General features: G+C 48.7%; 1 protein-coding gene across 1 annotated transcript; it reads left to right on the top strand.

The window, feature by feature from the left end:
* The first annotated feature begins 40338 nt into the window (after nt 1-40338).
* Nucleotides 40339-112491, top strand: LOC140393193 (regulator of G-protein signaling 10-like). Its single transcript, XM_072479355.1, has 5 exons — nt 40339-40362; nt 73873-73991; nt 83503-83589; nt 110070-110213; nt 111434-112491. The coding sequence occupies exons 2-5, from the start codon at nt 73932-73934 to the stop codon at nt 111581-111583; spliced, it is 441 nt and encodes a 146-aa protein (XP_072335456.1). The 5' UTR covers nt 40339-40362; nt 73873-73931; the 3' UTR covers nt 111584-112491.
* Nucleotides 112492-144179: the final 31688 nt, after the last annotated feature.

Consider the following 144179-nt stretch of genomic DNA (forward strand, 5'->3'; position numbering starts at 1 on the left):
ACATACCAGATGTAAAACGGAAGGTTATTCAAGTGATTTGCATCCTTGAGGGAATTGAATTCCACAATCTGGAGAGAATTCAGTGACGATACATCTGTGTTGAAATGCTAATTTTTGGGCCGTCTATATTGACAAAACCCTCAATCCTTTTGGGAGGGGACATTCCCTACACTTGTCTCCATGAACATCCACACGGTGAGATGGTGCAAGAATGTCTGACCTATCCCAGTTTTGTCATTGTCAAGGTAACTTGGAGCATAGCTGATCCGTGTAAGGTGTTTACTGAGAGGATGATTCTTGTTACATATTGATATAGCTCCTGTTTGTACTGAGATTATTTTTTTTTTTTTTTGCTTTACGGAGTTAACCTACAATTCAGACTAGCGAGGGTTGGCCACCAACATGTTCATGACCCTGCCACAGTGAAGGATGCCATTGGTTATCAACTTGCTTTATTATTTGGCGTTCCTATGACTTAATCAGGAGCCATGCCTTGTTTGTTCAATTAATTAATCGTGTGTATTCTTCACATTGGTGTATCATCATGTCTACTTCATTTCCTCTTGACTGAATTGTCAGTTGGGCTCAGTGGAGAGAGAAAGGTTGAAAGGAAAAATGCTCATCTTGTGGACCATTTTAAGGGAGTAATTACTTCATAACACATCTGCTTAGTAACCTTTCATAACTATTTGTGGACAAATGGTTTTCATTTAATATTCAAGCATTCAGCTTTACTTAGTAAAACCCCACTAATATTTTGTTTTTTCCAAATCATTTGATCGTACAGAACTTGAGTATTGCCCAAAAATCTGTTGAAGCTTTTCACTTTGTGCTTGGGGCAAACAAAAGAATACCAAAGTGGGCAACAGTTTGCACTACATGAGAAAAGGGAAAGGATTATCAACTCTGGGTCAATGCATTGCCATGGAGAATGCACTAGGAAGCAGTTGTCCCCCATGCAATGGCTTAACCTGTTCTTTCTGCTCGCAGAAGACAGGGAGGGCCTTGCCTCTGAATATATGCAGCCTAGAGTAAGAGCCATATTTCCAGCCAAATTATCCTCTTAAATTGGTTGTGTAGTTCTTGACACTTCAGATTGTTCAGCAAATGCTGTCCAAACACTGAATCTCATATGTTCTGAGTTTTGCAAGCATAGGCTTGTTGAGTACGGTCAGTACTCTGCCCATCACAACTGCCAAAGGGACGTCATGTTTGTTGCAATTCATCGCTTCTTGGGGCAAATGTCCTACGTACCTAGCATCGCACTGATATTCATTTACCACATTACTCATTTGTTTAAAGAAAGAAAATTTAAGAGTACCCAATTACTTTTTTCCAATTATGGGGCAATTTAGCATGGCCCATCCACCTAGCCTGCACATCTTTGGATTGTGAGGGCAGCACGGTGGCGCAGTGGGTTAGCCCTGTTGCCTCACGGCGCCAAGGTCCCAGGTTCGATCCCCACTCTCGGTCAGTTTGCAAATTCTCCGTGTTTGTGTGGGTTTCGCCCCCACAACCCAAAGATGTGCAGGCTAGATGGATTGGCCATGCTAAATTGCCGCTTAATTGGAAAAAATTGATTGGGTAATCTAAATTTATAAAAACAAAAATCTTTGGATTGTGGGGGTGAGACCCATGCAGACATGGAGCGAAGGTGCACACTCCACACGGTCAGTGACCTGGGTCCTTGGTGCCGTGAGGCAGCAGTGATAATCACTGTGCCACCATTCCGCCCCTGCATTACTCGTGTAGGTAGAATGTCTTTTGGTTTGATGGCAAAGTCCTGTTAATGAAAAATAGCATAGATGTGATTTTGCAATTATTTTAGATTTGTGAATACCTTTGCCCTGATGTAGTAAGTTGCCATTTTCTTGCGATAATTACTGACCTGGTGACGCGTGACCTAGAAGCAATACCTATAGGAAGGTGGTTAAGAAAGAAACTGTGTGCCTGGGTGGGAAACACTGGGAGAGCTGCAGGCACAAAGAGTTCCAGGCAGAGGAGCTGAAGGGTGAAGGCAATCGGTGCACAGATGCAATCCCAAACCGAAAACAGCGACAGCAAGTTGAAAGTAGCGAATATTTGTGAGGAGAAGAAGTAAATCATTTGTGTCAACAAGTCGATGAGGCCATTTGACTTGAGGGGAGTGCAGCCACTGAACCACAATTGCCACTAACAGACATGCGGCCTTAAACCAAACTAATGGAAAATAAAGTGGACCGCCAAATTGTGGAAGGGAAATGGAGAGACTAGAATAGAGGTGAATAAGCATTACAAGCAGCACTACACTTGTGTTTACACTCGTGTATGCTTCACTCGACGCGTGTCTATATAATTGACGTGTATTTTATGTTTGCCCTATTATGTATTTTCTTTTCATGTATGGAATGATCTGTTTGAGCTGCACACAACAATACTTTTCACTGTACGCCGTGACAATAAAGCAATCCAATCCAAAATGATTTAACAAACACGTGGGAAGATAACTGACGAATTATGACCACTAAATGATGATGGCTAATAAATGAATTCCGTGATTTCTCCTGGATCTACTCTAAATGTGACTATCCTCTTGTATGTTGTACTACCAACTGGTGGATGTCTTGTGTCACATGATAGATCTCCACCGCCACCAGCTGTTTGGAGGTCACATTGCTAAATATGTAGAGAAGTGCACAGGCATATAAGTGAATGTGAAATAAATGATAGGATAGGATTCCTAAAATATCTAGAGAGCTTGTTGCTGAAGGGAGTATGTTAGGAGACCTAGAAAGGGCTTCACTGTTGCTAAATTTGGTTATGAGCAACAAAATGGATCAACTAGTTGAAATGTGGGAGAGTAGATTTCCAGTCAGGACACTAGTTAGGCCTTGGTGTGGTATGTTCATCTCTGGGCACCACACTGTTGGAGGGATATTTAGGATTTTTGGTTAGGTATCAGGGATGAGGAATTTCAGTTACATAGAGAGACTGGAAAAGCTGGAGTTGTTCTTGGTGAAGAAGAAATTTGATGGCAATGTTCAAAGTTATGATGGATTTTGATAAGAGTAAATAAGGAAAAATTGTTTTCAGTGTCTGTTGCAATTCTTTTGGCACAAATGTGTCTTTTTCTGATAGGCAGAATATGATGTGTGCCACAGCAATCAGTGCTGTGGTCTCAACTCATTAGAATTTATGTAAATTATTTGCATGAAGACTGAAGGTATGGTTGCTACATTTGCTGATGGAATAATGATGGGTAGGAAAGCAAAAGTGAAGAGGACTTGGGGAGGCTACAAAGGGATGTGGATAGGTCAAGAGAGTGAACAAATATCTGGCAAATGGAATAAATATGTGGGCAAATGTGAAATTGTCCATTTATGCCAAGAATAAAAAAGGTTTATTATCTAAATGGTGAGAGATTGCAAAGCTTGAGGTGCAGAGGGATCTGGACGTCCTGGTGGATGAATCCGAATAGGCTGATATCCAGATACAGCAAGTCATTAGGAAAGCTAATAGAAGGTTATGCATGTGAGGAGAATTGATTACAGAAGTAGGAAGGTTATGCTTCAGTTGTACAGGATATTGGTGAGACCACATCTAGAATCTTATGTCAAGTATTGGTCTCCTTATTTAAGGAAAGATGTAAGGCAGTTCAAAGAAGGTTTACTCAACTAATAACAGGAATGGCCAGGTGGTAATCTTTATTGTTACAAGTAGGCTTATTAACACTGCAATGAAGTTACTGTGAAAATCCCCTAGTCGCCACATTCCGGCGCCGTTCGGGTACAGCGGGAGAATTCAGAATGTCCAAATTACCTAACAGCATGACGTTCAGGACTTGTGGGAAGAAACCGGAGCACCTGGAGGAAACCCATGCAGACCTGGGGAGAACGTACAGGCTCCGCACAGACCGTGACCCTCGTGGGAATAAAACCTGGGACCCTGGCGCTGTGAAACAACAGTGCTAACCACTGCTACCACGCTGCCCTTGTCTTAGAGGAAAGGTTGGAGCTAGGTTTGTATCCACTAAGAGTAAGTGGCAACTTGATCAAAACCTTTAAGATCCTGAGAGGCCTTGACATAGCGAGGATGTTTTGTACTGAAGAATTTAGAGCTAGGTATCACTGCTTAAAAATAAGGGGTCACTCATTAAAACTCTTATTTAGGTGATTTTTTTGTTTTGTTTTACTCTGAGGGTTGTGAGTCTTTGAAACTCTTCCTCAAAAGGCAATTGAAGCAGAATCTTTGATTATTTTTAAGGCTGAGCTAGATAGATAATTTATTAACAAGGGGGCGACAGGTCCTCGGGGGTAAGCAGGAATGTGGCGTTGAGAGGTTACAGTCAGATCAACCATGATATAGAATGACGGAGTAGGCTTGAGTGCTCCAATTTGTATGTAATTCTTTACCTTGATATTGGACAGGAGAGTTACATTTAGGAGGCTTGAAATCTATTCAGCAGAGTTGCAGAAAACACTGAACCTCAGCATTGTCAGCAGCTAAATCACAGCTGGTGCTGTGAAGCAACAGTGCTAACCAGTGTGCTACTGTGCCGCCCCTCATGTTTTGGGGGAGGGGGGTGACAGACAATGAACTGACTATATTTTGAGCAAAATAGTACCTTTTTTAAAACATGAAATTTGAAGTCTGCATACCAGATGATGTAATCAACAGAGGATATGAACAGAAACCAGTAGCAAATTTACAGATTTGGGGTCCTTGCTCTTGAAATTGTCGTTGTACAGTTCATATTATTGAAAGGTAAGAATTTCATGGTCACATTAAGTCAGCAGTTAGGAATTTAAAAGACGACAATCGGCATCAACCTGCACACAGTCAGAAAAGCCAAAGGGGAAGAAAGGCAAATGAGTTTTATTATTTCGGCAACTGTCACAGTGCCACTTTGAGCGATCTTCTTTGCACCGGATGTTCTTTTACTGAGAAATCGATGCTTCTAAGGGTGACGATGAGCTGACTATATTTTGAGCAGAATGGGACAATTTTAAACATGAAATTTTAAGTCTGTATGCCAGACATTGTTTTCAAACGGTATCTACAACCAATGATTGATCCCGTTTCAATTTTTGTGTCTTAATTACCACCTTATTAACAGGCGATTGCAGTAATAATGACGTTTATAGCAGTGCTCCATGGTTTTTGGCTCTCATAAAATGTTATTGCCCAAAACTTACTTTATTTTATCCATTTGTTCCTTTGGTTGACCTGTTCCTCTGTTACCTTGTCCTGCTTTTTTATTTATGCGTACATAACGTTTCTCCCTCTACTGCTATCGTGTTTTACCATATTTCTGAGCCAACTTCCATCTTTTTTTTGGAATTAAACCAATAAAACAAAATGTTGTGACTGAACTGGGAAGATCCTCAATAATTTCACTGTTGGTGTCTTTAACTCAAATCACAAGTAAGTGGCTTATTTAACTGAACATACAAAGGACTAAATATAGGACGGGGAACTAATCCAGAACAACAGAAACGAATACTGCAAATTAGAGGAAAGGACTGGTCCAGACGCCAAAACTCAACTAATACTCTCAGTAGCTCTTGATTAGGTAACAAACCAGACAAATTTCAATGGGCATAGCAATAAAAGGTGAATTTAAAAATGCCCCGTTAAGATCAAATTAATTTTTTTGTTCTTTAAAATATTTTTATTCAAGGCATTTTCACATACAAAAAAAATCCGAAGAACAAAAAAAGAAATCAATAAATAACCAACCGCTCCATTGAGGACAATCCATCTTCATATCCCGGCTTCCCCATTTTAACCCCCTTGCCTCTAGCACGAGATAATAACAAACATTCATGAATTCAGCTGATGTCATTTTATAAGATAATCCTCCAAACACAATATTAAATTGTTTATGTGCGCTCACTAGCCAGAGGCTCGTGTTTGTGGTCTGCATTCTTAGAATGGAGCTGGAATCTGAAGGGTGTGTGCATTGGAGAACTGGGGCTGTTGATGCTGGGACTGAATTGGTGGTGTTCTATGACCACGGAATCACCGTCGGTCTCATGCAATTCAGGATCCATTAATGGGCTAGCACCGGCGCCATGGGAAACTAAAGCTATTCCGATGAAGAGTGGTGCCCCAATTCGCCGGGGTTCAGGATTGGCATTCGAGAGGTTGACGGGCTGCAGCCGCATATAAGCACTTTACTCCCCACACACACCAGTTAAATGCACTGATTTTTTTGTTTTTGATCAAAAATGGTTTGGAGAGAAAACCCCCCCCACATGGCTAAAGTATATATATTTTTTGAAAAAGTATATTTCATTTTAAAAAGTAAGCTTTTTAATCAGCCAGCAGAAATTGCTTCTCTCCAGTTTACATTTCTGTTTCCTTTAATAGGTTAAAAACATTGATCAATTCACCCCTTAACTTTTTTAATTCCAGGAAATACAAGCCCACTTTATATAATCTCTCCTCATCATTTAACCCCTGGATCCAGGAATTATTCTTGTAAATCTGTCCTGTATTCCCTCCAAGGCCAATAAATCCTTGCTCAGGAGTGATGCCCAGAACTGCTTACATTACTCTCTGTGTGATCTAACCAGCGCTTTGTATAACTGAAGCATGACTTACTCCCTTTTCTAATGATCTACATACCTGGGCACGTAAGTTTCTTTGGACATGCACCCTATTATCCCACCGCTATCCCCTCTTCTTGTACTTTACCCATAGCCTTAATTCTTTTCAGTTGCTTGTCCAATCCTGTTTTGAAAGCCTTGATTGAATTTAACTCCATCGAATTCCCAGTTTGTACATTTTAGATGTTGGTTCGTCTGTACCTCAGAGCACCCAACACCACATGGTACCAGTGAGTAAATTGATACTTACCGGCAAATCTGCCATCCTGAGCCATGGACACCCACAACAAACCGCAGCCGTTGCAAGTCGCTGGGAACCTGGGCACCAACTGGAAGCTCTTCAAGCAGCGATTCGAACTGTTCATGCGAGCCAACGAAAAATAGGGCGCCTCGGACGAAACAAAGATTGCCATGCTCCTCACTACCGCAGGTCAGCACGCCATTGATGTATACAACTCCTTGGTGTTCGTAGAAGGCGAGAACAAATCCAAATATGACACCGTCCTCCTCAAGCTCGACCAGCACTTCAACGTTGAGGTCAATGAAAGCTTTGAGAGGTACATCTTTCAACAGCGGCCGACCCCACTCCTGGTACCATGTGGTGTTGGGTGCTCTGAGGTACAGACGAACCAACACGGTTGCGATTGGTACAACGCAGTTTTATTCCAACTAGTTATTTACACATCTGTCTTGGTACTCAGCACGTGGTGAATGTATGAGTGTCTTGTTAATGAGGTCCTGGCCTTGTCTTGTCTCCAAATGGACTGGCCAGCTGGTGTCGTGTTTCTTGTCTTATACTGTGTCTGCTCTTGTCTGTGATTGGCTGTCGTGTTATGTGTGCTAATTGGTCTGTTGGTCTGTCTATCATGATGTGTGTTTGAATATCATGACACCAACTACTTCCTCTGGAACAAACGTGTTTTCTCATGTCACCGTAGACTCTTTTCCCATTCACCATCACACTGTGGCCCTCCGTTTCTCAAACTCTGCAGTTTTCCCTCAGGATTTTGAAAGCCTCGACCAAATTTCCTTGTGACCTTATCTAAATGAAACGACCCCAGCTTCTCTGATCTATACATGTAATGATGTCCCTAATCTCTGGAATATCCTTCCAGGTCTCTCTGTTCCAGCAGCCTCTTTAGAATTTCATCCTTTAGTTCCTATTATCTCTTCTTCCAACCAGAATGTTCTTCGCCCTTCCCTGTGTTAAATTTAATCTGCCATGTGTCTGCCCATTTCACCAACCTGTCTATACTGTTCTGTGAACTGAACAAGCCCGAACAAGTCAGTCAAAACTTGAGAACTCGAACGATATATTGATTCATCTATATTTTCCACTTAATAGTTCTACACAGTTCACCTACAACTAACCTCGTTTGAAATATAGGTCAAATTCAGCATTCCAGTACAGAGCTCATCTCGAGCATTAAAAAATTGGCTAAAGAATACAATGAAAGGAACATCAGTCGTCCTAATTATTAGCTCAAGAATGTATAAACAAACCAACGCATTTCAACTATGCCACAACACCCTATGAAAATACAGGGGAAATTAAGCTGAAGCTATTTTACAAAATGTTGCGAATTCCAATGCAGGTTTCTGCTTGATAGAGGAAGTGAATTCTAGTGGTGAAATCCTCCATTACGTTACTCCAAATTCCTCATTTTAACTTCACAGCTCTACTTTTTTGTTTTTTGAAATTTTCATCAAAATAAAATGTATCTTGAAAAAAGTCAATTTGGTTTACAAAATACCATATTCGATTTTGTTTAAATAAATAATTAAACAACAATGTGACAATTCTTGCCAAAATGAAGAAAGTTTAACTTTACATTTGGACTTGCAGATAAAATGCTTATTGAACAGACCTTGGAGGGCAGACATTTTGGGTCAGCTCAAGGTCCTGTTCCAACTGGCCATGTGCTGTGCAAATTCAATCAGAAGTAAAGTGTAGGTGGACTTTGTGGGGTCACTTCATTTCTCCAAACATTTATAGTGCAGCTGCAGCTTTGGCCCTGTGCAATAAGCGAGTTTAAGGAAGGGAAGTTGCAGTGCAGATTAAATTTAAAGTATGAAGAAACTTAAAAGAGGAAGTATTCTCACAGCCTTTAGAAAGTTCCGACTGAATGGCATTCTTTGCAAGTGTGCTAAGGAATGGGGTGCCAGGCAAGATCAAAAGTGAAAGGTAAACCTATTCCTTTTGAAAGAATTCAGTGTTACTGAACTCGGCTACTTGCAACCTCAGAAGTGATCCCATTCTTTTCTGTCGGTGGTACCTCTTGAGTAGTTATTTCAGTATCTGTCACTATAGGTATAAAGGTCCTCAGAAGCTGAATCTGAACTTGTCACTGTCTCTAGTCTCCGTTCCAAAGTATAGCTCTCCTGGTCTTCAAAAGGTAAAACCTCTTGAGAAGTTTCCGCAAACTCACTTCGGGCAGCAAATAATTGATCAGCATGTCATTGCCAAACTCTTTCATTGTCCATCTGTAGGATGCATTGGACCTGTCTTCGCTCGGATCATGGCATGTATCAATTTCTTGTTAATGGAGTAGCTCCTAGCTAATACTCTCCCTCTCTGGTTAAATACTTATCTTTTAAAGATTTTCTCCCTCCTCACAATTGTGCTTGATGTTGTCATTTGAAAATCTCTGAAGTATCAGGTGGAGTTAACAAATCAAACTGTGTTCGTAGGTTCCTCTTGTGCAACAACATTGCCAGTGAACTTTGCGAGGTAGCACGTACAGTGTTTTGATAAGATGTCAGAAATATGTTTACTCTTCTTGAGAAAGGCTCCCTGGTCCTTCGATAATTTGATAGACTACTTTAATGATTGCACAAAACAAACTGGACCCGGGCCCTCGGGAGGCCATATTCAGGGTGTCGGACCAGCCAGGGTTGGAAAAGGGTGCGGAGGCTGATGTTGTAGCCTTCACCTCGTTGGTCGCCTGAAGGCGGATCATGTTGGGATGGAGATCAACCTCTCCACCCTGTGCCCTGGTGTGGCGGGGGGGACCTGCTGGAATTCTTGACTCTTGAGAAGGTCAAATTTGAACTGAGGGGAAGGATGGAGGGGTTCTACAATTCATGGGCGATATTCATTATGCGCTTTCGAGAATTGGACTACATTGAACATTGGGGGGGGTGGGGGGGGGGGGGGGGATTGTATATGTTAATTGTGACGTGGGTGATTCCTGATTCCTTTTTGTTATATGTTTATGTTAACATGCGGGCTAATGTTTGGGGGTTGGTGGGAGGATGGGAATGTTGTTATTGATATGGGGATTGACATTGCATTCGTTACGGATTATTGTTTATTGTTGAGTGTAAATTTGGGAGAAAATATGAAAAAGGAGAATAAAAATATATTTTTAAAAAATGATTGCACAAAACATTTTTTTAAACTTGTTTGTGGGATGCGGGCATCGTTGGCTGGGCCAGCATTTATTGTCCATCCCTGAGGACATTTAAGAGTCAACCACATTGCTGTGGGTCTGGAGTTATGTATCGACCAGACGGGTAAGGACGGCGGATTTTCTTCCCTCAAGAACATTAGTGAATCAAATGTTTTTTTATGACAGTTGACAATGGTTTCATGGTCATCATTCGACTTTTAATTCCAGATTTTAATTGAATTCAAATTTGACCAATCCATTATTTGCTGGATGATATTGAGCTGACTTGATATGGTGTGTACCGTTCCCTTTCAAGTAGTCCTCAAACTCCTTTGAACTAAACTGCATACCGTTATCACTGACAATCTGCTCCGGTGTTCCGAATCTTGCGAATACTTAATCTAGTTTCTCAATAGTCTGCTCAGTCATTGGTGACTTCATTATCACTACTTCTGGCAATTTCAAATGCGTCTCCACAATCACCATGTGACCTTCCAGTAGACCAACGGATGTAATGGTTGTAATAGCGGAGTGTTCCTTAGTTTTGCACAAAATTGGCATTGCCCAACTTTCTCTTCAATTTGAGCATCTAATCCGGGCTACCAAAATAACAGCGTGTCAATTCCTTCATCCTGACCACAGGACGTCCCTCATGCAGTTTGGATTGGATTTGTTTATTGTCACGTGTACCCAGGTACAGTGAAAAGTATTTTTCTGCGAGCAGCTCAACAGATCATTAAGTACATGGGAAGAAAAGAGAATAAAAGAAAATACATAATAGGGCAACACAACATATACAATGTAACTACATAAGCACTGGCATCGGATGAAGCATACAGGGTGTAGTGTTAATGAGGTCAGATCATAAGAGGGTCATTTAGGAGTCTGGTGACTGTGGGGAAGAAGCTGTTTTTGAGTCTGTTCGTGCGTGTTCTCAGACTTCTGTATCTCCTGCCCGATGGAAGAAGTTGGAAGAGTGAGTAAGCCGGGTGGGAGGGATCTTTGATTATGCTGCCTGCTTTCCCCAGGCAGTGGGAGGTGTAGATGGAGTCAATGGATGGGAGGCAGGTTCGTGTGGTGGACTGGGCGGTGTTCACGACTCTCTGAAATTTCTTGCCGTCCTGGGCTGAGCAGTTGCCATACCAGGCTGTGATGCAGCCCGATAGGATGCTTTCTATGGTGCATCTATAAAAGTTGGTAAGGGTTAATGTGGACATGCCGAATTTCCTTAGTTTGCTGAGGAAGTATAGGCGCTGTTGTGCTTTCTTGGTGGTAGCGTCGACGTGGGTGGACCAGGACAGATTTTTGGAGATGTGCACCCCAAGGAATTTGAAAGTGCTAACCATCTCCACCTCGGCCCCGTTGATGCTGACAGGGGTGTGATCAAGGACTCTACTATGTAAGCACAGAGGAATAATCACACAGACTCCCCACAATAGGCTTCATTCTGTACTGTTAACTCTAGTCTTTGTGTGATGTAAGGCTTGAGGTCTGGATTTTTTAAATGAATGTCTGACAGTGTTTCTTTTTGGACCAAGTCCATCACCTTCCCCATCATTGGATCAGTTCTTGTATAACTTTGAACTAGAGATGAAGTCACAGGCACACTATCCACCTGCGGGGATTACACAATATTGATGAAATATCCTTCAGGTTCATGTTCGACTTGTAAAGACAATTGTGATAAAGCTTCAGCATTTGCATGCTGCTCTGACTTGCAATACTGGATATCGTAAGTGTGCGCGGACAATATCAATGACCATCTTTGCAATCTACTAGTTGCCAAAGTAGGCTTACTTCTACATGCCCGAAGATTGTAGTCAAAGTTCGATGTTCCGTCAAATGGGTAAAATGACGTCCATAAAGATAATGGTGGAACCTTCTTACATCAAAAATGATGCTCAGAGCTTCTTTTTCTAGCTGCTCGTGGAGCCCTCCGACCAGACTGGTTTCCTGGAACGTTAGGGGACTGAATGGGCTGATCAATCAGTCCCATGTTTTCGTCCACTTAATGATTTTAATGACGGATGTGGTGTTTATGCAAGAGACACAGTTGAGGGTGGCGGGTCAGACTAGATTGGGGAAAAGGTAAGTGGGGCAAGTGTTTCATTCACGGTTAGATATGAAGACGAGGGAGATTGCGCTGGTGATTAGTAAAAAGATGGCTCTTTCGGTTCGCAGTATACTGGAGGATCCAGGGGGTAGCTATGTGATGGTGAGTGGGAGGCTGGAGACTGTGCCGTGTTGGTGATATCTATGCCCGCAATTGGGATGATGTGGATTTTATGAAAAGGATGCTGGCGGAAGGTTCTGGACTTGGACATGCACCTGCTGATCATGGGGGAGGGGGGGGGGGGGGGGCAGATTTTAATATGGTGCTGGACCCTAGGCTGGACAGGTTATGCCCAGATCTATGAGGGTGTCAGCAATGGCAAAGGAATTGTTTGGATTTATGAAGTGAATGGAGGTGGCGTACCCATGGCAGTTTGAAAGGCCGAGGGCAAAGGAATTTTTGTTTTTCTCGCATGTCCTTGTCTTGGACAAGGCGCTGCTGGAGGGGTGGTTAGGACCGAGTACTTGCCAATCGTTGTGTCCGACAATGCGCCACACTGGGTGGATTTGCGGGTAGAGGGGGCGAGCTCCCAGAGGCCACAGTGGAGTTGGATGTGGGGTTATTGGCTGATAAGAGGGTCTGTGAGAAGGTAGGGGTGGCTATCCGGAACTATGTGGAGCACAATAAGATGTGTGAGGTTTTGGAGGCTACGTTGAGGGAGGGGTTGAAGGCAATGGTTATAGGGGAGTTTATTTTGATTCGGGCTCATAAGGTGAGGGTGGAGCAGGCAGAGAGGCTGAGGCTGGTGGAGGCCGTTCTGGAGGTGGACCGGAGACCGGCGCCTGAGGAGGCACTGCGAAAGGAAAGGCAGAAGCTCCAAATGGAGTTTGGTCTGGTGTCGACCGGGGAGGCGGTGGGACAACCGCACAGGGCCAGAGGGCAGTGTACGAGTATGGGAGGAGGCGCGTAGGATGCTTGCGCATCAGCTGAGGAGCCAGGTGGCAGCACTGGAGATTGGGTGGATGAGGGACGGAGCAGGCTGGTAACTGAGCCAAGGGAGGTAAATGGGGTGTTTAAGGCATTTTATTAGAAATTGCAGAGTTCAGTGGGGAGGAGGGCATGAGATGGTTTCTGGATGGGCTGAAGTTCCCAAGGGTGGATAAGGCGAGGGTACAGGGTCTGTGGGCCCCAATTGGACTGGAGGATTGTGTGGACATGGTGCAGTCAGGGAAGTCCCCAGGCCAGGATGGGTTTCCAGCGGAGTTTTATAAAAGGTTTAGGTTGGAGCTGGGGCCTCAGTTAGTGGAGATGCACAATGAGTCGGTGGGGATGGGCAAGCTTTCCCCCCTGTGAATCACGGGTCTTTCTCGCTCATTTTAAAGAAAGGCAAAGACCGGAGCAAGTTGGGTCGTACCACCCGATATTGTTGTTAAATGTGGATGCGAAGCTATTGCCGAAAGTGCTGGTGGGGCAGATAGAGAATTGTGTGCTGTGGGTGATAGGGAAGGACCAGACGGCATTTGTGAAGGGGAGGCAGCTATCGACCAATGTTGAGAGGTTACGAAATGTGATAATGATGCCCTCGATGGGCTGGGAGGTCGAGGTGGTTGTGTCTACGGATGTGGAGAAGATGTTTGACCGTATGGAGTGGCCATGCTTATTTGAGGTGCTGGGGCAGTTCGGGTTTGGGCATGGGTTTGATGACTGGTGAGATTGTTGTATAGGACTCCCAAGGTGAGTGTGTTGACCAATAGTATCAATTCAGAGTATTTTGTGTTGCATCGGGGGATGAGGCAGGGGGCCCGCTTTCCTCTTTACTCTTTGCCAACAGTTCAATCACTAAGGCAGTGGCACCTAGGGCTTTGGGGGTGGTGGTGGGGCATTGGGAGGTGGGGGGAGGGAGAACCGAGTCTCCTTCTACGCTGATGGCCTCTTGTTATATATTGTGAACCCAGCTGACAGTTTTGACAGGATTATGGGGACCTTGGGGGAGTTCAGTCATTTTTTGGGGGTACAAGCTCAATATGAGGAAAAATTAGTATTCTTGATCAACACTTGGGGACGGGGGTGGGGGGTGGGGTGGGGTGGGGGGTGGATTTTAAGGAGGTTACCGTTTATGTTGGCAGGGGCAAGCTTTCGTTATCTTGGGATACACGAGGCACAGAGCTGGGCCCAGCTGCACAAGCTGAATCTGGCAAAGCTGGTGGAGGGAATGAAGGAGGACTGTAGGATGTGGGATGTGTTGCCTTTGTTGATGGCTGGAAGGGACAAGATGGTAAAGATGACTGTGCTCCCAAAGCTTTTGTTCATGTTTCAGAATCTCCTGATTTTTTTTGTGCCCTAGTCTTTTTTTAGTAGGGTGAATAAGATAATACTGCCGTTTGTGTGGGTGGGTAAGGTGCTCTGGACCAGGAAGGTGTTTATGGAAAGGAGTGTGGGGGAGGGAGCGGGAGCTGGCACTGATGAATCTGCAGAATTATTATTGGGTGGCGAACCTAGTTATGGTTTGGAAGTGGGCGGTGGAGGGGAGGTTGGTGTGGGGACGGATGGAGGAGGCTTGTTTTCAAGGCACCTGAGGGAGCTATTGTTGGCGCCTCCCGTTCTCGTCGGCTAGGTACCCCACGAGCCCTGCGGTGATATCAGCATTGAGGGTGTGGAATCAATGTCGGCAGCACTGTAGGATGGAGGGTATGTCCCTGTGGGCGCTGATTTGTGGCAACCACAAATTTGTCCTGGCGGGGTTTGATACGAGGTTTCAGGGCTGATGGGCGATTGGGGATAGAGTATTTACAGGACCTGTTTGTGGGGCATAAGTTTGTGGAATTCGAGGAGCTTGAGGAGGTGTACATGTTGCCAAAGGGGAATGGGTTTAGGTACCTGCAGGTGAGGGACTTCTTGAGAAAGGAGGTGTGTTCGTTCCCGCAGCTGTCATCGCCAGCGCTACAGGACAATCTTCGGCCCAAGGAGGAGATATGCACGGACACGATGTCAAATATATATGGGGAGCTGATGAAGAGGAAGGGCGTCCCGGTGGAGGAGGTCCGGCGCAAGTGGAAGGATGAGTTGGGAGGGGCGATGCAAGCTGGGGTGTGGAGTGAGGCTCTGCTGGGTATAAACTCATCCTCATTGCGTGCAAGATTGAGCCTCATACAGTTTAAGGTGGTTCATAGGGCTCACATAACGGGATCTAGGAGGAGCTGATTTTTTCCCCAAGGTTGGAGATGGGTGCGGACGGTGTGCAAGGAGTCCGGCTAACCATGTCCATATGTTGTGGGCATGTCCGAGGTTGGAGGGGATCTGGAAAGAGTTTGCGAACGTATTATTGAAGATTTTGGGAGTGGAGATGGTGCCGAGCCTGTGGATCGTGATATTTGGGGTGACGGACGGTGCGGGAGTACAGATGGGGAGAGAGGCTGACGTGGTAGCCTTTACCTCCCTGATAGCCCAGAGGTGGATCTTGCTGTGCTGGCGGGACTCGGAGCCGCCGAAAGAGGGAGCATAGGTGAGCAACTTGGCAGAATTCCTCCAACTAGAAAAAAAAATCAAGGTTGCCATAAGAGGGGCGGTGGAGGGGTTCTCTACAAGGTGGAAACTGTTCACTGACTTCTTTAAGGGACATGAACACGTCAGAGGGAGGAGTTCTTTGTGTTGTGGGTTTCTTTAGGGGGGGGGCGGTGTTGGGTGTAATCCAAGGGGAGGAGGGACGGTCTGGGGAAATAGTGTTAATTGTGTATGGTTTACTGTTGTTGTTTGTCCATCTCTGTTCTGTATATATTTGAAAATGCCTCCAATAAAATACTTTTCAACAAAAAATTACTAATGCTATGTTATGTTGACCTGGGTCAAATTGAAATAAAACAGACTTTGGAGGTCTTTATGTGTGCTAAGTACAACAAAATAGTAAACATTCAATATTCCAGATTTGTTGCCCACAGAGCACAGGGAAAATCATTCCCGTTGTTACTTATGTTTATTCAAGTATTAAATGTCAAATAAGTATTTCCAAAATTGATTCAGTATGGTGGTGAATACTGAGATTAAAAACATCAGCTCAAGCCCCTTCTTAGAGAAGAGATTCAACTAAATTAAGGAAAGTACATTTTTCTGAAATATATATCTTCACCAATAGGAACAGGACTAAGCCAATTAGCCCATTCAGCCTGATCTGATATGTCGGTGGAATGGCAGGGATATTTTTCATTTAGAATTCCCTACTCCACCTACTGTCACTCACCAGTTTAATATTATTAATATTAGTTTATTTCAAGCTATTGTGACACCACTGGCTTGTTGAATATTTTTAACATTCCTACTTGAATTATTCCACATTAATGCAATGTTTTCATAGACACTGAGGGGAAGTCTATCCTTGCATAAGAAAGTACACTTTTGTTCCAGTAAAATTCATTCTAACAGCAGGTGTGGCTGATAAATGAGAATCATATGAGGCAGGAAGTTAAATAAATTGTGAAGTTTGTATCTTAAAATGGGAAGAGGTGCCATGGCATATATATCTTTGGGGGTTGGTCTACTTAATAATGATAATCTTTACTAATGTCACAAGTAGACTTACATTAACACTGCAATGAAGTTACTATGAAAATCCCCTAGTCGCCACATTCCGGCGCCTGTTCGGGTACACTGAGGGAGGATTCAGGATGTCCAATTCACCTAACAAGCACGTCTTTCGAAACTTGTGGGAGGAAACCCACACAGACACGGGGAGAACATGCAGACTCCGCACAGACAGTGACCCAGGCCAGAAATCGAACTCGGGTCCCTGCCGCTGTGAAATGCATGCTGCATGTTTAACCATATTAGGACAAAAGTTGATTTTCAAACATGCATGCATGTGGGAGTGCATTTTTAAGAAAACTAATAAAGTCATGTAGTGCTTTACATCACAGTTTATACTGATGGAGCTCCCCTTATTGCTCAGTAGTAAATGAACAACCAACTGTTCTCATGAGCTGCTCTCTTAAAGCGAAGAGAGCCCTAACATACTATTTTACATCTACCTTTCAAGATGGCATGTAAAGGAATCTGACATTAAGCCAGACCTTCATGTAGTGCTGCGTCCACAGTTACTCAATTTCTGCTGAAGTAATGAGTTAAAGTCGCCATAGTCCCAGATGGCCTTAGGCTGCTTTCCCCTTTGAGGGAGGAGGAGCTGACTGGTGGTGATTTAACCTGAGGATCACCACACCTCAGACGAGGGGCAAGGTTTGCAAGGTGGGGCTTCATGAATTACCTCAGCCAGTACAGGAGTTGAACCCACGCTGTTGGCCGTGCCTCTGCATCACAAACCAGCTGTCCAGCCAACTGAGCTAAATCTTATCTCTGGAGTTCAACCATGCCGTGTTTTCCGATTACTAATATGAATTTTACAACCTGTGACAGTCCAAAATTCAAAATCTGTACACACAGATGGTGAGCTGGACAAATAGTTACAGTGAAATTCTACTGATCTACTTCCACGTTGGCAACAATGACCAATGCCCTCAATAGGGATGCCAACAAGTTTGCCAACCGAGCATCATCACCCCCAAACCAGAAAGGAGGGTCCAACAGCGCTGACTGGGAAATGTTGACTCTTAATGTCTGCATGGCGGAGAGCAGGGAACTGAACAAATTGCAACTCCCCAAGGACAATGCGACCCAGGGAAGGGCTGTGGGATGCGGTGACATGACTTGTCAAGTGCAATGTCAAAAGTTGAGGTAAAGGGTGTGCGACGATATGCATAATGTAATTTGTACGTAATGTTATGCATGACCTCCGACCACGGCAATGCCCTGCTTATGGAAAAACATGTGCCATCTGTAATGGCAGGAATCATTTGGCAGCCCAATATCATACAAGAAAAAGGCCTGAACAAAGAGTATCGGTGCCATTGATGAGGTGTGCCTAGAGAACACATTCTATGTAGACGTGATAACCAGCAAAGACGAGGAGACTCAAACAGAAGTATATTTGTTCCAATCTGCAGCAATACTGAATTAAAGGCAGATAATTATACAGATAAATGGACGGTGCCATTAAAAATAAATGGCACAGTAATAACGGTCAAGCTTGACACTGGTGCGATAGCCAACCTCATCAACCTGTCAGATGTAAAACATTCAGCCAAAAATAGTTACCAGAGCGGTACTATGGCGAGATTATAATGGACCAAATTCTTGTCATTAGGCGCATGTGAGCTTGATATCGAAGTCAAAATCAAAAGTTACAAGCTGAAATTTTCTGTGGTGGCGGCGGACCACGAGTCCTTTATTGGAGTTGAGGCGTGTGAGGAGCTGTGGCTCATCCGACGAGTCTATAGTGCGGACAATGCTGCGACAGGCTCTCATCCCTAGATGGCATTGTAAACCCATCATGTCACTTTGTAATCTAAGGGTTGGGCGGTGGTCGTGCTGGGAGATAGAAGTATTTACAGTAGTTCCACGAGAGTTGTTTAGTGTTAGTTATTTGTTAGTTAATTTATCCTAGTTATCTTACCACGCAGTTTGTTCTATAATAAACTATTTTACAGTACATGTTCTATAGATTATCATTCACTTCGACCAGTCTACAGAACATGACAGGGTGAGAGTAGACGTTGGATACAGCTGTGACTGGGGGTAAGCGACAGCTCAGTTGAGTTTGCGATTTTCTTGTTGCTGGTGTTACCAGTTTCTCTCCCCATCTTCCAATCCAACCACAATTTAAAAAAAAAAAAAAATTTTTATTAGGGTTTTCACAAAATATCAACAACAGAATGAAAAAGAAACCCAATAGAATTAAATACAGAACAAAGTAAAACAACCCCCGTGCCCCCCTCCCCCGTACATAAATAATAAATTAACACCCCAAGTTAACACAAAGCAAACACAGCAAATATATACACCCCGTCAGATCCCCCAGGGTAAATAAACAAAAATAAAATCGAACCCCTCGCCCCCGGGTTGCTGCTGCTGACCATTGTCTACCGTTCTGCCAGGAAGTCCAAGAACGGCTGCCACCGCCTAAAGAACCCTTGCACCGATCCCCTTAAGGCGAATTTCACCCTCTCCAATTGAAAAAACCCCGCCATATCGTTGATCCATGATTCCACGCTTGGGGGCCTCGCATCCCTCCACTGAAGAAGAATCCTTCGCCGGGCTACCAGGGACACAAAGGCCAGAATACCGGCCTCTTCCGCCTCCTGCACTCCCGGCTCCCCTGCAACCCCAAATATTGCGAGCCCCCAGCCCGGCTTGACCCTGGATCCTACCACCCCCGACACCGTCCTCGCCACGCCGTTCCAAAATTCCTCCAGCGCTGGGCACCAGAACATATGGGTGTGATTTGCTGGGCTCCCTGAGCACCTAACATTCCTGTCCTCTCCCCCAAAGAACCGGCTCATCCTTGTCCCGGTCTTTTGTGTGCCCTGTGCAGCACCTTAAGCTGTGTGAGGCTGAGCCTCGCACACGAAGAGGAAGAGTTCACCCTCCCTAGGGCATCTGCCCACGTCCCCTCTTAGATCTCCTCTCCCAACTCCTCCTCACACTTACCTTTCAACTCCACCACCGAGGCCTCCTCCTCCTCCTGCATCACCTGGTAAGTTTCCGAGATCTTCCCCACTCCAACCCAGCCCCCCGAGAGCACCCTGTCCTGTACTGTGCGTGGCGGCAGCCACGGCAATTCCACCACTTGCCGCCTGGCAAACGCCCGTACCTGTAAATATCTGAAGGTGTTCCCCGGGGGGAGCCCGTACTTCTCCAACTCACCCAGGCTCGCGAACTTTCCGTCCACAACAGGTCCCCCAACCTTCTTATCCCTCCCCTATGCCACCCTGAAAACCCTCCATCTATTCTCCCTGGGACAAACCGGTGGTTCCCCCGTATTGAGCTCCACACCGAGGGCCCAACTTCCCCCCTGTGCCGCCTCTACTGCCCCCAGATTTTGAGGGTAGCCGCCACTACCGGGCTCGTGGTATACCTCATTGGAGGGAGTGGCAGCGGCGCCGTTGCCCATGCCTCCAGACTCGTACCCTCACAAGATGCCGTCTCCAGCCTCTTCCATGCAGCCCCCTCCCCCTCCATCACCCACTTGCGAACCATCGCCGCATTGGCGGCCCAGTAGTACCCACAGAGGTTGGGCAGTGCCAGCCCCCCCCCCCCATCCCTACTTCGCTCCCGGAACACCCTTCTCATCCTCGGAGTCCCTCGCATCCACACAAACCCCGTTATGCTCCTGTTGACCCGCCTTAAGAAGGCCTTCGGGATAAACATGGGGAGGCACTGGAACAGGAACAGAAACCTTGGGAGCACCGTCAACTTAACTGACTGCACCCTACCCGCCAGCGACAGTGGCAACGCGTCCCACCTCTTGAACTCCTCCTCCATTTGCTCCACCAGCCTCGTGAAATTAAGTCTATGCAGAGCCCCCCAGCTCCTGGCCACCTGGACCCCCATGTACCTGAAGCTCCTCTCCGCTCTATTTAGTGGGAGCTCACCAATCCCCCTCTCCTGGTCACCTGGGTGAACCACGAACAACTCGCTCTTCCCCATGTTGAGTTTATAACCTGAGAAATCCCTGAACTCCCTGAGGATCCTCATCACCTCCGGCATTCCCCCCACCGGATCCGCCACATACACTTGGGGCTCATAGAGCGACACCCTATGCTCCTCCCCGCCCCGCACCAACCCCCTCCAGTTCCTCGACTCCCTCAGTGCCATAGCCAGGGGTTCAATCGCCAGTGCGAGGAGCAGGGGGGACAGGGGACACCGCTGCCTCGTCCCTCGATGCAACCAAAAGGACTTAGACCTCCTCTTGTTCGTGGCCACTCGCCGTCGAGACCTCGTACAACAACCTAACCCACCTGACAAACCCCTCCCCAAACCCGAACCTCTTCAGCACCTCCCACAAGTACCCCCACTCTACCCTATCGAAGGCCTTCTCAGCGTCCATCGCCACCACTATCTCTGCCTCCCCTCCCTCGCCGGCAGCATAATAACGTTCAGGAGCCCCCTCACATTCGCATTCAACTGCCTCCCCTTCACGAATCCCGTCTGGTCTTCGGGGATCACCTGCGGCACACAGCCTCTCTTTCGACTCCTCCCATTGTGGGACATACCCTCCTCCTCCATTACCCATCCACAGGCTCTCCACCTCCCCCTTCCATCCCAAGCGCGGGAAACAACCCTCGCTTCCCCGCCCCGGCCCCGCCCCCGCCCCCTCCAGCCTTCAGTGCGGGAAAAAGCCCGCGCTTTCCACCTGCTTGGCCCCGCCACCTCTGTCGCCGCTCCTTTTACAGGCCCAGTCCCCTCACCCCCGACTCGGGCCTCCCCCTCCCCCACGGGGCCCCATCCCCCCTACCGGCCATCCACCCCTACTCCATTTACTTACCCCCCTCCAAGAGCCCACCCGACAGACCCAACCAAAACAGTGCCCAACCCATCCTAACCACCCTCACCGAACCAAACAGAAATAAAGAGCAAAGAACCCCCCCTCAAAGTGCAACACCCCAACAGCAATCCCTGACCACCCATCCCGACCCTCAGTTTGTGTCCAGTTTCTTGGCCTGGACAAAGGCCCACGCCTCCTCCGGAGACTCAAAATAATGATGTCGGTCCTTGTAGCTGACCCACAGTCGCGCCGGCTGCAGCATGCCAAACTTCACCCCCTTTCTGTGCAGCACCGCCTTCACCCGATTGTACCCGGCCCTTTTCTTCGCCACCTCCGCACTCCAGTCTTGGTATATTCAAACCTCCGCATTCTCCCACCTGCTGCTCCTCTCTTTCTTGGCCCACCTGAGCACGCACTCCCCATCAGCGAACCTTGTGCCTTGGGCCTCCTCGCCAGCACTCTATGGGCCCCTTCCAACTCCAGGAGCCCCTGGAAGGACCCCGCTCCCATCAGCGAGTTTAGCATGGTGACCACATAGGCCCCCACGTCCGACCCCTCCAGCCCCTCCGGGAGGCCCAGAATCCACAAATTCTTCCGCCTCGACCGATTCCCCATCTCCTCAAACCGTTCCTGCCATTTCTTGTGGAGCGCCTCGTGCGCCTCCACCTTTACCGCAAGGCCTAAGATCACGTCCTCGTTGTCGGAGACCTTTTGTCGGACCTTGCGGATCGCCACCCCCTGGGCCGTCTGGGTCTCCAGCAGCTTGTCGATAGAAGCCTTCATCGGCTCCAGCAGGTCCGCTTTAATCTCCCTGAAGCAGCACTGGATATCCTCCTGCTGCTCCTCCGCCCACTGCATCCACGCTGCCTGGTCCCCGCCTGCCGCCATTTTGCTCTTCTTCCCTTGCACCTTCTTCGGGTCCACCACTACTTTTTTAGTCGCCCCGCTCCTGGTCCAAGCCATACACTGTCGGGGAACTATTGCAATCTCCTTCCCACTCCGGGAAACGTTGAAAAAATGCCATTGGGGAACCTAAAAAGAGCCCAAAAGTCCGTTTTTAATGGGAGCTGCCGAATGTGCGACTTAGATCCGCATAGTCGCAACCGGAAGCCCAATCCAACCACAATTATTGCACAATGGCAGCAGTAAGATTTGATGGGGCAGGATTTGTATTTGTGTATCTCTGTTTGTACAGCCAACTAGTAAACCTAGAATCCACTTGCACCTGCTGCCGGCTATCCATGCGGTCACTTCCTTCAAGTATCCCGGGATATGTCCAGCCAGAGTTGGCAACACTAGCCAACAATCGTTGTTCAAATGCCCTGGGGACATTGATTAATTTTTGACCTTTACATTACTGATTCTGCCCTGTATAAAAGTTATGGTCCCTTCTTAGAGCTGATGGCTTCTAGGTATTTTCAAGTTTATAAATACATAATTCATCATGCAACAGTAGTGATCTCATTTGTCTCCTCGTAAGATACCTCGTACCCAAATGTTTGTAAGGGTCAAAATGTACCAATTTTTTCCTCCTATTAAAGTGGTATGTTGTGTATAATAGAAAGTAACTATTTAGGAAGTGTAGGTGTTAATGTGTGTGACAAGAATAATTTAAGCGTTTAGAGATTATTCGCAATGTGAAAGGATCTTCTAGTTCTGCTTTTTTCCCTACTTCTACCTTCATTTCAGTATACTTCCAGATTTGAGGGTGTATCCACAGAAACTGCCAGATTTGCTGCAACCTCAGAATAGCTGGCTGCATAGCACATAGCCACAACAGAGATGACTGTAGCGCACAAAGACTCCATGAGACGAATATAGTGAAGTCGATGAGGCTTTATTAAGCGTGTCTGTTCCCCAGCAGCCCGATAGTAAACTGGCCTGCGGGGGAAGACACCGGCTTCTTATACTTCGCCTTCAGGGCGGAGCTTGAGGTCAACGGCCAACCAGGACCCGGGATCTGTCAGCCAATGACATTAGGGCTTCCAGTCCCACATGACCCCCAATACATACTACCACATTCACCCCTTGTCAAAAATGAACCCGGCGGGGTGATGCTTCGTATGGTGGTAAGGGTTTACAGGGCTGGTCCTGGGAGGATAGAACATTCACATGGTAGTACAGTATTGGACAGTTCCGTCCTGTTGCAACTATTTACAGAGGGTATAGGAAAAAAACAAAATGTTCTTTGAACAGTCCATCTTTGTTTTACATCGACGCCACGAGTCGGTCGGGCGGTCTGGTCGTCCGTGTCGATCGCCTCGGCCCCGGCGGTGGTGGTGCTTGTACCAGTGTTGTCGCCTCCAGGAGCCGTACGGTTTCAGCTGTCGGTGCAAAGGGGAGGGGGACTGATCCTCCTGGGAAGGGGGCGGTCGCGGGGTGCGGCGGTGGCAGGAAGGGGGGTGGTTGGGTTGATGGTGTCGGGGGGGTGTGCGTGGTGCCGGCGGGCGCCAGATCCCGCAGGGAGACCGTGTCCTGTCGGCCGTCGGGGTACTCCACGTAGGCGTACTGGGGGTTTGCGTGGAGGAGGTGAACCCTTTCGACCAACGGGTCCGCCTTATGTGCCCGCACATGCTTTCGGAGCAGGATGGGTCCTGGGGCCGCCAGCCAGGTCGGCAGCGACGTTCCAGAGGAGGACCTCCTAGGGAAGACAAGGAGACGCTCGTGCGGCGTTTGATTAGTGCTTGTACATAATAACTATGCCCTTGCTGAGCAGGAACTGGCGCAGCTCGTCACTCATGAAAGAGGACACCCTGTCGCTGTGGACGTATGCGAGGTAACCGAACAGTGTGAAGATGCTGTTCAGGGCTTTAATGACTGTGGCCGCGGTCATGTCGGAGCAGGGAATGGCAAAAGGGAAGGGGGAGTATTCGTCCACTACATTAAGAAAATATGCGTTGCGGTCGGTGGAGGGGGGGGGGGGGGCCCTTTGAAATCGAGACTGAGGCGTTCAAAGGGGTGGGAAGCCTTAATCAGGTGCGCTCCATCTGGCCTGAAAAAATGCGGCTTGCATTCCGCGCAGATGTGGCAGTCCCTTGTGACTGTACGGACCTCTTCTAAAGAGTATGGGAGATTGCAGGACTTGATGAAGTGGTAAAACCGAGTGACCCCCGGGTGGCAGAGGTCCTCGTGGAGGGTTTGGAGGCGGTCAATTTGTGCGTTGGCACATGTGCCGCGGGATAGGGCATCGGACGGCTCATTCAGCTTTCCGGGCCGGTACAAGATCTCATAGTTGAAGGTGGAGAGCTCGATCCTCCACCTTAAGATCTTGTCATTTTTAATTTTGCCCCGCTGTGCATTATCGAACATGAAAGCTACTGACCGTTGGTCAGTGAGGAGAGTGAATCTCCTGCCGGCCAGGTAATGCCTCCAATGTCGCACAGCTTCCACTGTGGCTTGGGCTTCCTTTTCCACTGAGGAGTGGCGGATTTCTGAGGCGTGGAGGGTTCGGGAGAAAAAGGCCACGGGTCTGCCCGCTTGGTTAAGGGTGGCCGCTAGAGCTACGTCGGAGGCGTCGCTCTCGACCTGGAAGGGGAGGGACTCGTCGATGGCGCGCATCGTGGCCTTTGCGATGTCCGCTTTGATGCGGCTGAAGGCCTGGCAAGCCTCTGTCGACAGAGGGAAGGTCGTGGTCTGTATTAGGGGGCGGGCCTTGTCTGCGTACTGGGGGACCCACTGGGCGTAGTACGAAAAGAACCCCAGGCAGCGTTTCAGGGCTTTTGGGCAGTGCGGGAGGGGAAATTCCATGAGTGCGCGCATACGTTCGGGGTCGGGGCCTATTATCCCATTGCGTACTATGTAGCCCAGAATGGCTAGCCGGTCGGTGCTAAAAACGCACTTGTCCTCGTTGTACGTGAGGTTCAAGGCTTTGGCGGTCTGGAGGAATTTTTGGAGGTTGGCGTTGTGGTCCTGCTGATCGTGGCCGCAGATGGTTACATTGTCGAGATACGGGAACGTGGCCCGTAACCCATGTTGATCAACCATCCGGTCCATCTCCCGTTGGAAGACCGAGACCCCGTTTGTGATGCCAAAAGGAACCCGTAGGAAATGGTATAATCGCCCGTCTGCCTCGAAGGCTGTGTACTTGCGGTCACTTGGGCGGATGGGGAGCTGATGGTAGGCGGACTTGAGGTCCACGGTGGAGAAGACTTTATACTGGGCAATCCGATTGACCATGTCGGATATGCGGGGGAGAGGGTACGTGTCTAGCTGTGTGTACCTGTTGATGGTCTGGCTATAGTCAATGACCATCCTTTGTTTCTCCCCTGTCTTCACTACTACCACCTGCGCTCTCCAGGGACTATTGCTGGCCTGGATTATGCCCTCCTTTAGTAGCCGCTGGACTTAGGACCGAATGAAGGTCCGGTCCTGGGCGCTGTACCATCTGCTCCTAGTGGCGACGGGTTTGCAATCCGGGTTGAGGTTCGCAAACAAGGACGGGGGTTGCACCTTGAGGGTAGCGAGGCCGCAGATAGTGAGTGGGGGTATGGGGCCGCCGAATTTAAACGTAAGGCTCTGTAGATTACATTGGAAATCTAATCCCAGCAAGGTGGGGGCACAGAGTTGGGGAAGGACGTTAAGTTTGTAGTTTTTGAATTCCCTCCCCTGCACCGTTAGGGTAACTATGCAGAATCCCTGGATCTGTACGGAGTGGGATCCTGCAGCTAGGCAAATCTTTTGTGCGCTGGGATAGGTGGTCAAGGAACAGCGTCTTACCGTGTCGGGGTGTATAAAGCTTTCCGTGCTCCCGGAGTCGACTAGGCATGGCGTCTCGTGGCCGTTAATTAGGACCGTTGTCGTCGTCGTCTGGAGTGTCCGGGGCCGAGCCTGATCGAGCGTAACCGAAGCGAGCCGTGGTTGTAGTAGTGGGGTGGGGTCCGTTGTTGCCGTCCAAGATGGCGTCGGGGATGGACAAAATGGCCGCCCCCATACATCGCACGTGGCTGGGGGGTCACAAGATGGCGGCGGGGGTGGACAAAATGGCCGCCCCCATGCGTCGTACAGGTCTGGGGTGGTCCAAGATGGCGGCGCCCTTCCTCCCCTCGTGGTGGCCGGGACCCAAAATGACGGCGTCTGCGGGTCGCACATGGTGTGCTGGGGGGTCTGGGGAGCGCTAGGACCGCGAGCGCTAGGACCGCACGGAGCTCCCTCACTGCGAGCGCTAGGACCGCGAGCGCTAGGACCGCGCGGAGCTCCCTCACCGCGAGCTTTTGGACCGCGAGCGCTATGACCGCGTGGAGCACCCTCACCGGGGACAGCGGTGGTCGGGGCCCAAGTCGGCAGCGCCGGCGGGTAAGGCGTGGGGCCGCGAGCGGTGGGACCGTGCAGAGCTCCCTTGCCGGGGACAGCGGTGGTCGGGGCCCAAGTCGGCGGCGCCGGCGGGTAAGGCATGGGGCCGCGAGCGCTGGGACCGTGCAGAGCTCCCTTGCCGGGGGCAGCGGTGGTCGGGGCCCAAGTCGGCGGCGCCGGCGGGTCAGGCGTGGGGCCGCGAGCGCTGGGACCGTGCAGAGCTCCCTCATCGGGGACAGCGGTGGTCAGGGTCCAAGTAGGTGGCGCCGGCGGGTCAGGCGTGGGGCGCGGGACGGGGGTGAGGGTGGCGTTAGGGACGCGAAAAACCCCCTCCTCTCCGTGGGGAGTGTTGGCTGGGACCCAAAGCGGTAGCGCCGGCGGCGGGTCATACGTGGGCTGCGGGGAGGGGGGTTGGGGAGCGTAGGCGGCGTGCAGGGCTCCCTGTTCTCCCGGGACTGCAGTGGTCGGGACCCAGAGCGGCTGCGCCTGCGGGCCGCACATGGCGTGCTGGGGGGGTTGGGGCGCATAGACTGCTTGTAGGGCTCCCTGTGGCCCCAGGACGGCGGGATCGGCACACCACCGCATAATGGCCCTTTTTCCCGCAGCTTTTGCAGATGGCTGCGCGGGCCGGACAGCGCTGTCGGGAGTGTTTCGCCTGGCCGCAGAAATAACAGCGGGCGCCCCCGGTGCGACTCGGCGTTTGGACTGCGCAAGCCTGTGGGGCGTCCGGGAGGGGGGGTAGGGGGTTTGCCGCGACGGGTACGTACGGGGCCCAATGGCCTGCCGCGCGGTCGGTGCCGTAGGCGCGGGTATTACGTGCGGCCACGTCTAGGGAGGCTGCTAGGGCCCGTACCTCTGAGAGTCCTAGCGACTCTTTTTCTAGAAGTCTTTGGCGGATTTGGGAGGATTGCATACCTGCGTCGCGCATTAACATGTCCGTGTGTTCGTTTGCGTTCACCGACGGGCAGCTGCAGGCTCGTCCCAAAATCAGCAGCGCGGCGTAGAACTCGTCCATCGATTCTCCGGGAGCTTGCCGTCTCGTCGCGAGCTGGTAGCGAGCGTTGATTTGGTTAACTGGGCGAACGTAGAGACTTCTCAGTGCTGTGAACGCCGTCTGGAAATCGTCGGTGTCTTCAATGAGGGTGAAAATCCCCGTGCTCACCCTCGAGTGCAGGACCTGCAGTTTTTGTTCGTCTGAGACTCGGCCGGTGGTCGTCCTGATGTAGGCCTCGAAGCAAGTCTGCCAGTGTTTGAAGGCTGCTGCCGCATTCACTGCGTGGGGGCTGATCCTCAGGCATTCTGGAATGATCCTGAGCTCCATAGTCCTTTTTAGGCACGCTTAATAAATTGTAGCGCACAAAGACTCCATGAGACGAATATAGTGAAGTCGATGAGGCTTTATTAAGCGTGTCTGTTCCCCAGCAGCTCGATAGTAAACTGGCCTGCGGGGGAAGACACCGGCTTCTTATACTTCGCCTTCCGGGCGGAGCTTGAGGTCAGCGGCCAACCAGGACCCGGGATCTGTCAGCCAATGACATTAGGGCTTCCAGTCCCACATGACCCCCAATACATACTACCACAATGACCCCCACCCCCAGCTCTAGACTCTAATGAGCCAACTCCAGTAAGTGATGCAGGCCACTAATGCTTCATTATTATTTTCCCCAAGAGGTTCATATATTTTCCCCCTGTGCTAGAGCACATCAACTGGGATTGTCCGGAGCAGATTTCTGTCAAGGTTACAATAATGTATGCGATGGGAAACACATATTTAATTAAATATTTGGTAATTTAATTGAATGAGCTGCAACGTCTCGTGATTCCAGCCCTGGCAGAAGCCCCCCGGCCTGCGGCACAACTGTCAACAAACATGGCAATGTTGAACACCTTCTGTACACCCCGTCACTCCCTCGGCAGCAGCCATGCCGGTTTCACACCATCGGGAACTTGGCCCATCGGAGGCGGAGAATTGTGGAAGCCCCGGAGAATACCGGGTCAGGCCCGCTAATGATATGAAAAATGAAATGAAATGAAAGTCGCTTATTGTCACAAGTAGGCTTCAAATGACGTTCTGTGAAAAGCCCCGAGTCGCCACATTCCGCACCTGTTTGGGGAAGCTGGTACGGGAATTGAACCGTGCTGCTGGCATGCCTTGGTCTGCTTTAAAAGCCAGCTATTTAGCCCTGTGCTAAACCAGCCCCTGGTTGCAAACGGTGTCTACTGCACGTGCATTCCGGAACGCATTGACACTGCTGTTGAGGTGCTGGAGCATTGCGATTTGGCGTCAAATCGGCACCTGCCACGATTTCGGCATCGGAAATGATTCTCCGCCCAATCGCCTTTCCTGATTTCGGTGTCGGCTAACGGAGAATCCTGCCCACAAGTTTCATGGAGCTTTCTAAAGACAAGCAGATAACTCTCCTGATGTCCTGACCAACATTCGTTCCCCAACCATAACAGAACTGTTTAGTTGGTCATTCACCTTAATGCTGTTTGTGCACCTTGCTGCGTGCAAACTGCTTGTGTCTTTGTCGAAGAAATTAACTGGACTTTAAAGCGTTTAGGAATATTCTGAGGATGTGAAAACCAAATGTAAAACCAAGCTCTTTCCTCCTGAACATAAGTGTCAGGGAGATTTATCTGATCTGAAAACAGGAGCGGGACCTTCCCAATGGCAGCCACTAACATTTAGCTCACAGTAACAAAAGAGTGGGGACTGCTGATGATTGGGCTGAGATGCAGAGAAGCCAATCTGCTAAATACTGGAAGCAAGCTACAACAATGAAACAGATGGATGTTACTGGGACGATTAAAATGGTCCAGATAAAGAATAACTCAAATCTGTACACACCATAATTTCTCGAATCACACCTGTAGTTTATTACAAGGGTAAACCAAGCACTGAGGTGTATGAGTGATATCATTGAAAAGTAAAGAAACGATGCAAAGCTGGTATCAAATATTGGTTAGAGCAAACTTGGGACATGATGTACAATCGAATCACAGCCCCAGAGTTTCAGGTTCGATTCCCGGCTTGGGTTACTGTCTGTGCGGAGTCTGCACGTTCTCCCCATGTCTGTGTGGGTTTCTTCCGGGTGCTCCGGTTTCCTCCCACAAGTCCCGAAAGACGAGCTTGTCAGGTGAATTGGACATTCTGAATTCTCCCTCCATGTACCTGAACAGATGCCGGAGTGTGGCAACGAGGGGCTTTTCACAGTAACTTCATTGCAGTATTAATGTAAGCGTACTTGTGACAATAAAGATTATTATTATTACAACGCTGGTCGCCATATTACCAAACTGATGTAGGGGCACTGAAAAGGACACAAAACAATTACAAGGATATACCACAGTAAAAAGTCTTACAACACCAGGTTAAAGTGAACTCACCTGATGAAGGAGATCCGCTCTGAAAGCTAGTGATTTCAAGTAAACCTGTTGGACTTTAATCTGGTGTTGTAAGACTTCTAATTGTGCCCATCGCAGTCCAACGGCAGCATCTCCACATCAAGGATATACCAGAACTGCGAGGTTACACCGATCAGAAAAGGCTGATTTAATAGAAGTCTTTAAAATTTATGAAAGGAGTGGATAAGTGCAAGCATGGAAAAAACGTTTAACAAAATACTGTGTGTCGTGTTGGGTGTTCCGATACACAAACGCACCAAGACGGTTGTAGATGGTACAACTCTGTTTTATTATTCTGTACAATAATAACTATTAACTTCTGGCTGTGGTTCGTACTTCACCAGTTAACCTGTGGACCCAGCCCTGGCACTATCTTAGTGAGGCACTCAGCACATGGTGTATGTCTGAGTGGCACGCTGTGAGCTCTGTGCTCTGAGCTATCTCCTGGTAGAATGAGCGGGAACTGTGGTGTTCCCTGTTTTATAATGTGTGTGCTCTCACTGGTGATTGGCTGCGATGTTGTGTGTGTGTTAGTTGGTCCAACTACCTGTCCATCAGTGTGTGTGTGATTGCACCATGATATGTTAATGTGGATATCATGACATCCCCCTTTTCACAAGGATATGTGCTAACATGGTAATAAATATTGGTGTGTACTGAGTGAATCTGAGTATGTGTGTGCAATATTTACAACATGTACATGAGGCTAAACTATATACATAGGAAGGTGTCAGTGCAACAGAGCAACAAGGTTGTACCACGAACAAAACAAGTGCAATCAGCAAATATCGAAAGAGAACTCTTGGAAAGAAACACGTTAACATTATTGCACAACAAATCAGTGAGTCCAATGTGCAAACAGGCTCATAAGTCCAGTCTATTAGGTGGGCGACGAATTCGGGTTGACCGCCTCAAGGGTGGGTCAGGAGCCACCGGCTGAGGAATGGGCCTGGCCACGGGTGAGAGAACATAAGAACTAGGAGCAGGAGTAGGCCATCTGGCCCCTCGAGCCTGCTCCACCATTCAATGAGATCATGGCTGATCTTTTGTGTACTCAGCTCCACTTTCCAGCCCGAACACCATAACCCTTAATCCCTTTATTCTTCAAAGAGCTATCTATCTTTATCTTAAAAACATTTAATGAAGGAGCCTCAACTGCTTCACTGGGCAAGGAATTCCATAGATTCACAACCTTTTGGGTGAAGAAGTTCCTCCTAAACCCAGTCCTAAATCTACTTCCCCTTATTTTGAGGCTATGCCCCCTAGTTCTGCTTTCACCCGCCAGTGGAACCAACCTGCCCGCATCTATCCTATCTATTCCCTTCATAATCTTATATGTTTCTATAAGATCCCCCCTCATCCTTCTAAATTCCAACGAGTACAGTCCCAGTCTACTCAACCTCTCCTCGTAATACAACCCCTTCAGCTCTGGGATTAACCTAGTGAATCTCCTCTGCACATCCTCCAGTGCCAGTACATCCTTTCTCAAGTAAGGAGACCTAAACTGAACACAAAACTCCAGGTGTGGCCTCACTAACACCTTATACAATTGCAGCAGAACCTCCCTAGTCTTAAACTCCATCCCTCTAGCAATGAAGGACAAAATTCCATTTGCCTTCTTAATCACCTGTTGCACCTGTAAACCAACTTTTTGCGACTCATGCACTAGCACACCCAGGTCTCTCTGCACAGCAGCATGTTTTAATATTTTATCATTTAAATAATAATCCCTTTTGCTGCTATTCCTACCAAAATGGATAACCTCACATTTGTCAACATTGTATTCCATCTGCCAGACCCTAGCCCATTCACTTAGCCTATCCAAATCCCTCTGCAGACTTCCAGTATCCTCTGCACTTTTTGCTTTACCACTTATCTCAGTGCCGTCTACAAACTTGGACACATTGCCCTTGGTCCCCAACTCCAAATCATCTATGTAAATTGTGAACAGTTGTGGGCCCAACACTGATCCCTGAGGGACACCACTAGCTACTGATTGCCAACCAGAGAAACACCCATTAATCCCCACTCTTTGCTTTCTATTAATTAACCAATCCTCTATCCATGCTACTACTTTCCCCTTAATGCCATGCATCTTTATCTTATGCAACAACCTTTTGTGTGGCACCTTGTCAAAGGCTTTCTGGAAATCCAGATATACCACATCCATTGGCTCCCCGTTATCTACCGCACTGTTAATGTCCTCAAAAAATTCCACTAAATTAGTTAGGCACGACCTGCCCTTTATGAACCCATGCTGCGTCTGTCCAATGGGTTAATTTCCATCCAGATGCCTCGCTATTTCTTCCTTGATGATAGATTCCAGCATCTTCCCTACTACCGAAGTTAAGCTCACTGGCCTATAATTACCCGCTTTCTGCCTACCTCCTTTTTTAAACAGTGGTGTCACGTTTGCTAATTTACAATCCGCCAGAACCACCCCAGAGTCTAGTGAATTTTGGTAAATTATCACTAGTGCATTTGCAATTTCCCTAGCCTCTGGGATGCATTCCATCGGGTCCAGGAGACTTGTCTACCTTTAGCCCCATTAGCTTGTCCATCACTACCTCCTTGGTGATAACAATCCTCTCAAGGTCCTCACCTGTCAGAGCCTCATTTCCATCAGTCACTGGCATGTTATTTGTGTCTTCCACTGTGAAGACCGACCCAAAAAACCTGTTCAGTTCCTCAGCCATTTCCTTATCTCCCATTATTAAATCTCCCTTCTCATCCTCTAAAGGACCAATATTTACCTTAGCCACTCTTTTTTGTTTTATGTATTTGTCGAAACTTTTACTATCTGTTTTTATATTCTGAGCAAGTTTACTCTCATAATCAATCTTACTCTTCTTTATAGCTTTTTTAGTAGCTTTCTGTAGCCTCATATAGATTTCCCAGTCCTCTAGCCTCCCACTAATCTTTGCTACTTTGTATGTTTTTTCCTTCAATTTGATACTCTCCCTTATTTCCTTAGATATCCACGGTCGATTTTCCCTCTTTTTACCGTCCTTCCTTTTTGTTGGTATAAACCTTTGCTGAGCACTGTGAAAAATCACTTGGAAGGTTCTCCACTGTTCCTCAACTGTTTCACCATAAAGTCTTTGCTCCCAGTCTACCTTAGCTAGTTCTTCTCTCATCCCATTGTAATCTCCTTTGTTTAAGCACAAAACACTAGTGCTTGATTTTACCTTCTCACCCTCCATCTGTATTTTAAATTCCACCATATTGTGATCGCTCCTTCCGAGAGGATCCCTAACTATGAGATCCTGAATCAATCCTGTCTCATTACACAGGACCAGATCTAGGACCGCTTGTTCCCTCGTAGGTTCCATTACATACTGTTCTAGGAAACTATCGCGGACACATTCTATAAACTCCTCCTCAAGGCTGCCTTGACTGACCTGGTTAAACCAATCAACATGTAGATTAAAATCCCCCATGATAACTGCTGTACCATTTCTACACGCATCTGTTATTTCTTTGTTTATTGCCTGCCCCACCATAATGTTACTATTTGGTGGCCTATAGATTACTACTATCAGTGACTTTTTTGCCTTACAATTCCTGATTTCCACCCAAATGGATTCAACCTTCTCCTCCATAGCACCGATGTCATCCCTTACTGTTGCCCGGATGTCATCCTTAAATAACAGAGCTACACCACCTCCCTTACCATCCACTCTGTCCTTCCGAAAAGTTTGATACCCTCGGATGTTTAACTCCCAGTCGTGACCATCCTTTAACCATGTTTCAGTAATGGCCACTAAATCATAGTCATTCACGATGATTTGCGCCATCAACTCATTTACCTTATTCCGAATACTACGAGCATTCAGGTAAAGTACACTTATGTTGGCTTTTTTACCTCTGTTCTGAATCTTAACACCTCGATCAGTAACCTCTCCTAAGTTATATTTCTTCTTAACCTTTCTCCGAATTTTCCTTGTCGTCGAATCCATATCTTCCTGTAACAACCTGCCGCGTCACTTACCATTAATGTTTTCACTTCCCGTTTTATTTCTTTTAGTATTCCTGGTCCTATTCACTGAGCTCCCCTCAGTCACTGTACCTTGTACTGTCGCCCTTTTTGATTTTTACTATGGTTTCTCTGCCTTACACTTTTCCCCCTTACTGCCTTTTATTTCTGTCCCTGTTTTACTACCTTCCAACTTCCTGCATCGGTTCCCATCCCCCTGCCACATTAGTTTAAACTCTCCCCAATAGCTCTAGCAAACACCCCCCCAGGACATCGGTTCCAGTCCTGCCCAGGTGCAGACCGTCCGGTTTGTACTGGTCCCACCTCCCCCAGAACTGGTTCCAATGTCCCAGGAATTTGAATCCCTCCCTCTTGCACCATCTCTCGAGCCACGTATTCATCCTCTCTATCCTGACATTCCTACTCTGACTAGCTCGTGGCACTGGTAGCAATCCTGAGATTACTACCTTTGAGGTCCTACTTTTTAGTTTAACTCCTAGCTCCCTAAATTCAGCTTGTAGGACCTCGTCCCATTTTCTACCTATATCGTTGGTGCCTATGTGCACCACGACAGCTGGCTGTTCATCCTCCCCCCCCCAGAATGTCCTGCAGCCGCTCCGAGACATCCTTGACCCTTGCACCGGGAGGCAACATACCATCCTGGAGTCTCGATTGCGTCCGCAGAACCGCCTGTCTATTCCCCTTACAATTGAGTCCCCTATCACTATAGCCCTGCCAGAGGAATAGGCAGAGTGGCAGGAAGCTCAACGAAGTCGACATCAGGGACAACAGGAGGGCGTGGCACCGGTGCATGATCACGTAGCGAGTCCGGAAGCAGCCGAAGGGACCGCCGATTACGCTGGCGAATGGAGCCATCAGGCAGGCGAACCAGGAACGAGCGGGGAGCCACGCGGCGGAGAACCTCGGCAGTTGCCAACCCTCCAGTAGGTGTATGCGGACATTGTCTCCAGGCGCCAGGGCAGGAAGATCAGTTTCCCAAGTGTCATGTGCCACCTTCTGCTGAGCACGCTGCTATCACATACTTTGCAGTTACTGGAGCATGGTCGGGTTTAGGAACATGAATGGACGGCACAGTGGTCCTGAGGGTGTGACCCCTCAACAGCTGGGCTGGCGAGAGGCCCGTGGACAGTGGAGCCGAGCGATAGGCCAGCAGGGCTAAACAGAAGTCAGATCTGGCATCAGCAGCCTTGCAGAGGAGCCGCTTCACGATATGGACGCCCTTTTCCGCCTTGCCATTCGACTGGGGATGCAAAGGGCTGGATGCCACGTGTGTGAAGTCGTATGAAGTGGCAAAAGACCATTCTTGGCTCGCAAAACAGGGCCCATTGTCAGACATGACGTTGAGCGGAATTCCATGGCGAGCGAAGGTTTCTTTGCATGCTCTGATGACAGCTGATGATGTCAAGTCGTGCAGGCGCATGACCTCCGGATAATTTGAAAAATAGTCAATTATAATGACATGGTCCCTGCCGAGCGCATGAAAGAGGTCCACACCCACCTTTGCCCAGGGGGACGTGACCAACTCATGGGGCTGAAGTGTCTCAGGGGGTTGCACCGGCTGAAATCTTTGGCAGGTGGGGCAGTTGAGCACCATGTTGGCGATGTCGTCGCTGATGCCCGGCCAGTACACAGCTTCTCGGGCCCTCCGCCTGCACTTTTCAACTCCGAGATGGCCTTCGTGCAATTGTTTGAGGACAAGCCGGTGCATGCTGTGTGGGATCACAATCCGGTCCAACTTTAGGAGGACAACATCAATGATGGCCAAGTCGTCCCGGACATTGTAGAATTGTGGGCACTGCCCCTTGAGCCACCCTTCCGTCATGTGGCGCATCACACGTTGTAGAAGGGGGTCAGCCGTAGTCTCACAGCGAATGTGGGCCAGACGTGCATCAGTAGCCGGCAGATTGGCCGATGTGAAGGCTACTTGTGCGTCGACCTGACAAACGAACCCCTCCGAGTCGGGCGGTGTGTTCACTGCTCTGGACAGGGCATCCGCGATGATGAGGTCCTTTCCTGGGGTGTAGACAAGTTGGAAGTCGTACCACCGGAGCTTGAGCAGAATGCGCTGGAGGCGAGGGGTCATATCGTTGAGGTCCTTCTGAATGATGCCGACCAGGGGGCGATGGTCAGTCTACACAGTGAACTGCGGAAGACCATACACATAATCGTGGAATTTGTCGATGCCGGTCAACAAACCCAGGCACTCCTTTCCAATCTGCGCATAGCGCTGTTCTGTGGGGGTCATGGCCCGCAAGGCATAGGCGACCGGGGCCCATGATGCAGTGTCGTCCCGTTGCAGGAGTACCGCCTCAATGTCGGACTGGCTGGCATCAGTCGAGATCTTTGTGTCCCGAGTGGTGTCGAAGAACGCCAATACCGGGGTGGTGGTGAGCTTGACCCATTCCTTCTGGTGTGCTGGCAGCCACTGGAATTCCGTTGTCTTCTTGACCAGGTGGCGAAGAGCCGTTGTGTGCGAGGCAAGGTTGGGAATAAACTTCTCCAGGAAGTTGATCATCCCGAGAAAGCGTAACACTGCCTTCTTGTCTGCCGGCTGCAGCATGGCTGCGATAGCTGCCACTTTGTCGGCATCCGGCCGCACCCCCTGACTGGGATATGAGGTCCCCCAGAAACTTTAGCTCAGTTTGGCCAAAAGAGCACTTGGCTCGGTTGAGGCGCAGGCCCTGATCTCGTATCCGTGCAAAGACACGCTGGAGACGACTGATGTGCTCCTGTGGTGTGGTGGACCAGATGATGACGTCGTCAACATAGACTCGTACCCCTTCGGTGCCCTCCATCATCTGTTCCATGATGCGATGAAACACCTCGGAAGCCGAGATGAAAGGGCATCCTATTGTAGCAGTATCTGCCAAAGGGAGTGTTGAAAGTGCACAGCTTCCTGCTGGACTGATCCAGTTGAATCTGCTAAAAACCCTTTGAGACATCAAGCTTGGTGAAAATTTCAGCCCGGGCCATTTTGCTCGTGATTTCTTCCCGTTTGGGTATGGGGTAGTGTTCCCTCATGATGTTGTTCAGGTCTTTCGGGTCGATGCAGATCCGGAGCTCGCCGGAGGGCTTTTTTACGCACACCATGGAGCTGACCCATGGCGTTGGCTCCGTGACCCGGGAAAGCACTCCTTGGTCCTGCAGCTCCTGCTTGAGGCAGTCCCTGAGTGGTGCTGGGACTCTACGAGGTGCGTGAATGACCGGGGTGGCATCCGGTTTGAGCCGTATTCTGTAAGTGTAGGACAGTGTGCCCATGCCCTCAAACCTCCTGGTTGTGGGCGAGGAGCTGCGCCCTAAAGTCTGCATCCGGGAAATCGGACGTGCCTTCTGGAGACAAAATGTGTACCTGCTGAACAAGGTGGAGGATCTTGCACGCCTGTGCGCCTAACAGAGAGTCCTTCGAGGATCCAACTATCTCAAAAGACAGTGTGGCTGTATGTGAATTGTGTGCAACCTCGAGCTGGCAGGACCCCATGGCCGGGATAACGTTTCCGTTATAACCAACCAGCTGATAGTGGGATGGCAGAATCGGTGATTTAACCTTCAAGGTGTGGAAGGCTGACCATGCAATGAGATTGGCGGAGGCACCAGTGTCTAAGCGGAATGTGATTGGTGATCGGTTGACCATTGGGATGGCACACCATTCATCGCCCGGATTAATGCTGTGCACTGGCGCTGGTGGGTCTGACTTGGGGACATCTGGGTTCTTGTTTATTACCGCAACGCGGAAGGGTTCCCGGTCGTCGGTATCACCGGTCTGCACGTCGTCAAGGTATGACTCGGTGTATGGGGGCTGAATGGCCCGCGAGGCTGGCGGAATTGCAGAGAGTTGGCAGGTTGAGCTGATCGACAGTAGGCAGCGTAGTTGCCCACCCTGCCACAGCGGATGCATTGTTGCGCTTTGGCCGGACATTGCCGCTTTAAGTGTGTGGATCCACAGTTGCCACACGTCGTGATGTCATGGCGTTCGTTGTGCAACCGCGCATGCGTGGTGCGGGTCTGCTTAGAGCGCACCTGCGCATCCCGTCCCTCTGCATCAAAGTCACCCTCTTTTGGTGCGTACAAGCGCGGGAGGCCTCGGAAAGTGCGCGAACTGGCCGCCCTCGTCCAGGCCGCGGGCCGGGAGGAACTCGATTGACTGGACCCGCTCGGCCTCGTAGGACCCCTGCCGTGCCGATTCGGCCACCTGGAATTGGGAGTACCGGCTGTTCGCGTTTTCATAGAGGACGCAGGTCTCGATGGCGGTGGATAGGGTGAGCTGCTTTATTTTGAGGAGCTGCTGGCGTAGGGTGTCCGAGGTGACCCCAAAACTATCTGATCCTGAATCATGGAGTCGGAGGTGGCCTCATAGCCGCAGGACTGCGCGAGGATACGGAGGTGTGTCAAATAAGATTGAAAAGGCTCATCCTTACCCTGCAGGCGCTGCTGGAAGAGGTACCTCTCGAAGCTCTCATTAACTTCCACGCTGAATTGTTCTTCAACTTTTAGAAGGACCGTCTTGTACTTCGGCTTGTCCTCGCCTTCCGCGAATGCCAGGGAGTTGTAGATGTGGATGGCGTGTTGTCCCGCCATGGAGAGGAGGCGGGCGATCTTCCTGGTGTCGGATGCATTCTCCCTGTCTGTGGCTTCTAGGAAGAGCTGGAAGCGCTGTTTAAACAGCTTCCAGTTGACGCCAAGATTTCCAGCGATCCGGAGCGGCTGCGGCAGGCTGATGGTTTCCTTGGCGCAGGATGGCGGGTTTCTGAAGAGGTGCAGGTAGGTCTCACAATCGCTGGCGAGTTTCCAGTCCTGGTATCATGTCGTGTTGGGTGTTCCGATACACAAACGAACCAACACGGTTGTAGATGTTACAACTCTGTTTTATTATTCTGTACAATAATAACTATTAACTTCTGGCTGTGGTTCGTACTTCACCAGCTAACCTGTGGACCCAGCCCTCGCACTATCTTAGTGAGGCACTCAGCACATGGTGTATGTCTGAGTGGCACGCTATGAGCTCTGTGCTCTGAGCTATCTTCTGGTAGAATGAGCAAGAACTGTGGTGTTCCCTGTTTTATAGTGCGTGTGCTCTCACTGGTGATTGGCTGCGATGTGTGTGTGTGTTGGTTGATCCAACTACCTGTCCATCAGTGTGTGTGTGATTGCACCATGATATGTTAATGTGGATATCATGACACTGTGCATGCTGGAATCTGAAACAAACAGAAAATGCTGGGAAAACTCAGCAGGTCTGGCAGCATCTGTGGAGAGAGAGAGAGAGAGAGAACAGAGTTAACATGTCGAGTCCCTTTTGCCAATCTTGATCAGAACTGGAATCAGAACGAGAGTATTTCTACTTGCGGGGAAGATCAACACTGAAGTGCACAAAATAGTCACCCAAAATATCAGATAGGAGATTCAGAAAAGAAAACTCCCCCCACCCTCCCAGGAGCTGAGAACATGGAACTTCCTACCACAGGGGGCGGTTGAGGTGAATAGAATAAGATGCCTTTATGGGGAAGCTGGATAGGCTGGAAGTGGGTGAAAGGAACAAAGGAACAAAGCTACACTCACAGTTTAGATGAGAAAGGATAGAAAGAGGCTAAAGGTGGAACATAAATGTCACGCTGGACTATTTGGGCTGAATAGCTTGATTTGGTCCTGCACATTCAGGATAGCATACAGAATCAGACAAAAATACATGTCATTAAGTGTTGCCAGCTCCTGTTGATCAGCAGCCTCAAAAGATATTAAACTATTTGCAAAACATTGGACTGACTGATAACGCAGTCAACTGTTAAGATTTTATTTTAAATATGCATTATTTAAGCATGCACAGCGTCCCCGAGCCCGGGACAGTCCAGAAGAATTCTGTACAGTTGATGACTGCACTGAGGAATCAGTAAACGAAATGGACACCCTTTCATCCACCTACTTTGATGACACAGCTTCGTATTTCCTCTCTTTGATCTCTCTCTCTCTTCCTTTCTTTCAGTGGCCGTTTGGGTGTCAATGAATTGCGAGGGCTGAACTTGTGATGCATTTTGAACGAAGTGTAACCACAGGAAGCCCACATGCCACACTTGTTACAGCGGAGGAAGGAGGAAGATGCACACTTTTCAGTGACTCAGTGAGAGAGGGAAAGAGCTGAAGAGAGTGATTTGCCAGAGAGAGAGAGAGTTCGCGCTCCTTCTCCCCCTCGAGTCTCACCGAAGATCATGTTCATGTCCAAAGCTGTCAGCCGCCTGAGCCCCGCCGCCAGCGCCGCAAGCGGCCGCCCTCAGGTAAGGAGCAGACGGGGCGACCTCACCGCCTCTCAGTTTAGCTCATCTCCGCTCAACCGATTTGACCTGGGGGCCGTTTCACTACTGCTGGATCTCGCCTCTCCCCCACCCCTTCCCTTCAGCCCTTCTTCCTCCCCCTCCTCACCCTCCCTTCCCTCACCCTCTCATCCCCCCCTCCCCACTCTCTCCCCCTCCTCCCCCCCTCTCCCCCCCTCCTCGCCCTCTCTCCCTCCCTCCTCGCCCTCTCTCCCTCCCTCCTCGCCCTCTCTCCCCCTCTCTCCGCCCCTCCTTACCCTCTCCTCGCCCTCCTCGCCCTCTCTCCCCCTCCTCACCCTCTCTCCGCCTCCTCTCCCTCTCTCCCCCTCCTCACCCTCTCTCCGCCTCCCCCTCCTCACCCTCTCTCCGCCTCCTCTCCCTCTCTCCCCCTCCTCACCCTCTCTCCGCCTCCCCCTCCTCACCCTCTCTCCGCCTCCTCACCCTCTCTCCGCCTCCTCACCCTCTCTCCCCCCTCCTCACCCTCTCTCCCCCCCTCCTCACCCTCTCTCCCCCCTCCTCACCCTCTCTCCCCCCTCCTCACCCTCTCTCCCCCCCTCCTCACCCTCTCTCCCCCCCTCCTCACCCTCTCTCCCCCCCTCCTCCCCCTCTCTCCCCCTCCTCACCCTCTCTCCCCTCCTCCCCCCTCCTCACCCTCTCTCCTCCCCCTCTCTCCTCCCCCCTCCTCACCCTCTCTCCTCCCCCTCCTCACCCTCTCTCCTCCCCCTCCTCACCCTCTCCCCCCCTCCTCACCCTCTCTCCCCCCCTCCTCACCCTCTCTCCCCCCCTCCTCACCCTCTCTCCCCCCCTCCTCACCCTCTCTCCCCCCCTCCTCACCCTCTCTCCCCCCCTCCTCACCCTCTCTCCCCCCCTCCTCACCCTCTCTCCCCCCTCCTCCCCCCCTCCTCACCCTCTCTCCCCTCCTCCCCCCTCCTCACCCTCTCTCCTCCCCCTCCTCACCCTCTCTCCTCCCCCTCCTCACCCTCTCTCCTCCCCCTCCTCACCCTCTCTCCTCCCTCCTCACCCTCTCTCCCCCCTCCTCACCCTCTCTCCTCCCCCTCCTCACCCTCTCTCCCCCTCCTCACCCTCTCTCCTCCCCCTCCTCACCCTCTCTCCTCCCTCCTCACCCTCTCTCCCCCCTCCTCACCCTCTCTCCTCCCTCCTCCCCCTCCTCACCCTCTCTCCCCCCTCCTCACCTCTCCCCCTCCTCTCCGTACCGCCCCCCCCCCCCCCACGCTAACGGGTTTTGTTTTTTGCGGAGTTGCCGCTTTTTGCGGGAATCCCGGGCGGAAAGTTGGGCTAAACGCCGGTCCCGGGCTGTCGGACCCACTTTTGAGCCAAAATGCGGAACTGGAAGCCGGAAAGTGCAAAACAGAAACTCGCCGACTCCCCAAGTTTCTCTCAATTTTTAACGGTCCCAACTGCTTTTGTTTTAAATTATTCTCCCCCCCCCCACCCACACTACTGCCAAAGAGCTGTCGCTGTTTACTAAATGGTTTTTTAGTTGGTGTTAGTCCAAGAAAGAGCTTTCTCAACCCAATGAATGAGGAATTGGTTACAGGGGGAAGGACTTGCTACCGCTTTTCTTAATAATCTTCTTCACCATCTGAGAGCTCTGAACTTATTTAGAACGATTGGTTTTTTCAGAACAAAAATGCAGAGTAAAGGTAGGGGAGGCATGATGTATTTGTATGTGTAGTTATTCTCTACCTATCTGACATTTCTTCCCATCTGATTTCATTTGCCCTGCTTTGGAGGCCACTTGTCTCAAGATAGATTCACAAGACATATAGAACAGCCATTTTGTACATGGCTAATTGGTGAAGTCGAGGCATCCGTGACAAGTGTGTTGAAACAGTTTCCATTACAAGATTTGGGTGCCATTTGGGATCCAAACCCTGACAGGCGGCACGGTAGCACAGTGGTTAGCACTGATGCTTCACAGCGCCAGGGTCCCAAGTTCGATTCTCGGCTTGGATCACTGTCTGTGCGGAGTCTGCACATTCTCCCTGTGCCTGCGTGGCTTTCCTCCGGGTGCTCCGGTTTCCTCCCACAAATCCCGAAAGATGTGCTGTTAGGTGAATTGGACATTCTGAATTCTCTCCCTCTGTAAACCCGAACAGACGCCGGAATGTGGTGATAGGAGCTTTTCACAGTAACTTCATTGCAGTGTTAATGTAAGCCTACTTGTGACAATAAAGATTATTATTAATACCATCTTAATCACACTGGTGATATGGAATAGGAAATTAGTCAGAGCTCCCTTCCCCTTAACCTTGGTTGTTCATCTACTGTAGCCCCTTTCCTCCTACCATTATGATTATGCATCTTCTGAAGATCATCAGTACCCATTCTTCAGTTGGAATGTAATGAATTGAGAAGGTATAGGTCTGTGCTTGTTGTAACACAGATTCCACACATACCGCTTAACATGCAGCCTTCTAGGTTCGGTTAATTGTCACATTTCTGCCTCCCATGTGCTACCTGCAATCCTCATGCTTGCAAAAAAATTTTTAGCGTCAAAATAACGTTGTTGTACTATAGTTGGGCGATATTTTACATTTATTGCTGGTTTTAATTCAATTATCAATTGGGTCTGACTTATATACACCTAAAATGTAATATTTCCTAGTGGATATGTGTCCCAGTAATTGACTAATCACCAGGTGCAGCCCTGTGACATTCAGTGAGCTATAATTGATTAGAATCTTCAGCTTTTTCCCTGATTTATGTTGCCATTGGCACAATAAATACTTTTTCCAGTTGACCACTGTAATCAGTGAAAAATATTGCAGGTAGTACAGATGGCTGTAGCTAACACTATGTTAGCTACGTTGTTAAAGGCAGTATGATGTTACTTTTCACTTATTCACACCATGCACTTGAGATTAGAACTGCCCTTCATAACCCAGGCGGGTGTGGAATGAAAAGAAAAGTCTCTGAAATTGTTTACCCCTTTGTATTGAACAAATATTTTAGTTCTTTAACCATGGTGCCAAACTACAATTTGTTTCAGCAAGATAAAGTGAAATTCCAAAGTGAAATTAACAAAAATCACCAAAATAGAAAATTTAAGGGAAGTGTTTGCGGATGCTTTGAGATTATTTGTTGAGATTATATAGATTGTTGACAAACAGTAAAATATATGCTGGTTTACTGTGGATAGACATAATGTAGTCAACCAATGAATTAGAGCAAAGCGGGATGTCAGCATAACCTAATTATTACACCCAGCTATTAATAAATTAAACAATGCAGGCTAAAAGTTGGGAGTAAAACCTTTGCACTACCAACTTCCTACTATTCGTAAAATCATTTTGGTTCTGATGCTTAGATTCCCAACTCTCTAGTATTTTAAAGGAAAGTTATATCTTTGAGAAAAGGAGAACAAGATATCATGGATTAACTATTTTTGAACACTTAGAACACTGACCATGCAGGAACTTACTGAGGTATAATAAGATTTGTAATGCTTATTGATCAGTCCTCAGTACATTCCATGCTTTCCCTGTAAGGTTCTGGTTCAAAAATAGTTTATTTATAGGTTAACTTAAATTTCTAAATCTTGACAGTGTCACAATATTACTGTTACTTTAATGTAGTGGTCTAGGTGTATTTTTGATTTTCAAGGTAGCGTCACAGGAACTTCCTTTGCAAATTTTAACGTAATTTTTCATTATTGGTACCAGGTGTGTTGGTCTACACATACAATGGACCAAGTAGAGTAATATTTTAGCAGGTATAATCTGAATTTCAGGATAGAAAGAATAAATGTACCCAAGTAATCCTTAAATTCATTAAAGCTACAGGATATAGCAATTACGATGGTGTACTCTTAAAACTAAATGCTACCAGGGCCTTTTCTATTTTACTTTTAATTATGCATTTGCAAATCCAAACTTCTGCTTTGTAAAGCTAATTCCTGTCCCATGCAAAAGTCAGGAACTAGCAGTGCACACTGGAGAACATTGCTATTTATAAAGCCAAAATATTAATCAATGAAGCAATAATCCCATAAATGGATCAAATCTCAAGCAGAGTGTCTGGTATGATGCTTCCATTATTTAGTGTTCTGTTTATTTGTGAAGAGTTGAAAGTTTAACTTTAACGCTAAATTATTTTCCATTGTGACTCAGTTGTCATGGTCATATCCTTAATTTAAAAAATAATTACGAATATCATATTAATACTTAGTTGTGACAGCATTAAAGAAACGTTTACAAGGATGGTATGTGGTGCAGTGGTTAGCACTGGGATTACGGCGCTGAGGACCCAGGTTTGAATCCCGGGCCCTGGGTCACTGTCCTTGTGGAGTTTACACATTCTCCCCATGTCTGCGTGGGTTTCACTCCCACAGCCCAAAGATGTGCAGGTTATCTGGATTGGCTACAATAAATTGCCCCTTAATTGGAGAATAAATAATTGGGTATTCTAAATTAAAAAAAAAGAAAGAAATATTTACAAAGTGAAACTGTTACACAATTACAAAAATAAATGTAACTGATGGAAAACATTGGTTGCCGCTTTCCACATTTGTGCCATGAGCATTATTAGGTGATTCCGACAATCTAACGTAACCTTATTTAGATAGTGCTCGTTTTCTAATGTATTGTGTCGCTAGCATGTATTTTTTTATATTTAAATTTTTTTTAGAGTAGCCAATTATTTTTTCCAATTAAGGGGCAATTTATTGTAGCCAATCCAGATAACCTGCACATCTTTGGGCTGTGGGAGTGAAACCCACGCAGACATGGGGAGAATGTGCAAACTCCACACGGACAGTGACCCAGGGCCGGGATTCAAACCTGGGTCCTCAGCGCCGTAATCCCAGTGCTAACCACTGCACCAGCGTGCTGCCCACATGTCGCTAGCATTTTAAATGTTCTTTTTCAAGGTATTTTTACAAAAATCGCCTCAAAAGTAAACAAAAGAAGAGGAAAGCCAGCTATAGGTATCAAAGTATAAGAGGTATAGCATGAATACAGTAGTCATTGCAAGAATGGGTACAAATAAGACCAGATGAATTTAGGAGCAAAATCCTCAACATATTCCCTTCATGGATATAGGATTTGTCTGAACATGTGGGATAAAGGCAACATCAAAGACTTATATCATACTCATAGCTACAAATCAAAATTACAGAAGGAAGAAAACAATATCCTGAGAACCTCAGAACTAAAGGGGGAAATCGACGAACATTCCACGTGGACTAAGCTCTTTATCAGGCTCAGGACAGAGCAGAAAGCCGTAATATAACTACAGGATGTCGAGGATAGGACCGCCACCAAAAAGCATCAATTCTAGCTAAACAGGTCCCAGTCTTCAACTGGATAACGCACAAGCTGCCTGGGCCTGAAAAAGGAAAGGGCGCTAAACAAACAAAAGATTAGCTCTCACTGGATATGATGTCCTCAAACATCGCAAAGGTAGAACTAATCCCAACAACCTAAACCCTCTGCCCTCCTTCCACTCTGACTCTGCTCATCTTCCCCCCACACCCCGCAAGATGCATTAGGATAAAGATACTTTGCACAAATCATGAATTCAACATTCAGCTTAACATGATATAAACATATTAAAATCAGCATAACCAGCGGTGCAGGACATCACATCAGAATTATTCACTTCACTCAAAGCAAATAAATTGACAACGTCAACAGACAGCAACATAATAATCAGGGAGTGAAATCCAGGACAACAGCTGAGAATTGAAGCCAGTTATCAGGATAAAGACTCTTCAGGATCTTCCAATGATTGAAGCACGGAATCCCATTGCTTCCAACTTGCCGTTTCATCGAAACACACGCGGTCCACAACCCAGGATCCAGTGTGGGGGAGCTCCCTGTTGGGGAGGGGGGCTGGTTTTGGGGATGAGATGACCCGGCAGACTCAGTCATCCCCAACCCTTGTCGATCGACATCAAGAAAAAAGATAGGACCAGGGATCGTAGTCAACCCAATCCCAGGCATCGAAGATAGGATTAAATGTGTTCCCATCGATCTACCAAGGACCGTGCTCTCTGTGACAAAAACCTCCTTGTGCGCCACCATAAAATCACAACTCTTGAAATTGGGCTTTGATGATCTGCACCTCAGAGCCGAGACATTCAGACGGATCCACATCATCGCTAGCAGCCATGGTCCGTCGCCACACACCATACGGTCAGGGTGCAAAGCCATCCAAAAGGCCCCACTCCAACTCTATCCAGCCTCCACGAATAACGAGGATTTAAACATTTTTCTCGACAAAATAGTGTGCTGAAATATTGACCAACAAATCTTGGGACATAGTAAAAACTATGTATGTCAAGTACAGACATAAAACCAATGTACAAATGGATTTAAAAAGGGTTAAAAGATGAATAGAGCCAGAGCTCGTGAAAATGCAAGCGCTCCCACGCTCACATCACGTGACCCCCACATGTTAAACATTTTAATGAAATGCAGAGTGAGTTACTGTCAATGCCACTGATTCATTTTTAATTGTACAACGTGGATTTTTATAAAATTAATTTAATTTGTAAATTGGTCCATTTGCATCTTTGAGTGAAATCCCATTTTGTCATGAAATATCAAATTAGTTATTTCATGCAAAACATACAGAAATTAGAAATGAAATGAAATGAAATGAAAATCGCTTATTGTCACAAGTAGGCTTCAAATGAAGTTACTGTGAAAAGCCCCTAGTCACCACATTCCTGCACCTGTTCGGGGAGGCTGTTACGGGAATCGAACATTGCTGCTGGCCTGCCTTGGTCTGCTTTAAAAGCCAGCGATTTAGACTTGGGAATCCACCATATTGCTTTGCCTTTTCACAGAATTATCTGTTCCAGCCCTCGTGTTACCATTGGATAACTTTTTGCACTAATAGAGGGTGAATATATCTTCACTAATTTAGGAACCAGGTCTTTAGAAACATGTTAGCAATTTCACCACAACTGTAATGACCCTTTAAGCAACTCAGCAGAATAAGGGTCACATGGCTGGGTGACCAATCGGGGCTCACCCCATGGGGAGAGAGGCTCCTTGACACAGATATTTTGGTAGCTAGCTACAGCCATGCTGCTGCAATTCTTGTGAATAAATACCTTTTGTGTTCACTAATGAAGTCTGTGAAAGTGCATCTTTACACCAAGCGACGAGGATGGGATTATGCTGACTGCCTCTGGCCCAAAACCTGTGAGTACACTGTTTTGATCAAAGTACTGATAAGAAAGTACTCACCAGACACAAGGGAAAGCGATTAAGGAGATGAAGAAAAAGCTCTCCGATCATGAGGATGAGTTGGTCATATTGGCCCTTAAGGTGGAGGCGCAGGCTGGGCTACACAAGAAGTGGCAGGAGAGGTTGGAGGACCTAGAAAACAGGTCCAGGAGACAGAACTTGAGAATTGTGGGCCTCCCCGAAGGTATGGAGGAGTCGGATGCGGGAGCATTTGTGTCCAAGATGCTGGAGACGCTGATAGGGACGGGGGTATTTCCTCAACCCCTGGAGCTGGACGGGGGCCTCGCAAGGAAGCCCAAGGCGAATCGCCGAGGGCCATGGTGGTGAGATTTCATCGCTTCTCGGACAAGGAACTTGTCTTGCGGTGGGCAAAAAAAAGAATGGAGCAGCAGGTGGGAGAACAGCGTGATACGCATCTACCAGGACCTGGGTGCGGAGCTGGCCAAGAGGCGTGCTAGATTCAACCGGGTGAAGGTGACCCTCTTCAGCAAGGGGGTGAAATTTGGGATGCTACACCCAGAGAGGCTATGGGTCACGTACAAGGAACGGCATCACTATTTTGAGACGCTGGACGAGGCGTGGTCATTCGTCAAACAAGAAAAGCTAGACTCGAATTAAAGGACAGTTAAGCTTTGGTGGAGTGCGGTGGTGGGGCTGGGTAACTCGGTACCGTTTCTAATATAAGATTGTATACAATGTTGGGTGCGTGTAAGGGCTGTGGTGGTGGCTGGAGGGTGCAGTGTTTTCGGCAAAGTTGAGATACGGAGGGGGGAGGGGGCCCTGTACTTAGTGCGATTTTTCAGGAAGTTGGCGCCTTGGCTCAACAAGTGTCTCCTCACGGGGCAATGTTAGTGTCTTCTGTTTATTTTTCGTTTCGTATTACTATTTACTCACTGGGGCTAGCGAGGTAGTTTAATTAGTTTATTCATGTGGGGGAGGGGTCTGGACAATGAGGCGACAGTCTGATCGGCGCCAGGGCGGGAGCTGCCGGGGTCAGCATGGGTCAGCTGACTCTCGGGAGCATAGTGGGGGTGAGCAAGTGCTCAGCTGGTGCTTGGAGTGGGGTTTTGGGTCGTGGGGCTATTGGGGGGGGGGGGGGGAGTGGAGGCGGGGATGCTGCTTTGCTGACAGAGGAGGTATCAATTTCGGGATACCAATTGAGGGTCGGGGGCGGTGGCTCCCTGTATGGGCGCTCGAGGAAGCGAAGGGCGCGGGCTCGAGGTTGGCCAAAAAGGGCGATGGCTAGTCGGCAGGTTGATCATGTGGAATGTGAGGGGTTTGAATGGGCCGGTCAAAAGAATGCGCGTGTTCGCGCATCTAAAGGGGTTAAAGGCAGACGTAGCAATGCTTCAGGAGACACATTTAAAGCTCGCAGATCACACGAGATTGAGAAAGGGATGGGTAGGCCAGGTGTTCCATTCAGGGCTGGATTCGAAGACCAGGGGGGTAGCAGTTCTGATCAGCAAGGGTGTGGCATTCGAGGCTGTGAGAATTGTGGCAGATAAGGAAGGCAGGTATATAATGGTAAGAGGAAAGTGGGAGGGGGTCTGGGTGGTGTTTGTGAACGTCTACGCTCCGAATTGGGATGATGTGGAATTTATGAGACGCATGCTAAGCAAAATCCCGGACTTAGAGTCGCACAACTTGATCATGGGGGGGAGACTTTAACACAGTCATTGACCTCGAGCTGGACCGGTCGAAGTACAGGACAGGGAAGCAACCGGCAGTGGCTAAGGAACTAAAGGGTTTTATGGAGCAGATGGGGGGGTGGGGAATCCCTGGAGGTTCGCGCGGCCTAGAGTGAAGGAATTCTCTTTTTTCTCCCACGTTCATAAGGTTTATTCCCGCATAGACTTCTTTGTCTTGAGCAGGGTGTTAATCGCTAAGGCGGCGGGGACAGAATAATCAGCAATCACAGTCTCGGACCATGCCCCGCACAGGGTGGACCTGCGGCTTAGTGAAGGGAGAGGGCAGCGCCCACTCTGGAGACTGTATGTGGGGCTGCTGGCTGACGAAGAGGTTTGCGGGCGGATTAGCAGGAACATCCAGGATTACCTGGAAACAAACAATACGGGTGAGGTAACAGCGGCAACAGCCTTGGAGGCTCTGAAGGCAGTTGTCAGAGGGGAACTCATCTCAATTCGATCCCTTAGGGAAAAGAGAGAAAGAGCGGACAGGGAGAGACTGGTGGAGGAGCTACTCTGAGTGGACAGGAGATGCGCGGGGGCCCCCGAGGCAGGGCTACTGAGGGAGCGGTGGAGTTTGAACTGCTGACCACAGGGAAAGCGGTAGCACAGCTGAGGAAGGCAAGGGTGGGGGGGCAGTCTATGAGTCTGGAGAGAAAGCGAGTAGAATGCTGGCACACCAACCGCGAAAGAGGGAGGCGGCCAGAGAAATCGGGGGAGTAAAAGAATAAGGAGGGTAACACGGTCTTGGATCCAGGCGGGGTGAATGGAGTCTTTAAGGAATTCTATAGTAAACTATACAAGTCGGAGCCCCCGACGGGAGCAGAAGGGATGAGGCAATTTTTGGACCAGTTGAAGTTTCCAATGGTGGAAGAGGACCTGGTGGAGGGGCTGGGGGCCCCGATTGAATTGGAGGAGATTGTCAAGGGTACAGAGGACATGCAATCGGGTAAAGTCCCGGGGCCGGATGGTAACCAGGTAGAATTCTATAAGGAATTTTCGGAAATATTGAGCCCACTCCTCATGAGGACCTTAAATGAGGTTAGAGAGAAAGGAACCCTCCCCACAACAATGTCACAGGCCTTGATCTCACTCATTCTTAAACGAGGGAAGGATCCGGAACATTGCAGGTCATACAGGCCGATTTCGCTTTTAAACGTGGATGCCAAATTGATTCTGGCCACAAGAATTGAGGATTGCGTCCCAGGGGTGATAGAGGAAGACCAGACTGGGTTTGTTAAAGGCAGACAACTCAGTACCAATGTCCGGAGACTTTTGAATATTATTATGATGCCCTCAGAGGGAGGGGAGGCAGAGGTGGTAACAGCGATGGACGCAGAGAAAGCCTTTGACCGGGTGAAGTGGGAGTACCTGTGGGAAATGCTGGGGAGGTTCGAGTTTGGTGAGGGCTTTATTGGCTGGGTGAAATTGCTGTTCCAGGCACCTGTAGCAAGTGTATGTACAAACCGGTTGAGGTCGGGGTACTTCGAGCTTCACCGGGGAACGAGGCAGGGGTGTCCCCTCTCCCCGTTACTATTTGCCCTAGCTATAGAACAACTAGCTATGGCGCTGGGAGCCTCGAGGAACTGGCGGGGACTGGTTCGGCGTGGGGGGGTGGGGGGGGGGGGGGGGGTGGAACATCGGGTCTCGCTATACGCGGATGATTTGCTCCTGTACATTTCAGACCCTGTGGAGGGGATGGGGGAGGTTCTGTGGATCCTGAGGGATTTTGGTAGTTTTTCAGGATACAAACTGAACATGGGAAAGAGCGAGTTGTTTATGATCCAGGCCAAGGGGCAGGAGGAGAGACTGAAAGAGCTGCCGCTCAGGATGGTAGAGAAAAGTTTTCGTTACCTGGGTATACAGGTGGCCAGGAAATTGGATCCTCTGCACTGGCTCAACCTGACCCGGTTGGTGGAGCAAATAGAAGGGGACTTTAAAAGGTGGGACATGCTCCCGCTGTCACTAGCAGGGAGGGTGCAGACCGTGAAAATGACTGTCCTCCCCAGATTTTTGATTGTCTTTCAGTGCCTCCCCATATTCATCCCTAAGGCCTTTTTTAAGCAGGTGAGTAGGATCATTACGGGCTTTGTGTGGGCAAATAAGACCCCCCGAGTAAGGACATCGCTGTTGGAGCGCAGTCGTGGGGGTTGGGTTGGCACTGGCGAACTTTCACAACTACTACTGGGTGGCCAATATAGCTATGATTAGGAAGTGGGCAATGATGTGGGAGGGGGAGGGGGGGGGGGGGGGCGGGTGGCGTGGGAGCAGCTGGAGGCGGCATCATGTAAAGGTACTAGTCTGGGAGCTTTGATAACGGCTCCTTTGCCGTTCTCACCGACCCGTTACTCTACAAGTCCGGTGGTGGTGGCGACACTGCGGATCTGGGGACAGTGGAGGAGGTACAGGAAGGTGGAGGGAGCGTCGGTCTGGACCCCTATATGCAACAACCACAGGTTTGTCCCGGGTAGGATGGATGGTGGGTTCCAGAGCTGGCAGAGGGCAGGCATCAGAAGGATGGGGAATCTGTTCATAGACTGAAGCTTTCCCAGTTTGAAGGCGCTAGAGGACAAATTTAATCTGCCGCCAGGAAACGCCTTTAAATATCTGCAAGTACGAGCCTTCCTGAAAAAACAGGTAGTGGCCTTTCCGACGCTGCCGCCACTGAGGATACAGGACAGGGTGGTCTCCGGCACCTGGGTGGGGGAGGGGAGGGTGTTGGATATCTACCAGGAACAACAGGAGGCAGAGGAAACCCCGCTGGAGGAGCTCAAGGGCAAGTGGGAGGCGGAGCAAGGTGAGGAGTTGGAAGCGGGTCTGTGGGCAGAGGCCCAGGGCAGGGTTAATTCCTCCTCATCATGTGCCAGGCTCAGTCTAATTCAATTTAAGGTGGTCCACCGGGCACACATGACGGCAGCGAGAATGAGCAAGTTTTCTGGGGTAGAAGACAGTTGTATGAGGTGCAAGGGCAGCCCAGCAAACCATGTCCACATGTTTTGGGCCTGCCCGGAAGCTTAGAGAGTTCTGGTAAGAGTTCGCGAGGGCAATGTCCAAGGTGCTTAACACACGGGTGGTGCCGAGTTCAGAGATAGCGATCTTTGGAGTGTCAGAAGACCCGGGAGTTCAGAGGGCGAAAGGGGCCGACGTCTTGGCATTTGCCTCCCTAGTAGCCCGGAGACAGATTTTATTAATGTGGAGGGACTCGAAGCCCCCGAGTGTAGAGACCTGGGTTAACGGCATGGCTGGGTTTCTCAGCCTCAAGAAAATAAAGTTTGCCTTAAGAGGGTCCACGCTAGGGTTCTCTCGGAGGTGGCAGCCGTTCGTCGACTTTCTCTGGGAAAATTAAAATGTCAGCAGCAGCAATCCGTAAGGGGGTGGGGGGGGGGGGGGGGGGGGTGGTTGAGTGCTTCATTGGGATGGTGTGGGAAGACTGGGAGACTGGGTCGCGTGGGGTAATGTCTATTTGATTGTTATTGTATATTCTCTTTTTACACTATGTTAATGTTCACTCTAGTTTGTTTTGTTATTGTTACTGCTGTTTCATTATGAAAAATTCTGCAAAATCTTAATAAAAATACTTTAAAAAAAAAAAGAAAGTACTCATCAGAATGCCTCTCTTGGGAGAGTAGATCCATTTCAGATATTGCCAGATGGCCAAGATGCCTGGGTCAGAACCCACGAGGAAGGTGAACGAAATGTAGAAAAATACCTGCACTGACATTGTGGACTAGGTGGTGGTCCGAGAGGCTCAGTGCATTGTAAAGGCAGAGAGAGACAGACACAGACGAAACCTGAACTGGCCGGCAGAGTCAAAAATTAAGAAAGAAAGATATAGAGAGAAAGAAAACAGGAAAATAACCCTGCAGTTCTGTGGTAGTCACCACTAGCAGTATTATATGTATTACAGTAAGACACGTATACTAGAGGTACATGGGTAAATCCCTGCTTGCTGGCTCCGCCCAGTAGGCGGCGTATAAATGTGTGTGCTCACCGGTGCTGCAGCCATTCTGGTGCCAGCTACAGGAGGCACAACATCTTTGCTCAATAAAGCCTCGATTATTCCACTACTCTCGTCTTTGTGGTAATTGATAGTGCATCAAGTTCAAGAGGCATGGCTTAGGTTTTAAGAAACAAGGAACTTGTTCAAAGAATTGTTTCTGTTCAGAAGATACATGTGCACTGTCACTTCTAATTTAAACGGAAAACGGCTGATGGCTGATGGGGGTTCCTTGGCAGTCATCCCTGCACTGATGAACTTCAATCAAGCAGAGAAGTTCTGAACCTTTTAAAAAAAGTTAACATGTTTTAAAAAATAACAGCCCTGATTGGACCAGGAGAGCGCTGGGTTCCAAGAGTGGGTGAAATAAAAAAAACCCGGCACCTTCAGAGAAAAAAGGACTGTCCAAACGGCGAGAGAAAAACTCCAGAGATCGCTGAAAGGTTGTTTTTCGTTAAAGGAGCAGTTTTAGAAGTTTAAAAAAAGAGCAGCCAGGTTTGCGCCAAAACTCAAAGTGCAGGAAAAACGGAGAAAGCTGACAGCTGCTGGAAGCTGTGTGTGAGAATTACTACAGCCTTAAGGAGGTAGTATATTTAAAGTGGCAATTCACTTCAAGCGGCAACCACAAGAAACTAGGAACTATTGAACATAGAAGAATTAAAGCTCTCAAGGAGACATTAAAACAACTAGATGAAATGGCTGACAAACTTGAAAAGCTTCAAAAATTTACAAAATGAAATTGCGAATAGTGTGGAACGGAATTTGGTAAGCAGCATGCCTGCATGGAACAGCTCCATGCAAGACTATATTTGGAACTGCACATATTGAAAGCCCCCCGCAAAAAAGCATTTATGTTTAAACACATAAGCCTCGGTCTCAATGAGCCATCACTCCTGCAACATAATGAACTCATATTAAGTGTATAATATTAAACTTCAGTTGTGGATCAAGTTGGATCCCTCGAATTATTGTCTCTTAAGACCGGACCCTTTTAATACCAAGTGGATGTGGAGGGACAGATTGTTTGTAAACACATTGAACACCTGAGAAGTAGAGAGACACTCCAGTCAGTGCTGCCATCAAATGGTCCTTAAGCACCGAAGTACCTGCGCTACCTGTTGTTGACATAATTGATGTCTCCATGGAAGCAGATAGCGATGAATTGCCTGTGCCAGAAGGGGGTACCAGTTATTGCAGTTCATGTTAACACTGTAGAAACATTTCAGACAACAGAATTACGCCGTTCTTCAAGGAACAGAAAGATTATTTATAATTGTCCAACTCATGTATATAATGTTTTGTTCGTAATCAGGACTGAGTTAATTAGTTATTGAAGATTGTATATAGGAGTTAAAGGGGGAGGGATGTGGTGATTGTGCCTTTAAGGGCAACACAGCGGAGTAAGGTCACATGGCCTGGGTGACCAATCAGGACTTAGTGGGGAAAATCACCCCATGGTGAGACAGGCTCCTAGGTAGACACATTTTGGTAGCTGTGCAATTCTTGCTGTGCAATTCTTGTCAGTAAATATTGTTTGTGTTCACTAATTCTGTGAAAGTGCATCTTTGCAACTAATGCAAATTAATAAATCTTTCATGAGGAAAGATTATGAAAATAGATCAACTTTATTATTTGGCATTGTCTTTATGTCTCCATTTAGTCCAATGCATGGTTTGGGCATTGGGCTTTTCTGCAGCTGTTGTCAATTACAAAATATATCAGCTGTTGGATATCTTGAATATCAGTGTTACTTTCTGGTATGTGGAGCCTGAAGGAGAAAATGTGGCCAAATATATAGATGTGGATAGTTAATAATATAGGTTGACTTGAAAACTGGAATTATGCCACGTAGAATCCATGGGTGAAATTTAGTGTCCTGAAGTGGCTGTCTGCTCTCAGGGGCAGGATTTCCACACCCAGGGCCTTGATCTTGGGGGAAGGCCTGTCATTACCCAGTTAAGTGCCTGTCTGGCACTTAATTCAGTGGCCTTTCCCAAAGGTGGTGATATTGGCCTGTAGCTGGCGGGTGAAGTTCAAGTTACTTTTATTAAATACCGTCTTATGTCTCCTGTAATGGTCAGTTAACTAAATCCCACCAGCTTTGATAGAATCCAAAAGTTTAAAATGGAAACTAGGACCGTCTTGTTATGTATTTTTCATATTTATTTCACTGATTGCTACACTTCTACTATCAAATAATTGGTGATTCCTTTCATTCATTTTTTTTTTAGCAAATATTAAGGCTTTAAAAAATATACTAGGCAGCAGCATTGAAACATGATATAAATGCAATCATGGAAGGGACTCATGAAATTGACACGGGTTATTACTGAGTCTATGGGAGGACCTGCAGAAATTGTACTTAGGTGGCAGCAACATAAAGGTTTAGATGAATTACAGTAATAGTTTCATGCAGTAGTACAGTACAACTTCTATGTTTCAAAACAGAATTATGCATTGGGAAGATGTTTGCCATCAGAGTTTATTTCACACACAAAAGCAAGTCCATGAGTATCCACACCCTTTGTTACTATTTGAAGAGGTCTCTAATTACATGTTGGGGTGAAGGATACAGTTGGCAAAAATCACTTCACGAAAGACTTAAACTTAAGTAACAAAAACAACTTTACCTCCAAAATGGGGAAGGACAGTGAAAGGAGGAAGGAAAATCCCATTACTTTAGACTTTCGTAGTGCCCTTTTAGAAAAGAAAGACATACATTTCAGTGTGCGAAAAGGCTATTGTGTGCCTAAAAACTCTATTGTTTATAAAGATAACTAAAGCCCTTAAAAAAATTATTACAACATTGGAGACTTTGATTGCAGCCTATTTTGTTTGGTATATATTTTGTTGCCGTCTGTATCAAAGTATGGTCTCCTTCTCTGATGGCGGAGTGAGTGATGCACTCTAGGTGTGACAGTGAATGGTATTTATAAAAATGACAGAAATATAGATAGTTAGTTAATTTCAGTTAAAATACTATTGCTACCTTCCTTTGCCTAGATCTTCCATTCAAAGTATTTTCCAACCCAACACTGCCCATTTCTTCTGGAATCTTCCAATCCTGACTGAAGCAGAAATGGGCGTCTCCAGGTAAATCCAGTGAGCGGAGTAGATTGAGGGGAAGGAGAGGACACTATCCTCCTCCCCGCCCTCCTCTTTTTAATTGCAGTAGCTGCCACCAAGTGCAGGTTAATGAATGGCTGAGTGGATGATTCAATGAATGGGCTCATCGTGATGCTTAGTTGAATTACATAGCTGTTAGAGCAGGCTTTAAACTGTCAAATATTTCCTAGGTAAGTCCTACATACCTGGTCGAAGACTGCCCCTAAACTCAGGGTTGGGTGCATTTGCAGGGAGTACCAGGCAGTAAGGAATCAGCCCATCGGAAATTAAAATTTCCTGTGCACTTCCACCTATGTCTAGCGTCAGGAATTCTGTGGGATCCTGACATGCATCATCCAATGTATGTCCCACCTCTGATGATCTAGAGACTGGAAGATATGGGCCATTGGTTTTAAGAGAGAAGGGAGGAAATGGCAATTTACTTTTATATAGTGACTTTAACATAGCAAAACAAGTCAAGACATTTCATTGTTGAGGGGCATCAAAGAGCTTGCAGGCCAGCTGTTTTTGAAAGAACACCAGCAACTAATGGCAGCTGTCCCATTCTTCAATTTTGTTATCAAGATGGATGGCCATCATTAGAGGCAGGTAATATAGCTACCACTGCTACTAGAATACTAAGACTATTCAACAGTTGAATAAAAGGAACATACTGCAGATGCTGGAAATCTGAAATAAACCAGAAAATGCTGGAAAAATTCAGCACCTCTGGCAGCATCTGTGGATAGAGAAATAGAATTAACGTTTGATTGTAGCATAATGGTTAGCGCAGTTGCTTCACAGCTCCAGGGTCCCAGGTTTGATTCCCGGCTTGGGTCACTGTCTGTGCGGAGTCTGCACGTTCTCCTTGTGTCTGCGTGGGTTTCCTCCGGGTGCTCCGGTTTCCTCCCACAGTCCAAAGATGTGCAGGTTAGGTGGATTGGCCATACTAAATTGCCCTTAGTGTCCAAAAAGGTTAGTTGGGGTTACTGGGTTACGGGGCTAGATTGGAAGTGTGGTCTTAAATGGGTGCTCTTTCCAAGGGTCGGTGCAGACTCGATGGGCCAAATAGCCTCCTTCTGCACTGTAAATTCTATGATTCTATGAAGGACAGAGGCCAGTGTTCTGTGAATGCAAAACTTAACAAGTGACATATAGTTCTGTAGGGGTTAGAGTGTGTGCTGAGTTAAAAATGGGGGGGGGGGGGGGGGCAGGTGAGGGAGGAAAATCAAGATGGAAGAAAGAATTCACACTCTGAAGTTGTTGAACTCCATGTCGAGTTCAGAAGGCTGTAAAGTGCCTAATCGATCGCCATGGAGCTCTAGTTTGTGGTGGACTTCACTGGAACCTTGCAGCAGGCCAAGAATAGACTTATGGGCATGACAGCAAGATGGCAAGTTGAAATGGCAAGCAACAGGGAGGTCATGCTTGTGGACTGAGTGAAGGTAGTCCGCAAAGCGATCGCCCAGTCCATATTTCACTCCAATGCAGAGGAGACCGCATTGGGATCAGCTAGTACACTCGACCAAACTGAAGGACGTGCAAGTGAAATGCTGCTTCACTGGAAAGAAGTGTTTGGAGCATTGGATGGTGAGGAGGGAAGTGGTAACAGGCCAGGTGTTGCACCTTCTGCAATTGCATGGTAAGCTGCCATGGAAAGTGGATGAGGAGCTGGGAATGATAGTGAGTGAACTATGGTGTCAGGAGGAACAGTCCCTGTGGAATGCTGACAGGATGTTGAGGGGAAAATACGTTTTGTAGTAGCATGATGCTGGAGTTGGCAGAAATGGTGGCGAATGCTCCTTTGAATCCAGAGGCTGGTGGGGCAAAAAGGGAGAACAAGGAGGGCCCTATTATGGTTCTGGGGGGAGAGGAAGGTGTGAGGGCTGAGGTGCGGGAGATGAGTCGGTCACAGTTGAGTGACCTGAAAACCACAGTTGGGTTGGGGGGGTGGGAAGAGAGAAGAGAAACGTCCCTTGGTTCAGGAAAAAGATAGACATGTCAGAAATGCTGGTCTCATGGGAACAGATGTAATGGAGGTGGAGAAACTGGGGAATAGGATGGAGTCCTTACAGGAACTAGGGCGTGAGGAGCTGTAGTGGAGGTAGCCGTGGGAGTTGGCAGGTTTGTAAATAATATTGACGGTTTATCACCTATCCCTGACCTTCTACTTGCTCCACCCCCTCTTAAACAGTATAAAATCCATCATATTTCTCCCTCTTTAGTTCTGAAGAAGAGGCAGAACTCGAAACGCTAACTCTGTTTCTCTCTCCACGGATGCTGCCAGACATGCTGAGTTTTTTCAGTATTTTGTTTTTATTTTAGCAGTAGACCTTTTTTAAAGAGAGCATGGTTAGCCTTTCCGGATCAAGGACTTCCTATGCTCACATCCCAATTTATAGTGTAGGCCACCAGATTCATTCAGTTGACTTGTGCAAAGTTATGTAGTGATGCAGCTACAGTCAGTGTAACAGGATTGACACAGGGAATGATACCTTTCACCACTTGGGATTTTCACAGTCACTTCATTGCAGTGTTAATGTAATCTTACTTGTGACACTAATAAAGATTATTGTTTAAGTTACCCGGTAAGAGTAAATCTGTATGTAAACCAAGATTCTAAAAAAAAGTTACTTTGGGGGTGGACTCAATGTCATGAAAAATGCAACAAAATATTTCTGTATGTATTTGGTTTATGTTAATATATTTTACACTATTGTGGCCTTTACCTTAAGCAGGTTAAAACCCTTTATTGAATATTGGCCCGAAAATTGCTTTGTCAATACATCATGTACTAATATTAGATGTGCAATTTTGTTCCTTGAGGTATCTGTCCTTCGATTTACTAATTTTAACCAAAAAAAAGCACAGAATAAAATGAGATAAACAGTACAATGTATTTTTATTTCATGCAAGTACTGCAATGTCTATATTATTCATGGTCTGCTGTAGAGGAGAGATAATGAGCTGACAACAGATTCTCACTGACTGAAATAAACATACAGAAGTAAATTTCATATGACTTATATAATCACACATTTACAAAATGTTCCCAGCAAGATTCTATTTTTCAATTGATTGTTGATAGATATGTAGCAGTGTCTTTTATTTCTTCCCTAACATATTTCAATATTAATGGATACAAACCATCTGGACCAGAGGTTTTATCCTGTCTAATTTTGGCAATTATCTGCACAATTCTATTTTAAATTATATTTTTTGTTCTCTAATTTCATGCCTACCTTGTTGTCTCCCTGGTAAGTACGGAGGCAAAATAACTGTTCAATATTTCTGTTATTTCACTGTCCTCACCAGTCAGGTTACCTTGTGCAACCTTTAAGTGTGTCTATTTTTCCTGTTATTTATGTGACTGTAAAATACTTACCTTGCTAACTTAATTTTGTAGTTCCTCTTTGCTTTCCTAACCTCTTCACAATTAGTGTCGTCATGTAGTAAAATTTTAGAGGTTGAGATATAAAATCCTTTTAATTCAAGTATCTAGATATTGATTTTCAGCTTGTAATAATGGGTCCCAAGTTGTGCCTGGTCAAAATTAAATAGCCAGTATTTATGAATCAAGTGGAGTTTAAGCCTGATGTTAAATGGTATGCAGTATGAAAAAGTTTCTTATCCCTCGAAGCTCAGGATTCCTCAAATACAACCAACACAGGTGATGCACTCCTTCAGCCTCGGAAGTAATCTTGAACTGCGTTCTCGAAGAATTACACGACAGAAGCAATGCTGAAACTGTGCTAATGAAGACTGATTTTCCAACTTTTATCCCTACTTCCGACTGTTCCCCATCTCATTAGGAAATAGGCTGAGTTAACTCTTTTCATTGGCTTAGGTTAAGGGTCATCTGATGTAACCAGAGTCATTCATGTAGGTGGAGACAAATATCCACTTATTTCCTTTCGGCCACAGGAATTATATTCCAATATGAACAAATGTCACATCCTTGTAGATAGAGCCGTTGTCAAAGAATGTTACATAATCTCAGCAATAGTACAAACTATCGTCAACAATTTGCATAGACATGCTAACCTATTCCCTTGGATACTAAGACAATTATAAGCAGAGGTTAGTAATAATTCCCAGCATAGTTGTTCCATCCTCCATATATGGTTAAAAGATCAAAAGCAGTTAGCAAGTTAAAACCTATATTAAATACGGGTTCTTGTTTAAAGTTAAGGGGCTGGATCCTCCGCACCCCGACGTCGAAACCATGGCCGGCGTCGGGCGGAGAATCCATTTCCCTGCACGGAATTGGGACCGATGCCGGTTCCCGATTCTGTGGGCCCTCCGAGTACGCCGCACTGCATATCACCTACCTGCACCCATTGCTGGAGGCCTGCTCCGCCATTCTCCGCCCCCGACCAGCCAAAGCCCCGACGGTGTGGACCATTCATGATCCTGCCGGTCGGGAAAATAGCGTGGTGGCTGCGGACACAGTCTGTGGGCGCCCTGGTCGGGGGCGGGCCGATCGGAGGGCAGGGAGTCCTTATACGCGGACGGGCAATTTTTGGGCGGGTGGTCGGGGGGGTGTCTATTTTTAATGTCCAACTCTGCGGTCTGAATCCACCATGGAGCACGGCGCGGCCGCTGCCGTGCGCATGCGCGGCCTCTGACCCGGAAGTGCTGGGGCCCGAATCTGCAACAAAACTGCTAGTTTTACGCAGGGTCCCTGCTAGCCCCCTGCAGGGCTGGGAATATGTGGCCCTTTCACGCCAGTTTTGCTGGCGTGAAAGTCCACAGTTTTTACGACGGCATGGGGACATAGTCCCAGAAACAGAGAATCCAGCCCCTGGTGTCTACTAAGTTCAAGTCTTTCGCATACTTCTTTAAAGCCGACAAAGAAGCTTCTGAGTAGCATAGAGTAATTAAAACAAATACAATTGCTTGGACTCAGACTTTTGGCATCTGTAAAGTCATTTGTTTAATCGAATTCTTGTAAACAGTTGCCTTACTGCTCACAGGTTAAATGCCTTAAATGTTAATTGTCTCAATTAGCTGAATTCAAACTGAACTATTTTTAACAATGGCCTATGTACAATCCTAAAATGTTACTGCAAGCCAACATAGAACCTCAAGAAATAGTATCAAAAGCATGGAACGTTCCCCTTTATTGTCCGTATTATTACTGTATGCCGTTAAATTTATTTATTTATTTTTGTCCATAATATTTCAGAATTTGCTAGTTATCTTGTTTATTTGGAGAAACATTTCTGAGCTCCATTTTAAATATTTCCCACTGTACCATCTTGTTCAACAATTTCTTTCCAGTTTACCTTTCCAGGTTCAATTTGCATACCTTCAACCTACCTATTACTTTGGTCTTTGTGTTACTTGCATCTTTCCCAATCATTATCTGAAACCATTTGTTATGATTGCTATTGCTTAGATGTTCCCCTACACTTATTACTCTCATCTGTTCTGGTTCATTTTTCTTACTGGAACCAGCAATGTTTCCTCTCTGATTGGGCTGCATGACTATTGGGTAAGGAAGTAGAATGCATAGTAAAAACTTCATTTCCCTTCTGTTTGTCAGGTTACTGCAGGGGAGTTGAAATTTCTCATGATTATTTGATGTCTTTGGCTCGTTTCATAGATTTGCCACCATATTTATTCCACCATTTCCTTTCCACTATAAGGTTGGGTAGAATACCCTATTAACAGATTCCTTCCCATCTTTGTCTAGGTTGATATGGATAGTGTTTCTATCTTTAGTTATGCCCTTTTTTCTTCTACTTTCATTTTGCTATCTCTAATTAATACAGCTACACCATTTATTTTCCTCTTGCCCCATCCTTCCTAAATACATTATCCGCTGCAATATTTAACTGCTTGTCCTGTTCTTTATGTAGTGTTTGTACATCATGTGGCCCTTTACTATGAATTATTGCCTCAAGTCCCCTCATTTTGTTTTGCACATTGCTGTACAAGGGCACTTTAATTTGTTTTTATTCGTTTCTGTTCTCATTTTTCACAATCATTTTATATTTATGTTCTGTATAAAAGTATCTATTTTCTGACCATCTATTACTCTTTATTCCTTTCCTTGGTTTAACTTTTATTTTCCTCTTCTGTTTCTTTCATCTTCAGATGCAAGTTATTTTTGCAGGATACCTCCACTTGCCTTGGTGGTCCTAGCCACAACCTTATTTGTCCTTTCTGCTATCTCATGGTCACAATTTCTTTCAGTTTACCTTTCCCTAGCTCAATTTTTAGCTCTTTTGTTTCCAATCCACTGCTTCAGTCTTTTATATCATTTTGCTCTCAAATTTCATGCTTTCATATCTTCTTAGTCTCCCTGGCAAATTCTGAGCAAAGTAACTATTCATTACCATTTCAGTTATTGCCTGAGTTTATCTTGCATATCTTTTAGTGGTCCTGTCCCTCTTCATATATTATTGATTTATCTGTAGAATACTTAATTTCCTTGTATGTAACTTGCTAAATTAATTTCATAGCCCCTCTTGCTTTCCTAATTTTGCTTTGACTTCCTGTTCAGATGGAATCCTTCCTGAGCCAGTATTCAACAAAAAATCAATTTTTCCTTCTTGATTTCATTTCTCCGGCAAAGTCAAAAATAACTTTTGTGTTTTGGCAAATTCACGAATGCATATTAGTTACACAAAATACCTTGATACACTCAGAAGTGAATCAGCTTTCTTGAATTCTTTGGGATTCCTTGAAGAAAGTGCTTTACAGTGCACAAAATTGAAATGATGAACTTCCTATCGTAAAACAAAATGGCATTCCGTTGCTTTTAAATAACCAGCAACGAAGGTATTTCAGTGTTGGAACAAGTAATCTGCCTTTGTCCCAGATTTTAAAACAATACCGAGTCATCAAACAGGGCCGTAGATGAACAATTTATCGGAATTTAGCAATATTCAGGGACTAGGCTGATGATTCATGGCAGGACATTTACTTTGTAGGACACTCTGGAAAACCCCAGCTGTATCATCAATGGCCAAACTCAATCAGGGCCCACCAGGTGTTGGCACTCCTCATAAGCGCTGCCCCATACAGACGAAGCAGGGGACCAGCAGAGCTCACCCCAACCAGACCACACCTACACTGCAGCCGATGGAACTCTCCCTGGTTCTCTGCCCCTCTCAGGGCAGAGGACTCATCAGTGACTCCTCCCCCTCTGGATCACCAGCTGTCTCCTCCTGGGGAGACTAGCAGCACTGACTGCCTCTGCCACCACCTCCTAGGCAGTGTTCAGGATGGAAGACTTGAGTCTGCAGCCCATGCTGGGGAAGTGGGTGTCCCACCACTCCTCACTGACATGGAGCTGTGGGTCCAACTCGGACTCATAGATCATAGAATTTACATTGCAAAATATCCTGAATCATTGAATCTGCACAGGCCCTTGGAAAGAGCACCCCACTTAAGCCCATACTCCACCCTATCCCTGTAACCCAGTAACCTCACCAACCTTTTTGGACACTAAGGGCAATTTAGCATGGCCAATCCACCTAACCTGCACATCTTTGGACTGTGGCAGGAAACCGGAGCACCCGGAGGAAGCCCACGCAGACACGGGGAGAATGTGCAGACTCCGCACAGACAGTGACCCAAGCCGGGAATCAAACCTGGGACCCTGGAGCTGTGAAGCAACCGTGTTAACCACTGTGCTACCGTGTCGTCCGGGGAGTGGTGGGGGGGGGGTCATATCTTCTCTGAGCTAACTTGGTGGCTGCAGTGTATGTGGTAAGTGGAGCTCTTAAAAACAGCACCAGCTGCCAGACCCTTTGGTGCTAACTTCAGCCCCAGTGGTTAGAGCGTCCACTGGGTGGAGAATTGCTTGGAATTCGCGGCAGCAGAGTGCACTAGCATGTCATGAATTGCGCCACAAATAGCACCCCCAACAGGAACATGAACTGCATGCAATTCAGTCCTGGCGGCAACACATAGGGTGCAATTTAACGGAAAAAACCCAGAACCCCATTGTGGGCCGGTTTAGAGTGGTAGGCCGGGAGCAACCGTGCAAACAGCTCTCTGTATTGTTAGGCCTCAATGGGGACTTACCTTTGTTTCCTGCACTGAGGTGCTAGGCTCTCTTGATTCCCCAGCATGATCCTTGAATCCTCTCTATGACGCAACTTACTTCTTGGGGGGGTGGGGGTCCTCCAACCTCCTCACCCCACCTCATATGGGCAGCACGTCCACGGCCTGATCGCTGGTGCAGACGAAATGCCACCTTGGAACTGCCAGCCTACCACCCTAGCAGTGCCCCTGCCAGGCTTACAGTGCTACCTGAGTGGCACCCAAGGGTTAGTGTCAGAGTACCTGGGTGGCACCACCAGGGTACCAGGCTGGCAGTGCCAAGGTATCCAGCTGGCATCAGCAATGCCAGTGTGCCAGCATGCCCAGAGGCCAACCACCACAGGGTCTCCGATTGCCTGGAGACCCTGTCAAGTGCCGTTCCATCTGGTCCACGTTTGTGGAGACCAGTGCTAAACGTTGCCCGGCTGGGGTCTCCTATTCGGATAACAGATAATAGTTTAAGGATGAAAGGTTTTGTGGGGGAGGGGAAGAAGATGGGAACAGTAGCCAAGGAGAAGGAGCTGTTTGCACTATCAGCTAACATGGGGGAATAGAAGGATATGTAGTTAGAAACATAGAAAGTAGGAGCAGGAGGAGGCCATTCAGCCCTACTCTGCCATTCATTATGATCATGGTTGATCACCCAACTCATTAGCTTGATAGTGCCTTCCCTGCTATCCTTTGATCCTCCTCGCCCCCAAGTGCTATATCTAACTGCTTCTTGAAAACAAGTTTGTAAAGAATATGGTCAAGCAAGCACGAGGTGACCTCATGAACAAAATTAGCCCAGAGGATACAAGAGGAGATGAGAGAGAGAGATGAGAGAAAATCTGCAAGTTTAGGCTAAGGCAGAAGAGAGCCTGAGGAGAAGTTTGACTTGGTGGGCTGGGGGAAGGAGCACAGGCAGCTGCACCGATTATCACCAAAATTGAGACAAACAAGTCCATGAACTCATTGCACTTGTCTGTTGGAGGCGAGGGTATGAGGGAAGGGTGTTTAAGAGGTGAATTTTTGTAGCAAAGTATAGTACTGGGGAACGTCATGTTTATATAAATGATATAAAAGGCACCAATCATTCATAAGGGGTTGTGTAAACACATTGTGGGTTCATTTATTTTAACCAGGCATGTGAGAACACGTATACACATGGATAGAAAGCTTGAAGACTTCAGCAGCTGTGTCTGTGTTCTGTTCACAGGCCAAAATGAAACTGAGGTGGGATCACATGAAATTTTCCTTTTAATGATGGCTGCTGTCACCAAGTTTCGTTACAACATCTTCTATGTTTTAAAGATATTTCTGCTCCCTCCCCCCTTCCTCCCCCAATAAAAACACACTTCCAAAGTGTAACTATTTGCAATACATAAAACATGTATAGGATTGGTGAATCAAAGTCTTTAAAATATAGAGATGATATGCTGGTACATCAAGAACTTTGTCTGGAGTTATCTTCAATTGATCTGTGGCATTGTCATTCTTCGTTGCATTTTGGATCTTGTCCCAGATGCAATAGGACTGTATGGCGGTTGAGGAACTGGAGTGGATTTGATTTGTCTTTGGTTATTCCTTTGTGTGCAATGACTTCATAGGATCTTGGTTCCAAAAAACCCTTGTTGTCGATGAAGTCAATGCCATGGACATGAGGGGTGGGATTCTCTAATCGCTTCTTGTGGTGGCATGTTGCTACCCTTAAAGGCATATTACAACAGGCAAGTTTTTTATTGTTGCCCTTTGAATGAGAGATTAAATTGGGACCCTATCTGCTTGGTCGGGTATAAGTAAAATATCCCGTGAAAGAGCATGAGACTTCTGCTGTGTCCTAGCCAACATAACCTCAACCTCCAATCAACAACAAAAAAACCCAGATTTATTGATCATGTCATTTATTATTTGTACACCTTAGCCACACAAAAATGGTCATTAGCTAACATAACAAGTGACTGCACTTAAATTCACTGGCAGTGAAACATTTTGCAACATCCTGAGGGCGCAAAAGGTATTATGTGCATTAAGTAATAAATGCTTTTATTTTCTTGATGCAAAATTGCCTCGGCAATGTTGAATAAATGCCAGCACTGAAGTTTGTATGCTTGATGTGGCAAAGGCTGTAGCTAATAGTTGTTGATAAAATTTGATATGTGAATGGTACAATCACATCCCCCTGCATCTCCCCAGTTCATAGCTTCTCACCGTTTTAGGAAATACTTAGATCTTTTCTTAAATCCAGGTGGATGACTTCATAGCTCTCCATGTTGAACTCCACCTCCCGTTTTACCAACTCAACTTTGTCCATTGATGCACATTTGCAACTTCCTGCTCCCATTTAAACATTTATTAGGCCGCCTGACTCCAAATGGGTCATTGTTTTAACAGGATCAAATATTTAGGCCTGTGATTTCTTTATGACAATATCAATTTGTTGCTTCAGTGACTGAGCACAGCATTAATCAGGAAATGCTGCAAAGAAAAATAGAATCACTGAGGGTTCAAGTAGAGACCTACTCATAGAATATATCCATTACAATCCAAAAGTGACAGATAAGAGATGCATTTTTAAAAATTCATTTACGGAATGTAGGCATTGCTGGCTAGGCCAGCATTTATTGCCCATCCCTAGTTGCCCTTCGGAAGGTGATGGTGACCTGCCTTCTTGAACTACTGCAGTCCCTGAGGCATAGGTACACCCCAGTGCTGTTAGGAAGGGAGTTCCAGGATTTGACCCAGTGACAGTGAAGGAATGGCGATATATCCACATTATACTGCAACTGCCATGCATTTGCCCACTGACTCAACTTGTCCATATCACACTGAAGCATCTCTGCATCCTCCTCACAACTCATCCGCCCATCCAGCTTTGTGTCATCTGAAAATGTAGAGATATTACATTCAGTTCCCTCATCTAAATCATGAATATATATTGTGACGAGCTCGGGTCCCAGCACTGATCCCTACGGGTTCCCACTCGTCACTGCCTACCATTTGGAAAAGGACCTGTTTATTTCTACTCCATTTCCTGTCTACCAACCAATTAATTTTTTCCAATTAAGGGGCAATTTAGCGTGGCCAATCCACCTAGCCTGCACATCTTTGGGTTGTAGGGGCGAAACCCACGCAGACACGGGGAGTGTGGAAACTTCACACGGACAGTGACCCAGAGCCGGGGTCAAACCTGGGACCTCGATGCTGTGAGGCAGCAGGGGCTAACCCACTGCGCCACCATGCTGCCCCTCAAAATGCTTCATTATATGTTTTAAAAAAAAAATTCTATTAAATCCTAATCTTGCCTGCTCCACTGGAAATTATCTCAGTATCTCAAGTCTCTTCTCACAAGTGTAGTTTCTCTAGTATCTTCCAGGTAATACTGTATTGTAGACTCGCTATGCATAAGGTGTCCAAACTGTATTGTGGTTATACCAATACTGTTAAATTCTGGGCTCCTGCAAATCTTTCACTGCAGCAGGGGAATCCCTGCAGAATTTCACTCCACTAGTGTTCTGATAATGCCTTTGGCTATTAGTCAGTGATTTGAGGGTGCAAACCCTCATCCACTGCTATTTAATCTGAGTAACAGTGCGTTGTAAGAGGTACTGGACTCTGGTTGTATAAATATCACAACTGGGCTCTGGGTCTATTCGATAAAAGGGAGCTGGAAACCAAGCGGTTTCCGAACTAGTGAATATTTATAGTCCGACTTTAGCAGGACTCCATTCGAACCTTCTTCCCTCAGGCTTCAGTTACATATGAGCTGGCATCACCTGACATTACTGATGATGCACTCTAGCTATTCGCATAACAACTTTTCACTCTTTACACCACATTGGGTAAGTAATAGCTCATTCTGCCAGTGCGAAAGGATGTTAAAAGCTACTGTTGCACTGGTAATTGGTCAGGTCAGAGTCTGGAGACGGTTAACTGTGCCCTGGCTCCTCCCATTCACTGATTCTAAATCTGCCTCTTATCCTGGAGGGAGAATTACAGGCCAAATGTTTCAAGAGTTTTCAGTTCTGCCACTGGGATAGGGAGCCAGATTTAGAGGTGTCACCCCTAGGGTTGATTCTAGCAGCTCCTAGAGTCCGATGATAATGAGCAGCTGTATAAAAACAGCTACAAATTCCATGGCATCGGACGAACAGTTTCCCCCAATGTCTTGACTAATCCGTTTTCCTTAACCAATCAAACTAGAAACTGCTAACTTGGCCATTCACTTAATATTTGTGTGTGGCTCTTGCTACTGCTTTTGCCTCTAAAAACAGTAATTAAATAAATTCATTGAATGTGAAGGACTTTGAGATGTATAAATGTAAAGTCAAATAAGGTCCTTCATAAATATCCCCTTTTTTCTTTCACTTAATCTCAACAAAATTATTTTGGTTTGCAGGAAGATTTTGGTGCCCTTGTGATTTTGGAACAAGGGATGCCATTGTCAATGTAGCATAGCTGAATAACACATGAAACTTTAATAGTTTTCCAGAATAGCAATAACAACTTAATTGTGTTATCATCCTGGACCAAGTTGGTAGTAAGATCTGGTAAAGGATCAATAACTTTTTGTTTAAAGTAGACAAAGTTTAAGCATCAAGACACTTGCTGAGACAATAATAGGGCTCGTTTAGCTCAGTGGGCTAGACAGCTGATTTGTGATGCAGAACAAGGCCAGCAGTGTGGGTTCAATTCCCATACCAGCTTACCCGAACAGGCGCCGGAATGTGATGACGAGAGGTTTTTCACAGTAACTTCATACTTGTGACAATAAACGGTTATTATTATTAATAACTTTGGGTGGGATTTACCGGCTGTTCATGACAGCGGGAAATTCCGGTCCCACGCCGGCACATGGGTTTCCCGGCGAAGAGGAGTACTGTCACCAGGAAATCCCATTGACAATGGCGAGGTCGGTAGATCCCACTGGCGGGCTACCTCCGTCGCCGGAAAACATGCAGCGGGGTGGTCGGTAAATCCAGACAATAGTTTCCACAGGTTTTGAGCAAACAAAAATAAACTTTGCAAAATATGAAAGAAATTTACAATATATATATGATACTTTGACATGCAGGATTAATACGAAGTACACGTGAATTAAAAGGCAACTGTGGTTGAACAATTCGCACCACACAATAAATTGTAAGTGTGACTAAGACAGATTCCACGGATTTCTCAAGAACTCCTCAAAAACCCACCCAGACAAGTCAGCCAATCTCGTTGAAATTCTGTCTCTCTCTGTGCGGCTGAGGTCGCACATAGCCCAGTTTTTGACTTCGGGGAGCTCTGTGTGCCGGAACTGCCTGTTGTAGCGAGAGATTTGGATGACTATCCCCCCAGCTGAATGCCACATGGGAGGGTCCACTGGCCCCCCCCCAATATCCATATAGGCAACCCCAGCCCAGTCGCGTGTGCACACAAAATGCCATCTTGGCACCTTGGAAGTGCCAGGATGGCACCCAAGTGCCACTGCCAAGGTGCCAGTCTGGCCCTGCCAGGGTACCCAGGTGGCACCAGCAGTGCCAAGGCACCACCCTGCCCAAAGGGCATGCAGCTGGGGGCCTCTGATCCCCTTGGAGACCCCCGTTTGTGGGACCTGTACCAAACGGCGCTCGTCCGAGGTCTCCAAGGCAAAGTGATTGAATCTCAAAGCCTCATGTATCTTGGAAATCTGCACATTAGAGTAAGGCTTACTGCCTCGTTCTAATGTGTAGATTTGCCAAAAAGTGACCCTGCCCATTGTGGGCGGGATTCTCCTTGCAATGTCTCGTGAGATTGTGTAGAATCTTGCGAGGCGTTGTGAGCTGTGTGGATCCCGGGAGTGGGGTCTCTTGGCTTTCACCGGCCATGTTACGCCGCAGCGCAAAGCTTTTCCGGCGCAACATGGCCGAAAGATCGTGCCCAACCACTTGGATTGGATTTGATTTATTGTCACGTGTACCGAGGTAGAGTGAAAAGTATTGTGCTGCATAAAGTCCAGACAGATCATTCCACACATAAAAAACATAGGACATACATAAATACGCAATGTAAATACACAGGCATCGGGTGAAGCATACGGAGTGTAGTACTACTTAGTAGAGAAGATGTGTGAAGAGATCAGTTGTAATTCAGGAGTCTGGTAACAGCGGGGAAGAAGCTGTTTTTGAACCTGTTAGTGTGCGTTCTCAGGTTTTTGTATCTCCTGCCTGATGGAAGAGGTTGGAAGAGAGAATAACCCGGGTGGGAGGGGTTATGCTGCTCGCTTTCCCAAATTTGCTGTGGATCTGGAGTCACATGTAGGCCAGATCACGTAAGGATGGCGGATTTCCTTCCCGAAAGGACATTAATGAGCCAGATGGGATTTTATAACATGGTTTCATGATCATCACCAGAATTCCAGATTTTTATGGAATTCAAATTTCACCAACTGCCATGGTGGGTCTTTGGATTACTAGTCCAGTGCCAGTACCACTACGCTACTGACTCCCCTTAGTGGGAGAGTCAGCTATGGTAATGCCGTTAGATGTCATGGGGGAAAAAATAGAATCTCTCATGTTGAAAATGGTCATTGCCTGTCACCTGTGTGGCACGAGTGTTCTGTGCCACTTGTTAGCCCGAGGTAGGATAGTGTCAAAGTCTTTCTGCATTTGGACGAGGACTGCTTCAGTATCTGAAGAGTCGCAAATGGTGAACATCATGCAATCATAAGCACATAAGAACTAAGAGCAGGAGTAGGCCATCTGGCCCCTCGAGCCTGCTCCGCCATTCAATGAGATCATGGCTGATCTTTTGTGGACTCAGCTCCACTTTCCGGCCAAAACACCATAACCCTTAATCCCTTTATTCTTCAAAAAACTATCTATCTTTATCTTAAACATCCCAATTCTGACCTTTTTGTGGAAGGAAGGGCATTGATGAAGCAGCTGAAGATGATTGGGCCTATTACATTATCCTGAGGAACTCTTGCAGTGATGTCCTGGAACTGAAATGGTGATCTCCAACAAGCACAACCAACTTCCTTTGTGCTAGGTATGGCTCCAAACAGTGGAGGGTCCCCCCCCCTCCCGATTTCCATTGACCAGTTTTTCTAGGGTTCCTTGATGCCACACTCGGTCAACTACTGCCCTGATGTCAAGGGCAGTCAATCTCACCTCACCTTCGAAGTTCATCTCTTTTGTCCATGTCTGAACCAAGGCTGTAATGAGATTAGGAGCTGAGTGATCCTGGCAGAACCCAAACTGAGCATAAGTGAGGAGGTTATTGCTAAACAAGTGGTGCTTGATAGCACGGTTGTTGACCCCTTCCATTATGATGATTGAGAGTGGACTGATGGGGAGTGAATTGGCTGGATTGGATTTGTCCTGCTTTTTGTGTACAATTTTACACATTGCCGGGTAGATGCAGTGCTGCAGCTGTACTGGAACAATTTGGCTAGGGGTGTGGCATATTCTGGAGCACAGGTCTTCATCAGGAATATAATCAAAGCGTATCGCCTTTTCAGTATCCAGAACCTTCAGCTATTTCTTGATATCACGTGGAGTGAATTGAATTGGCTGAAGACTGGCATCTGTGATGCTGGGACCTCCGGCAGAGGCCGAGATGGCTCATCCGTTTGGCATTTTTGGCTGGAGGCTGTCGCAAATGCTTCAGCCTTATCTTTTGCACTGATGTGCTGGGGTCTTTCATCATGGAGGATAGGGATATTTGTGGAGCCTACTCCTCCAGTGAGTTGTTTAATCGCTTAACAGCATTCACGACTGGATGTGGCAGGATTGCAGAGCTTAGATTTGATCCGTTGGTTGTGGGATTGTTTAGCCCTGTCTATTGCGTGATGCTTACCCTGTTTGGCACAGAGTAGATCTGAGTTGTAGCTTCACCAAGTGACACTTCATTTTTAGATATTCCAGGTGCTTCCTTTAGCATGTCCTTCTACACTCTTCATTGACCCAGGGTTGATCCTGGCTTGGTGGTAATGGCAGAGTGAGGAATATGCTGGGCCATGAGGTTACAGATTGTGGTTGAGTACAATTCTGCTGATGCTGATGACCTACAGTGCCTCATAATTGCCCAGCCTGAGTTGCTAGATCTGTTCAAAATGTATCTCATTCAGCATGGTGGAAGTGCCACACAACACGATGGAGGGTGTCTTCAATGTGAAGATGCATCTGAGGCAGGCAGGTTGGTGAGGATGAGTCAAATACGTTTTCCCCTCTTGTTCGTTCCTTCACCACGTGCCATAGACCCAATTTAGAACTTGGCCAGCTCGGTCAGTAGTGGTGCTACCGAGCCACTCTTGGTGATGGACATTGAAGTCTCCCACCCAGAGTACATTCTGCACCCTTACCACCTTCAGTGTTTCGTCCAAATAGTGTTCAACATGGAGGAGTACTGATCCATTATCTGTGGGCGGCAGGGTCGGGGGGTTGGGAACTGTTTTAATCAGCAGAAGATTTCTTTGCCCTGATGTTTGACCTGATGCTATGAGACTTCATGGCATCTGGAGTTGATGTTGAGGACTCCCGGGGAAGCTCCCTCATGACTGTATACCTCTCTGCCGCCACCTTTGCTGGGCCTGCCTTGTTGATGGGACAGGAGGTATCCAGGGATGGTGATGGTGGTGGCTAGGACATTATCTGTAAGGTATGATTCCGTGAGTATAACTATGTCAGGATCTTGCTTGACTAGTTCTGCCAATTTTGACACAAGTCCCCAAATGCTAGTCAGGAGGACTTTACAGGGTCGACAGGGCCGAGTTTGCTGTTGTCATTGTTTGCTAAAATTGCTCAATTAGTCACTTGTCATTTTTTCATAGTTATATTGGATTTCACAGGTTGGTTAGAACTGATGAAAACTGATGAAATATGAGCTGTAAGGTATAATATTATTTGGATGATTTATATATTTGTAATTGGTGTAGGTATAAACAAAAGCTGTCTAAATGTTGCATAGTGGCGTTAGCTTTGGATGCCTGCCAGCTTAACCTGGTAGCTAATGTGACTGAATTTCATCCATTCTGTCCACTGCATTACACTTCCAAAGCTGCGCCGTGAATGTTGTTACTCTGCCTGCCATTCACAATTATTGCCATACGATTTGTATAAAAAAAACTTATCTGCATATATGCAAATGACAAGCATGTGTATAAATGTGAAAAAAAAAAATTAGATAGATTCCTGCCATAGAAAAGCAGATTGTGTAAGTGTGACATTTCCTTCATGAATTACTGAGGGGTGAATTCCCATTTTCCAAGAACTGCGAAGGAAAACTTTATTTTAAAGAAAAGCAAATAATTCCTGAAGTTACACAGAAACCTACATAGAAAATAGAAGTAGGAGGAGGCCATTCAGTTGACCTGTAACCTCAGCTAATTTGACCAATTTAAGTTCTGCTAAAATTGACTATGTCACCGAAATATTAATTGTAAAGTATTGTGCCTTTTTTGTTACAGAAATACATGATAATGACGTGCGTGCAAGTTGTAGCCAGCAGAAGGCAACAGGAACCTCAATGTGGGCCATTTCATTAGAAAACCTCCTGGAAGACCCTGTAGGAGTAAAGCATTTTAGGGTTCGTCTGCTAAAGTTTGTTAAATTGATTTGTTGAAGTTACTTTTGTAGGGGGCGGCATGTGGCGCAGTGGTTAGCACTGGGACTGCAGCACTGAGGACCTGGGTTCGAATCCCGGCCCTGGGTCACTGTCCGCGTGGAGTTTGCACTTTCTCCCCACGTCTGCGTGGGTTTCACCCCCACAAACCAAAGATGTGCAGGGTGGGTGGATTGGCCATGCGAAATTGCCCCTTAATTGGAAAAAAAAAAATTGGGTACTCTAAATTAAAAAAAAACAACTTTTGTGGCTGCAGTGAAATTCTGAGAATTGTTCCAGTTGGTGAAGATTCATAACGGGACCGCCCCCTTGTAAATTGATTTTGTTTTGTTCTCTTTCTTCTTTTCTGCTCTCACGTATTCATTTATTCTTCTGCTTTTCTGTCTTTTCCTTTTCCTTATCCTGGTTTACATTCAGAGTGGAGTTTCTGAACTGTTCAATCCCAGAATTGTGAATTGAAACTGAAAATAATGCCATTATTTCTGCTGATTCACATGTACTTTGTGGAAAACATGGAAAGCTTTGGTGGCCCCACTTCAATTCATCTGGAAAAAATGTGTCATTGAACAAAGCAAAATAGCAACATCAATAAGGTTGATACTTTACTTCTGGTGTTGTTCTGTGGGCTTACTGGAAACTATTATTACAACTATCGAGAATCCAAGAAAATAGTCTTGAAGGTGGGATTTACCGGCACCAGCGGTGTGTTTTTCGGCGGTGGAAGCTGTTTGTCATTCATTGGCCGCCAGCGCGATTTCCCAGTTATCCGAAACCTACGGTATTTTGCATGGTTTGCCTGCTCTGCTGTGGGGAGTCGACTTTGGCGAGACTGGAAGATCCCGGGCGTGATTCTCCGATGCTGCGCCGGTTTGGAGAATCGCCTGCCGCGCCAGTTTTAGAACATAGAACATTACAGAGCAGTACAGGCCCTTCGGCCCTCGATGTTGCGCCGACCTTTGAAACCACTCTAAAGCCCAGCTACACTATTCCCTTATCGTCCATATGTCTATCCAATGACCATTTAAATGCCCTTAATGTTGGCGAGTCCACTACTGTTACAGGCAGGGCATTCCACGCCCATACTACTCTCTGAGTAAAGAACCTACCTCTGACATCTGTCCTGTATCTATGTCCCCTCAATTTAAAGCTATGTCTCCTCGTGCTCGACATCACCATCCGAGGAAAAAGGCTCCCACTGTCCACCCTATCTAATCCTCTGATCATCTTGTAAGCCTCAATTAAGTCACCTCTTAACCTTCTTCTTTCTAAAGAAAATAACCTCAAGTCCCTCAGCCTTCCCTCATAAGATCTTCCCTCCAGACCAGGCACCATCCTGGTAAATCTCCTCTGCACCCTTGCCAATGCTTCCACATCCTTCCTATAATGCGGCGACCAGAACTGCACGCAATACTCCAAATGCGGCCGCACCAGAGTTTTGTGCAGCTGCAACATGACCTCATGGCTCCGAAACTCAATCCCTCTACCAATAAAAGCTAACACACCGTATGCCTTCTTAACAGCCCTCTCAACCTGGGTGGCAACTTTCAGGGATCTATGTACATGGACACCAAGATCTCTCTGCTCATCCACACTACCCAGAATCTTACCATTTGCCCAGTACTCTGTCTTCCTGTTATTCCTTCCAAAATGAATTACCTCACATTTTTCTGCATTAACCTCCATTTGCCACCTCTCAGCCCAGCTCTGCAGCTTATCTATGTTCCTCTGTAACGTGTTACATCCTTCCGCACTGTCCACAACTCCACCGTGTCATCGGCAAATTTACTCACCCATCCTTCTACGCCGTCCTTCAGGTCATTTATAAAAATTACAAACAGCAGTGGCCCCAAAACAGATCCTTGTGGTACACCACTGGTAACTGGACTCCAGGCTGAACATTTCCCATCAACCACCACCCTTTGCCTTCTTCCAGCTAGCCAATTTCTGATCCAAACTGCTAAATCACCCTGAATCCCATGCCTCTGTATTTTCTGCAGCAGCCTACCGTGGGGAACCTTATCAAACACTTTACTGAAATCCATATACACCACATCAACTGCTTTACCCTCGTCCACCTGTTTGGTCACCTTCTCAAAGAACTCAATAAGGTTTGTGAGGCACGACCTACCCTTCACAAAACCGTGTTGACTATCTCTAATTAAATTATTCCTTTCCAGATGATTGTACATCCTATCTCTTATCAACCTTTCCAAGATTTTGCCCACGCAACGCCGGTCCGACGCCCTCCCGCGATTCACCCAAGCGTCGAGATCGGGTCCGTCGAGTTCTGCGCGGCGCAGGCCGGAGAATCGCCCGAGACATTCAAAATGGCGATTCTCCGCTATCCCCGCTATTCTTCGGCCCGGATGGGCGAAGTCCCGACGGCGTGACCCCAGTTCACACCGTCGCCGTCCACACCTGGTAAATAAAGTCGTCAGCCAGTCGTGCTGGCTGACGCTGAGCAGTGAGGAGGTGAGCGGACTGTTCCGGAGCTCCTGCAGACCGGGGACGGCTTCCCCGAGAACGCTGTGGCCAACGGGGAATGGGGAGGGGGGGGGGGAGAGGGAGGGAGTGGAGGTGGGAGGGGGTGAGGGAGGGAGGACAGGTGGGAGGGGGTGAGGGAGGGAGTGTAGGAGGTAGGGGGTGAAGGAGGGAGTGGAGGTGGGAGGGGGTGAGGGAGGGAGTGGAGGTGGGAGGGGGTGAAGGAGGGAGTGGAGGTGGGAGGGGGTGAGGGAGGGAGTGGAGGTGGGAGGGGAGTGAGGGAAGGAGTGGAGGTGGGAGGGGGAGGAAGGGAGGGAGGGGAGGTGGGAGGGGGTGAGGGAGGGAGGGCAGGTGGGAGGGGGTGAGGGAGGGAGTGGAGGTGGGAGGGGGTGAAGGAGGGAGTGGAGGTGGGAGGGGGTGAGGGAGGGAGTGGAGGTGGGAGGGGGTGAGGGAGGGAGTGGAGGTGGGAGGGGGTTGAGGTGGGAGGGGGGTGAGGGAGGGGGTGGAGGTGGGAGGGGGGTGAGGGAGGGAGTGGAGGTGGGAGGGGGGAGGGTGGGTGTGGAGGGGGTCATCCATCCGCGGATGCCACATGTCAGCCGCCCTGCCATGGCAGGACGGTGACGAGGACACGCCCGCAGGTTGTCGTGTGGCTGATGGGCACAGGCGACTGGCACACCGGTGAGGAGGACGGTGTCAACTGACCGTTGGACGCAGTGACCAGGTGTTAGGCTGGCTGTGTGTCTGCAGCGCGACCAGGCCACCGGGGCTCACAGGTATCCCATGCCACCCGGCTGGCGAGGTGTGGAAGAACCTCCGTGTAACATGTCGTTTCTCTGCCCCCCACCACCCTCCTTCAGGTCACCATGTATGCCAACCAGACAGCGATGTTCACCGCCGTGGTTGGAGCCGCTGCACTGCAGTTGGCCATCTGGCAGCGTAGACTGCGATGGCCCACAGTGGCTGCAGAGGGGATGGCCGCAGAGTGGCCTGTCGTCACTGCGCAGTGGCCTGTCGCCGCTGCGCAGGCCTCAGGCGCTCAGGCCCGGAATGTCCAGGAGGATGCCGAGGGGAACATTGACCCCCCGACGGCGAGGAATGCACAGGATCCGGGCACTGATATCGAAGTGCTTGGGGGGGGAGGAGGAGCCACTGATGGTGGTGCCAGGACGCCACAGGCGACCAGCGAGGCCTAGGGTGTACCGTGACCGAATGTCGTTCGAGGCCCTACCGGACATTACATGCAGGAGGAGACTACGGTTCAGCAGGGAGACAGTGGAACATATATGCCACCTTCTGGCGCACCTTGCACCACGTGGAACAGGAGGAGGACACGCTATACCGGTCCCTGTCAAGGTGACGGTGGCCTAAACCTTTACGCTACCGGTTCCTTCCAGGCACCGAGCGGGGAACTATCTGGGATCTCACAGGCATCGGTCCACAGGTGCATCCGGGCCGTGACCGACGCCTTGTGTGCTATCGCGGACAGGTACATTAAATTTCCCGAGGACCGCGCACAGCAGGAAGCACGGGCGCGTGGATTCTCCAAGGTGGCTGGGATACTGATGGTCCAGGGTGTCATCGATGGTGTGCACGTCCCCATGCGCCCACCTGCAGACAATAGGGAAGTGTTCATGAACAGGAAAGATCCACATGAGGATCATGCACGTGTGCGCAAGGTACCCCGGGAGTGTGCATGACGCCTACATTCTGGCACAGTCGTTCATCCCCGCAATGTACGAGTGATGCCCCCCCCCCCCACCCCCCCGGCTGAGGGGCTGGTTGCTGGGCGGCAGGGGCTATCCGTCGCTGGGCGGCAGGGGCTATCCGTCGAGGTCATGGCTGATGACGCCAATACGGAGGCCCCAGACCAACGCGGAGAGCCTATACAACGAGGCCCATGCAGCAACCAGGGGTGTGGTGGAGCGGTGCTTCGGCCTGCTGAAGATGCGATTCAGATGCCTGGACCGCTCCAGAGGGGCCCTGCAGTACCGGCCCGACAGGGTCGTTCGCATAGTTGTGGTCTGCTGTGCACGGCACAACATTGCCATGCAGAGAGGAGATGCCCTGGTGGAGGAGTCGGAGGGGGAACCCGATGGCACCGGAGCTAACGCAAACGAAGGGGAGGAGGAGGAGGAGGAGGGCGTGGGGGGAGGGGCGCAGGACACAGACACGGCCCGGGTGCTAGTTATGTCCAAGAGGCTGCACGACGGCTATGTCGAGGACAGCGGCCACGCGACGCGTTGGTGGCCGCACGGTTCACGCACCATGGGGGAGGGATTCGCTGAACACAGCCACTTGCACCGCCAGTCGTGCACACATGCACCACACAGCACCCCCCCTCCCCCCCCCCCCCCCCCCCCCTCCTCACCTCCGCACCGCGTACACGGCACCAATTCCACATCACCGTACCACTGCGGCACTACAGGATATTAAGTTTATAAGGTTGTTATGTTTTGGGACCATTTCTTTAAGGTCAAGTTGGATATTTCAGGACAAGTCCTGGATTCTGCCCAAGGGCCTGGGTGGCTTTGCTGTTAAAGATGGGACACAGATTATCTTACTGGGAAGGTTCTCCCTGTAGACAATGGTAAGAACAGTTACCCTGACTGCGGGTAGAAGTCTCCCAGTTTCACAGGTGGTGTTAGGAATGTCAGGTTTTATAAACAGCTATATTTTGAACTGTCTGTTTAATTCCACGACAGAAGGGAATTGGGGGTCTGGAGGTTAGTTAATTAGCATTTCTACCTGGATACAAGGTCCATGTGAGTCATGTTGCCATGGAGGTGGACTTCGGGAAGGGAAAAGCCCATAGAAAGCCATTGTAGAATTTGGTTACAAGGGCCGGGATTCTCCCCTACCCGTCGGGGCGGGGCGTCCCGGTGGGATGGAGCGGCAGGAACCACTCCGGCGTCGGGCCGCCTCAAAGGTGTGGATTTCTCCGCACCTTTGGGGGCCAAGCCCTCACCTTGAGGGGCTAGGCCCGCGCCGGAGTGGTTGGCGGCCGCCGGCTGGCGGGAAAGGTCTTTGCCGCCACGCCAGCCGGGGCTGAAGGGACTTGGCCGGCCGACGGACGTCCGCACATGCGCGGGAGCATCAGCTGATGTCATCCCCGCGCATGCGCATGGGGGGGGTCACTTCCGCGTCAGCCATCGCGGAGGCTATGGCCGACATGGAAGGAAAAGAGTGTCCCCACGGCACAGGCCCGCCCACGGATCAGTGGGCCCCGATCGTGGGCCAGGCCACCATGGGGGCACCCACCGGGGCCAGATCGCCCCGCGCCGCCCCCAGGACCCCGGAGCCCGCCCGCGCCGCCTGGTCCCACCGGTAAGGGAGGTGGTTTGATTCACGCCGGCTGGACCGGCATTACAGCAGCGGGACTTCGGCCCATCATGGGCTGGAGAATCGCCGGGGGGTGCCCGCCGCGGTGCGATTCCTGCCCCCCGCCGAATTTCCGGTGCCGGAGAATTCGGCGGCCGGCGGGGTTCACGATGGCTGACACGGAAGGGTTATGGAGAGAGCTGGTAAATGGAGTTGAAATCAGCCATGATTGAATGGTGGAGTGGACTCGATGGGCCGAATGGCCTTACTTCCGCTCCTATGTCTTATGGTCTTATGGTCCCGCCGGTAAATAGGTACTCTAATTTACGCCGGTGGGACAGGCAATTTATCGGCGGGACTTCGGCCCATCCGGGCCGGAGAATCGAGCGGGGGGGCCCGCCAACCGGCGCGGCGAGATTCCCGCCCCTGCCCAATCTCCGGTGCCGGAGACTTCGGCAACCGGCGGGGGCGGGATTCACGGCAGCCCCCGGCGATTCTCCAACCCGGCGGGGGGTCAGAGAATGACGACCCACGGCTGGTCGCTGGGAGAATCACCGCTCGCCGTTTGCAACGGGCGAGCGGCGATTCTCCGACCCGGATGGGCCGAACTGCCTGCCCAATACGACAGGTTCCCACCGGCGCCGTCCACACCTGGTCGCTGCTGGCAGGAACAGCCCGGAACACTTCTAGGGCATCCTGTGGGGGAGGAGGCGAGTTCCTGAACCGGGGAGGGCCTCAAAAGGGGTCTGGCCCGTGATCGGTGCCCACCGATCGGCGGGCCTGCCTCTCTGAAGGAGGACCTCTTTTCCTCCGCCGCCTCGCAAGATCCATCCGACATCTTCTTGTGGGGCGGCCTCGGGGAGGACGGCAACCGCGCATGCACGGGTGACATCATTTACGCGGCGCCGGCCGCGTCATTTATGCGGCGCTGTTTTTATGCGGCACCAATGCCCGGCGTGGGTAAATGACTCAACTCCGCTCCTAGCCCCTGGGGGCGGGAGAATAGGGGGCTGGAAGCGGGCTCCGACGCCGGAGTGAAACATTCCGGTTTTCACTCCAGCGTCGGGGCTTAGACTCCCGATGGGAGAATTGCGCCACCTGTCTATCATCACTCCTCAAGGAAAATGCCCCAGGCAGGGGATGGTGTTGGGAAACCTGTACACTGGCTGGCGGTGCGAATGTAAGTGCCTGCCCATCTCCATACCATCCCCTGTGAGGGCTTAAAACTTTAGCCCAAAATTTTCTTTGCTCAGATGAGTTTTAGTCACACTTTGTTTTGAGGAAGTGCATTTGTTTCAACGCTATCACAAGAATTTGTTGATGCGTGATTTTCCCTTTTTTTTTAATAGTTTGTGCTATAAACAGAGTCCTTTGTGGCTGCACTTCATAACAGTGTTGGATCCTTGTAGGGTATAATTTTGTAAACTGATGATAGAAAATGCACTTGTTTCTCAGATTCGGAAATATTCATATTCAGAGTGTAATGGATTCTTGTTGAACATGGTTAATTGGGGTCTTGCTATAGATGAATGATCCTTTGGACCCAAGCGGACCTCAGCGTCCAGGCCACCACTGTATTTCTGTAAGGGTTCTCCTTATCTTCAGGGCATTTCCTTCCTGTTGGAGTGAGAAGCCAGCAACATGATTATGCTAGTGTGAACAAGACGGGTTTCATACGCCACCAGAGCTTGTGGTGAGTGAGCTGACATGATGGGATTTTTTATAGAGTGAACCACTCCCTGCAGAAATTTCTTTTTATATCCTGTTGATGAGGCAGCCAGTCCACAAAAATACATTTCTGGATGTATGCCTCGCAGAAATGAAAATGGAGGGCTATTTCTGAGCTCCAGCGTGGCAAATATATTGAGGTGAGCAATATCTACAGTGCTTTGACAATACTGATTTCAGCTTCGCATTTGGTTCTACTTTGGGCCTAGGTTGCTCTGGTTCTCTTACAATCACTTTATTTAGATATTGATTGGGTGTGAGATTTATCTTTGGATATTTATATAGTGGATACCTTTATTGGCCGTATACTGTCCCAAGATGTGAATATGCCTTTGTTTAAAAAATAAATTTAGAGTACCCAATTATTTTTTATTCAAATTATTTAGCGGGGCCAATGAGCCTACCCTGCACATCTTTGGGTTGTGGGGGTGAAACCCACTCAAACACGGGGAGAATGTGCAAAGTCCACACGGACAGCGACCCGGGGCCGGGATCGAACCCAGGTCCTCAAGTTCTGCCGTGAGGTAGCAGTACTAACCACTGCACCACCGTGCCGCCCGATGTGAATATGCCAGATCTATGCAGACACAGTTAAATTATGATTAGGTATGTATGCCATTGGAATGAGGATCACAAAGGGACATTAAAAAGCATGTTTTGAATACTTAGACTATTGGATCTCAATGTTCACCCTCCCGTGATGGGTGGGAGATAATTGGGAATAAATGATCAAATGTAAAAAATGCGACCCTCACACATACTTGATGTTATTTTCATGACAGTGGATATCATCTTTTCTGAACAATTTCATTCACATATTTAAATTGGGCTCTCACAGTACAATTTGATTTAAAATTCACTGCTCTTGCATAGCTTTTCCCAAGGGTTACCTCAGGTCACATAAGCATTTCATGTAATCCGATGATGTCATAATAAGGACATCAATTAACCCGCTTTCATAAAATCCCTGCAGTGCAGAAGGAGGCCATACGGCTCATCGAGTTGGCACCGACCCTCTGAAAGATCACTGTACCTAGGCCCAGCATCCTGTCCTATTAACGTAACCCCAAGCATTGATCATGGCCAATCTAACCTGCACATCTTTAGACTGTGGGAGGAACCCAGAGCACCCGGAGAAAACCCGCGCAGGGAGAACGTACAAATTCCACACAGTCAAGTCACCCGAGCTCGGAATTGAACCTGGATCCCTGTTAACCACTGTGCCACCGTGCCACCCTTCAGAAGGTGTCCCAGTCCACTTTGGTTTTAAAGGGACATCACACAAAAGAAAACAGGCTTTTCTCAGCACGCGTGTAATCGCACAGCAGTTAAATTGACAAAATAGGAATTTAATGCTAATATATAGTCCAATTATCTGGTCATCCAAATTAAGTGACTTTAAATCAAAAATAGTTGACTCAAGGGCAGCACGTGGCGCAGTGGTTAGCACTGGGACTTTGGTGCTGAGAACCCGGGTTCGAATCCCGGCCCTGGGTCGCTGTCCGTGTGGAATTTGCACATTCTCCCTGTTTCTGTATGGGTTTCACCCCCACGACCAAAAGATGTGCAGGTTAGATGGATTGGCTGCGCTAAATTGCCCCTTAATTGGAAAAAAAAATTAAAAGAGTTGACCCTTATCGGGAAACTTTGTGCAGTTCTAGATACATTTATTTCTGTAACATTTTGAGTTTTTTAAGACTGCATCCCTGGAGTGGAGTTTCACTCAACAAGTATGTGGATTGGAGAATTGGATCAAGAGTATTATTCCTGTTAGTGATTTTCATAAGCATGCAGTTAATAGCACAGTAAATTGGATATACTGGTCTTGTACCCAATTTCCCACTCTTGTGAAGTTTAATGGGCAAATTCTTAACCCTAACCAGTGTTGAGTTTTTTTATAAGCTCTGAGCAGTGTAAGTATTATTATTTATTTTTGTTTTCTTCATAGGATTTTCTAAGGCGTGAATTTAGTGAGGAAAATGTCTTGTTCTGGTTGGCATGTGAGGAGTTCAAGAACATTCAAGACAACCAGCTGGTAAATACTTGTGACTTGTGTTGTAGAACATAGAACATACAGTGCAGAAGGAGGCCATTCGGCCCATCGAGTCTGCACCGACCCACTTAAGCCCTCACTTCCACCCTATCCCCGTAACCCAATAACCCCTCCAAACCTTTTTGGCCACTAAGGGCAATTTATCATGGTCAATCCACCTAACCTGCACATCTTTGGACTGTGGGAGGAAACCGGAGCACCCGGAGGAAACCCACTCAGACACAGAAAGAATGTGCAGACTCCGTACAGACAGTGACCCAGCGGGGAATCAAACCTGGGACCCTGGCACTGTGAAGCCACAGTGCTATCCACTTGTGCTACTGTGCTGCCCAGTTGTGTTCAGTTGTTTCCTTGATCATGAAGGTACCCATAGAACCCGAAGATATGATTGCTACAAGTATTTATTCTTGATGGTAACCATGCATTTCTTTTTTTTTTTTAAATAATATTTTATTGAAAATTTTTGGTCAACCAACACAGTACATTGTGCATCCTTTACACAACATTGTAACAATACAGATAATAATGACCTTTTTAAATTTAAACAAAAACAACAACAAATAAATAAATATTAAATAACAAAAAATAAAAACTAGCCCTAATTGGCAACTGCCTTGTCTCAGGCCACCCCCCCCCCCATCCCTCCTCCCCCCCCCCCACCCCCCAAGTCCTGGGCCGCTGCTGCTGCCTTCTTTGTTCTCCCCCATCTATCTTTCCGCAAGATATTCGACGAACGGTTGCCACCGCCTAGTAAACCCTTGAGCCGACCCCCTTAGGACGAACTTAATCCGCTCTAACTTTATGAACCCCGCCATATCATTTATCCAGGTCTCCACCCCCGGGGGCTTGGCTTCTTTCCACATTAGCAGTATTCTGCGCCGGGCTACTAGGGACGCAAAGGCCAAAACATCGGCCTCTTTCGCCTCCTGCACTCCCGGCTCTTGTGCAACCCCAAATATAGCCAACCCCCAGCTTGGTTCGACCCGGACTCCTACTACTTTCGAAAGCACCTTTGTCACCCCCATCCAAAACCCCTGTAGTGCCGGGCATGACCAAAACATATGGGTATGATTCGCTGGGCTTCTCGAGCACCTCGCACACCTATCCTCCACCCCAAAAAATTTACTGAGCCGTGTTCCAGTCATATGTGCCCTGTGTAATACCTTAAACTGAATCAGGCTTAGCCTGGCGCACGAGGACGACGAGTTTACCCTGTTTAGGGCATCTGCCCACATCCCCTCCTCAATCTCCTCCCCTAGCTCTTCTTCCCATTTCCCTTTTAGTTCGTCCATCATAGTCTCCCCTTCGTCTCTCATTTCCCTATATATATCCGACACCTTACCGTCCCCCACCCATTTCTTTGAGATGACTCTGTCCTGCACCTCTTGTGTCGGGAGCTGCGGGAATTCCCTCACCTGTTGCCTCGCAAAAGCCCTCAATTGCATGTACCTGAATGCATTCCCTTGGGGCAACCCATATTTCTCGGTCAGCGCTCCCAGACTCGCAAACTTCCCATCCACAAATAGATCTTTCAATTGCGTTATACCTGCTCTTTGCCACATTCCATATCCCCCATCCATTCCCCCCGGGGCAAACCTATGGTTGTTTCTTATCGGGGACCCCCCCAGTGCTCCGGTCTTTCCCCTATGTCGTCTCCACTGTCCCCAAATCTTCAGTGTAGCTACCACCACCGGACTCGTGGTTTAGTTCCTTGGTGAGAACGGCAATGGGGCTGTCACCATAGCCTGCAGGCTGGTCCCCCTACAGGACGCCCTCTCTAATCTCTTCCACGCCGCTCCTTCCTCCTCTCCCATCCACTTACTCACCATTGAAATATTAGCGGCCCAATAATACTCACTTAGGCTCGGTAGTGCCAGCCCCCCCCTATCCCTACTACGCTGTAAGAATCCCTTCCTCACTCTCGGAGTCTTCCCGGCCCAAACAAAACCCATGATACTCTTTTCTATCCTTTTGAAAAAAGCCTTCGTGATCACCACCGGGAGACACTGAAACACAAAAAGGAATCTCGGGAGGACCACCATCTTAACCGCCTGCACCCTCCCTGCCATTGACAATGCTACCATATCCCATCTCTTGAAATCTTCCTCCATCTGTTCCACCAACCGCGTCAAATTTAGCCTGTGCAATGTGTCCCAATTCTTAGCTATCTGGATCCCCAGGTAACGAAAGTCTCTTGTTACCTTCCTCAACGGTAGGTCTTCTATTTCTCTACTCTGCTCCCCTGGATGCACCACAAACAGCTCACTCTTCCCCATGTTCAATTTATACCCTGAAAAATCCCCAAACTCCCCAAGTATCCGCATTATTTCTGGCATCCCCTCCGCTGGATCCGCCACATATAGTAGCAGATCATCCGCATATAAAGATACCCGGTGTTCTTCTCCTCCCCTAAGTATTCCCCTCCATCCCTTGGAACCTCTCAGCGCTATCGCCAGGGGCTTAATCGCCAGTGCAAACAGTAATGGGGACAGAGGACATCCCTGCCTTGTCCCTCTATGGAGCCGAAAATATGCCGATCCCCGTCCATTCGTGACCACACTCGCCACTGGGGCCCTATACAACAGCTGCACCCATCTAACATACCCCTCTCCGAACCCAAATCTCCTCAACACCTCCCACAGATAATCCCACTCCACTCTATCAAATGCTTTCTCGGCATCCATCGCCACTACTATCTCCGTTTCACCCTCTGGTGGGGCCATCATCATTACCCCTAACAACCTCCGTATGTTCGTGTTCAGCTGTCTCCCCTTCACAAACCCAGTTTGGTCCTCATGAACCACCCCCGGGACACATTCCTCTATTCTCATTGCCATTACCTTGGCCAAGACCTTGGCATCTACATTGAGGAGGGAGATTGGTCTGTAGGACCCGCATTGTAGCGGATCCTTTTCCTTCTTTAAAAGAAGCGATATCGTTGCTTCTGACATAGTCGGGGGCAGTTGTCCCCTTTCCTTTGCCTCGTTGAAGGTCCTCGTCAGTAGCGGGGCGAGCAAGTCCAAATATTTTCTGTAAAATTCAACTGGGAATCCGTCCGGTCCCAGGGCCTTTCCCGTCTGCATGTTCCTAATTCCTTTCACCACTTCCTCTACCGTGATCTGTGCTCCCAATCCCATCCTATCCTGCTCTTCCACCTTGGGAATTTCCAGCCGATCCAAAAACTCCATCATTCTCTCCCTCCCATCCGGGGGTTGAGCTTCATACAATTTTTTATAAAATGTCTTAAACACTTCATTCACTCTCTCCGCTCCCCGCTCCGTCTCTCCATCTTCGTCTCTCACCCCCCCTATTTCCCTCGCTGCTCCCCTTTTCCTCAATTGGTGTGCCAGCAATCTGCTCGCCTTCTCTCCATATTCATACTGTACACCCTGCGCCTTCCTCCATTGTGCCTCTGCAGTGCCTGTGGTCAGCAAGTCAAATTCCACATGCAGCCTTTGCCTTTCCCTACACAGTCCCTCCTCCGGTGCTTCCGCATACTGTCTGTCCACCCTCAAAAGTTCTTGCAACAACCGCTCCTGTTCCTTACTCTCCTGCTTCCCTTTATGTGTCCTTATTGATATCAGCTCCCCCCTAACCACCGCCTTCAACGCCTCCCAGACCACTCCCACCTGAACCTCCCCATTGTCATTGAGTTCCAAGTACTTTTCAATGCATCCCCTCACCCTTAAGCACACCCCCTCATCCGCCATTAGTCCCATGTCCATTCTCCAGGGTGGACGCTCTCTTGTTTCCTCCCCTATCTCCAAGTCTACCCAGTGTGGGGCATGATCCGAAATGGCTATAGCCGTATATTCCGTTCCCCTCACCCTCGGGATCAATGCCCTACCCAACACAAAAAAGTCTATGCGTGAATAGACTTTATGGACATAGGAGAAAAACGAGAACTCCTTACTCCTAGGTCTACTGAATCTCCACGGGTCCACCCCTCCCATCTGCTCCATAAAATCCTTGAGCACCTTGGCTGCTGCCGGCCTCCTACCAGTCCTGGACTTCGACCTATCCAGCCTTGGTTTCCAACACCGTGTTAAAGTCTCCCCCCATTATCAGCTTTCCGGTCTCTAGGTCTGGGATGCGTCCTAGCATTCGCCTCATAAAATTGGCATCGTCCCAATTCGGGGCATACACGTTTACCAACACCACCATCTCTCCCTGTAATTTGCCACTCACCATCACGTATCTGCCCCCGTTATCCGCCACTATAGTCTTTGCCTCGAACATTACCCGCTTCCCCACTAATATAGCCACCCCCCTGTTTTTCGCATCCAGCCCCGAATGGAACACCTGCCCTACCCATCCTTTGCGCAACCTAACCTGATCTATCAGTTTCAGGTGCGTTTCCTGTAACATGACCACATCTGCTTTAAGTTTCTTAAGGTGTGCGAGTACTCGTGCCCTCTTTATCGGCCCGTTAAGCCCCCTCACGTTCCACGTGATCAGCCGAGTTGGGGGGCTTCCCACCCCCCCCCCCCCCCCCCCCCCCCCTTGCCGGTTAGCCATCATCTTTTTCCAGCTTCTCGCCCAGTTCCCACGCGGCTGTATTTCTCCCAGACGGTGCCCCCCCCGCCCATCCTTTCCCGTACCCACTCCCCCCTTTCCCCAGCAGCAGCAACCCAGTAATTCCCCCCACCCCCCCCCCCCCGCTACTAGACCCCCCGCTAGCGTAATTACTCCCCCCATGTTGCTCCCAGAAGTCAGCAAACTCTGGCTGACCTCGGCTTCCCCCCGTGATCACGGCTCGCCCCGTGCGGCGCCCCCTCCTTCCTGCTTCTCTATTCCCGCCATAATTATCATAGCGCGGGAACCAAGCCCGCGCCTCTCCCTCGGCCCCGCCTCCCATGGCCAACGCCCCATCTCCTCTCCCTCCCCACCTCCCCCCATCACCACCTGTGGGAGAAAGAAAAGTTACCATACCGCAGGATTAATCATACAATCCCTCTTCGCCCCCCCCCCCCACTCGTCCCACCACTTTGTCCAAACGTTCATTTTCGTAGTCCAATCATTCCAATTTTTCTTCTACAATAAAAGTCCACGCTTCATCCGCCGTCTCAAAGTAGTGGTGCCTCCCTTGATATGTGACCCACAGTCTTGCCGGTTGCAGCATTCCAAACTTTATCTTTTTTTGTGAAGTACCGCTTTGGCCCGATTAAAGCTCGCCCTCCTTCTCGCCACCTCCGCACTCCAATCTTGATAGACGCGGATCACCGCGTTCTCCCATTTACTACACCGAGTTTTCTTCGCCCATCTAAGGACCATTTCTCTATCCTTAAAACGGAGAAATCTCACCACTATGGCTCTGGGAGCTTCTCCTGTTCTCGATCCTCGCACCATAACTCGGTATGCTCCCTCCACCTCCAACGGACCCGTCGGGGCCTCCACTCCCATTAACGAGTGCAGCATCGTGCTCACATATGCCCCGACGTCCGCCCCCTCCACACCTTCAGGAAGGCCAAGAATCCTCAAGTTGTTCCTCCTTGCGTTATTTTCCAGTGCCTCCAACCTCTCCACAGATCGTTTCTGGTGTGCCTCCTGTATCTCCGACTTCACCACCAGGCCCTGTATGTCGTTTTCATTCTCTGCTGCTTTCGCCTTCACGACCCGAAGCTCCTGCTCCTGGGTCTTTTGTTCCTCTTTCAGCCCTTCAATCGCCTGTAATATCGGGGCCAACAACTCTTTCTTCATTTCCTTTTTTATCTCCTCCACGCAGCGTTTCAAAAACTCTTGTTGTTCAGGGCCCCATATGAAACTGCCACCTTCCGACGCCATCTTGGTTTCTGCTTGCCTTCCTTGCCGTTGTTCCAAAGGATCCGCTGCAATCCGGCCACTTTCCTCTCCTTTTTCCATCCGTGTCCAGGGGGAACACCCTTCTGGTTTACCGCACGGTGTTTTCAGCCGTTAAAATTGCCGTTGGGGCTCCTATCAAGAACCCAAAAGTCCGTTTCACAGGGAGCTGCCGAAACGTGCGACTCAGCTGGTCATCGCCGCACCCGGAAGTCTAACCATGCATTTCTATGTACAAACAATTCCGGCTCCATTACTGTAAAACCATGGAGGGAAATGCCTGTCCTCTTGTCCGTCCTACTACCAAGTGCCCACCTCCCGTCCGTCCCTCCTGCTGGCAGGAGGTCATAACTGTCCCTACATGTATTGGTCAGTGGCTATGTACAGTGGTGCTATTATATACAGATATATACATTGGTACAACTATGTACAATTAAACATAGATATGCCTATATGCATATCACCACAACTTGTCTATACTAACGGATTAGTGGATTATTTCTATTGTTGCTGTTTTCTGAAGGTGTAATTCTATATAATGTCTGCATTCTGATATTGCTATAATAATATTATTCAAGAATATTTATGACCAAAGAATTTGTAACAGAATAAGTTACATGAATAACATAGCTGGCTGCGTGTTTTGTATTTCTGGAATAAAGTGGATTGTTTCAATAATGTTTGAGTAACATGGATATGGAAATTGTTATTATTACAGTACTTCAAAGGTTCCAGAAAGCTCAGGGATCAATTTTACAGGGTGAACAGGGAGGAAGGAGGGTGTATTCTTTAGCCCCCTTAGAAGGAATGTCGGTGCAGTAATCAGCAATAAAATGATGTCAGGGCCTTTAGCTGGTGAGGGTTGGAGTGGGAGGAAGTCCCGTCCTCAAGAGCTCGTGACCAAGTTGGCAGCTCAAGTAGTCACAGAACTCAGGAGTGAGCAACAGCAAGGAGGCCCACAAGGAAGAGTGATGGTGTTATTGCACTTATTAGCCTTAGTTTTATTAGCTCTGATTATGTCACCTTTGCTCACGAGTCGCCAGGTATACCGCCACGTGGTTCAAGCTCTAGTTATGATTAATAAGTCAGCACACCGCTTAGTAAGATTAAAATCAACGGTCATTTATTATGTACAGCAATAAATACTTACACAATAATCCTACTTTCTATATCACTACCTACCACTACTGGCCAATACTTAACTTTTGGGGATGGCCCACCAGGTCAGGGAAATGAATGGTTTATCGAATTGGGCCTGGCTAGCGGGATTCAAAAGGCTGATACAGGTCGATGGCTAGGAGTCGCTATCGGGTAGCGATCGCTGGAGTCAAACTTACAGTTTCTGGTCGATGTTCTTGCGAAGGTTGCGAGCAGGAGAAGAAGGGAGAGAGAGAGAGATCTGAACTTGGCCCCTCAATTTATAGGGCCCAGGGGCTTCCCGCCTCTCTGGGCGGCCCTTGACCCTGAGTCACAAGTGATTGGACTTGTTCCCAATCACTGGGTTCGATATGCTCCAATAATGGGGCAATTCCTCGATCGGGGGAGGTCGTTCACCTGTCTTTGTTTCGGCCACTGCAGGCGCCGAGAGGTCTGGCCTGGCATTCAATTGCTAATATGTTGCAATTGTTCCCGGGGATAGCCGATTAAACTGCAGATGTCTGTGTTGATGTGCTGCTAATAGTCGTAGGTATCGATCTGGGCCGACTTCCCCAGAGCCGAATACGCTATTCTGTCTGCAGCTGTCCGTTTGTGTCCTGTTGGCTGCTTTTCCCATCAGACTTTTCGGTTAGCCATTTTATATCGGGTTTTGGCCAAATTAATAGGGAATCAGCCATTTTAGGTGGCTACAATCCCTCCTTGTGATCCTAACGCGAAGCATGAAGGATCACATAAATTTTGTCCTTTCCATTCCCTGACTGGGGGAATACCTCCTACATGGCCACTACTCTGACCCTAGCTATGTACAAAAATTTACCTAAACAATTCTTGAGGGCGCCATGGCAGGCAGGGGCATGCATCTACAAAATAAAAACTTGGAAACTCTAATTTTACCTAAATACACTCATCAAGCATTGCATCATCCTATCTCTCTAAACATACAACAACAATTACAACATTCCATATACTCTTTCCCGGCTTGGCAGTCAAGCTCAGGATCATACATTTTCTGTTACTGGGGTTTTGTACATTTTTTTATTTACAGAAAAACACAAGTGCATGTTTTATTATTATGGTTTTATAGGTCGCTGGGGTCTGGGGTCTGGTCATACACGAATATAGGGGATCGGATCCGATATACCGGGGTTCGAGCGCGGTACGCTCTCCTTCTCCATTTGCGGAGGCGCATAGTCTGCACTGCACAGCAGAGTATTGCCAACGCTAACAGTGCTTCAATTACGTAAGACAGGGAGTACCAGGTTATGAACTTGGCACACCAGGATAATGCAGCGTGGCTGGTGACTGGGCCCTCGGTACTGCGGGGCAGTGAAACATTAACGGCAGGGGGGGTTTGGAGTAATGGGGTCCGCATTCCCGCGCAACCAAATGTTCGTGAAAAAAATGTTGAGCACGATGAACGAAGTCCTCATGGCTGTCCTCTTTCTTTTTCTGTCTTTGTGTTCTCTGTTTTTCTCCGGTCCTGGAGCTTCTGGAGTTCTGTAAAACAAGCATAGTAGTTTTTCCTGTAACTACCTTGGTATAATATCTGGTATGTTAGTGTGTCTGTCCTTCTTGGGGCCAATTAAACCCTTATAATTGGTCACTATATGTGACTCCCCCATTTTTTTTTCAAAACAAATGTTAGGACACGGCACACTTCCCAATGGTGGACCAGTGCTAAGTTTATCATCCAAATGTTGCTGGATGTAAATAGCATGAGGCAGCAACCCAAGGGTCGCCTAAATAAATAAAACTGTTTTGAAAGGAAAAGGTCGAATGAGGTGCGTATGGGCCGCGACGGGTAAGATTTTGATGGAGTCCCCGGGTAGGAGGGCTACCAATACCGTATGTCCCCTACCCGAGCGTTTTTGACCAGCGGGGGGGTCCCCAGGCAGGGCGGGTCTCACACCGTTTCTCCACTGCCTGAGCAACCAAAGAACGGGCACAAATGTATTCATCGTGGTGGGGTTGGTGCTGTGCTTCTACCCTCAAATCAGAATGGGCGTCTGGTACCCGAACAGGTATCAGCTAAAGTGTCTGCAGACAAGCTAGTTCCGCTGAACAAGCGCCTGGTCTGTTGACCAGTTATCTGTGGACAAGTTGGTGCCGCTGAACAAGCGGGTGGAAAAATTCTCCTGTCGGACGAACAACACTTAGACAAAACATACAAACAACATAAAACATCCTGCAGGTTCCATCAGGAAGGACAACACTTTTCCCCAAGTGTCTCCTTTAAATCATCATGTCGACACCTCAGTTCTCTGTTGCGAACAGGGTCGCAAAGGGGTTGGCGGATTGGGGGTCCGACTCAAGGTCGTCCCCTTCTCCCGGGTGCCAAACTCTGGAGTGAATTAATGTTGAGAGGGCTGCGTGGTGAGAGTTGGGGTTGCTTTTGTCGTTGCGGACGAGTCTGTAGGAGTTGTCGCGGTGCCAATGGGTTTCGTCGAGTTGTGTGGGGACAAAGTCCATATGGTTCAGTGGTCGGTGGTGTGGTTTGTTTAGGAAAGTGATCATGAAGGGATCACTGGAGTCGAACTCGGAGTCGCTGGGTGTGGGTCCAGGATAGTAGGGAGGCGTGCTGTGGCTATCGTCAGAGTCACAGTCGCTGTCTCTGCTGCTGCAGTCTGTTGGCGTTCCGGGGCGGAGTGTAGATTTTGGGGGTGGAGTCGGGGGGCGAGTCCGTGTCTGGGCTGGACGTGGAGGGGGTTGGTGTGGTTACGTTGGCTGTGGGCGGGGTGTGGGCTGCTGCGTCAAGCATGACGTGGTGGGCGTGGTTTGACTGTGCTCCATAAGCCTTTAACTGGTTTGTGTGAAACCACGCGGTCTTACCATTTGGGTATTTGATTTTATATACCGATGGGCTTACTTTATCCGTAACTGAGTACGGACCCGAGTATTTCGGAGACAGAAATATGCTGGGGTTATACACAGACAACATCACTTGTTGTCCTATATTATACTCCGTGGCAGTACTGCCTTATCAAAACAGGCCTTGCTCTGTTTTCTTTTGGTGCCCAGTTTAACAGCGGCTGCTAACTGAGCCGTTTTTACATTTGCAATTAATTGCTCAACGGCTTTCTCGTGGGTGAGGGCCGTAACTTTAGGGCTGGTCAGGTCTAAACCTAACAAGTACTCTGTCCCTTTCATGGGGCGTCCGGTCATGAGGGTGTGTGGGGTGTAACCTGTGGAGGTGGAAACAGTGTTACGCAAAAACATCAGCACAAAGGGGAGGACAGAATCCCAAGTGGTGTTGTTCTGCTGGACCATTTTTTGGAGGGTGGTTTTTAGGGTCCGATTCATGCGCTCCACTATACCACTCGACTGTGGGTGGTACGCAATGTGAAATTTTTCAGTTATTCCAAATATCGTGAGGACGTTCTGCATGACCCGTCCCATAAAGTGAGAACCTTGGTCCGATTCAATACTGCGGGGGAGTCCCCGTCTTGTAAAGATGTGGTGGGTTAGGATCTTGGCTGTGGTTTTCGCGGTGTTGGTGCGGGCTGGAAATGCTTCCACCCACTTTGTAAAAGTGTCTATGACCACCAGAACATATTTATAGCCATTCCTGCAAGGGGGCAATGGACCTATAAAATTGATCTGGAGGTTAGTCCAGGGGCCGTTAACGGGTCGGGTGTGGCTGAGTTGTGCCTTTTTGGCATATCTATCTGGGTTGTTCTGTGCGCAGATGAGGCAATTCTCAATGTAATGGGATACATCCTCTTTGAGATTTGGCCACCAACAAAGCTGTTTGAGATGGGCTGCGGTGGGATCGATTCCCTGGTGTCCATGACCATCGTGGAATAAACAGATTAATTGGTTCCTATCCTGCTTCGGAACTACATAAAGGGTGTCTTTCAACACCACACCGTCATGTGTGGTCATCGTATTTCTGAACCTCTCGTATGGGGCTGGAAACTTCCCTTTCACGATCTCAGTGAGAGCGCTATCCTGCTTCTGGGCCTCTACTAGATCTTCGATCTTAGTCTGCGTGACCTGAACTGCACTCACTGGCGCACTCACTGGGGCGCTTTCGGGGGGCTTCCAAAAGTACCCATGCCTGGATCCTGCCTTAGCCAGTGCGTCGGCTTTTACATTTCCAGGGGGGGAGGAACGATGGTGGCTGCGGACTTTTATAATGCCAAAAGTCCTGTCATTGGCTTTTTGCAAAATATGGCGGAGTAATGGGGCTGAGGGGAGGGGTTTCCCATCCACGGAAACAAATCCTCTCGTTTCCCAGAGGGGCAGAAATTCGGTGAGGCTGTTGCAGACATATAGACTGTCTGAATATATGTCTGCTGGGCTGGGGAAGGAATCTGGGTGCTCTATAATGTAAGCGATGGCCGCAAGCTCTGCTGCCTGCGCGCCTAAGTGTCCGGGTAATTTTAATGCGATTTCCTCAAGGGCGCATCCCTGCGCGTCCTCCACATAAATCCCACAACCTGTTATGCGTTGCCCATCCAGGACTGTGGAAGATCCATCCACATAGATCCTAATGGGATCACACGTGTCCGGGTGAGGGGGGCTTTGAGATGGAGTGGCTAGTTTTCTGGGGGGTGTTTTCGCGATAAAGGGGCCTGTATTATGGTGGGGCAAGATGATTTCACACTCATGGGGGGTTCCGGGGTACTGTAGATTGTCCGCTAAGTATGTGTGTGTTTTGGTCCGTTTGACTGTGATGTCCCATTCTTGTAAGAGAAGGGTCCACCTAGCAGCGCGGATTTGGCTGACGGTACCGTCTTTAAGTCGTCCGTCTAGTAAAAGTTGGGTGGGGGTGTGCTCGGTCAAAATGGTGATGGGGTTCAGTCCGATAATGTATGAAAAGTACTGGACTGCCCAGAAAACTGCGAGCAGGTGCCTCTCACAGGCTGAGAATCCCTGCTCCACAGCATCTAAAATTCGGGAGGCATAAGCCACGGGTCTTAGCCGGTCGTGCCGTTCCTGCAGGAGCACGGCTGAAAGGGTGCGGTCTGTGGTCGCTACCTCTATTGCGTAAGGGGAAAGCGGGTCTGGAACCTGTAGTGCGGGGGTGGCTATGAGTGCCTGTTTTAATGATTCCACAGCATCCGTATGCTGCGGAAGCCATTCCCAGGGGGCTCCTTTCTTTAGGAGGTCTGAGAGGGGCGCTGCCTTGCTGGCGAAACCGTCAATGTGGTTTCAGCAGTAGCCAACCAGTCCTAAAAACGACCGGAGGGCTGAAACGTTTTGGGGAAGGGACAATTTAGCGATCGAGTCAATTCTTTTGTGCTCAATCTCGCGTTTGCCGTGTGTGATAATAGTACCCAAATATACAACTTTCTCTTCCAATATCTGGGCCTTTTTGGGGTTTACTTTACAGCCAATGGAATGTAGTAATTCCAGGAGTTCGGACAGAAGCTCAATGTGCTCTTCCTTTGTGTCTGTCTGCAGTAGTAGATCGTCTACATACTGTACCAGACATTCGGGGCGAGAAAATTCGCTAGTCCATTTGCCAGCTGTCGGTGGAAAATGGAGGGGGAGTTGTGGAAGCCTTGTGGCAGGCATGTCCACGTGTACTGCTGCGCTCTGAAAGTGAAGGCACATTTGTACTGGCACGCCTTTGCCAATGGAATGGACCAGAATCCATTACTGACGTCCAAAACCGTGAAATATCGGGCATGGAGTCCCTGTTTGAGCATGGTCTCGGGACTTGTTGCAACAGTGGGGGCTGCTGCGGGGGTGACTTTATTGAGTTCCCGATAATCAATGGTCAAGCGCCATGATCCGTCGGACTTCCTTACTGGCCAAATCGGGGCATTATTAGTTGAGGCTACCGATCTTAGGACGCCCTGCTGTAATAAACATTCTATAACCTTTAGGATTTCTCCCTCTGCTTCTAGGGGGAATCCGTACTGCTTTTGAGGTTAGGATCCAGTCCTGTTATTTGTACGGAGCCAGTCATCCGTCCACAGTCGTGTTTGTGGGTCGCGAATGCCGCCCTGTTTTATTGCAGGACTGCCCTAACCTGTCGGTCCGTGCTGAGTGTGGTGGGGTTGAACCAAAACTCGCCTACTGCGCTAATTTTGTTCATATAGTCCCCTATATTGAGCATTGCGGGGGCTCTAGCGGATTTCACCATCTTCCAGACACACTGGTTGACTGGATCGAAAGAGAGGTGGTGGGAATTCATGAAGTCGATCCCCAAAATGTGCTCTGCTGTTGGGGGCAGGTCGACTAAAACAACGGAGTGTTTTGTGTTAATGGTTCCGATTTGGATGGGTACAGGGGTTGTGATGTGTCCCTGCTGTGAGTGGCCTGTGAAGCCGCTGAGGGTGATAGTGGCTGTAGTGGGCCATGTGTCCTTACCAAGGGTGGAGGAATTTAAGGTGGTGCGGGACCCTCCGTGTCCCAGAGAAGCTCGGTCGGCTGTCCCCTAACTTTCGCTGCGACTACGGGTCGTCCTGACATATCCCAAAGGGTATCGCAGACCCAACTGGGGGAGCCTGTACACCGTCAGTCCATTCCGGTCAAGTCTGTCTGATCCGACCGGGCGCTAACGCTATGTATGGGCTCTGCCTTTTTCTTAGTGAGAGTGCCTGTCTGTTGGGCTCTCTGTGGCTTTTTAGGGGCATTGCATTCTTCGGCAAAATGTCCCAACTGTCTGCAATTGTAGCATTCTTGCGGTTTTGCTGGGGGGCTGCTCTTTCCCTCGTTTACCCAGGCGGGGTTGTGAAGAGTGGTTCTTACTGCCTGCACGTCTGCGGCGGCTTGTTTTTCCTCGGGGGTTCTAGCGGCGCGTTTATTGTGAGCCGACTGTTCCCAAACGTGGGACAATCTTTTGACCACCCACTTCTCATTATGAGCCTCCTCCGAGGGGTCATAATTACTACAGGCATTCTGTCCTGCTTCCGTGGCATGGGAGATAAGGGTGCGGGTCCATTTGACCATATTGTCTGCGGACAAATGGGCACGGTCTACGCTTCCGAAAACGGCTTCAAAGTGAATCCACAAGCGTCCTGCGAACGCTGTGGGGTGTTCAGACTTTTTCTGTCTGCACTTATTTAGGCCATCTATGGGGTCGCCCCGGTTATACCGCATCCAGGATCGCGGTATGCATTTCTGCAAGGGTGCCTCCTCCTACGTTCTGTGGGTCGGGAAGGGCTGCTGCGACCGATGGGTCTAAGCTGAGGACAATGAGCTTTACCTACTCTTTCTCAAGGTACAAGGTCGCCTGGTGTTTGACGGTTGCAAAGAAATGGCGTGGGTCTGAAGCGGGGAGGAACGGTGTGATTTTAGCACACGCGTCCCATAATTGGGTCACTGTGAGGGGGGTGGAATATAGGAATTCCGCCTCGTCTGCTGTGGCTGTGCGGTGGGTTGTTACAGGGTTCATGGGAACCTGAAGTACCTGCTGTGTGGGGGGTGGGGGTGCTTTCCTCCTTTGGGGCTTTCCCTGCGCACATGTTCCCTGAACATATCTCTGCGCTGTCTCCTGCAATTCTTCCCAATCAGGGCCGTCTTCCTGTTCGAAACAGGAAGGTTTCTTGGAATCCTTTTTGGACAGAAAGCATTGATTGCAGGTCCGCAATTTGCTTTCGGCACTTCGCGTGGTCTATGGTACTCTGCCTTTGTTCCGTGGTTGCAGCGTGGAGCGCTCTCAAGGCTGCCTTGAGATCACTTCATTGCTTCTGTAGCGTTTCCACCTGCTTCTCTGTCTCTTTCTTAACCAGGACTGCACGCTACGTGTCCTGATAAGCCTTCTCATACTGGGATTGAAAACTGCTTAAATGCGCCAGACAAGACTGGTGACCCCGTTTGGCGTCTGCCACCTCTTCGTCCTTGGTTTCTAACTGCCTTTTCAATTCCAGGTTCTCTTTCTCCATCTCGCATATATCGATTTTACTCAGACGATGTATGCCTTCTATTTCTTTCCGGAGCGTCCTGACGACCTCCTCTGTGCCTCGCAATTGTGCCATACAGGACACGATTGCCATCGGCTTGCGCGTTTTTGCTAAGCTCTTCTTATGAATTTCACTCATGTTCTCCCAACAAGTATGCCCTATACTTCCGGGACCTGAGTCGTCATTATTACAGAAACCGTTCCACATGGGCCATCCTTTGCCCTGTAGAAATTTCTGAATTTCCACTTCCCAAATGGGACACTGTCCCACTTTAATGCTGCTGATTGGTGCGACCGCAAATTCTTCGGGGTTCATGAGGCGTTGCATTGCCTGCATGGCCATCTCTCTTATCTGCTTGCTATGTTCAAATTTGGAACAGGGAGCTAAGGTGGTATCGTAGATGGTACGGCTTGCGCTAATTTCCGAAAATATCGACTTCCGACAGTTTTGACGCAACAAAATCTATCAGTTTTACCTTATAACCCTGTTAGTTACACATGCATACACACACTTCCGAATTGTGAATTATTAACCAGAACCGCTTGAATACTTGTGGTTCTTTTTATTTTTGTTTCCAATTGGATTCCATTCAAATTTCTGGGGTTCTCCCGGAGTGGTTTTCCACTTCTATATCAGGGTCCCGGTGGAGTCGCCAATTATGTTGCTCTTAGTAGCCTTAGTTTTATTAGCTCTGATTATGTCACCTTTGCTCACGAGTCGCCAGGTATCTTTCGGATATCGCCACGTGGTTCAAGCTCGAGTTATAAAACATAGAACATAGAACATAGAAAATACAGCACAGAACAGGCCCTTCGGCCCACGATGTTGTGCCGAACCTTTGTCCTAGATTAATCATAGATTATCATTGAATTTACAGTGCAGAAGGAGGCCATACGGCCCTTTGAGTCTGCACCGGCTCTTGGAAAGAGCACCATACCCAAACTCAACACCTCCACCCAACACCAAGGGCAATTTGGACATTAAGGGCAATTTATCATTGGCCAATTCACCTAACCCGCACATCTTTGGACTGTGGGAGGAAACCGGAGCACCCGGAGGAAACCCACGCAGACACGGGGAGGACGTGCAGACTCCGCACAGACAATGACCCAAGCCGGAATCGAACCTGGGACCATGGAGCTGTGAAGCAATTGTGCTATCCACAATGCTACCGTGCTGCCCTTAAGAACAAATAAATCTACACTATATCATTTTACCGTCATCCATGTACCTATCCAATAGCTGTTGAAGGTCCCTAATGTTTCCGACTCAACTACTTCCACAGGCAGTGCATTCCATGCCCCCACTACTCTCTGGGTAAAGAACCTACCTCTGATATCCCTCCTATATCTTCCACCTTTCACCTTAAATTTATGTCCCCTTGTAATGGTGTGTTCCACCCGGGGAAAAAGTCTCTGACTGTCTACTCTATCTATTCCCCTGATCATCTTATAAACCTCTATCAAGTCGCCCCTCATCCTTCTCCGCTCTAATGAGAAAAGGCCTAGCACCCTCAACCTTTCCTCGTAAGACCTACTCTCCATTCCAGGCAACATCCTGGTAAATCTTCTTTGCACCTTTTCCAGAGCTTCCACATCCTTCCTAAAACGAGGCGACCAGAACTGTACACAGTACTCCAAATGTGGCCTTACCAAAGTTTTGTACAGCTGCATCATCACCTCACGGCTCTTAAATTCAATCCCTCTGTTAATGAACGCGAGCACACCATAGGCCTTCTTCACAGCTCTATCCACTTGAGTGGCAACTTTCAAAGATGTATGAACATAGACCCCAAGATCTCTCTGCTCCTCCACATTGCCAAGAACTCTACCGTTAACCCTATATTCCGCATTCATATTTGTCCTTCCAAAATGGACAACCTCACACTTTTCAGGGTTAAACTCCATCTGCCACTTCTCAGCCCAGCTCTGCATCCTATCTATGTCTCTTTGCAGCCGACAACAGCCCTCCTTACTATCCACAACTCCACCAATCTTCGTATCGTCTGCAAATTTACTGACCCACCCTTCAACTCCCTCATCCAAGTCATTAATGAAAATCACAAACAGCAGAGGACCCAGAACTGATCCCTGCGGTACGCCACTGGTAACTGGGATCCAGGCTGAATATTTGCCATCCACCACCACTCTCTGACTTCTATCGGTTAGCCAGTTCGTTATCCAACTGGCCAAATTTCCCACTATCCCATGCCTCCTTACTTTCTGCATAAGCCTACCATGGGGAACTTTATCAAATGCCTTACTAAAATCCATGTACACTACATCCACTGCTTTACCTTCATCCACATGCTTGGTCACCTCCTCAAAGAATTCAATAAGATTTGTAAGGCAAGACCTACCCCTCACAAATCCGTGCTGACTATCCCTAATCAAGCAGTGTCTTTCCAGATGCTCAGAAATCCTATCCTTCAGTACCCTTTCCATTACTTTGCCTACCACCGAAGTAAGACTAACTGGCCTATAATTCCCAGGGTTATCCCTAGTTCCTTTTTTGAACAGGGGCACGACATTCGCCACTCTCCAATCCCCTGGTACCACCCCTGTTGACAGTGAGGACGAAAAGATAATTGCCAACGGCTCTGCAATTTCATCTCTTGCTTCCCATAGAATCCTTGGATATATCCCGTCAGGCCCGGGGGACTTGTCTATCCTCAAGTTTTTCAAAATGCCCAACACATCTTCCTTCCTGACAAGTATTTCCTCGAGCTTACCAATCTGTTTCACACTGTCCTCTCCAACAATATCGCCCCTCTCATTTGTAAATACAGAAGAAAAATACTCATTCAAGACCTCTCCTATCTCTTCAGACTCAATACACAATCTCCCGCTACTGTCCTTGATCGGACCTACCCTCGCTCTAGTCATTCTCATATTTCTCACATATGTGGAAAAGGCCTTGGGGTTTTCCTTGATCCTACCCGCCAAAGATTGTTCATGCCCTCTCTTAGCTCTCCTAATCCCTTTCTTCAGTTCCCTCCTGGCTATCTTGTATCCCTCCAATGCCCTGTCTGAACCTTGTTTCCTCAGCCTTACATAAGTCACCTTTTTCCTCTTAACAAGACATTCAACCTCTCTTGTCAACCATGGTTCCCTCACTCGACCATCTCTTCCCTGCCTGACAGGGACATACATATCAAGGACACGTAGCACCTGTTCCTTGAACAAGTTCCACATTTCACTTGTGTCCTTCCCTGCCAGCCTATGTTCCCAACTTATGCACTTCAATTCTTGTCTGACAACATCGTATTTACCCTTCCCCCAATTGTAAACCTTGTCCTGTTGCACGTACCTATCCCTCTCCATTACTAAAGTGAAAGTCACAGAATTGTGGTCACTATCTCCAAAATGCTCCCCCACTAACAAATCTATCACTTGCCCTGGTTCATTACCCAGTACCAAATCCAATATTGCCCCTCCTCTGGTCGGACAATCTACATACTGTGTTAGAAAAGCTTCCTGGACACACTGCACAAACACCACCCCATCCAAACTATTTGATCTAAAGAGTTTCCACTCAATATTTGGGAAGTTAAAGTCGCCCATGACTACTACCCTATGACTTCTGCACCTTTCCAAAATCTGTTTCCCAATCTGTTCCTCCACATCTCTGTTACTATTGGGGGGCCTATAGAAAACTCCTAACAAGGTGACTGCTCCTTTCCTATTTCTGACTTCAACCCATACTACCTCAATAGGGTGATACTCCTCGAACTGCCTTTCTGCAGCTGTTATACTATCTCTAATTAATAATGCCACCCCCCCACCTCTTTTACCACCCTCCCTAATCTTATTGAAACATCTATAACCAGGGACCTCCAACAACCATTTCTGCCCCTCTTCTATCCAAGTTTCCGTGATGGCCACCACATCGTAGTCCCAAGTACCGATCCATGCCTTAAGTTCACCCACCTTATTCCTGATGCTTCTTGCGTTGAAGTATACACACTTCAACCCATCTCCGTGCCTGCAAATACTCTCCTTTGTCAGTGTTCCCTTCCCCACTGCCTCATTACATGCTTTGGCGTCCTGAATATCGGCTACCTTAGTTGCTGGACTACAAATCCGGTTCCCATTCCCCTGCCAAATTAGTTTAAACCCTCCCGAAGAGTACTAGCAAACCTCCCTCCCAGGATATTGGTGCCCCTCTGGTTCAGATGCAACCCGTCCTGCTTGTACAGGTCCCACCTTCCCCAGAATGCGCTCCAATTATCCAAATACCTGAAGCCCTCCCTCCTACACCATTCCTGCAGCCACGTGTTCAACTGCACTCTCTCCCTATTCCTAGCCTCGCTATCACGTGGCACCGGCAACAAACCAGAGATGACAATTCTGTCTGTCCTGGCTTTCACCTTCCAGCCTAACTCCCTAAACTTGTTTATTACCTCCACACCCCTTTTCCTACCTATGTCATTGGTACCAATGTGCACCACGACTTCTGGCTGCTCCCCCTCCCCCTTAAGGATCCTGAAGACACGATCCGAGACATCCCTGGCCCTGGCACCCGGGAGGCAACATACCTTCCGGGAGTCTCGCTCGCGACCACAGAATCTCCTATCTATTCCCCTAACCATTGAATCTCCTACAACTATTGCTTTTCTATTCTCCCCCCTTCCCTTCTGAGCCCCAGAGCCAGACTCCATGCCAGAGACCTGACCGCTAGGGCCTTCCCCCGGTAGGTCATCCCCCCCAACAGCATCCAAAACGGTATACTTGTTTTGAAGGGGAACGGCCACGAGGGATCCCTGCACTGTCTGCCTGTTTGTTTGTTTTTTCCCCCTGACTGTAACCCAGCTATTCTTGTCCTGTACCTTGGGTGTGGTTACCTCCCTGTAACTCTTCTCAATCACCCCCTCTGGCTCCCGGATGATCCGAAGTTCTTCCAGCTTCAGCTCCAGTTCCCTAACACGGTCTTTGAGGAGCTGAAGTTGGGTGCACTTCCCGCAGGTATAGTCAGTGGGGACATCGGTGGTATCCCTCACCACCCACATCCTACAGGAGGAGCATGTAACTGGCCTAGCCTCCATCCCCTCTTACCTTAAAGAATATAGCTGCTGTGTGGACTCACTAGATCTCCGCTCTCCGACTCTGCTCCCAGTCAGCTACACTTCCTGTAAACTCCTGGCTCTCTTCGCACTCTTTGCGGAAATGTCGGAAACAAAATGAAAGGAGCACCTTACTCCCTCCTCACCTAACTCCCTCGGTCACCAAACTCTCACTATCGCACTCAAAAAGCACCAAATTCAGCACTCCCTCGGTCACCAAACTCTCACTATCGCACTCAAAAAGCACCAAATTCAGCACTCCCTCGGTCACCAAACTCTCACTATCGCACTCAAAAAGCACCAAATTCAGCACTCAGTGCAAACAAAGTCTGCACTGTAGGGGATCACTTTTATACTGTGAATCTAGCCTCTGAAAAACTGGCCTAATCCAATTAACTAATTAACAAGCTCCAGCTGCAAGTGCCTAGAAGTAGAAGCCTGTTTAAAGCTTATTGAAAATTCACCTTCTTCTAAACCAAACAGCAACTTTTAAGTTAATTAACTAAATAAAAGAAAGACTAAACTTTAGATAAAAATGAAGCCTTATACTCACCAAACTCTCACTATCGCACTCAAAAAGCACCAAATTCAGCACTCAGTGCAAACAAAGTTAAGTTTTGGCCAGTAGTACAGCAATAAATACTTACGCAATAATCCTACTTTCTATATCACTACCTACCACTACTGGCCAAAACTTAACTTTTGGGGATGGCCCACCAGGCAGGGAAACAAATGGTTTATCGAATTGGGTCTGGCCTGCGGGATACAAAAGGCTGATACGGGTCGATGGCTAGGAGTCTCTATCGGGTAGCGATCACTGGAGTCAAACTTACAGTTTCTGGTCGATGTTCTTGCAAAGGTTGCGAGCAGGAGAAGAAGGGAGAGAGAGAGAGATCTGAACTTGGCCCCTCAATTTATAGGGCCCAGGGGCTTCCCGCCTCTCGGGGCGGCCCTTGACCCTGAGTCCCAAGTGATTGGACTTGTTCCCAATCACTGGGTTCGATATGCTCCAATAATGGGGCAGCACGGTAGCATTGTTGATAGCATAATTGCTTCACAGCTCCAGGGTCCCAGGTTCGATTCCGGCTTGGGTCACTGTCTGTGCGGAGTCTGCACATCCTCCGCGTGTGTGCGTGGGTTTCCTCCGGGTGCTCCGGTTTCCTCCCACAGTCCAAAGATGTGCAGGTTAGGTGGATTGGCCATGATAAATTGCCCTTAGTGTTCAAAATTGTCCTTAGTGTTGGGTGGGGTTACTGGGTTATGGGAATAGGGTGGAGGTGTTGACCTTGGGTAGGGTGCTCTTTCCAAGAGCCGGTGCAGACTCGATGGGCTGAATGGCCTCCTTCTGCACTGTAAATTCTATGATTCTATGATTCCTCGATCGGGGGGTGGTCGTTCACCTGTCTTTGTTTCGGCCACTGCAGGCGCCGAGAGGTCTGGCCCGGCATTCAATTGCTAATATGTTGCAATTGTTCCCGGGGATAGCCGATTAAACTGCAGATGTCTGTGTTGATGCGCTGCTAATAGTCGTAGGTATCGATCTGGGCCGACTTCCCCAGAGCCGAATACGCTATTCTGTCTGCAGCTGTCCGTTTGTGTCCTGTTGGCTGCTTTTCCCATCAGCCTTTTCAGTTAGCCATTTTATATCGGGTTTTGGCCAAATTAATCGGGAATCAGCCATTTTAGGTGGCTACACTGTCTAGAGTGAGGAATGTCTTGAGCTGAGGGCAGGAAGGAATTAGGCAACCTAGGTAGTGGACTAGGAGGATGAGGGTATGGCCTCTGAAGACTAGCTGGGAAGGGAGATGGATTTGACATTTTGTGGAGGGCTGGGAACAGCGGATGTGCTCCTGATGTGCATAGGTCACTTCCTCAAGGGACGTACACCCGCCTCTCCCCGCTTCCTTTTAACCAATTGTGTTAAAAAAATGGCCTCTCCACTGCCATCTGTCTGCCCACGTCAACCATATTATGGCATGGGAAATATAATGTACGGATAATTGGCTTGTTAACAACTGCCTGTTAACTATCATTTTAAAAATGATGGGTGGACTGCTAATTTTGGCACCCACAGCTCATGGCTGGATGTGAAGATAGTGGGCTGTCCACCAGACATTTTTTACATGCCCCCCCCCCCCACCTCATTAAAAACACACCCAGCAAGGGAGCCATAAAAACCATCCCTCAATCTATTTTGTTTTAGGATAATACTCCTTGGTATTATTCTCCACATAATTCACACATGATTCATATGGCTGAGTGTATTAGTTTAATCTAGGAAAGATATTCTTTCACCATTCAAGATTTCCTCACTCTGCTAGTTATTCATCACCGACTTTTCCTCTCCCCTAGTACTCCCTGACAAAGCGATCCTTGCTGTGCTGCTACTGAGTCACTGCAATGTATGAAAGCAGCTTGACTGCCTCGTTTCTTATTGTGTGAAAATCTGGTTCACCGTCATCTGGTATCTCTTGACACCAGCCCAGATAGAATCCGGAACTCCCTCTGAGAATTCCACAAGAGTAGTGAAGTAATGCACTATATTGGCACATTAATGTGAATGCTGAGATATCCCTTATCCTAGCTGAAGAATTTTCATCAATGTCAGATCATAAATTTACTTCTTGAGCAAGCAATTCTCTTTTCCTAGCTCAAAAGCCCAAGATTTGCTTCCAGGATTGCTAATGATATATTTTGATTTTTAAAAATTTATTGCAACTAAAATTTTGTCCTTGAGCACAGCTATGCATTCTGTAAGGTCAACTTCCCAGTACGCAAGATCTAACATAGCAAGATAAATGTCTTATTGTATAAAAACCGAGGCTTGCCAAATTTTGAATTGCAGGAGATTCACAGAAACCATTTAAAAATGCCTGAGGGTGGTCACACAGCACGTAACTGCTTGTGCTTTGGCACTATATTGACTCAGTCAGGGATGCCATAGAGTTACTGAGATAAAAGCTAGAGAAATTTGCACCGGCAATGTAGGGCATATTGTGTTGAGGATTAAGGCACAATATGAAAGTAAACAACAATGAGAAAGTTTGATGTAAACATTGAATGACAAACGTAAAACAAACACTAAATTGCCTGCATAATTATCAAATCAAATGACTGCATAATTATCAAATAAAACTTGTTGAAGCAGGCCAACAGAAGACTAAGTTGTTATTTTACGAATCACAAGATGAGTATGGGTAAGGACGTTGATTAGGATTATTTTATTCCAGAATTACCAATCAGAGTATGAAATAATTTCTTAAATAACACCAGTATTCACCCCCACTCTATTGCCCAGGATTCTACATCGTGGGCGCGATTCTCCGACCCCCCCACCGGGTCGGAGAATCGCCGGGGGCTGGTGTGAATCCCGCCTTCGCCGTGTCCCGAATTCTCCGCCACCAGAGATTCGGTGGGGGCGGGAATCACGGCGCGCTGGTCCGCCAGAATCGCGCCGGTCGGCGGGCCCACCCCCGCCGATTCTCCGGCCCGCGATGGGCCGAAGTCCCGCCGCTGTCAACCCTCGCCCGCCGGCGTGGATTAAACCTCCTTTTGAACGACGGGACAAGGCGGCGCGGGCAGGCTCTGGGGTCCTGGGGGGGGGGGGGGGGGGGGGGGCGCAGGGCGATCTGGCCCCGGGTCCTGGCCCGCGATTGGGGCCCACCGATCCGCGGGCGGGCCTGTGCCGTGGGGGCACTCTTTTTCTTCCGACTTCGCCATGGTCTTCACTATGGCAGAGGCAGAAGAGACCCCCTCCCCTGTGCATGCGTGGGGATGCCGTGAGCGGCTGCTGACGCTCCCAAAGGCCTTTCTCCGCCAGCATGCAGAGAGGAAACCACTCGGGCGCGGGCCTAGCCCCTCAAGGTGAGGGCTTGGCCCCTAAAGGTGCGGAGAATTCCGCACCTTTAGGGCGGCCCGACGCTGGAGTGATCCGCACCGTTTTTGGTGCTGGATAGCGGACATCACGCCATGTGTTGATCATTTTCTTTGAAGAACTTCATGACATCAATTCCAAATTGGTATTTTACTATTTTTAACCCATATCCCGTTGACTTATTCTCACAATTTAGTTTGGGTTAACATTTTCCATGCTATTCACTCACAAACCTCCTTAGGGTGCCTTCTCAATTATCTCCTTTCATGACTAAAAAGCCCATGTTTTTCTAATTTGGCTTCATAAATCAGATATGTGATTCAAGGATTAAAAGAAGACTCGCATTTGTATAGAACTTTTAATGACTACCTGCAACTAATTAAGCACTTTTGAATTGTGGTCTCTGTTTTAATGTAGGAAATGTGGCAGCCAATTTGCACACAACCAGCTCCTATAAACAGCTCTGTGCTCATGACCAGATAATCTGTTTATCGTGATGTTGATTGAGGGGTAAATATTGCCTAGGACACCAGGGAAAGCTCCCCTGTTCTTCTTTTGAAATAGTCCCATGGGATCTTTTATATGCAGCTGCCCTATAGATGGGTCTCAGTTTAGCATCTCATCAGAAAGATAGCACCCCTGACAATTCAGGAGTCCTTCACTATGGCACTGGAGAGCATCAGTCTTGAATTTTGTGCTTGAGTCCTGGGGTCCACCTTGTGACGTTTTTTGAAAATTGGGACCATTCAACTTGGACTCTCTTACATGTGTCAGTGCCTCACATGTTTTATGGGTGGTACGGTGATACAGTGGTTAGCACTGCTGCCTCACAGCGCCAGCGAACTATGTTCAACTCCGGCCATGGGTGGCTGTCTGTCTGTGTGGAGTTTGCACTTTCTCCCTGTGTTTGCATGGATATCCTCTGGGTCATCCAGTTTCCTCCCACAGTCCAAAGATGTGCAGGTTAGGTGGATTGGCCATGGTAAATTGCCCCTTCGTGTCCAAAGATGTGTAGGTTAGGTGGGGCTTTGGGGTTACGGGGATGGAGTGGGCTGAGGGAAGGGGCTCTTTCAGAGGTTCGGTGCAGACTTGATGGGCTGAATGGCCTCCTTCTGCTCTGTAGGAATTCTGTGATTTTATTCCTTGGATATCTATGTGGTAGTGTGGCCCCTTTAAGGGGTGATACTTCATGGGCCACATGATAAACCCTCAGCCCTTGGGGACGGAGTGTGTGAATGTTCACCTATCATGTGTTTAGGCGTGGATCTGTCTGTTAGGGTTTCGCCGGAGTTAGCCTGGGAGTCATAGGAACAAGGCCTGTGTAGTAATTGTACTGTTCTGTGTATATAATTCTTCTTAGTTAAATAAATCGCTGTTGTGACTAAACACTGCCTCGTCGTTTGCCTTGCAATACAACAATCTATTACTAAAGATTCATTTGTCTTTGAGTCCCTTATATGTAGGATTATATATTTATATCTATCACTAATTCTATTTAGGTTATTTTAGTTTGGTGAATATCTGTTGTTCATGTAAGTAAATGATATACTACCCTGATAAATACTTCAAGGAAATCATTGTTTATTAACTTTTTACAAAATTATTCTATCATGGGACATGGCCAGCACTTTTTGCCCATCCCTAATTGCCCTTGAACTGAGTGGCTTGCGAGGCTATTTCCGAGGACAGTTCAGGATCAACCACATACTGTGGATCTGCAGTTACATGTAGGCCAGACCGAGTATGGATGGCAGTTTTCCTTCCTGAAAGTACATGAGTGAACCAGATGGGTTTTTATGACCATTGATGATAGTTTCAAGATCACCATTTCTGAAACTAGCTTTCAATTCAAGATTTATTAATTGAATTTTAAATTCACCCGCTGTCGAGACGAGATTTGAACTCGTGTCCCCAGAGCATTAGCCTGGGCCTCTGAATTACTAGACCAGTGACATAATCACTATGTCCCCATCTCCCTTAATTGCCTGTGCCAATCCTTAGTTTCAGCCCTGTTTATATATTGTAACTTCTTGCCAGTTCTCTGATTATTTCTTAAGTGTTATGCTTTGCATCGGTGTCTATATTTCCTCAAGGTCCCTCTTTGCATCTCTGGCCACTTTTAGTTAGTTTCTGCTGAAGCTATTTGTCGAAGTGTACCCCTTCAATTTCTCCTTATTATTCCTCCTCCCACCACCACCCCGCTCCAAAACTTTCTGCACCTCCGATCACGTTAAACTCAATAAATTCATAGATATTGACCTGAAATGGTCTCACAATTTTCACTTAGTGAGTTATCGGAGTCATTTACTATATAATCAGGTCCAAATGTGCACTATCTCTTTTGGCTTCCCTGACTCACTGTCCTGTGCCTTCAACTATTACTAACTCATACTCCCAATCGTTTAATGGGTATTCCCATTCGGATGATTGAGGATGGCATTAAAATAATCTCCTCTTTTCGTAAACCTGTACCTTTATAATTGAACAATTTTCTTCCCTCTGATTAAAGTACATAAAATAATTGATGGCTACCATTGGTTCATGAGAAAAGAAAGCTCATGATGCTCACTAAAATATATTTGATAAAATTATATAAAATTAATGATATTATGCTATATATTGTACTTGTAGCAATCTTAATGTATCAATTAATTAGTTTAGAGTTAATACTTGTGTATTAATTCCTTGAATACTCTTTATTGTGATGATTAAGCTTCATGGCAAAGCACTGCAGATCTACAAAACCTTTCTGTGCAGTAAGGCTGCCACGCAAGTGAATGTGGAGGGACAATCTCGTATCAGTGAGAGCATGTTGGCGCATCCACATCCCTTCATGTTTCAGAAACTGCAAGAACAGGTAAACTATTTCATGCTTATTTTTCTGGATAGCTAAATTTTTCAAGCATTTATTGCATAATGTTATATTTACCGTCAAACTATTTAATTGCAATGATGAAGTTAAAGAGAAAACCAACTTATTTTCAATCTCTGGCTCTTTGTTCTGTTGGTTGCCATATACTTGTATTAACAGTGGATATATGGCTATTAATTATAACATGGATATTTATTAGAATGCTTATGTTTGCTAGAATACTAATAGAATCTTGGGTGTGAGCTCCTATTAGAAATGAGCCAAAGAGGGTGCCTGGGTGGCACTGATAGGTTGCCTGTGGCAGTGACAAGATGCCAGGCTAGTAGTGCCAAGCTGCCTGGATGCCAGTGGGAGTACGGGGCTACCACCATGCCCAGAGCCCAACCACCTGTAGGTCTCCAATGGCCTGGGAGATGCCCCCAGTTGCCATTACGCCTGGTCAACGTTTGTGTGGACCAGTGCTAAATGGCGCCATGGCGAGGTCTCCCAGATGAGGCCGTTACTTCCCGGGCCTTCGGAGGACCCGGCGGAGACATATTTAAATGACCATAATGGCTCATTTAAATAGGTTAGTCTGGATACAGATCGCAATGTCTCACGAGATTTCATTAGATCTTGTGAAGTGTTCCAAATATTGTGAATCCTGTGAGATACCTCTCTTGGTGTGCTTGGCCCAGCTCAAAAGTTGATATAGTCTGCTGCTCAGGTATATTTTTATTCGTGACCTCACGGATGCACTTGTGGGTTGTAGCTAGCGAATTGCCACACAAAAGGGCGGCACGGTAGCACTGTTGCTTCACAGCCAGGGATCCGGGTTCAATTCTTGGCTTGGGTCACTGTCCGTGTTGAGTCTGCACGTTCTCCCTGTGTCTGTATGAAAGCCCGGGTTTCCTTTTGGTGCTCCGGTTTCCTCCCACAGTCCAAAGATATGCAGGTTAGGTGGATTGGCTGTGGTAAATTGTTCCTTAGTGTCCAGGCATGTGTAGGTTAGGTTAAGGGGTTTTGGGATAGGATGGGGAAGTGGACTTGGCTGAAGTGCTCTTTCGGAGGGTCTGTGAAGACTCAATGGGCCAAATAGCCTCCTCTGCACTGTAGGGACTCTATATGCAACTTTCCCTTTAGTAAATCACATAGCTCCACAGGAGAGAGAGTTGGTGGTGTTGGGTGATCTCATTATTGGATTCTTCATATTTTTTATCTTTCAGATATTTACTCTCATGAAATATGACAGTTACAATCGTTTTCTGAAATCTGATTTATGCCAACAAGTCAAGCGACTGGAAGAAAGTGGAAAGAATTCCCCAGACACTGATGAAACTGTCCCAAAAAGGGCATCCAGGATTTATAATCGATAACCAAGCATGTGGACTACCTTCATAACCACTGTGTGCTTCCCTAGCTTTACTTGCTAATGGACCCTAATGACGCCTATCTGGTTAAACGTTGACTGTATTGAAGAAAGGGATGTGTTTGTATACTCTGTATCTGATGGTACTGAGTATTCTCAGGTACGGTGCATGTCAACACAACCATAGACCCAGAGCTGCGGACAATGGCACCTAAATTTCAGCATCAGGGTGGATGGGCAGACGTTTTGAATTTTACCTCGGCCGCACTGATGTGGAAAGCAGCAGTATTATATTGTGATTATGATGTCCTGGCAATAGCCCAAGTCAGCCATCTGCCTTGTACAGCTATCATCATCTGTTGCTGGAATTTGTGTTCAAGTTCCTGCAGATGAAGACAATAGTTTCAATCATTGCTTTAGACTACTGAATATCCTGATTAAGAACTATTTAAAAAACAATCGTCATTCAGAAAAAGCAGTTAGAATTTCACTCGTGAATGTTTCGCAATCAATTAATTTTATTCAATCTACAGGCTCACTTTCAAACTGGCAACGTAGTGGATTATCATCCCAAACCATAATAGAAACTACCGGTACCTTTCTGTTCAATGACGTTTGATGCTTGTCCATGTGCCTGTTATAACAAGATGTATGCTGTGGTCAAGTTTTACCAAATACAAACTAAAAACTTTGGAATCTGAGTAAGTTTATAATTGATAGACTTATAAGGGAGAGTTGAGTTTTCTAATGAGGATGAACCTTATTTCAGATGAATCAATGTGAAGATTACATTTAATATCTTTACTTATCTAAGGAAGTTAATGTAGTAAAATTGTGCAGTGCAATATTAACATACAAAATTCCTTCAAAGAATGTGATAAAGCTTTATTAAAATACACACCAAAGAATTTCATATGAATGTGTTGGATGTTCATATTCAATTGCCATATGCTACAATTTTATCCCACTTGTATTTAATAACTCCAAGGGCTTTTATTCACTTAGCTGTCTGCCAATAACCAGACACCCACTATACTGAATGAAGTGCTCATAACTTATTTTTATTTTAAATTTGTTTTGTATTGGATAAGTTTTATAAGACCTATTGATTGCATCAAAGGCTAATGCAAGATTTATATAGCCATAAATTTAGGACTAATGCCTTTACTGTGTAATTGCGCCATCACTTACCCCTGACAGCACTGTACTGCACTTACTAATATGTGCTACTTACTAAAAATCACAAATGGTAGAAATCCAAAAATGTTATGGGAAGAGTTGATATGACGAGAAGGCATAAAATGCATCATGCAATTTGGATGAAATGATTGTTTCCATCATTCATGTTACATCTCCATTTGATGTTACTGTTAGGATATTGTAGTCTTGGCATATGAAAACAAACCATCAAATGTACACAGCGGGATACCCGAACAAACTACATATTACATTTTTTTTAAATGGGAAAACAAGGTCCACATTTAACAATCTTCAATCCTTAAAATATGAGCAAGACAATATTACTGTCTGTCGACATGATAGCTGTCGTACCAATCTCAACAAAGAACAGTCAACTCAGGTCACTTTTATACTTGTGTTCTCTAGTAGTGTTGATTGTAGTGGCTGTGTGTGCATGAACAGTTCATCTCCACTTATAACATGCATTGATAGTTATCATCACTTGGTTGAGCTTTTATTTAAGTCTTTTTCTCCTTTTTGCTCCATTGAGCTTAGAAAATGTTTTACTCAATGAATTGTAGCATGCCAACTTAACTGATCAATCTTAATGGCATAGTGAAGTTAATCAGGTTTTGCTTTGGCCATCCTTGAACTATTTATGTTGACTGGTTCTCTTAGGTTTATCTGCTTATATCTCACCACAAAAGATCTATTTTGGGAGCAATTTCAACTACTCCCATTAAATGAGCAATTCAGCACATTTGAGTCTTTGTCAGCATTGTCTCCAAGTCAGTTGTGTTTTGCCTGTGCAAATTGCTAATTTTTTTTGTCGTTCAATGTTAATGTGGTATTGAGGGGCAGCTGATGAAACCTGTTCACTGGACTTAGATATAACTCTTGGGACTAAAGGGATCAAAGGATATGGGAGGAAAGTGTGAGCAGGTTACTGAGTTGGATGATCAGCCATGATCATATTGAATGGCGGAGCAGGCTCAGAATGGCGGAATGGACTGCTCCTATTTTCTATGTTTTCTGTAACAGGCCTGACACTCTGAAATTAGACAATAATGATTACTTTTAAGATCTTTCAAATGTGTACTATGTAATGATGTATAAAACAACAGTATATTTGTACATTTATGGGTTACTATATCAGAGAGGCATAAGGATGATAAATGATTTGTATTGCCATAATGCATTTGGTTTGTGGTAAGCTTTGAGTTCTCATTATTTTAAAGAACTACACTCAACAATGTTTTTGGTGCATAAAGTCAGTGTGAGCAGGAGTGCATGACCAGTTGTATGATCTATGTATTCTGTTGAAATCCAGTTGTACATTTTAATGGTAGTACTGGTGTGTTTAAAAAAAATAAATTTAGAGTACCCAATTCATTTTTTTACAATTAAGGGGCAATTTAGCGTGGCCAATCCACCTACCCTGCACATCCGTAGTACGGGTGTGTTAATTTGTTCCTTTTGATCTGACGAAGAAAAGCTGAGGTTTTTTCTGCAGTATTGAGCTCCTTTAATGACGTTGCTAGTCAATCTGCTCTTCGGCCTCTATGAAAACCAATTTTTAACAGACTGCTAAGAGTGATCCTTTCATCCTTTGTTATTCCATCCCCCGTTCCTGTTAGGATGTGCCAATCATGTACTTGATACTCCCGGCTTGAAATCAGGAACTCCATCTGTGGGGAATTGTGTGTGCAAATACACAGAGCACTGCATGTAATACTGGGTCAGTACCTTAACGCACTATGCTACTAAACTGCTTTGAACTTCCATTACAAAAACATGTTTAAGACGATGTTGACCACTTTTATTTGTTGCAGCCCATGGTGTCTCATTAATATGGTGAATGACAGAGTTTGGGAGAGACCTTTGGGACTAATTTTATGGCGTTCAAAATCTTAGAAATATTTGAATTCAGGAGGTTTTTAAGAATTATTTTTGGACAAATTCCATACGTTTATTGATGTGTTTACATTAAAAGATTTGTCAGTAGTGTGACTAGTTTTTGCATTTGTATATAAGCCTTGTTCATGTTACATTTGAATATTAAAATTCAATGTTGCCTTGCTGGTAAAGATTTCCCCAGTGGTATTAATTTTCCTTCCTCATTTGGATACATTTTCCAACTACTGTTCCAGTCAGGGAACCCACCTCCGAAATTCTTTCTGCCTAGAGGTGTTAATAAATTGACTTAGTAGATTTGACAAGAGTCATCTGGACTCAAAATGTTAGCTCCCTTCTCTCTCCACAGGTGCTGTCAGACTTCTAGTATTTTCTGGTTTTGTTTCAGATTCCAGTACCTGCAGTAATTTGCTTTTATTTTGACTTAGTGGATGCATAATTGTAATAATAATCTTTATTAGTGTCACAAGTAAGGCAGCACGGTGGCGCAGTGGTTATCACTACTGCCTATGGAGCTGAGGACCGGGTTCGACTCCCGGCACTGGGTCACTGTCCGTGTGGAGTTTGCACATTCTCCCCATGTCTGCGTGGGTTTCACCCCCACAACCCGAAGATGTGCAGGGTAGGCGGATTGGCCATGCTAAATTGCCCCTTAATTGGAAAAAAAATAATAATTGGGTACCCTAAATTTATTTTTTTTAAACAAATTAGTGTCACAAGTAGGCTTACATTAACACTGCAATGACGTTACTGTGAAAACTGTTAGATTTAAATAGAATACACTACCACCTGATTTTTTCAACGGATTCCAACTTGGGTCTAGTTTTGCTGCTTTGAACTAAACAGTAAAGAGTGTGGAGTAAGTAATGTGGTTTTAATTTTCTTCATGGCTTTCCTTTATTCATTCCTGTCTCAGATAGTCCCTGTTGAGATTAGGAATTCATTTTTTGAAAACTAAAGACCTTTTTTAAAAACTCAGAAATTTAAGAATGGTTTAAGTATTGGGATGATGTTTAGTGTGATTTCTACGAGATTGACAAAGCAAATTGTGTCTTTTGAACTTTAGAAGTCTCTTGCGACAACTGACAAATAGTGGGAAATTCACATTCGTAAGGTTTTTTTCTTGCTTTTCATAAATCTGTCGAAGCTAGTTGAAATATTTCTCCCCATTTGTTCCAGTCTTAATGGTTGCAGTGAAGCTAAACATGATTGATTAAAAATCTCCCATCTTCACTCTCAGAGTCTGCAGACAGTGTTGTTTTTGGAGTTCTTGTCTGGGTCTCTGTTAAGCACCAGGGAAAACGTATCAACTATGCAGAGGTGGAAGGAAACTTTGAGCCCAAGCCAAAATCCTGTCTTTCACTGGACTGGAGCTGCAGAATGGACTGTTTGTGCCTGCTGTCTGAGCTTGTACAATCATGCAAAGCTTACATTTCAATCCCAAACTGACATTTTATTTAAGCAGTGTTCAAATTTCATTTTTGCATGCGTTGTTGTATTTTATATATATATATATAAAACCATTATTAATAGGCAGTGATAAACATTTCCGACACCAATGTTGCTGTATCGTATTCCTTCTCAAATTTGCGGTAATTGAATGTTTTATCCATTACTGCTTCTCGGAAATTTTATATACGTATTTTGGAACGGGTGCAGTAGGAATTTTACTGTTTAACAGAAACAAAAAGTGAACCCTGCAGATTCTTACGTATGTTGGATAGTGTAATCTGTTAAGAAAATATAGTAATAATTGTAACTTATTAAATAAACTTGATTTGGCAAAGATCAGTGTTAGAGGGCCCTCCTGCAAGCGAGACTATATCTTCAAACTTTTTTTTTAATAAATGTTTTTTATTGGGTTTTTGAACAAATTATATTTACAGTTATTATAGCTTCAAATTTAGTAATTTGAAAGAAAGATGTATCTATGGGCATGATGAAGTGTTGCTGCCAACAGGGAATCAGGGGCGGAATTCTCTGCAGCCCCGCGCAAAAATCGCGTTTGGCATGGGGGTGGAGGATCGATGTTCACGTGGGAATCATGCCTGGCACCGCTCCCGCGAATCTCTGGTCCCCGGGGCCGATCATTGGGACCTTCTGTCCTCGTTCAGGTTGGCCGGCTGAGACCGCCATCGCATTTGGCGCGGCAGCTTGAGGCCGCTGTCGTGAGCGTGCGCGGAACCGGAAGTGCGGGGGGCCGTATCCGCAGCTGAAGCTGCGAGAAGCACTCCGGGGCCCTGCCAGCGCCCTGCAGGTAGCTGAATAGCTGCTAATACTTTTAAGGAATCTCCAGAGTAAACCTCTTGCGTTTTTACACTGGTGTGGGGACATCGCCCCATTTTTGGATAATCCAGCCCCAGGAGTATTTTCTACTAGTGGTGGGAAAGCTACTAAGATGCCATTCAATGGCATTTAAAATTGACAGTTCCATACTATTTCAAAGGAGGGATTAGCACTGTTTGTATTTACAGGCGTGATCTAATGGTCACAATGCGCCTGAAAAGCAAGCAGTTGCAGTACAGCGTGACCAATAAAGCTAGGAGATCCGGCTTGCAACGGCTTGCGAGATCCAACGCAATCTCGAGAGATGTTGGAATGTAAATCACACCCATTGTGAGCGGAATCACTTTTTGGACAATCTTCAGATTTAAAAAAAATAAATGTAGAGTCCCGAATGTATTTTTTTCTTTCCAATTGAGGGACCATTTAGCGTGATCAATCCACCTACCCTGCACATCTTTGGGTTGTGGGGGTGAAACCCACGCAAACATGTGGAGAATGTGCAAATCCCACATGGACAATGACCCGGGGATGGGATCGACCCCGGATCCTCAACGCCGTGAGGCAGCAGTGCTAACCACTCCATCACCGAGACGTCCATGACAATCTGCATCTTAAAAGCGAGACAGCTAGTCTCATTCTAATGTGCAGATTCCCTAGGTACCTGAGGCTTTGGGATTCACCCCCTTTGCCTCGGAAATCTCCGGTGAGTGCAGTTTGGTACTGGTCTCCATAAATGGGTACCAGCCAGAAGGGCACTCATGGGGGTCTCTCAGGGGATCGGAGGCACCCAGCTGCAAGCCCTTTGGGCAGAGTGATGCCCTGGCATTGCTGATTTCACTTGACACCCTGGCAGTGCCATCTGGATGCCAGCCCGGCATTGTTAAGGTGCATGGGTGGCACTGCCAGCTGGCATGGGCACTGCCTGGGTGCCAGGTTGGCACTGCCAAGGTACACTAGTATTTTCTGTGCACGTGTGATCATGCCAGGGTGCTCTCCATGGGTATTGGAGAGCATAGTGCGTTCAAGGGCCTAGGATATCAGAATGCCATCTCGCTACACTGGGTAGTTCAAGCGAGTGGAGCTCTGTGTGGCCTCGGCCAAGTGTTCTCCACTGAGGCTCCTTATATAAATGAAATGAAATGAAAATCGCTTATTGTCACAAGTAGGCTTCAAATGAAGTTACTGTGAAAAGCCCCTAGTCGCCACATTCCGGCGCCTGTTCGGGGAGGCTGGTACGGGAATTGAACTGTGCTGCTGGCCTGCCTTGGTCTGCTTTCAAAGCCAACGATTTAGCCCAGTGTGCTAAACGAGTCATGTATAATACCGCGCCGGGAAACACGTGGCTAAATCCGCTCACTATGGGACTTCATTCCCAATTAGTTGAATCGCGCCCGACAGTTCTGCAGGGGTGCATTAACTCTGAAGTCCTTCCTCTCTTGAGCAGGTGACCTATTATCCACAGTTTTTTTAAAGAGGCTGTTTCTTTGTTCTGATGAGTTTCCTAGAAAGGCCAGGTGCAGGGGCAACATTCAAATGGAGCCCCTGCTCATTCTAGAAATCTCTTCAGAACAAAGAAACAGCCTCATTTTTAGAAAAGACTGACAAGCAAAAGGCTAAAAGACAATGGACCATGAAATTGAATGCTAACAATGCAGTTCAAAGCTTTTAGATTTCTCAGCATTCCCAGAGGCTTGAAAAGGTTAAAGGGGAATGAAATAGACTGTGAAAAATGCACTTCAAACATTCCGAACACATTAAAGGGAAGCCTTTCACAGTTTTTTAACAGGTCATTGATGTTGACATGCTGGGAGAGACATCAACGTTTTTCAAGTCTATAAGACTATAAGAGGGAAGACTTTTACCTTCTTCTGACAGATCTTTGAACTTGACATGCTGGGAGAGATATAGGGCGGGATTCTCCAACTCCCCGCCGGGTGGGAGAATCGCTGTGGCACCGTGCAAATCGTGCCCCGATGCCAGGACGCGATTCCCCCACCCCTGTGAAAACGGGCGCACGCGAAAGGCGCCCGGCCACACGGAGAATCGCTGCAAACAGCCGTAGCGGCGATTCTCCGGTGTGCCAGCGATTCTCCGGGCCGGATGGGCCGAAGTCCTGCCGGCGCGACAGGATATCACGCCGGCACCGTTCCAACATGCTATAAAACAGCGTCAGCCAGTCGTGCTGGCTGACGCTGCGGGAGGAGGTGGGTGATGGCGTGGGGAGGGGGCGGGTGGTGCGTGACCACATTGAGGGTGGGAACCCCAGGATGGGGAGCGGGACGGCCGTGTCTGCGTGCGGTGTGGAGGAGGCCCTGGGGGGGAGAGTGGGGGTGGCCCCACACATCCGCTGCCGGGGATGGGGGTGGGGGCGCAGAAGGCTGCGGGGGCCCACGGCATATGACGGTGGACCCTCCGTCGTCCTTCCAGCCCATCTGCCGTCGCGGCCCACAGAGCCCAGCCATCCTTTCGTGTGCCAGACCCCCCCCAGACCGGCGGCACCGATCGGCGGGTGGCTCCAGGGCGGCACACACATCAGCCCCCTCGTGAGGGCAGTGTCAACGGACGGTGGCCCTGGCGCGGGGGATGGCCGACAGGTGCCAGGGCACCGAAGGGGCGGTGGTGGGGCACGTGCTGGCAACCGGGCTGGCCATGTAGCCCATGGCACCTAGTCGTGGAGGGGGGTATACCAATGATGAAAATCTGTCTACTCCCACCCCCCCACAGATTGTACAATGTTCAGCTATCTTCCAGCATTGTTGGCCGCCGTGGCGGGTACTGCTGCCCTGCATGAGGCCCAGTGGGAGCTGGAGCATGGGCACGAGAGGGAGGTGATGGAGCCAGCAGTACAGCAGCGGGCCCCAGTGGGGCACATGCCAGGCCGCAGTGCCGCGAGCCCGAGCGGCGCAGGAGGGGCAGCACGCCGTGTGGGAGCCACAGCACGGGGATGCCGAGAGAGAGGAGGAGGAAGATGTGCCATGGCCATGGAGGCGTCCGATGTGACACCGTGTGTACCAGCCCCGCATGTCCTTAGAGGACCTCCCGGACAGGGCGTGCAGGAGGAGACTGGATGAGCCACGAGAGTGTCACCCACATCTGCTACCTGATGGCACACCTGGCACCACGCGGGACCGGAGGTGGACACACCATCCCGGTGGCCGTCAAGGTGACGGTCGCCCTCAGCTTCTTCGCGACAGGGCCGTTCCAGTCGCCGAGTGGGGACCTGTCTGGCATCTCCCAGCCATCGGTGCACAGGTGCATCCGGGCCATCACCGACGCCGTGTACGACATCGTGGACCGGTACACACAGTTCCCTGTGCCCCGCGCCCACCAGGATGCCCGCGGGGTTTGCTGCTGTTGCCCAGATGCCCATGGTGCAGGGGGCAATCGATGGAGTCACATTGCCATGTGGCCCACCTCTGAGGAAAGGACCATGTGCCTAAACAGGAAGGGTACACATTCAATGAACGTGCAGGTTGTCTGCGACCACAGGATGACGATCCTGCATGTCTGCGCCAGGTACCCTGGCAGTGTGCATGACTCCTTTATATTGGCCCAATCGTTCATCCCCGCCATGTTCGAGGGACACCCTCCCCGGCTGCGGGGCTGGTTGCTGGGCGACAGGGGTTACCCGTTACGGTCGTGGCTGATGACGCCTATACGGAGAGCACAGACTGACGCGGAGCAACGCTACAACGATGCCCATGCAGCGACCAGGGGTGTGGTCGAGAGGTGCTTTCGGCTGCTCAAGATGCGCTTCAGATGCCTGGACCCTTTCAGTACCCGTCGGGGGGGGGTCGGCCGCATTGTCGTGGTCTGCTGCGTCCTGCACAACATAGCCCAGCAGAGGGGCAATGTGCTGGAGGAGGAGGAAGACGGCCAGGATGAGGGGAACTCCTCCCCAGATGAGGTAGATGGCGAGGGGGGAGCCGATTCACGGGACATGGGGGATTGACGGGAACACGTGGCTGCCCAGCGCCGCCGGCTAGGCCAGGAGGCACGGGAGGCGCTGGCAGCTGCCTGTTTTGGCGACCACGGTGGGTGGCAATAGTGGTATAGGAAAGGCAGCGGGTTCGGCAACTCCGTAACGGACGATCACCCTCACCTCCCCCACCCCGACCACCACCACAACACCCTCACGTCCCCCCCCCCCCCCCCCCCCACCACCACCACAACATCCGCATGCACACCATGGGGCGCGGTCGATGGTGTGCTACAAGGCCCGGAGGATGATGACACCCTGCTCTGCGATGGGTTCCGAGCCATACATCATTCGACAATGTCTGACTCATGGCCACATCACGACCCTCCACCTGGGTGGACTCTGCACGCAGCCCTGACACTGGATCTCATGGCCCTGTCGTATGGCTGGACTGGCGTTGGGGAACCGTGGGGGGGGGGGGGGGGGCGTTGGGCGGGGGGGGGGGGGGGGGGGGGGGGGTGATGGGGGCGGGGGGGGGCGCAGGTCACACGCACTGGAGCCCAACCTCTATCGCAGCTCCCCTCACCCTCACACACACAGGCACACAGTCCCCGCCCCACCCCCGCACGCATCGGGCAGAGTACAGAGGCAGTTCGCATAGGTGTGGAATGTGTTTAATAACGGACGTCCTGTACATGTGCCCTAGCACATTCAACTATTCTGTGCCCTGCACCCGTGTCAACTCACTCATCCGTGTCTACCTTTCTGGCCTTACGGGCCCTATGACTACGTCTAGGTGTTCCCCCAGATGGTACAGCAGAACTGGAGGTGGACTCCTGTGATTCCTGCCCTGTGACTGGGGTCCCCGTCAGCGGCCGCTTCCTGGATCAGTCCCGGCCTCGAACACTCTCAACTGCTACAACAACAGTACTAATCAACGGGCACGAGACGTCCTGCTCAATCGACTCTGGGAGCACGGAGAGCTTCATACACCCCGGCACGGTAAGGCGCTGTTCTCTCTCTCCCCGTCCACCTCGTTAATCAAAAAATCTCTCTGGCCTCCTGTTCCCACTCAGTAGAGATAAAGGCGTTTTGTGTAGCAAACCTCACGGTCCAGGGAAGGGAGTTTAAAAATTACCGGCTCTATGTCCTTCCCCACCTCTGTGCGGCCACACTCCTCGGGTTAGACTTGCAGTGCAATCTCAAAGTCTAACTTTCAAATTCGGTGGCCCTCTACCCCCTCTCACTGTCTGCAGCCTCGTGACCCTCAAGGTTGATCCACCTTCCCTATTTGCGAACCTCACCCCGGATTGCAAACCCGCCGCCACCAGGAGCAGACGGTACAGTGCCCAGGATCGGATCGTTATTAGGTCAGAGGTCCAAAGGCTACTGAGGGAAGGAGTCATTGAAGCGAGCAACAGTCCCCGGAGAGCTCAAGTAGTGGTGGTAAAGACCGGGGAGAAGCATAGGATGGCCATCGACTACAGTCAGACCATCAACAGGTTTCCGCAGTGAGACGCGTACCCTCTCCCCCGCATATCTGACCTGGTAAACAGGATCGCGCATTATAAGGTCTTCTCCACGTTGGATCTTATGTCCGCCTACCACCAGCTCCCCACCCGCACTAGTGACTGCAAGTACACTGTCTTCGAGGCAGATGGGCGGCTCTACCATTTCTTAAGGCTTCCCTTCGGTGTCACTAACAGGGTCTCGGTCTTCCAGCGCGAGATGGACCTAATGGTTGACCGGTACGGTTTACGGGCAACATTCCCGTATCTCGATAATGTCACCATCTGCGGCCACGACCAGCAGGACCACGACACCAACCTCTGAAAATTCCTCCAGACCACAAAGATCCTTAACTTTATGTATAACAAGGATAAATGCGTGTTTAGCACCGACCGCCTAGCCATTCTCGGCTACGTAGTGCGAAATGGAGTTATAGGCCCCGACCCTGAACGCATGCGCCCCCTTATGGAGTCACCCCCTCCCTCACTGCTCCAAGGCCCTGAAGTGCTGCCAAGGGTTTTTCTCTTAGTATGCCCAGTGGGTCCCCAACTATGCGGACAAGGCCCCTCCCTTGATCCAATCCACAGTTTTTCCCCTGTCGATAGAGGCCCGCCAGGCCTTCAGCCGCATCAAAGCAGACATTGCAAAGGCCATGATGCGCGCCATCGACGAGTCCCTCCCCTTCCAGGTCGAGAACGACGCGTCTGACGTAGCTCTGGCGGCCACCCTCAACCAAGTGGGCAGACACGTGGCCTTCTTCTCACGTACCCTCCATGCTTCCAAAATCCGCCACTCCTCAGTCGAAAAGGAGGCCCAGGCCATAGTAGAAGCTGTGCGACATTGGAGGCATTACCTGGCCGGCAGGAGATTCACTCTCCTCACTGACCAACGGTCGGTTGCTTTCATGTTCGATAATGTACAGCGGGGCAAGATAAAAAACGATAAGATCTTGCGGTGGATGATCGAACTCTCCACCTATAACTACGCGATCTTGTATCGTCCCGGGAAGCTAAACGAGCCTCCTGATGCCCTATCTCGCGGCACATGTGCCAACGCACAAATGGACCGCCTCCGAGCCCTCCACGAGGACTTCTGCCACCCGGGGGTCACTCGCTTCTTCCACTTTATCAAGACCCGCAACCTGCCCTACTCCATCGAGGAGGTCAGGACAGCCACCAGGAATTGCTAAATCTGCGCAGAGTGCAAACCGCACTTCTACAGGCCAGAGAAAGCGCACCTGATAAAGGCTTCCCATCCCTTTGAACGCCTCAGTATTGACTTCAAAGGCCCCCTCCCCGCCACCGACCGCAACACGTACTTCCTGAATGTGATTGACGAGTACTCCCGGTTCCCATTCGCCATCCCCTGCCCCGACATGACCGTAACCACCATCATCAAGGCCCTCCATAGCATCTTTACGCTGTTCGGGTTCCCCGCTTACATACATAGTGATAGGGGGTCCTCATTTATGAGTGACGAACTGCGTCAATTCCTGCTCAGCAAGGGCATTGCCTCGAGCAGATCCCGTTACAACCCCCGGGGTAACGGACAGGTAGAGAGGGAGAACGGAACGGTCTGGGAGACCGTCCTACTGGCCCTACGGTCCAGGAATCTCCCAGTCTTCCGCTGGCAGGAAGTCCTCCCGGATGCCCTCCACTTCATCCGGTCACTGCTTTGTACCACGACCAACCAAACACCTCACGAACATCTCCTTGTCTTCCCCAGGAAGTCCTCCTCTGGGACCTCGCTCCCGACCTGGCTGGCAGCTCCCGGACCCATCCTGCTCCGAAAACACGTGCGGGCGCACAAGTCGGACCCGTTGGTTGAGAGGCTCCATCTCCTCCACACTAACCCCCAGTACGCCTACGTAGCGTACCCCGATGGCCGGCAAGATATGGTCTCCCTACGAGACCTGGCGTCCGCCGGATCCCCACGCACACCCCAGCCACAAGTCCCACCCTCCCTCCCACCGGTGCATCTTACAGCCGCCCCCTTCCCAGGAGGATTGGTGCTTCCGCCGGCCCCGTCTAGGCCCCCCCGCCCACCGACGCACCCTGCAGACGCTCCCTTCCCAGGTCAACCGGCTTCCCCACCAGCACCGTCTAGGAGTGTTGAAGCTGCCACAGAGATCGAGGCCACGTTCCCGGAGTCACAGACCCCCGAGCCTCCACCGGCATCACCACCAGAGCTTCGACGATCACAGAGGATTGCTTCATTTTAAAGTGTATATATTTAATTGTGAATCTGTAAATAGTTACGACTGTACGGAGGTATTACGGTACCTCCATAACTATAATTTCTACCACGTTACCATATTGTAATATCAAGCCACCACCCCCGCTGGACTCTTTTTTAACATGGGGTGAATGTGATAGTCTGTGTAGAGGTATTACGGTAGCTGGAACACCATTGGTAGATATTGTATGTTTCCTATTGGTCAAGCTGAATGGTATCTCCGCCCTGCAAGGCGGGGTGTAAGAGCCCGTGCCGCCCCAGCAGCCTTCTTTCTGTACCTGAGCTGCTGGGGGCAACATCTAGCTTAGTAAAGCCTTCAGTTGGACGACAACCTCGCTTTAGTGGTCATTGATCGTGCATCACAGGCTCAGACCTATGCCTGACACTGTCGCCACCATTGTCTCCATCGCGGATGCCACCCGTGCGGTGTTGGCCTGTGTGACACTCATGACCGGCACCATTTCCTGCTCCTGGACGCTGATGTACTCCTGCACTTGTGTCTGCAGGTGCTGGAAGCCAGCCGTCACCTTCTCACGCCCCTGGGTCCCCGACTGCATCAGGTCTATGGGTGGGTGAGGGAACTCCAGGTACCCGGGACCCACCCGGGAGACAATTGTCCTTGTGGTAAACCACTGTGTTCTCATATTGGAGGTTGTACGGTAGAACCTGCACTACAGGTTCACCTGTGGCCCCTGCATGCTAGCTCCGCCCAGGAGGCGGGGTATAAATATGCATTGCCTCCAGCTCGCAGCCATTTCGTCAGCTGCTGTGGGAGGCCACACATCTGATACTAATAAAGCCTCAGTTTGGATTCAACTTCGTCTCCAGTCAAATTGATCGTGCCTCAATTTATTAGTATCAGATTCAGAAGATGGACCTCCGGATTAAACCAGATCATCTGCAGCTGGATCCACACGTAAGTGACGCCAGAAATGACTTCCAGCACTGGCTAGCTTGTTTTGAAGCGTATATCAACGTGGTGCCGACACCTGTTCCAGAGGCTCATAAGTTCCAAATATTGTACTCCAGACTCAGCTCCAAAGTCTTCCCGCTGATCCAGGATGCGCCCAATTACGCTGACGCTATGACTCGACTCAAAGAAAATTATGAACAGAAGACGAACACGCTCTTCGCCAGACACGCGCTCGCAACGCGTACTCAACTACCTGGTGAGTCAATCGAGGACTTCTGGAGGGCCCTGATCCCACTAGTTCGGGACTGTGACTGCCAGGACGTTACAGCTAAGGAGCACTCAGATCTCCTTATGCGGGACACTTTTGTAACTGGGATTGGTTCTGATGTTATCAGGCAGCGGTTCCTAGAAGGGGCCACGCGCGACCTCGCAGAGACTAAAACACCAGCGCTTTCCATGACGGTCACCCTGCGCAATGTCCAGTCATACGCCCCCAACCGCGCGGCCCACTCCTCCTACGCTTCATGGGTCCCACATGCAGCCGCCCCAGCGGGGGCGCCACCCACCCAATACGCCTGCGCTACGCGCCAGCCAGTGATCTCCGGGGGGGCCCCGATGCTATTTTTACGGCCAGCAAAAACACCCCTGCCAACGTTGCCCGGCCCGCGCTGCCCTTTGTAAGGCATGTGGGAAGAAGGTCCACTTCGCTGTGGTATGCCAGGCCTGCTCAGCGGCCGCGGTCGCCCCCACCCCCCCCCCCCGGTCACGGACAATGGGCGCCACCATCCTCCTCTCCTCCCCAGGCCACCTCCCCAGGCCATGTGCGACCAATGGGCGCCGCCATCTTCTCCCCCGTACAACACGTGCGTTCCATGGGCGCCGCCATTTTGTAATCCCTAGGATCTCCAGGCGCCGCCATCTTGTCCACCCCGCAGCACATGGACACCAACGGTGTTCCAGTACCTCAACTCAACGGCCGCCTCACTACCCGACGATCAACGGTGGCTCGCCTCCATGGCAATCGACCAGTCCCGACCACATAATCGGACCAACGTATCCACCAGCGTGAAAGTCAACGGCCATGTGACTTCCTGCCTACTGGACTCCGGGAGCACCGAGAGCTTTGTACACCCAAATACGGTAAGGCGCTTCTCCCTTAAGGTACACCCTACCAATCAAAGTATCTCCCTGGCCTCCGGTCCCATCGCGTCGCGATCCGGGTGTACTACACGGTCACGCTCACAGTCCATGGAGTAGAGTTCCACGGCTTTCGCCTCTACGTTCTCCCTAACCTCTGCGCTGCACTTATCCTCGGCCTGGACTTCCAGTGCAACCTCCAGAGCCTGACCCTTAAATTCGGCGTACCCTTACCACCCCTCACTGTGTGCGGCCTCGCGACCCTAAAGGTCGATCCTCCTTCCCTCTTTGCCAATCTAACTCCAGATTGCAAACCCGTCGCCACTAGGAACAGATGGTACAGCACTCATGATAAGGCCTTCATCAGGTCGGAGGTCCAGCGGTTGCTTCGGGAGGGCGTCAGCGAGACCAGCAACAGCCACTGGAGAGCTCAAGTGGTTGTGGTTAAGTCTGGGGAGAAAGACGGAATGGTCGTGGACTACAGCCAGACCATCAACAGGTACACGCAGCTCGACGCGTAGCCCCTCCCACGCATATCTGACATGGTTAACCAGATTTCACAGTACCGGGTCTTCTCAACGGTGGACCTGAAATACTCTTACCACCAGCTCCCCATCCGTAAATCGGAATGGCCATACACGGCCTTCGAGGCAGACGGCCGGCTATATCACTTCCTTAGGGTCCCCTTCAGCGTCACCAATGGGGTTTCGGTCTTCCAAAGGGATATGGACCGAATGGTCGACCGGTACGGCTTGCGGGCCACGTTTCCGTACCTAGACAATGTGACCATCTGTGGCCATAATCAGCAGGACCACGACGCCAAATCGCTAAATTTCTCCGCACCGCCACTCTCCTCAACCTCACGTATAACAAGGAGAAGTGTGTGTTCCGCACAAACCGCTTAGCCAGCCTCGGCAACGTGGTCCAGGACAGAGTTCCGGGGCCCGATCCCGACGGTATGCGCCCCCTCATGGAGCTCCCCCTCCCCCACTGCCCCAAGGCCCTCAAACGCTGCCTGGGGTTCTTCTCATATTACGCGCAGTGGGTCCCAAACTATGCGGACAAGGCCCGCCCACTCATACAGTCCACCCATTTCCCCCTGACGGCCGAGGCCCAACAGGCTTTCGCCCGGATCAGAGCTGATATTGGCAAAGCTGGAATGCACGCTGTAGATGAAACACTTCCTTTCCAAGTAGAAAGCGACGCATCGGACGTCGCCCTTGCCGCCACCCTCAACCAGGCAGGCAGGCCCGTGGCATTCTTTTCCCGCACCCTCCATGCCTCCGAAATTCGGCACTCATCCATCGAAAAAGAGGCCCAGGCTATCGTTGAGGCTGTGCGACATTGGAGGCATTACCTGGCCGGCAGGAGATTCACTCTCCTCACTGACCAACGGTCGGTAGCCTTCATGTTCAACAACACACAGCGGGGCAAGATCAAAAATGATAAAATCTTGCGGTGGAGAATCGAGCTCTCCACCTATAACTACGAGATTAAGTATCGCCCAGGCAAACTCAACGAGCCCCCAGACGCCCTATCCCGAGGTACATGTGCGAGCGCACAAGTAGACCGACTCCGGGCCCTGCACGACAGCCTTTGTCACCCAGGGGTCACTCGGTTGTACCATTTCATAAAGGCCCAAAATTTCCCCTATTCCGTCGAGGATGTAAGGACAATCACCAAGGACTGCCAGGTGTGTGCGGAGTGCAAGCCGCACTTCTACCGGCCGGACCGCGCGCACCTGGTGAAGGCCTCCCGCCCCTTTGAATGCCTCAGCATGGATTTCAAAGACCCCCTCCCCTCCTTCGATTGACACGCATATTTCCTCAACGCGATCGATGAATACTCCCGGTTTCCTTTCGCCATCCCATGCCCCGACATGACGTCCGCCAATGTCATTAAAGCCCTTAATTATATCTTCGCTCTGTTTGGCTTCCCTGCCTACATCCACAGTGACAGGGGATCCTCATTCATGAGTGATGAGCCACGTCAGTTCCTGCTCAGCAGGGGTATCGTCGCCAGCAGAACGACAAGCTACAACCCCCGGGGAAACGGACAGGTAGAAAGGGAGAATGGGACGGTATGGAGGGCCGTCCAGCTGGCCCTGCGGTCCAGAAATCTCCCGGCCTCCCACTGGCAAGAGGTCCTCCCTGATGCACTACATTCCACTCGCTCATTACTCTGCACTGCTACTAACGGTACACCGCATGAACGTCTTTTGGACTTCCCCAGGGAGTCCACACCGCGTGGCCCTGCGACACACAATACACCATCATGGTTAGGCGGGTGGAGAGGGGTGTGGGTCGCGGTACGGGGTGAGGGGGAGTGTTGAGGGGAGAGGGCTGAGGGGAGAGTGCTGAGGGGAGAGGGCTGAGGGGAGAGGGCTGAGGGGAGAGGGCTGAGGGGAAAGGGCTGAGGGGAAATGGCTGAGGGTAGAGTGCTGGGGGGAGAGTGCTGAGGGGAAAGGGCTGAGGGGAGAGGGCTGAGGGGAGAGGGCTGAGGGGAGAGGGCTGAGGGGAGAGGGCTGAGGGGAGAGGGCTGAGGGGAGAGGGCTGAGGGGAGAGGGCTGAGGGGAGAGGGCTGAGGGGAGAGGGCTGAGGGGAGAGGGTTGAGGGGAGAGGGCTGAGGGGAGAGGGCTGAGGGGAGAGGGCTGAGGGGAGAGGGCTGAGGGGAGAGGGCTGAGGGGAGAGGGCTGAGGGGAGAGGGCTGAGGAGAGAGGGCTGAGGGGAGAGGGCTGAGGGGAGAGGGCTGAGGGGAGAGGGCTGAGGGGTAGGGCTGAGGGGAGAGTGCTGAGGGGAGAGGGCTGAGGGGAGAGGGCTGAGGGGAAAGGGCTGAGGGGAGAGTGCTGAGGGGTAGGGCTGAGGGGAAAGGGCTGAGGGGTAGGGCTGAGGGGTAGGGCTGAGTGGAAGGGGGCCAGGCAGGGGAGGGATCTCACTTGGTGGCGCGCCCCCGACCTCGGCATGGGCAATCACCCAGTCCTCGGGTTCACCGACTATGTCCAGTGCCCTCTGCTCGTGCACGGTGAGCTGGCGCAGGTCAGGTTCACCCCCTCCGGTTCGGGCTCGCTCCTGTTTGTTATGGGTGCTCTTTTCCTGGGCGGGGGGGGGGGTCATAATATACATCCATGTATACTATGGGGTACAGACAGGCAGTGATTGACACACAGGATGACCAGTAAGCACACAGAACAGAGCAGCCAATCACCAGACAGGACACGACCACTATAAAGCCAGAGGGCACCGGTTTTCCCGTTCTCTCGGGACCCAGCCTCTGAGACAGTCAGAGTTAGTGAGCTGGCCAGTGCAAACACCATGTGGTAGCTAGTAAGTCTGGTTAGGCTAGTGTCAGGTCTCCAGTCAAGTCAGCATAGTGTCAACCCACAGTTGAACATGTATAATAGTTTAGATGTTAAATAAAATTGTGTTGCATCTTATCAAGTGTTGGAGGTCTGTCTCTCGCTACACTGCATCAAGTGGAGTCCACATCGACCCAGCCTACCCAACACATCAGGGGGAGGAATAACAGCATTGTTAGGGTGCACAGGGCACAGGGCCAAAACGGCTTGTATGGGTGGCTGCAGCCATGTGCCTCACGGCTGTGGTTGTACCATCCCCCTGGGGAGGGGATGGGTGTCACACATGTGGGGGGGTAAGGGGTTTGGTACCACGGGCACACTGCTGGGTACTCACCCTGGCTGCTCTCAGTAGGTCGTGGAGCTTTTTGCGGCACTGCTCGCCAGTCCTGGGTGTCACCGCGGTGGCACTCACGGCTGTGCCTACCTCCCTCCACAGACGCCGGGCCGCGTTGGCTGACACCCTCCGGCCGGGTCCGGGGTACAGCCGCCCCCTCCTCTCCTCGAGGGCGTACAGCAGCGTCTCCAGGTTACGGCGTGTGAACCTGGGCGCTGCCCGGCGTGGCGCCATGGTCCCCCGTCAGCGGCCTGTGCACTTGCGTCACCTGTTGTGCGCCGCGGCGCCGTGTCATTTACGTGGCGCCAGATCTCCGAGGCGATCTTCCTGCCACGCCCCTACTAGTCCCCTTGTCGGCCGGAGAATGCCATTTCGGAATGGGCGCGGCAGCGAGGTAAAGCGCGCCCGTTTTCCCGCCGGCGCCCGCACTCTGTCTCCGGAGCGGAGAATCGCAGCCATAAAAGGATTCCAATACATTAGAGGGTAAATTTTAAATGACAACTTGACATGCTGAAAAACAGTTTAGTTGTGGTGGGGCGGGGGAGGGGAGGGGGAGGGGTGGAGAAAGAGGCTGGAGCATCCCAGCAGGCCGGTGAATGAATATAAATGGGAATTAGCATGCTCTTGCCTGCTCTGGGTGAGAACCTGATTGGGGCCAGCGGAGCAGGGTGCGAGACTCGCAATGGGTTTGATGCCCAGCAAGAATCCTGTTTTGGCCCTTGCAGCAGGCCATTGCTATTCCCGCCGGAGGCTAGCAGCCCTGGAGAACCGCCCCCCTCCATAGTCTTTTGTCACATCTAGAAATATCTCAGCAAAGAATTATTTTAAAATGCACCCAGCAACGTCCCACAAGCAACAATAGGATGAATATCGACTAGCCTACTGGAAGTATCCCTGGAAAAATTCAACCCCAAAGAAATGACTGATCAGTTCATCTGTTTTAGTGTAATTGGTTTAGAGAATATTGTAAGCCTGGACATCCGGGGAATCTTGTGCTCACCTTTGAATAGCCCCCCCACCCTTGCATCTTGAACATCAAATGATGTAATCACTTGCATTTTTCTAACGGTAATGTTTTCATGCTTGTCTTCCTTCTGATTCTAAACTGTGATTATTTTTTCCAGGTCAACATGCTTCACGTGGAAAGATATTCAATTATCCTGTGCTAATGCCTCATAAGTTGTTTTGTGAGAACATTCTGCCTGCCTGAATGAAACAGAAAACTAGTCATGTTTCCAAATACCTCAGCAGAACAAGACTGAGCACGTTACAGATTCACTTGGCTTAATAGGATATGAATCATTTCTCTTGGCACAGCATTAACCTCATTTCAGATTACTTTGGTGGGACAGGAAATGAGACATTTTTCTGATTACCTTGACAGGCCGCTGGCTGTGTTTTAGATTCCATCTGTGTATAAATCTCTGGTGGAGCGCCACATCAATCCCAACATCTGTCAATAAAGACTTACAACATCTCCCCCTTTCATAACCAGTAATAAGGCGGCACTCCATAATAGCCTCGTCTTGATTTTTTTAAATACTTTCCAGTATCTAGTTTAACACTGTGATGTAGTTAAAAAATAATTGCTGCAGTAACCATTTCATATCACTGTGCGAGATTTGCATTGCACATGGAAATTACTGGCAAGACTATTTTGATAGATATGCCATTGGGAATATAAGCATGCGTAAATAAAGTAGTGGCAGCTAGACAATCATAAGGACGACCCTAAAACAGTTGCACTGGATTTCAACCTTATGAGTGCGATTCAGTAGACTCAAGTTAAAGTCGGCACATTTAGCGGGGTGTTTCTTGGCAACTGCAGCTCCGAGAAACTACCCACTATCCAACGGACACTTTGCCTTTTTGTTTAGCCCCAGCCGAAGCCGCACTGACGGGCTTCAGGATGCCCAGGTGGCACTGCTAAGGCGGCACCCTGCCCTGTGTGACCACCCGGGACTCTCCAATGGCATGGGAGATCCCCCCCACCCTCCCCCCCCCCCCCCCAAGTGCCGTTACGACTTATCCACATTTGTGTGGACCAGTACTAAATGGCACCCTTGTGAGGACTCCCAGGCACGGCCGGTGAGTCCCGGGTGAATCTGGCGTCTGGGTATTTAAATTAGCCGTACAGACGTGATCCAGATCGTGTCGGGTGGAGCGAGTCGGGTGACCCCGCGATTGGTCTGGCACGCAGCTCGATTTGTGGTTCGCACGCGATTCACCCGTTGCACCCAGATTTGCGCGGGCGCAATGAGGCCACTGAATTGCACCCTATATTTGGACTTGGCTACACTAACTAACTCGTCAAGTTATAACTTAATCGCTACCATCCACTCTGCTGCGTGTGGCAATCTACCATAAACTGGGAAGCGAAGTGGAATTATTCAAATGCACACTTTCAATAGACAGAACCAAATGACTTATGAGACAAGCTTGGCTTTTGCAGAGAAAGGTGGAATCTATAATGCTTTATTAGTGAAGCAAATTAGTGAAGCAATGTACAAAGATTGAATTGAATTTGATTGAATTTTTCCAGGAGGTGTTTGGGTGTGTAGATGAGAATAGTACAGTTCATGTAACTTGTATGGATATCAGCAAAGCCTATGACAAGGTCCTACATGGAAGACTGATAAAGATGGTCAAAGCATATGGACAACTTGGCAAGTTGAATTCAAAATTGGCTTAGTAGTAGAAGACAGAGGGCGGAGTTGGAAGGCTGTTGTGTGACTGGAGGCCAGTGTCCAGTAGCTTACCACAGGGATAAGTGCTACATCCCTTATTGTTTGTGATATATACAAAATTATAGAGATGAGAATGTGGGGAGGATGATAAGTAAGTCTGTGGATGGCACAAAGATTGGCAGGGTGGTTAATAGTGAGGAAAAAGATCTTTGGTTTCAGGACGAAATAGATGGGATTGTCAGTTGGGCAGATCAATGGCGGATAGAATTTAACTCCACAAATTGCGAGGTGATGCACGAGTAATAAGACAAGTGAGTACTCACCAAATGGAAGGACACTAGGAAGCTGAGGGAAATGGAGGTTTTTGGAGTGCTTGTCCACTGAAGGCAGCAGGACAGTTATTAGGGTAGTTAAGAAGGCATACAGGACACTTGCCTTTATCAATCATGGCAAAGATCTTAAGAGCAGGGAGCTTATGTTGGAGCTGTATGAAACATTGGTTAGGCCACAGCTGGAGTACTGTGTGCAGTCTGGTCACCTCACTGGGAAGGATGTGATTGTACTGGAGGGGGTGCAGAGGAGATTCACCAGGATGTTGCCTGGGTTGGAGCATTTAAGCTACGAAGAGAGACTGTATAGGCTTGTGTTGTTTTCTTTAGAGAGAAGGCTGAGCCAGAAGCTGATTGAGACATAAGGTTATGAAGGGTATGGACGGTGGATAGGAAGCAGCTGTTCTCTTTAGTTGAAGTGTCAATATGGAGGGGGGGGGGAGGGCGGGGGGGGGGGGGGGGGGGGGGATGTGCATGAGCACTTGAAATGTCGTAACATTCAAGGCTATGGGCAAAGTGCTGGAAAATGGGATTCATGTAAATTTAGTTTGTTGTGTTGGGTGCCCCGCTACACAGACGAACCAACACGGTTGCGGATGGTACAACTCAGTTTTATTACTAACAATATTTACATTGGTAAACTGGCTACTATGGTTCATTCATTACCCTTGAATCTGTGGACCTATCCCTAACACTATCTTGGAGTGGCACTCAGCACATGGTGAATGTCTGAGTGGCTTGCTGTGAGCTCTGTGCCCTGAGCTGTCTCCTGCTGGAATGCACGGGAAGTGTCGTGTTGCCCGTTTTATAGAGTGTCTGCTCTTGCCTGTGATTGGCTGTGGTGTTGTGTGTGTATTGATTGGTCCGTTGATCTGTCCATCAGTATGTATGTATGTTTGCACCATGATGTTTACCTGAATATCATGACATAGTGTAGTTTTGTTGGCGCAGACCCGATAAGCTGAAGGGCCTCTTCTGTACTGTAAGACCCTATGGCTCTAAAGTAAAGCTTTTAGGCCTGGCAAATGTGTGTAAAGAAACTGTGATGAAGAGTATGGTGAATCGGTACTTGTTGCCCCGTTTAAGACAATACAAGCAGTTTGTGGACTTCCAAAGACGGGTGAAATGTTTCTGTGAAAAGTGACATGATCAAATTGAGAGAAAATTGCCAAACTATGCCACCACTAATGGTAAAGAAAAGAAACAGCCATTCAAATGCCTCCGTGTTTTCTGATGATTAATATATGCATCATAGCAGTTTTCAAATTCTTTTCAAATTTCCCACCAATAGTTTGCAAAGTCATGAAAATCCTTTAATTTCTTTCTCAGCAATTTTCTCTGTTCCTCTTCTAAAAGGTGGCACCTCCAACAAGGCAGCATTTCCTCGAGGGGTTCGGAACCACAATTTATCGATCACCGCATTCACTTCACTCTGAAAGTGAGACTGCAGAATTTCTGTACCTTGATCTTCTGCCCTTTCCCATTCGGCAGCTCTGGGTTGGGGGAGGAGATTAAGGATGCAAAATTGATTAAGGATGTGCTCTGCCTTTGCAGTGTGAATGCAAGAAATGCCTGTTATCCTGTGCTTTTGCCATAATAACAGTTGTAGACAGGGCCCCAGAATCTAAGCACTTCACCAGGATTATTTGGGTTCGCTTGACCCCGAAATTGATTCTACAAAGCTCACATATCCTAATCTTCCTTGAACAGTTATACACCAAGAAGCCAAACATGAGCATCAGGGCAGTTAACAGAAAAACAATAACATAGATTCTGCAATGGGAATAATAATAGACCACCAGTGATCACTATTATTAAGAAGCAGATTGTACAGCAACTCCTGGCTGTCATAATATACACCAGTATATCATGCTGCAGATACACACACACTGATGGACACACAGCGGGACCAATCAACACACACAACACCGCAGCCAATCACCAGTTAGAGCACACTCACTATAAAGACGGGGCATCAGAGTTCCCGCTCATTCAAGATGCAGCCTCCGAGTAGGACAGAGCTTACAGCTTACAGCACAGATCTTCACCATGTGCTGAGTGCATAGACTGGTTAGGACAAGGCGTAGGTCTTTAGTTTAATCTAACATCGTGTTACCCCACAGTGAAAGTATGTTCAACAGTTTCTAACTTAATAAAATAGCGTTGCACTATTTTAAGTGTTGGTGGCCTGTATGTGTTCCACGGATCCAGATCACCCAACACATCATGATACCAGGAGTTGAGGGATATTAGAACTTCTTAGACTTACCTGCAAATGATCTGCCTTCCACCAGCATACAGTCATCCTGCAAAATGGACAGCGTCTGCCCGCCGTCGCCGCTCCGCATCACCGGTAACCTAGGGGCCAACTGGAAGATATTCAAACAACGCTTCCAACTCTACCTTGAAGCCACAGACCGGGAGGATGCCTCGGACACCAGGAAGATCGCGCTCTTCCTATCCACGGCCGGGGAACATGCCATCCACATTTTCAATTCTCTCACCTTTGATGATGATGAAGATAAAGCAAAATTCAAGACGGTTCTCCTCAAGTTTGACACTCACTGCAGCATAGAGGTGAATGAAAGTTTCGAGCGCTATGTATTCCAACAGTGTTTGCAGGGTAAGGATGAACCTTTCCAGTCCTTTCTCACCCACCTCCGCAGCCTTGCGCAGTCCTGCAATTACGGGCCCACCTCCGACTCCATGAAATGCCACCAGATCATTTTCGGTGTTCAGTCGGACCCCCTACGCCAGCAGCTCCTCAAGGTAAAGCAGCTCACCCTAGCGACCGCCATCGAGACCTGCGTGCTACATGAAAACGCCACGAGTCGCTATTCCCATATCCAAGCGGCTGAAATGGTGCGGCAAGGTCCACACGAGGCGGAATGGGCCCAAGTAATCGAGCAACTCCAGGGCCTCAGCCTGGATGAGGGCGGCCATTTTGCGTGCTTTTCACGGACTCCCGTGCTTGTGCGCACCAAACGAGGGGACGGCGACATCGCCGAACGTACATGCGCAGGCGCGCCACACGTACGACCGCACCACGCATGCGCGGCGGCACAGCGAACGTACTGACGCACCGACGTGCGGCAACTGTGGCTCCGCCCATTTAAAGCGGCAATGCCCTGCCAAATCCCGACAATGCCGGAGATGTGGCAAACTTGGACACTATGCTGCCTTATGCAGAGCAGCTCAGCCTGCCAACTCACATCGCTTCAGCCAGCCTCGCAGGAATTTCCGGGCCATTCAACCCACGGTCACCGAGTCCGGTGCGGACCTACTACCCAACATTGACACCGAGGACCCAAAGGCGCCTTTTCGAGTCGGTATCGTTACAAAAAACAGGGTGTCCCCGAAGCAAAGAATCCAGCCTCTATCGGTATACAGCATCGATCCAGACGATGAGTGGTGTGCCACCCTGACAGTCAACCGGTCCCAAATACGATTCCGCCTGGACACTGGTGCCTCCGCCAATCTCATTGCGCGGTCTGACCTCCAAAGCCTTCATGTCAAACCAGCCATCCTTCCATCAGCCTGCCAGCTATTAGATTATAATGGCAATGCCATTGCTGCCAGCAGCTCGTGCCAACTTGAAGTGACGCACAGGTCACGCAAAGCCATCCTTCTCTTTGAAATCATGGGCTCCTCGAAAGCCTTCCTGCTTGGCATGCAGGCATGCAAGCTGTTGAACCTAGTTCAGAGAGTGTGATGAACGGTTACTGCGTTATCATCATGTAAGGTGATGTCCCCTTTAAGACCAGGCTTGGAAACCTGGGGACTCCGCCTCTGGCTCCGCCCATCTGGGAGCCATACATAAAGGGCTGCCTCATGGTCTGTGTAACAGTCAGCTCTCGTCTCTAGCTCTAGCATAGGTATTAGTCTAATAAAGCCTTCTTTACAGTTTAATCTCTAAGCGCCTTTATTGAGGGTACCTCAATTTATTAGACTAAACTAGATTCAGGATGGACGCAGGCCTAAAACCAGAGAAGCTCAATCTGGAAGCACAAACGCCGGAGGCGAAGGAAATTTTTAAATACTGGCTGCGGTGCTTCGAGGCCTACCTGGACTCCACAGAGACTCCCATCCTGGGGCCACGCAAGCTGCATCTACTCCACGCCCAGGTGAGTCACAGAATCTCCGCCACGCTCGAAAAGGCGACGACTTATGATGAGGCGATCGAGTTGCTCCGCAAGCGGTTTGTCAAACCCATCAATGAGGTGCACGCCCGGCATCTGCTCTCCACCTGTGGCAGCGCTCGGGGAATCGCTCGACGAGTTTGTTGAAAAACTCACCGCGCTTGCCAGGGACTGTGACCATCAGGATGTGACAGGGGAAGTCCACATGAACCTGCACATCAGGGACGCTTTCGTGTCCGGCATCCGCTCGACCTACATCCGGCAGCGGCTGCTCGAAAACGGGGCAAACGACCTCCAGGAGACGCTTACGCTCACCTCCTCGCTGGCGGTGGCCTGACATAACTTGGGTACGTACCCCGCGGACTCTGCCAGCCCCCCCGGACTTCCTCAGACTCAACCGTATTACAGGCCTGCGCCACTCGGCGACCTGCTCACCATGGGGGCACACCATGCTACTTCTGCGGGCAGGGCCAGCACCCACGCCCACTCTGCCCAGCCCGCTCCACGATCTGCAGCGACTGCGGGAAGAAAGGGCACTTTGCGAGGGTCTGCCTGGCCAGACCCAGTGGCCAGAAAAACAAAGAACAGACGGCCCGAAAATCAGGCTCTCGGGCCCGTAGGCCTCGCAAAGCTGCTGCGCACCGACCCGTCACGCCCTCTTCTGACGTGTCATCAGCCTCGTGCGAATCATGGGAGCGGCCATCTTGTCGGCGGCCATCTTCTCGACCCGGCACGTGCAGCCGGCGGCGGCCATTTTACGACTCCGACTCGGCTGAGGACTCCGACTACCCGCGACTGGGTGCGATCACCCTCGATCAAACTCGGCCAAAACACCTGCAGAACTCCATGATGCAGGTCCAGGTCAACGGGCACGACACTGCATGCCTCTTCGACTCCGGGAGCACGGAGAGCTTTATCCACCCTGAAACGGTAAGGCGCTGCCCCCTACGCACCCATCCCGCATCCCAAACCATAGCCCTCGCATCTGGGTCCCACTCGTACAAATCACAGCTTACTGTATTGTGGATCTCTCGATCCAGGGCGCCAAATACACCCGTTTCAAATTTTATATCCTCCCTCACCTCTGTGCCCCCCTGCTGCTCGGACTGGATTTCCAGTGCAGCCACCGAAGTCTGACACTGAAGTTCGGCGGACCCTTGCCCCCCCTCACGGTGTCATCATGTAAGGTGATGTCCCCTTTAAAACCGGGCTTGAAACCCTGGGGACTCCACCTCTGGCTCCGCCCATCTGGGAGCCATACATAAAGGGTTGCCTCATGGTCTGTGTAACAGTCAGCTCTCGTCTCTAGCTCTAGCATAGTTATTAGTCTAATAAAGCCTTCTTTCCAGTTTAATCTCTAAGCGTCATTATTGAGGGTACCTCAGAGAGTTCACCCTCTCTCTCCTGCTGACGCGTCTGCCTTTCAGGACACTGACTTCAGGGCGCAGCTCGACGCCATTATCAACCAGTACCACAAACACTTGGAGGGCATGGGCACGCTCCCGTACACCTACAAGATTTTATTAAAACCGATTGCCACGCCTGTGGTGCACGCACCTCGCAGGGTCCCAGCACCCCTTAAGGACCGCCTCAAGCAGCAGCTGCAGGACCTCCAGAACCAAGGAGTGATTTCCAAAGTCACGGAACCAACCGACTGGGTCAGTTCCATGGTATGTGTAAATATGCCTTCCGGCGAATTGAGAATTTACATTGATCCCAAGGATCTAAATCGCAATATCATGAGGGAGCATTATCCAATTCCCAAGCGCGAAGAGCTCACATGTGAAATGGCTCGCGCCAAGCTCTTTACCAAACTCGACGCCTCAAAAGGATTCTGGCAAATCCAGCTCGATAAATCCAGCAGGAAACTCTGCACATTTAACACCCCCTTTGGCAGATATCGTTACAACAGGATGCCATTTGGGATCATATCTGCATCAGACGTGTTCCATAGGATTATGGAACAAATGGTGGAAGGCATTGAAGGTGTTCGCGTCTATGTCGATGACATAATCATTTGGTCCACCACCCCGCAGGAACATATTAGTCGCCTCCAGCGCGTGTTCAGACGTAAACATGAGCATGGCCTCCGCCTCAACAGGGCCAAATGCTCTTTTAGTCAGACGGAACTCAAGTTCCTCGGGGACCACATCTCCCAATTGGGTGTTCAGCCGGATGTGGACAAGGTAGCTGCCATCACAGCTATGAAAACACCAGAGGACAAGAAGGCGGTCCTCCGATTTCTGGGTATGGTCAATTTTTAATGGAAATTTATCCCTAACCTCGCCTCTCATACCACGGCTCTCAGGAACCTGGTCAGGAAGACGACAGACTTCCAATGGCTCCCTGCCCACGAGCGCGAATGGAGACTCAAAACAAAACTGACCACGGCCCCGGTCTTAGCTTTCTTTGATCCATTCGCGGCTTCCAATCTATCTGCCAAGGATGAACGCCTCGTCCAAATTCGCCGCGAGACGGCGGCTGGCCCTTTGCTACAGTGTGCCTTGCGCCACCTAACGGACGGGTGGCTCAAGGGCCAATGCCCTCAGTTCTATAATGTCAGAGATGATCTGGTGGTAGTAGACTGGGGTTCTTCTAAAACTGGACCGCATTGTTATCCCGCATAGCATGCGCCAGCTTGTCCTAGAACAACTACACGAGGGTCACCTTGGCGTGGAAAAGTGCCGCCGACGGGCCCAAGAGGCAGTGTACTGGCCCAGGATTAATGAGGACATAGCCAACACAGTGCTCAACTGCCCCACTTGTCAGCGCTTCCAGCCGGCCCAACCACGTGAGACCCTGCAGCCCCATGAGTTGGTCACGTCACCATGGACCAAGGTGGGCATCGACCTGTTCCACGCACTGGGTAGAGACTATGTCCTGATTGTGGTGATACGGTTGCACGACATCACCTCGTCTGCAGTCATTCGTGCATGTAAAGAAACCTTTGCTTGACACGGCATCCCGCTCACGGTTATGTCGGACAATGGCCCCTGCTTCGCCAGCCAGGAATGATCCAACTTCGCTAGACAGTACAATTTTGCCCATGTGACATCCAGTCCCTTGTACCCCCAATCCAACGGCAAAGCGGAGAAGGGAGTACATCAACGGCTCCTCTGCAAGGCTGCCGATGCTGGGTCCGATTTCTACCTCGTCCTGCTGGCCTATCGCTCCGCCCCACCGTCCACTGGCCTGTCGCCAGCCCAGTTACTCATGGGCCGTACCCTGAGGACGATGGTGCTGTCCATCCATGTCCCAGACCTCGACCACGTTCCGGTCCTTCGCCGGATGCAGCTGTCTTATGCACAGCACAAGGCGGCTCATGACTCCCGTGCAGCTGATCTCCCTGCTCTGGCTCCAGATGACAACGTTCGCGTCCATCTTCCGGATGGTGGCTGGTCTGCAACCGCTGTTGTCCTTCGGCAGGTGGCCCCCCGCTTGTTCCTGGTTCGTCTACCGGACGGCTCTGTTCTGCGCCGCAATCGACGCGCCCTTCGTCTCGTTCCACATTTGTCATCTGATCCTCCACTGCCGCCTCACCCTCCTGCTGACCCTGCCATGGACTACGCAGAGCTCCCTGTAACTCTGCATCCCCCTGACTCTGACGCAGTCCAGCCCGCTCCTGAACCGGCGGCTCTCGACCCACCCTTGAGGCGTTCAACCAGAATTCTTCGCCCACTTCAGAGACTTAATTTATGATCTTTGCGGACTCATAGACTCTCTGAATTGTTTCGTTGCTTTGTTTGATCGTTTCCCTGGTTTGTATAAAGTGTTGATCTCGTTACTCTTGTTGCATACTGCTTCTCTGCACCAGGCACCTTCCCATGTAAATAGCTTAGTTCTCATGTATGTAGTCCTGTAAGTATGTCTTCGCACCCCACACGTAGTTAGGAACATTCTCACCACACATTATTTATTGCCACACACATACATTCTTTTATAAAAGGGGGATGTCATAATATACACCAGTATATCATGGTGCAGATACACACACACTGATGGACACACAGCGGGACCAATCAACACACACAACACCGCAGCCAATCACCAATTAGAGCACACTCACTATAAAGACAGGGGGCATCAGAGTTCACGCTCATTCGAGATGCAGCCTCCTAGTAGGACAGAGCTTACAGCTTACAGCACAGATCTTCACCATGTGCTGAGTGCATAGACTGGTTAGGACAAGGCGTAGGTCTTTAGTTTAATCTAACGTCGTGTTACCCCACAGTGAAAGTATGTTCAACAGTTTCTAACTTAATAAAATAGCGTTGCACTATTTTAAGTGTTGGTGGCCTGTATGTGTTCCACGGATCCAGAGCACCCAACACATCACTGGCATCTGCGTTTGTGTGGTTAAATTCAGAAAGCAGAAAGTTACTGTTGAGTTGCCCTGCTGTTCTAGACGTTTCCCTGTAACAGAATCTCACCAGGTGACTTGGCATTGTAGTGCATGGAACGGTATAAATTTGCCACCAGATACTCAACTATACCCACTAAACAGGCCAGAAAAAGTTAGGGTATGTCCATTTAAGTGGAACTAATTTCTAAAAAATGTATTTTATTCCAAACTCAAACCAATTATTATTGTTACAGAGAACATTCACACATACCAGTAACATTCACAGTACAAATGTCCCCCCCCCCCGTGGAAAACAATTCCTTAAATATGGATGAGAACGGATACCATCTCTCGCAGAACCCTTCCTCCGACCCCCTTAGGGCAAACGTAATCTTCTCCAGACTCAGAAATGTCTGTACACCCCCCATACACGCCGCCACCCCTGGCGACGCTGTCACCCGCCAATTCAACAGTATCCTCCATCGAGCAATCAAGGAGGCAAAGGTGGCCACATGCGTCCTCTTTCCCCCCCACCCCACCTCCTGAAGCTCCGACATTTCTGACACACCGAACATCGCCGCTAGGGGGCAGGGCATCGCCCCAAACCTCAGTATCTCCGACAAAACCTTAAACCCCCCGCCCCCCCCCCCCCCCCCCCCACAAACCCCTCCAATTTCTCAACCCCCCAAAACATATGGGCATGGTTCGCGGGCCCCCTCCCGCATCTCTCACAGAGATCTTCCACACCCGGGAAAAATCATACATTTTTAATGGTATGGTAAGTTTTAATTGCTGTCAAGTAATCTCTGCTACTGAAAATTTAATTTCAAATGTGTGAACTCTCATTCCTGCTAATTATAGTTGGAATTAAAGAAAAATAATACTTTTACTTTCTGCCTCTTTTACCTGTCTTAATCCTGTATTTTCCTTTATTTTACATTGAATTAAAAATTCTAATTCACACTTGCAGATTTGAGGATGGCATTTAATGCCCTTCCCCATGGCTAATTTGGTGGGGGTGCCCCAGAGAGGTGTTGTATCAACAATAACCACCGCCTCCCCAGTGACGCCACCTTTCAACAGAAGTCCCGTCTCTGACTGGCCAGCAACTCTTGCAGGCGAGATTTGAAGTTTCAACTAATTAAATTAAATCAACAAACTAAGGGACAAATTAAAGGGGGCACTGCCTTAAACAAACACAGAGAAACTGAAACTTTAAAACATCAAATTAAAAGGTGATTAAAGGGGCCGGTGATTAAACAACGCCCCAGACCCTGCGGTGCCCACCAGGGACTGAAGGCCCCGATTGTGGTCCTGGACACCGCAGGCTCCCTCTCCAGGGACACCTGGCTGTGAATGAAGCTGCGGAAGAGGGGTAGACAGTCAGGCAGGATGACGCCCTCAATCGCTTGCTGCCTGGACCTGTTAATGGCATGTTTCGCCAGGCCCAGGAGCAGGTTCATGAGGAGGTCCACCTCCTTCCCCGACCACCTCTGCTCCAGGTGCCCGTGGATCAAGAGCGTGGGACTGAAGTGCAAAAGGTTTGACAAAAAACTAAAAAAATGGGTGTAGCCTAAAACGTGTGACATAGACATGGTCCACGGACTCCACAAGGCTGCAAAAAAGCCAGGCATTTTGGGAGTGCCAGGGTCTTTGATCCTAGGAAGGTCAATTGTGGTCCAATTGAGTGCCTGATAGGCACTTAATACCATGGATCCTCTGTAAAAGAGACCCCTGTGGCCTGCATTAAATACCTCCCCATGTGCCGCCCTAAGGATTCTTTAATCTGATTGGTTAAGGAAGCACACTGATGCTTTCCTGTTATCATAAATTTCAGAACCGCTGCAGAGGATGCTGCGTTGTTTTGACTCTCTAATTACTGCGAGTAAGTGCAACAGTCACAGATCGTGGAATTTTTCAGCCTTCCCACTGGTGGGATTTCCTGGTCCTACCAAAGTCAATGGACATTTGAAGGACTCACCGCATTTCCCAGTCCAGTCCCTGCCATGAAGTGGCTGTAAAATTGCATCCAGCCTGTTGGGAAGAGTAAGAGTAATGAATGGCGTGTACCATTTGTTCACTGCTGACAGCAAAATCTGTGGCCCTGTTTCTTTGATATTTCCAGTATTTTCTGTTTTATTGTTCATATTGCTTTCCAGTCTTGATGTACAGTAGAGTTGTGGTTATGTTAGGGGACTAGTAATCTAGGGGGAATGGATCATAAATCAGACAACATAAGTTGAAATCCTGTTGTGACAATTTGAGTTGAGTTTTAAAATCTGGAGGTTATAAGTTGGTGTAGTCCTTCGGGTGTTAAACATGATT

Source organism: Scyliorhinus torazame, chromosome 16, assembly GCF_047496885.1.
Source record: "Scyliorhinus torazame isolate Kashiwa2021f chromosome 16, sScyTor2.1, whole genome shotgun sequence".
Classification (NCBI taxonomy): Eukaryota; Metazoa; Chordata; class Chondrichthyes; order Carcharhiniformes; family Scyliorhinidae; genus Scyliorhinus; species Scyliorhinus torazame.

What these genes read in the sequence shown, in the direction of transcription:
- LOC140393193 (XM_072479355.1), top strand. Translation starts at nt 73,932, where the DNA reads ATGTGGGCCATTTCATTAGAAAACCTCCTGGAAGACCCTGTAGGAGTA. An exon ending in TAGGAGTAAAGCATTTTAGG is followed by an intron (nt 73,992 to 83,502) that starts GTTCGTCTGCTA and finishes TTTTCTTCATAG; the next exon opens with GATTTTCTAAGGCGTGAATT. An exon ending in TTCAGAAACTGCAAGAACAG is followed by an intron (nt 110,214 to 111,433) that starts GTAAACTATTTC and finishes TTTATCTTTCAG; the next exon opens with ATATTTACTCTCATGAAATA.